Here is a 144,179-nt window from a genome sequence, read left to right as displayed (position 1 = left end):
TAATTTGAAAGAGAATATTTAAAAATGATTTGATGCAATTAATTTGAAAGAGAATAGTTAAAAGTGTATTATTGATTAAAAACTCAGTTTAGATTTATTTTAATTTTGAATTTATTTAGAGTAGAAGTTGATATTGATCAAATATTTTGAGATATAAATTTTTTTAGAGTGAAAAGAGATTTGATTGATGTAGAATGATTTAATTATTAATTATAATTAATTATATTTATAATTATAATAATAATTATCAATTTTATGTCTTTTATTTTATTTTTACCAAGTCAAAATATTAAAGATTACAACAACTCTACTATATGTGCATGAAATGTTTTCACAAGAGTTAAGTTTACTTATGAACATCAAATATAAATAATTTTTTTAATAAAAAGTGAATTAGGTTAGGGAATCTTGGATAAAATATAATATTACAATATTTATTACCACCCCTAAATTGGCAAGCAGTGGGGGAAATAATAATTAAAATCTAATATTATTACATTTTACCTAATATTTCAGAGCAAATTTTAGTATAAATATTACATTTTACTCAATATTTCCCCTCACCCTAGCTAATTTTATAGTTGACTTTGCTTACTTTCAAACTTCAAATATAAAAAGAAAATCAATAAAAAGTCTTTCTATTTTGTTAATTTTTTTTCACCAAAATATTTACATGATGTTACACATTTGTAGTATATTATAAGCATTAGATCTCCACTCAATGAGGAATTACATATATCTCTTATAGTAAAAAATAATTTTATTTTTAATTCCAATTCCTTTATAAAAATACATAAAATCATGAAAATTGAACTATTTTATTTATGCCCAGCATTGATTTTTGAAATAACCTTATTATTATTCTATTTTAATTTTTTAACATAATTTTAAGTGAAAACATCTCCCTAGTAGGGAGGTAGGGAAGCTAGCTTCTAACCTCATTTAATTTAATTTAATTAATTTCGATGATGGCGTTGGATGAAACAGGTGAAGATAATTGGCTTTCTGCTAGTTGTTCTCACTTGTTTTGGAATGGTCATCCTGGTATCGTTGTTGGCACTCCACGGAAAAATTAGAAAGCTATTTTGTGGCTTTATTTTTGCCATCTTCTGGCTCGTGGTTCATATTCGTTTATGTAGGTTTACAAATACTTATAATATATGATAAATATATTTGCTCGAGAATTACAAACGTTCACCATTTGGGTATATTGGAGAAACAGTTTTCAGTTTCATGAATGAATAACCTTCGGCATAAAGATCCTTTACAAAAATAAAGTTTGTATAACAAAATAAAATAGGTAAATAGTGAGATTACAAAATAAAGTTTGTATAACAAAATAAAATAGGGAAATATTGAGATTACATCTCTTAGAACATCATTAAACATGATTATTACATAATAAGATGAAATATTTTTAAGGTGAACGGAATCAAAACTGTTGATATAATATTTTTAATTCTGTGTATTATCCTCTAATTTCTGCAAACTCTCTCTAAGAAAAAATAAATTAAATAGTATTAACCATACCACCTTCAGTACTCTATATATCCCTTTACTTGCAATCTCTACCTTTGCAACCTAAAATTCTCATAAAACCAGAATTTAGATTACTCTATTTTGACGTAACTCTATGTTAACGCTGTATTAGTGAGATGGACCTGTTAATTATTTTAAATAGACTTATGTGTCCACAGGTACCAAATGGGTCTGGAAGTGCGCTGGGAGCATTGCAGTTGATTCTGTATTTTACTTACAAAGACTGGAAGAAGAAGAACAACAACAGTGATAAATCGTCTCCTCCTCCAGAAAAGGAGGGAAACGTACAAGGCGTTGATGAAATGAGCGATGTGGAAAAGGGATCTTATGGCCAGGCAAAAGCGGATAGTGCTCCTCATGCTCCTGCTTCTCAAGTAAAACTTTTGAATGGAAATCACTTGCTTCTCAAGTAAAATTTTGAATGGAAATCACTTAGGTTGAGGGAACATTTTGAATGGAAATCACTTAGGTTAAGGGAACATATTAGCTTAAATGTAGAATTTCTTAAAGCTGTTCAAGTAAAACTTTTGAATTGAAACCATATTTGAGTATCAAGCACTTAGGCTGAGGGAACATATTAGATTTATATATTATTTCATATGATATTATTAAATGTAGATTTTATTAGTAGGTTTGGATTTGTTTGGGTTTTGTTGTAGGAAAAGGTTTTGTTGTAGGAAAAATCCAACACTTCCGAAAATCTAACACCCTTATTACTTTAAGTAAGCAGACTTTTTCCATAAATTTTTGGCTAACCATATTTTATGATATTTTTTCATTTTTAGTTTTCATCCAATTTATATTTTCACTGTTTCATTCAATCCCACTTTTCACTAGCTTTTCATGGATACTTGTTTCATTCATTTGGTCAAACATTCTGTATATAACACTCCTTTGAAGTTTGATTGTTTTCTAGAGTTGACTAAAATTATAAATAAATGTATATAATTTCGAATTTTCATAGCTAAGTTCAACACTCATTCATTGTAAATATTAACTCTTATTTAGTTCTTACTAATATTTTTCCATTTTTTCATTAATGGTCCTGAGCTAAATCCTTTAGGAATCTTGGTAATTTACTCCAATTCATTATTTTAAAACAAGTTGCCAAAATCAGATTCTCAAAGTTGCAAAGTGAATGTAATCCAATTTGTAATCCAATTTGTAGGATTATTATGGCACTCTACAAAATGGGATCCAAAATTTGCATTTCTAAAATTTGCCATAAAAAATGTGATCAAAATTTACCATAAGAAATGCTATTAAAATTTATGATTTTAAAATTGCCATAAAAATTTGCCAATAAAAAATTTGCAATTGAGAAATAACGCTATCTCAATATCACCAATCACCTCTATTAATTGATTTGTGATTTTTAAATTAAGTTTTATGCCATAGTTAAAAACTTTTTAATATAAATTTTTGGTCCACTCCTTATTGCTCCTATACCTCCACCTTACTCACCTCCTTATCACTGCACCTCACCCTCCACTCCTTATCAGTCCATACTCTCCACCCACACTTTAATAGACTACTTATAAAAACCTTTGTATTTTGAATTTGTTTTTATATATAATATATTATTTTTATTATAATATTTATATATTAATTATAATTTTTATATAATATAATTATAATATTAATATAATAGTGTTTTAATAAATTAATAAATTATATTTTTATATTAATTGATTTCTTTAAATAATTAATAATTAATTTAGTTTAATTTTTTATTGTAATTAAATTGTATATTTAATTAATAAATGACTAATTAATAGCTAATTTATAATTAGATTTTCATTATGTTTTTAATTAAATCTCTCAAATAATTTATATTAATATCATTATTAAAATTGGTTAACAATAATTAGATAAACAACTATAATCTAATTTAGGATTAGAATTTACTTAAAAATCCTAATTTTTAGCCTACTCAACAAAATTTCGAGAATTCTACCACATTTGACTCATCAACTTTAGAGTCTCATAGATTAGTTTTAATTAGCCAAATGAGGCAGAGGATGGCTCATTGAAAAGATAAGATTATGTAGAAAAATTTTGAGGGGGTTTCAATAACAGATTTGATCATTTATTGGATCTAAAATTCAGCAGAATATCAAGCTATGAATTTTTAAATAAAACTGATTTTTCTTTTTAGTTTCTACATTTTCATTTGCCCAAGCCTCTTTTGAATGTAAATCCATTCCTCTATGATATCTTTGGCCAATTAAATTATCATAGACATCAATAGAAAGCTCGCATTCCTTTTTCAATTATTTATTTAATTAAATTTTATTAGATTTGTTTTAATTCTAGATTTAGCATTGTGATTTTATTTTTTCATTTTAATTTTGTTTTGATTTATTTTTGTAACAAAACAATTGAAAAGATGAGGAGAAAAAGTTTTCAATCAATGAGAATGCTTAAGCAATACAGGAATTGAATTTTGAGTGAATGAAAATGGATTGAATAGATTTCTTGTTCAACAAACTTTCCTTTTTTTAATTCCTTTGGAAATATTATAAATAACAAATTATAGAATGTAATAAGGGCTTCTCTCCTCTGCAATCCTTAGATCTGGGGATTATTCAAGATTTTTCTTTTGCACTCTGAATTATGTATGATGGGAAGAGTTTGCACTTTTTCCACTGTTGTTGTAACAATAGAAGTTCAAGCCATGTAAAGGAATGTTGGAGATAAGAGCTAGAGAAATAGATTCAATAAATTGGTATTTATAATACTACTATTTTAAATACTAGTTTCATTTTATGATGGTAGAAATGTGACATTTTATTCATATTTCTGCACTATTGTCAGGTATAAGTAATTTATATCAATCATGTTATTATTTATATGTGCTCTTATGGGTTGAATTCTGCTTTCTGATTAACTATTTACTCATAAATATGTCTCTTAATACTCATTTAACAAATAGTAATATGTTGTGAACTTCTTCCTCATATTATTGTTTAATTATTTGAATTACTCGTTAAACAATAATATCATTTTGTGAACTTCTTCCTAAATGTTGTTGCTTGATTATTTCAGTTAAGAGGTCTGTCAATAGAATATGTTTTGGTATTCGTAATGTTAGTTAAGTGAGCTACTTCATTAGCTTGATATTCATTATAAGCCAGACATATTTAAATCCCAATACTTTAAATATCTTACCCTCAGTAGAGTTAGATCTATATCTTCTTAATTGAGATAGGATTAGGATTTAGTTCCTTTTGCTTGCATTATGGAATAAGTTTGAATTTAGATTTAATTTATATTCTTATAAGTCCTCTTCCCAAAGAGGAAAAATTTACTTGTGGCTTCGGTGAGCCCCAAATCAGCTTAAGGATAACTTTTTTGCCTCATCAGCAAGAGGGATGATGTGATGTATTTTCTCCATTGGTGGATGAAAGTCATATTGTAACCCATTTCGGAGATTGATAGAAGGTAACTTGACCTAGTTGAACTAGTCGGAACCACCATTCCCAAGGAAAAGGAGCTGCTTTATCCGAACCAGGTGGTCATCTCCCGACCACCTCCCAATGTTGTTGCAGCGAATTTCGAGGCTTCAACATGTTTGGCGCTAGAAAGAGGTCCTAAAACTTGTTATCTATTGGAGTCTTTGTATTCTAACATCTTATCTTTATTACAATGGATCCTCTAAAACCTCCAATTTGGAGTTGTATTTCTAGACGTGCATCTTCAAATACTCCACCTGAAGTTTAATGGTAACATAAATTCTTCTGCTTTAAATCATGCCTTTCAATTTATTCAAAAAATTTCAAATTCTATTGTTCATGATATTGATGAAGACATTTTGTGCGGGATTTTTACTCTTACATTCACGACAAAAGCTAGAAGTTGGTGTCAATCACTTTCAGTTGCCTCAATTCACATCTTGGATCAATTTTTTATAATGTCCCTTTGTAAAATTGACAGCTATAACTACGAAGAGGTATGTGATGATTTTGAAGATTTACAAAGATTCGAAAATGAATATTTGATTGATTTTACCATCAGTTTTCAATTAAATTGTTTGAAATTTAAAATTAAATAAAAAATACGGAAGATGAATTATTAGATGGTTGTGAACATATTTTCTCTCTTCCTCCCATTCATAATCCATGTGAAATTATTTCAAGCTTTTCTCAAACTCCTTCGAAATACATTAACACAATTGAGAATTCCAATATGAATATGCATACAAATTATGATGAAGTGGCCTCTATTATGTACAATCAATTTCTTCTTTTAGTGCACACTTCATATAATATTGATAGTGATCGAGATGCACCTTCACATGTGAGTGAATGTCAATAAAAAATGTTGGAAAATTTTACTATTCAAATGCAAGAAGATATTAGAAATAATCTTGAAGAAGGTACCACTTTGAAATCTAAAAATGAGTGCGTATTAGATTCAGAAGATCATAGCATAAACTAGCAAGTACAAGTAGTGATTAGAATTCTCAATAACACGCAATCTGCTATACAAATATCTGAACTCTTTTATGATGACCAAATGTCAAATTCGGGACAACAAAGCAACATTCTTCAAGAAAGCACAAGTACACAAATGAATGATCTCAAATTTGAAATTTACAATGACCAAATGCGCAAGAGTTCTCAAATAGAGATATTTTTAGATCCATTGCTTCTGATTCTTATTTTTCCCTTTATCCTGATATTTTTTTTGATAACAATTTATCCCCTCTTAACAATAATGATATTTCAAAAAACAAGGAGGTTATTCTTAATGAATTTCCAATTAGTTTTTATCAAGATAGATAATTAATTATTGATCATTCTTCTAGCATTAATGAACATGTTCTTTATACTCCTTCCTGTTTTGATACATATAGATAAGATCTAATGGAATTCTAATGGATTTTGTGAGGTCATCTATGATAGTTACTTTGACATTGAGGACATTGATTTGTATACTTCACTATTGAATCCTCATGGTCAAAGTATAATGACATGTGAAAGTGAAGATGACTCTAGTCCAAAAATTGTATCAAATAGTTCTAATTTTCAAATAATTAATCATACTTATGATTTCAACATTCGAGAAAACATTCCAATCTATGATTTATATGACCATCAAGATCTCATTCCTATTCATAGTCATGATTCTCTTTCTAATTCACAAGGTGGTATTAGAAATCATTCGAATTCTATTATTCTAACCAAGTTTGTGAAAAGGAAATTATTTTAAATCAATCTCAATTGTCTTATAACAATAATTGTAATAGTAGTGTAAACTATGACTTGATTTTGTTATTTTTTTTCACTCATTTTATTTTAAATTTAGATTTGTTTTCTATTTTTAAATTTTCAATTTTTAGATAATTTGTGCTGGCATATTGAGCAGCTCAGTATTGAACACTCAATTGATGTGTTGTCTGAATGGGAAAATGAAGTTTCATATTCTAATCGTGAACATCAAAAGCCATTTGTCTTCCAATTTCAACTGATGTTCATTTCTTATCAATTACTTCTACCTTCTCAAAGGTAGTGTCAACAAGAGAGTGTATTTTTACAATATGACCAACAATCTAATTCAATTAATAATCTTCCACTATATCTAACATATTTTCGTCAATTTTTCATAAACCGCTTTGAAAAATATTTGGAAACTTTTAATTCATGGAAGATTGTTAATAGTTTAACACTTGCACACAACACTAATAAATTTATGCAGGCCATTGTATCTAAAAGCTTATTTCCATGGTCTAGCCTGTTATCTTCTCTTTTGAACATTTCCTAATCAATTGTGGAAATCCATCCACATTCTATGATCCAATTGAAATTCAACTGGAAAGGACATTTCAAGAGAAGGTAATTGTAAATAATATATTAGAAATAAATGCACATTCTGCTTTGAGATTTATTTTTCTTAGTTTAATTTTATTTGTATTTTTATTACTAATGTTTGACATGTATATACATGCAGGAATTAAAATGCTTACATGGTTACAATGGAAATATGACTATACCTAGTCATGTTTTCTTCATTAAGTTAGAAATAGGAATATATTAATTTACATTATATTTCTTTTCTGTTAGCACCTATAAAGTATCAATTGAAGTATTGCAATATCTACCCAATTCTAGACCCAATACCACACTTAATTCTAGTTCTAAAAGAGATTGCATCCATTTATAAATTGTAATTTTAGATAAAGCACATGTTTAAAAGTTCTAATCTCGTGGACCTGATACCACATTTAATTATAGTTCTGAAAGATATCACATCCCTTTATAAATCACAATTTTAGTTGAAGCGCATGTTTTAAAAGTTCTCCTGGACCCGATATAACATTTAAATTCAATTTTAAAAGATATCGCATCCGCTCATAAAATCACAATTTCAATTAGGGAATACATTGAGGAATTCTTACGATATCTCGGATTCAATAAGAGATCAAATCCATTTAATAAAACTATCACATCCGTTCTATATTGTATATCGGCACATCAACGGTATTACATCCCGTATTCAAAATCTTATGATTGTGTTGTGGACACAACCACCACCCTACTAAAACTCGCCTTGATAACAATTTTGAATGGGCCCCCCTATAAGTTGATCATGCACCCCTCCAAATCATCTATCCTCTCCCAAGGATTTTAGCTCTTTGCTAGGCTAAAACTTTAACTTCTAAATGGTCAAGGACCCCTTTGATAAATCTATGCCACATAGTTCATTCTTCACCCAACTTAGCCCTTCATTCATTCTTTTCATCAGATTTTCAATCTTCATATGCATTCATGGTATTTCTATGGTCGCACGCATAATCACCCCCACCCTCACTACACTCGTTTGTGCACTTAATGCACAAAACCTTCTATCGCCCCTTTATTTTCATTCTAACCCTTTATAATGAAAATGTTTCGCAAAGCATGCATGAATACCCTTTTGGGGCCTATCACAACTAACATAATGCATTCATGGCTGCCGAACCCAACGGAATTGTTAAACGCATTTTATACATCATCGGGTCCAAAAGCCCATCACATATCACAATCGGCCTGAGTATGAGGCCTTCACATAGGGCACTCTACTCTCTTCCAGACCTGACGAAGTGATTAACAAGAATATATGCGCTATCAAGTCTGGTTCCCAATCGTTCATCGCACATCGGCAAAGCATGGGGGCATGTAGTTAGCAGGAGGCAGAAGCTGGACCCGTCGATGATTATAAAACTAGGCATATTCATTTTCAAGTCTGCCCCAATGGCCATACACATATTTTTCCCATTATCCATGTGTTGTGCGATAAAGAATTAACGTCGAGGTTTTTCAAAGGGAAGGGTAACATTGTGGATCCGAAGGGATTTATGAATAACACATATATATTTTCGGGTCCGAAGCCCTATCGCACATCACAATCGGCGTAGCCCAAAGCCTGTGCATATTGCGATATGTGATAGGCCAGACCCGACGATATTTATGGGCTCCAACATATAATATTTGAGGTCCGGCTTGGGCGATTGACTCAGGTTTTTCCTGTGTATTTCTTTGTTTTCCAATTTTTTCGAAATTATAATGGGATTGGGTTTTTAGGGTAAAGGGCAAGCGTGTGGATTCCCAATAGTGCAATTTCACATCGGGGCAGTGTCAGGCATGGGTCTTGTGACCTGAGAGGGAGTCGATACCTGATTACAATGAAAGGAAGCCCTCGAAATTGTGCCAAGCCTATGCTATGAGTGGGAAATTGTATGTTGACTGTGTTATGCATAGATCCTCTTCACACTTGTTCCCACATTTATAAAAGTTAATGGAAGTAGCGTTTGTGTTTTATGTTAATATCTCTATTATATCGCTCACAATTATGAAGCTAATGATAGTTATCTCTGCAGAAGTAAAGGACGCAGGAGGGGATACGAAGAGCCATGGATGTAGAAGCACTATGCTTAAGGGGTTGACTACAAGCGTTCTGGGTCAGAAGCCCATGCTTTGCCTGTGCATTCCGATTAGCATAGTTGTCCCGGTCTTCATTATAGGGAGGCAACACACAGTCACCCTCTTGCAAACATCTATTCTCCTCCTCAGGAAAGGAATCGACCCGGCCGTTATGCCTTCTACGTGCCAGTGGTAATGCTAATGATCCTATCTCTGTGTACTCGATTGGCATATCTGAAACACTGGGAAGATGAAGAGGCAAGGTGACCTTAGCTTGTCACATCTGTGCATATTTATCTGTGTGACGAAAAGAGGGAAGGAAACGTCATGGAAGACCGAGGTTGGTTCAAGGCCGCATAAGTATTACCTCTGAAGAGGAGAAAGGGCTTTTGATTTTTGAGAAGAACAATGTCGCTTTATTGTGAATGAGGAGGACTGTTTTTGAGGGAAGAAGGAGCCTTTAGTTTCAGATTCATTGTATTGTTTTGGATCAGAGTGTTGTTACTCAAATGAAAGTAAATGTGATTTATATTTATGCATATTGATGAGACAGTTCACTATTAGTCTTGTTAAATTGAATGTGATTCAGTTTCATGGTTAACTTGTGAATGGTCTCTGATTTGAAACTAAGTTAAACATCAGTTGCAGTTTTAATTCCATAGAAGAATGTGGATTCCTATATGAGTGATTGGATTGAAATTTAGCTTTAATACAGTCTTGTCCAGCTGTGAATTCAGTGATTGATTCATTTGGACTTGAATCTATGCATGATGTTTAACCTTCTTTATCATGCTCCTGCTGAACATATATATGATGTTTAAACCTCTATATCATGCTCTTGCAGGATAGATTAGAGTAGTTAGGACTAGATTAGAGTAGTTAGAAGTAGTATAGATAGGATTTAATACATAGAGGTTAGCTATTTCATTTTGTTGATTTAATTGAAGTCTTCCTCCCGGAAGCAATCTTTCGACATGTTCAAGCAGTTTACGGGGTCCCTTAAAACCCATCGGAGCTAGCCAATCCAAATGAAAGTAGGTCTAATTGGGGCTTGCGATCAGGTTAGTTCCCCTTGTTGGCATAGTGCACATTAGCCATGTCAAAAAATTGGCGCTAGAAGGAGGGGCTAAACCGCCCTCTCTAGCTTTTCAACATTCCATCTATAAGTGCCACGCATGGATTCAAAAGGATTAATGTATGGATTGTAAAGGTCAAAGAGATCCTACCACACATTTGATAGAGCCTCATTTTGAAGAAACAGAGACCCCTCTAAGTCCTGTTTCTGGGTCACCCAAGGAAAAGAGACCGTGGGAATATCCTATTAGTCAGGAACAACCAGTTAGAACACTTACTTGGGCTTACACTCATTCCCCCTCTCAACATCCCATATTTCACTCTTTACCTCCAACAACTAAGAGAAAGCCAAGGATCTTTACCCTGAGGGAAGATACATCTGAAACCACTTCTCTTGAAGATATTGTGCTTGAATCCTTGCAAAGTATTGACACCCCTTGGGAAGAAATTCCTGAGGATTCCCCTTCTAAAGGAAACTCCTTGCTTGATTTTAAGAATTGTAACCGAGAAGTCTCCAACCAAAACTTCACTATCCATAATATGGCCAACGTTCCTCCTTTAGGTGGGAATCAACCTCCACCTCCTCCTCCGGGTTGGAATCAATCCCCACCTCCTCTAGGAGCACTCCCTCCTTGGCTTGCACAAGATGCTCATAGAAAATTTTAGGGGCAAATGTTCACCCTTTGGCGAAATTAAGGGGTTTTAAATTTTTAGTGGGCGAATATTTTGTATCATAGTACATTTTTACAAATCACCTCAAATAGCCCACCTTATTTTAAGGGAGAGGGTAAAAAGGTAAATTTAGACCTTGAAATTAGGAGTTACAACCTTCCATTCCCCCATTTTCAAGAATAGGTTTTATTTAAGTGAATCCATTCGCCCATTTTCAAGAATAGGTTTTATTTAAGTGAATCCTATGGGCCAAAGGCCCAAATACCATATTTATAAAAGAGGTATGGTAAATTAATAGAAATATAAATAAATGAGAGGTATGGTAAATAAATAAAACATTTTTTATATTTACTCCATAAGTCACCTTATATACATGCAAGGGTGTAAACAAATAAAAAAATAAGTAAAGTGGAGGTATGGTAAATAAAATAAAACGTCTTTTTATACTTACTCAAAATGTATGGTAAATAAATAAAAATATAAATAAACTAACGCATGGTAAATAAATAAAACCTCTTTTTTATATTTAGTCCATAACCCTCGTTCTATTTATGAAGGCTCAAGAAAGAGGTTTTATTTAAGTGAATCCTATGGGCCAAATACCATATTTGTAAAAGAGGTATGGTAAATTAATAAAAATATAAATAAACGAGAGGTATGGTAAACAAATAAAACATTTTTTTATATTTACTGCATAAGTCACCTTATATTTACGAACACTCAAAAAATGTGTTATATTTAGGTGAAACCTATGGGCAAAATACTATGGGACAAATACCATGGACTAGATTGTTATTAATACCATGCAAAAAAACATTATTAACCCTAATATTAGTATTAATAAAAATAAAAATGACACATGGTATTGACCCATGGTATTCACCAAAACGGCACATGGTATTGACCCATGGTATTCACCTGGAATGTAGCCTATTTAAATGGGGGAATTAAACCAACATAGATCCATCTTTACTCTGGATCTACTAACCCCCGAGAGGTATCAAATATTGTGATATGCAAACTAGCATAGAGTGAAAAAATATTTGATCTGATCAAGAGTAAAAATGGATGTTGTAATTTAATGTATGTTAAACATTTTAGCTTGGTTAAAATAAAAAATAAAATAAAAATCAACTATTAATTTTATTAATTTTTATAAACTGTTAATAGTAATTTTTAAGCTCCAGGTTTATGATAACCCATGGTATTGACCCATGGTAATACCATGGTATTCATGTGAGAATAGACTATTTAAAGTGGGAATTCTATCATCTTAGATCCATCCTAATTCTGGGTCTACCAAGTGCTCAGAGGGATAAATAGATTTCATCCCTCTAAGAGTGGTAGATGTGGAGTTAAAATGGATATAGGTTGGTTTTTATGATAATGAAGATATTAAATAGACTTAGGAAATTATATTGTAAAAACATATTAAGGTGAATAGTTAAAGCATAGACATTGGACAATTATATTTCTATACTTCTGTTTTAAACTGAAACAAATCTAGGGCTAAAAGGAATGGATTGATTGCACTATTCATCCTTCTATAACTTTCCAACATATGCTGGAGTAAATAGATTGTAATTTGGGTAATTTTTCTAATTGCAAATAGGAACATACTTGTGTATTGGAAGGGTGGTTACGATGTCCCTAGAAGTGATGAATTTGAATTTTTCTTGGTTTTATATATAGTATTAGGTTTTTTCTCATGCTTTCTATGAATGGCACGAGTGAATTTTATCCTACACTCACTAGGTTATTGATATTTAATTTTGGTAATTTTGATTTCAAAAGATATTTTAAAGAAATGCAATGATTTCATTTGTGTATTCAATAAACACAAGATTTTATAATTGAGTAAAATATTTGCCATGCATGGTGAGAGATTCACCAAAAATTATATATAGATATCATATTATTGATAAAATCGCCTTCCATTTTTCCTATATACCATGGAGATTCGCCCATTTATTATACATGTAAATTTAGGGGGGGTTCTTAAAATTTTCCCTGAAGATGTTGTAGTGGTACCTAGGCAACAACATCCCTTACCCAGAAATACAGAAAGAGTGTTACCTAATTTCGACCTTGAGCGGGGAGATACCGCTGATAACCATATTCGTTCTTTCTTCCTAGCCTTGCGCAGGTTGGGGGTTGCCGATGAAGATGTGGTGTGCCGCCTATTCTCTTTCAATTTGACTAGTGTAGCCTCCACATGGTATTTTAGCTTGAGAATAGGGCCAATCACCTCTTGAGTTGCTTTTCAACAGGCCTTTTTGGACAAGTTTGGTGATGACAAAACACATGTAGCCTTAGTTTTAGAATTATCCCATATGAAAATGGAAAGCAATGAGAAAGTTAAGGATTTTAAAATCTGGTTCAACACCTTGTTCAATAGAATCCTAGCCATCGCTAGACCGACTCTAGAGGTTCTAATGGAATTCTATATCTCTGCTCTCCATGTCCTTACAACGATGTGGGTTAAAAGGAGTAATGTGCAAACCTTACATGGTGCTATCGATGAATTGGCGAAAGTTGAAAATGAAACGATCAGCCTCATAGCATGCCACCCAATAATTGGAGGGAAAAAAGCCTCTCAGACACCCAAGAAGAATAATGGAAAGGATAATAAAGGGGCTGAAACTAAAGACAAGGACACCACGGATGTGGAAGAGTTGCATCGTATCATTAAAAAACATATGAACACAGTCATTGATATGAGAAGGAATCATGGAGAAAGTACTAGTGGTGAGGGAGGATATTATGATAAAAGAAAACCCTTCAAACCTTTCTACCAGAAGAAAATAGAAGGTGGTGACAGTTAGCTTGCATTGCCTGCTCCACCTAATGAAGGGGATTTAAACACAGAAGAATTAGCTCTGATTGGATCGCTCCTCAACAAAGAAGAACCTATACTGGAGCTCGAACCAGAAGAAGGAGACAAAGAGGAGTACTAAGTAGAGGAACCCTCAGATGAGGAAACCGAAGTTAATGTGTCGTGGGATTTCCATAATGATGAGAATGGTGATGAGGAAGATGACATTGCAAAAATTAACACTAATGAAATCCACATGCGCAGTAAAGGACCGCTTCTAGGTGCGACAAAGCCCTTATAAAAACAAAGCAAGATGCTCACCCTGTGAAAGCATCTGCCCTAGAGTTCCTGTTGAGAAGAGTGGGCCTAGTGGCCAGTCCAAGAATACCCCTGTTGCAAGTCACCTAGAGAAAGAAAATGCATCTCCCACTGCAACGAAGGCTACTCAACATGGTAAACTCCCACTTAAAAATGGAAAAACAGGTATGTTTACTCTGCCTTATCCTATTTATAACATCGATTATAATATTGTGGATGATCTCAAGAAGTCTAGGGCCAATATCACATATTTTGACTTGTTAAAATTAACACAGCAAAGAGATTTGCTGCCGAAAGCTATGAATGAGTGGGACTGCAAAGCCCCCACCACCCCAATCACCCAAACCAAGAAGCCAATGTCCAAACCTGTTAGGACCACTAGTGCAGCCCAAATACCATCAACTATGGAGGCCAAGTTATATAAAATGAATCGAAAACCCCAAGATGTCAGCGCAACCATGACAGGGAGGAAATCGAAATATATGACTCCACCCTTCCTTATCACATTCGAAATCTTCAACATGAATGTGCATAATTGCTTGGTAGACTCTAGTGCCTCATCCATTGTTATGCCTCACGTTGTTGCTAAGAGACTTTAGGAAATACCCGATAAAGCTGAAACTAGAATTATGCAGTTGGACATAACGAATGTGAGAGTCACTAGGGAGCTGAAAGATGTGTTGATTCGGATGGCTTCTAAGCCTCAATACACTCAAGTCATTGATATAGTGGTAGTGGATATGCTTGAGCCTTATGGGATGTCGTTTAGTAGGGACTGGTCATCAAATCTAAATGGATATTTCTCAACTGATTGGTCCCATCTTTTGTTGCCTTAGAGGGGAAAAAGTGATATGCTGAGAGTGGATCGGGAGAGGTACATGAAGTACATGGTAACGGAACCAAATAGCCCCATTGAACCTGTAATGTTGTATAAATCTATCCTTGGGAATTATAGTTCTGATTTTTATGCCACGGAAACCTATTTCGGGGAGTGCCATGTAGAAACAATCAAGGAGGCTTTCACAAACACACAGTTGGAAGAAAGAATTAAACACCCCCACAATCCAACTGATGAGCTATCTTATACTATATTAGTTGATAGGATTAATTCCATAGATAATAGTTCAATTGATGTAGCATTAGATTATACATTTTGGGCACTCTATTTTAATAGCTCTAACTTCCAAGAAGGTTCAGATGCTGGAAACATTCTCATCAACCCACAAGAGAACCAACATCTGATGGCTGACCGCTTGGAGTTCCCATGCACCAACAACACGGCAGAATACGAAGGATTATTGCAGGGCCTGAAAAGGGCCATTGATACGAAAATGAGAAATCTTGTAGTTGGTGACTCACTAATAATTATGGACCAGGTAAAGAAAAGGATATACTACAATTCGCCACACCTGGTAAAGTACCAACATGAGGTATGGAGCTTAACCGACAATTCTAATTCTTTTAATATCTCATACCTACCTCAAAGGCAAAACCAAGATGCCAATCAGATGGCTGGAATGGCTGAAAAACTCTTACCTAATCTTAGATTGAAGAAGAATAAATTTTATTTTGAATTAGTTTTTAGACCATCCATATATGATAACTCCTCAAAATGGCAGGTGTCCGAAGGTGACAATCAAACCCTAGTGTTCCAGCATTATGGAAAGGCATCCGAAAATACATTCATTGGTGGGAAGAAGTGGAAGTATACACTCCCGGAAACAGATCACTTCTCTAGATGGATCAAGGCCATCCTGCTTCAGAAAGTTAATGAGGACAAGTTAGCATCTGTTATAGAAAATCTATCATCAACAGGTCTGGCATCCCTTACGCTCTCATACTTGATAATGCTCCTTACCATTCACCTATAAAATTGACCAGATTTGTTATCAATAAATCAACCCGCTTAAGGCACATGTCAGACTATTATCCTCAAGGAAATGGAAAGCTAATGCTAAACTGGGGCAAAGGTCTCACCAATAGTATGGGAGGGTGCTAGAACCAGGTTTCTGCACACTAGAGATGTCTGATGTTTTCAAGTGGTCTGCAGTTTGACCATGCACACACGTCGCTAGGTGCACTTACCTGTCCCTCGCAGCCTGAGGTGTTGCCTTCGCGTAGCCCTACTCGAGGGCCAAACAATGTTTTTACCCAAGTCCTTACTAGAAAATTGATATTAGTTGACTAACTTAGCTTATTTGTATGCTTTTAGTCATACTTAACAATATTCACAATTCCTACAAGTGCGCGCAGTAAATAAACAGTATAATTGCAAATGATATCAAACATGTAATACTCAGAATAGATGCACAAAATTGGTAACAAAACCTTTCTTTATTAATCTCTTTTCTGGTTATAGACTCTACTCTACCCTACGCACTTAGCTACAGAGGTCCACGAACTCAGTTGTGGACACTACTAGGCCTCTACGCACTCAGTTGTAGAGCCTCTTCCTACTACAATGACCCAAGACACACTTAGACACTTGCTCTGAGCTTCTATATCGTACTTCACTCTTCCTATTTTCTCTATATTTTACACTTAGAACTTCGCTCTATTTATACAATCCCATGGTCTGTGGACCATGGGTAGTCCGAAATTACATTCAACACTTAGGGGGGATAGCCCTATGACTCTAACATACATTTCACGCCCGCAATTCATAGGGATTTACAATAATATTACTCAAAAATTGGGCTTTGAGACCCAAAACATGCTGTGGGGGGATTTCATGCCCAACAGGCCCCCAACACAAACATCATGACTTGCCCTTGAGTCACTCTGTCAGCACGAAGATCTTGGCATGCCTCCAACTGTTCTCATATGGTGTTGATGTCTGCAGCGCACTGAACTGTTGCTTGTTGAACCTGCTGCATCCTCTGTTCTGAGACCTCCGTGGCTAGCACACTTTCCTCCATCTGTGCATGCATCCCCTGAATGTGTACAAGCTTCCCTTCAATATTTTCCATGATTGTGAAGGCCTCGTCAATCGATGGCTGAACATGTTCTTTGAGAATTGCTTCCTTATGGCGTGCCGCTTCCACCTGTCCCTTTAATGCCTGCGCTTGTTGCATCCTCGCAAGATGCTGAGTGAGGACTACTATCTGCGGAGTTCCTCTAATGCTATTGTACTACTGCTCAAGTTCGCGTGCCTCTGTCTCCGGCCGCTGGATGTCGGGGTCCTCCTACAAAGTCATGAGGACCTCAAGTGCCTATTCCAACATGTTGGTACAATCGTGCAATCCACCTCCAATTCCTTCCAACCCTACTGCAATAGTGTTGACGCACTGTTCTCAGACTTCTGGGGGAGTCGAAGGTTGCGCCATCAACTGCAGCTCGACAATCTGGAGATTCAACTCCAGTTGCACCTTTGTCATCTCTTCCCTAGCCTCATGGACTCCAGTAGCCAAACTGTTGATACGCACTTCTACTAGTAGATCTACTCCGATGGCCAACTCCGGGACGCATCACCAAGCATCATCTACCATTTGCATGGAACCATTTGTTCTCTTTTTGGGGCCTGACCCAAGTTCAGAGGTGATTTAGGCAACCAAATCCTGGTACTACTAGCCCTTTAGGCACCAGTCTGCGGAGTGTGGACTGAGGTCTCACCCGAAGTAGTATGGGAGGGTGCTAGAACTAGGTTTCCACACCCTGGAGATGTCTAATGATTTCAAGTGGTTGGCGGTTCGACCCTATGCGCATGTCACTATGCGCACTTACCCATACCTCATAGCCTGAGGTACTGCCTTCACACAGCCCTACTCGGGGCCGAGCAATGTTCTTACCCAAGTACTTACTAGAAACCCAATATTAGTTGACTAACTTAGCTTATTTGTATGCTTTTAGTTATACTTAACAATATTCACAATTCATACAAGTGTGTGCAGTAATTAAATAGTATAATTGCAAATGATATCAAACATGTAATACTCAAAACAAATGCGTAGAACTGGTTAAAAAACCTTTCTTTATTAATCTATTTTCCAGTTACAGAGTCTACTCTACCTTGTGCACTCAGCTGTAAGGGTCCACACACTCAACTGTTGACTCTACTAGGCCTCTATGCACTCAAATGCAGAGCCTCTTCCTACTACTACGACCCAAGACACACTTAGACACTTGCTCTGAGCTTCTATCTCATACTTCACTCTTCCTTTTTTCTCTATATTTTACACTTAGAGCTTCACTCTATTTATATAATCCCATGGTCTGCAGACCATGGGTAGGCTGACATTACATTCAACACTTAGGACGGACAACCCTATGACTCTAACATACATTCTGCCCCTCCAATTCGCAGGGCCTTACAATAATATTACTCAAAACTTGGGCTTTGAGTGCCAAAACATGCTATGGGGGGATTCCATGCCCAACAAGTGAAAATAATTGGAGTTACAGGTAAAAAGATTTAACAAAAAATTTAATGTATTTCAGGAGAAAGTGCTCCTAGCATTAAGAGCTTCTAATGGAAAATTGATTCAATTAGGGAATTATCAAGACCAATTACGTAATATTGCTACAGGTGCATCCAACTTTGCTAAATTCAGAGGAACTATACGTGGAGAAGCTTTCAAGGAAGGCCTACAACATGATATCTTCATTCAACATCATATCCATCATCTATTTTTCAACAAACCAACTTTCCACATGCAGAGAATTAAATGAGAGATTTTAGAGCATGGTAATTTTTTCAATTCCTAGTGTAGAGAAATGGGATAAGTTGTTGGAGCTAGGAAAATAGAAGAAGCACAAAAGTAGCTACAATCACCAATAGTTCACCTCAAAGTGTGAACAAAAAATTAGAAATAGTGTAGATTTCCTATAACTTAGTTCTATTTTTGAAATATCTACACGTTTTTAGTAGATATTATTTTCTAAAAAAATTTATTTTAATTATGAGTCAATTTGAGAATAAATCTATAAATATTTTGTAAAAGTACTTAATAAGGGTTGGATTATGCAAGAAGAAAATACGTTTATGTGATTTTAAGAAAGAAATTATATTTTTGAAGCAATCAATTTAGTAATATAGAGGTAGTTTGGTTCCACGATTCCTGTGTCAAGAAAATGGTGATGTTTCCCTCTTTCTAAATTTGTTTCCTTTCAAGTTTCACATGAATGTTTTCCTTCTTAATTTTTTTGCAACAAGATTAAGGGTCAGATTTACTTTCAGTACCATGCTCTGTCTTGTTAAGGAATATCGATGTTTTCTTTCTAATATTAAGTATGAATTCATCTATGTATGCTCTATATTTAATTGATCCTAATTCTTATTCATCTCATCCACACCACAAAAACTCCACGATATCCAAGTTTTTGCCTACCTGGCCCTATTTTCTTCTCCTCTATTTATTTTAATTGATCACTAAAGACCTTATGGCTCCATTCCCAATGGACTTCTATTCCATTTTACAACCAAAAATTTAAAAAATCTATCTTTTCCTTTCATACCTAGCCTAAAATACAAACACTAAGATTAAAAATCATATAGAGAGACCCCTCTATAAAGTTGGAAGGGTTATATCCTATCTTAAAAGTGGTTTTTGGTTACCTTTGCAATTTCCTTTTTAGCGAAGGAAAACCACATAGTGCTAACATTCTCATGACCATACTGGGGATTTCTTCCCTCATATCTTTGATTACAAAACCTTAAACATATCCCCTATCTATCACAGTGGGTTAGGAAATATTTAGGCTGAATTCTTCACCCAAAAGTTGTATATATTCCCAGATGTAAATATTTTGTTTGAAGATATAGAGCTTAGAAATATTTACACCCAATCCCATCTAGATCCTAATCCTCTCAAAATTGTAAATAATCTTGAGAGGTTGATTAGAAAAAATATCTTTAGAGAAAATCAAGAATGAAATAATCCTTTGCGAAGATCTAATTCACTTTGAGAGAGTTTTATAACAGTTGAGGATATTGAGTTTGATTTACCCTTCGAGCATAGTCCTTTTAGAAACAAGTCACATAGCCTTGTCCCTCAAACAATCTTTGATGAATCCATTTTGAAACCTCTTATCTCAGCACATAAGCTATCAATTTAGATTCTAATAAATATTTTGTACAACAGTATGAAAATCTTGAAGATCTAGTAACCCATTGAATAAGGTTGCTCGGAAACTATTTTGTTAGAAGACTATATATTACAGAGCAATGGAACACATAAAATATTGCAAAAATATAAACACAGAACATGCATAAAATAATAGAGACATAGATATATGTGGTTCACCCAATTTGGGCTACGTCCACCTAGAAACATCCAGTCCTTCCTTTTATATTATCCAGCAAACTGAAGAGATACAACCTACAATCGATCTGCTGTAATTCCCTCTTCGATCTCAAACAATATCCTCACTCTTTCTCACTCAAAATACAAATATGCATAGATGCAATACAATTCCCTCATATATAGTGAGGGGTTGCTTTCTAGGGAAAAAAACAAAAAATTAAACATTACTTCTAACGTCAGATCTACGCCTAATGAATGGCCCAGATTGACTATGAAATTACAATGGCCCAGATTGACTATGAAATTACAACATTTTACCAAGAAATTTTACATCTACTTTTAGTTTTGTGGGTGCTGCCCCCAATCACCCACCTGGGGGGCACTCCAAATAATCGTCCTTCCCCCCCCCCCCCCCCCCCCTGGACCCCCCTGATGGCATACATTTTACGGAGGTCTTTCCACCACATTATAATCTGGGGTCCAATGTGGAGATACCTCTAAATAAAGAAGATAATCAAGCTCCACACACAACACATGTATAGTTCAAAAACTACCATTTCTTCTTTTACCTCATCATTGACCTCCCATGTGATTTCCCTTTTTTCCACTATCGCCATTTCATCTCTCATCTAGAATCCTTTCATAGTAACTTGGCAGGTCTTAGTGGCACCTGCTTTACCACCCCTAACATCAAGCACAGCTACAGTTTCATCCTCGTCTCATATTCCAAATATGGCAGCTCGTTATGCCACTTTGGTTTTGTAACAACCACTAAGTTCTATGCCACTAAATTAGTCACAATGTATACCACAATTTGATGGCACTAGGCCCACTACAACTCTAAAACACATCAATTTAAGACAATTTATTTTGTAGAATTGGAAGAGGTTGATGATGATGATGTTTGAATAAGGTTGTTTTCTCACATTTTAACAGGTGAAGGAAGAAAATAAAAGGCAGTATCTCCAACTTGCAGAAATTTCATCAAATTTTTCTTTCTTATTTCCAGGTTAAGAAGAATCCCCTTCAGATTCTTGCAGAATATGAAATTTTAAGAAGAGCTCCACCAGAGTGAGTTCAAGACTATTCATATAGATTCAACAACCCTTATAATTCTATTCCAGTCGAAATAAATTCTCCTCCTAGATAGGTTTTACTTCGATATCTAGATGGTTCTGATTCTGACATGGCCTATTAGTTGAGAGAAATAAATTCATCCACTTTGGAAGATATGAAAAAGAATGATGTTAGTGTAGAGGCCCATCTTCTTGCCAAGAAAGCAAACCAAGGGCTGAAAAGAGAGTGACTTTTAGAGAGGAACCTTCTTCATTAATAGAAGTGAAAGTAGACACCTTGGTTAAAACCATGGAGAGAATGATGGAAAGAATGACTTTGACAGATAGAGCTCCACCAAGGGAACCACAAGAGGGTCCTCACATCAGGAATTCAAATTTTTGAAGGAACCAACCCCAAATTAAACAAAGAGAGCTATGAAACCTAATATATCAGCAACAAATTAGACCTCCTTTTCAAGAAAATTGTGCAGAGGATGAAAATGAGACAACAGATGAGCAATAAGAGAATCGAATTAACACTTTTGGTGAAGGAGAAATAGATAATGTTTTCTTTACCAAAGAGGAACAAGATATCTTCTTATTAGAAAAACAAGATTTTATGCCTATAGAATTAGAGGATTGCAAAAAGGTTTTTCAAATTGCTATTATGGAAGTGCACAAACAATATAATCTCAGAAATAAGAAATTTACAACAAATCCTCCTAAAAATATCAAATTAATACACCTTCTACGAGTCCTTGAATCCTAATATTTTTTTTCTCGAAGAAGGTAAATTGGTTGGACATATCAGTTCCAAATATGTTATCCAAATTGACGCAATGAGAATTGAAACTATCATGAAAATTGATCACCCAAGAAAAAAAGACAAAGTTCAGTCTTTCATTAGAAAAAATAATTTTCCCAAGATATTTATCCCAAATTTAATTGAGATCTTAAGAGCTATAACCAACATGTTGATAAAGGACAATGAAATAAAATGGAATGTAGAAGAAAAAATATCATTCATTGAGGTAAAGTCAATTTTTACTTATGCTCCTGCCACTACTGATTTCACTAATGATTTCATTATTAATTTTTTTTTACTCCAAAACATACTATTGTAACAGTACTAATGCATAAAAACATGGATGGATATTAGCATCCCATAGCTTTTTTTAGTGGGGGATTAAGAGATGTTTTCTTGAAATAAAATATTATGGAAAAGAAAACTTTTTCTTCTATAAAAGCTTTGAAATATTTCAAAGTGTATATCTTGCACTCTCATAAAATTGCATTTATTCCTAATGCAATAGTAAAAGACGTCCTTAGTCAGAATGATCAATATGGGAAAAGGAGTAAATGGATAGTTGTTATTTTAGTGTATGATATTGAGATTAAGACTACAAATGTTATTAAAGGTCACAGATTGGCCAAATAAATGGCTGAGTCAAATTTGCATGCATTGGACATCAATTTTATTGCTGCTCTAGATGGTGAATAACACTATGTAGCAGAAGGTTTTTTTAATTCCCCTTGCTACACAAACATTATTTATGTTTTGCAACATTTACAAGCTCCACGAGGTTTGACAAAGACTAAAGAAAATATTTTTTTTAAATTAAAAGATGTTAAATTTTGCATTTTGAACAAAGCTTTATATTGGAATGATGATGGGGGGTTTCATTGAATTGTTTGTTAGAGGTTGAAGCGAATACGATGATGGAATATTTTCATAAAGGTAACTGTGGGGGACACCTTTTCTGGAGGACTACAACAAATAAAATCCTGAGAGATGGATTTTATTGGCCTAATTTATTGGATGGCGTACAAAAAGGGTTTCTACTTGTCATCACTATCAGATTTTTGAAGGAAAAAATAAACTCCTACATTTTCCTTTGAAGCCTATTTCAGTACAAGTACATTTTCAGGAGCGGGGTTTAGACTTTATCAGGGAGATCCATCCAATTTATTTATCCCAACCAAGTGGATTCTGATAGCTACACATTACTTCACCGAATGGATAGAAGCAAGTCAAGAGGAGAAAGAAGGATCCAAAGACTAATACTAAGAGTGATCCTTGGGTAATAAATATTCAAGAAGAATACTAAGAAGAAGAGGATTCACACGAGAAAAATACAACGGTTTTGACAGGTCTTCCCATGGCTTCATTCCCATATGTTAACGAGACAACTCAAACAACTATCTCTTCTACATCTCATATTCCAGCACAACATAGTATTTTTACAAGATACAGGGAGTTCAAGTTGAAGACTAAAGCTTTTGAGGCTTCAAGATATTCAGAGTTTTGGAAGAAAACTACCACCACTCAACACAGATTTTTGTCTTCATTTGACATAGAGAAGGGGTAGTTCCGAATGGCCTTTTTGGAACCTATAGTTCGAACCCCCATAACTATAGAAGACTACAAATCTTCAATATATTTTCTTGATACCAAAAAGGTTCATGCAATTGATCGAATAGATTTACATAAGAAATCACGTGAGATGATTTAATTAACACTCAATAGTTTAGCCATGGCTTCCTCAAATTTGCAAGCCTCTCTGAATAATATGCATTAATAGTTGAATATAGAACAAAAGTCCTCTCTCGCAGAAGACACTACGATTAAAACTTTAGAATATTTAATAATTGAACTAGAAGATTATCCTAGTGATGTCAAGGGAGTCAAAGAGATAATTAAAAAGAAAAATACAGATATTAAATCCCTCAGAAACAACTCAAGCTTCCAACTATAGGGCACCCTTAGGCCAAACAAGTCACCAATCTTGAAATGGAGAAAGAAAAACTATTCAAAATAATAGTTTAACAGAATGTTCAAATCTAGAAGATGGAAGAGGCCATAGAAGCAATGTTAAAGCAAAAAGAATATTTGGAAGCAAAAGTTATATCATGAGCATGTACATCAACATTAGGTATGTCAACACAACAGGAAGCACAAAAAACAGCACAAGGATAAACATCATATTCCTCTCAAAAGCTAGTCCAAGCTTTAGGAGAATTATCATTAACAAATAAGGAAAATGAGAGGTTAACATCAACATTCACAAAAGTGGAGGAAGGAAAGATAAAATAAGATAATGCATACCTAGGAGAGGTGAAAAAGAAATACAAATTGATACAACAAATTCAAAAGTATGAGAATTAGTCTCTAACAAATCAGATGTTGGAAAAAGCCAAAAAAAGTATATGGCATAACATAAATGCAAACATCAAAGAATTAGGGTCATCCAATCAAATCATATTTTAGGAGGAAAAGTTAGTGCAGAGTGTCAAGGCAACAATTGAAAAAAGAAAGATTGAAATCGAGCACATGCAAGTAGAAGAAAATAGAATTATTAAAATATTGAATTATAAAACTAACGAAGAGCTTGAAGAGCTTCATTTTCAACACAGAACAGACACAATGATGGAAGTAAAAAGGGTGTTAACAAAGAGTTATCTCATGATAAAGTCGGAGAATAAGTGCAAAGAATTGAAGTTGCAATTAAAAATATTTTATAAAAAATTTAATGTATTGCAAGAGAAAGGGCTCCAAACCTTAAAATCTTCTAATTGAAAATTGATTCTATTAGAAAATTATCAAGACAGATTATGTAATATTGTTGCAGATGCATCTAAGTCTTCTAAAGTCAGAGGAACTATAACTAGGGAAGCTTTCATGGAAGGCCTACAACATGATCTCTTCATTCAACATCAAATACATCATATATTTTTGAACAACGAACTTTCGAGACATGCACAAAATTAGACGAGGGATTTCAAAGCATGGAAAATTTTCAATTCCTAGTGAAGAGGGACAGGACAAGTCACTAGAGCTAGTTGAATCAAGAAAAACGGAAATCCTACAGTTTTGGGCAGTAGGCAAACAAAAGAAGTACAAAAGTAGATACAACGACCAGCAGTTCACCTCAAAGTGTGAACAGAAAATAAAAAGTAGTCTATATTTCCTATTACTTAGTTCTATTTTGGAAATATCTACATGTTTTTAGTAGATATTATTTTGTAATAAAATTTATTTGATGTCCGAACCAATTCGATACCAACTCTATAAATATTTTGTAAAAGTACTTAATAAGTGTTGGATTATGCAAGAAGAAAAAAAATGTGTGATTGTATGAAGCCAAATATATTTTTGAAGTAATCAATCGAGTAATATAGATGTAGTTTGGTTTGAGGATTCTCATGTCAAGAAAATGGTGATGTTTCCCTCTTTGTAAATTTGTTTCCTTTCAAGTTTCACATGAATGTTTTCCTTCTTAAATTGTTTACAATAATATTTACTTTCATTACTCTATTGTGGCATGTTAAGCAATATCAATGTTTTCTTTCTTATATTAAGTATAGAATTCATCTGTATATTCTCTATATTTAATTGATCATATTTCTTATTCATGTCATCCACACCACAACACCTCTACGAGATCCAGGAGTTTTCCTACCTTGCTCTATTTTCTTCTCCTCTCTTTATTTTAATTGATTGCTAAGGACATTATGAATCCATGCCCAATGGAGCTCTCTTCCATTTTACAACCAAAAATTGAAAAAACCTATCTTGTCCTTTCATGCCTAGCCTAACATGTAAACACTAATATTAAAAATGATACAGAGAGAGCCCTCTCTGAAGCTCGAAGGACTAGATCCAAACTTTAAAAGTGGTTTTTCATTACCTCTAGTGTTTCCCTTTCTGCCTATGAAAGTTACGGAGTGCTAAAATTCCAAAAAAAAAAAAGATGCCATGGGAAAATAGCATGGGAAAATACCATGGTCAAATTTTGTCCATCTTGACCATATCAAAAAGGAATATTAAAAAGAGATATAAAAAATTCAAGATTAATAGAAATATAAGTGCATAATATGGGTGCATAACTTAATTGAACTCAAACTATTCAATTTTGGAAATTATAATCCATTTTAAGAAAAGAGGAAAACTAATGAAGAATAATTTGAATGTAAAACAAATTTCAATATTTTAGATAATTTAAACTAGTCTACATTAATCTCTAATTTGGAAAATTTCAACATTTTAGGTAATTTAAACCACTATAGATCAATCTCCATTTTGGATTTATCAAGTACCGAGAATCTCTAGAGGTGCACACATTTTTTTGAATGCAAATGTGTCAAGTGCAAAACTTGAAGAAAGATTTGTGTTTCTAAAAATTTGTCCCCATTTATTTTATTATAAAGCATGTTATTTTTTTTGTTTAGTTAATATTCTATTTTTATTTCAAAAGGTGCATACCTTAATTCATAATAAAATACCTAGACACAATAATTTTTTTTTTAGAAATAAAATTTAAAATTGGTGGTGATGATGATGATGGTGATGATGATGATGATGATGATGATAATGATGATGTCTAACGTCCATTGGACATAAAGAAAATGAATTAATTAGTTTGATTTAAGATTTTATTCGTATGTTGAAAAATCTTGGAGAGAAGCCTCCTAAGCTCACTATAATTTTGACATTGCAAAAGGCTAGGAAGGTCAGTACCACAACAAAGATTATGAAATTGAGATCTAATATGGTTGTACACGAGGCACTATAAGAGGAAGTGATTTTCATCCTCGGTGCTCATATTCTCACACAGATGGCAAATTCTTTCCATCCATGATGTTTTAGGAACTACCTAACAACTCGTTTCACTATGGAGCTCATGGTGTTTTAGGAACTACCTAACAACTCGTTTGACTATGGAGCTCATGAGAGTTCGTTCTAATCTTGGCTATATTAGTTTTCTTCTTTGATCTAGTTAAAACTCAGAGATACTTTTGATCTTCTAGGGTACCTCCTCATAATCTCTTAATTTTATTTTAGCTGCTAAATCTTTCTTACACCACATTTTTTCTTTGAACTTATAAGTAAGAATATTTTTAATGTTATTAATGATTTTCAATGCAACATTCTCGTCAATCTCCCAATGTTTTAACCCGACCCTGGTGTCTTTATACCAACCCCATTTCAGCCGTAGGTGGTCTTGGCTGGAATTTAAATCTAGCTTAGGAAGTCTATGGTCTCCTATGTTATTGAGTTTGTGCTTTTACAACAGAAACCTAGTCATAGCTAGGCTCTCGATAGGGGAAAGACCCACTTCTATAAGGTGAATAAGATATGGTGTATTGCTTTTAATTTTGAGGTTATACACGCTTGTGGATTTGCTCAATCTTTCAAATGAAAAACTTCATAAATGTATTTAAAATTTATTTTGCAATTGTTATATTAATAATTTTTAATTCAAATATTTGTTTTCTTATTACAAAATAGTAATAAAATATTAGTTTCATATAAATGCCTTAAAACCATTTGTAAGAACTCAAACTAATTCAATTATAAAAAACATGACTAAGGTAGGTGGAAAAGAAACAAGTGTATCTAAATTAAACCATTAAATTATGAAAATATTCAATTAAACAAATATAAGGCACATAGGAAAAAAAATAGATTTGAGCTGAATTAATTTCTATTTAAAATATTTCTTTTTCCTATTAAAAAATAATAATAAAATATCAATTTGTAATATAAATATCTTGTAATATTTTTGTGCAAACTCAAACTAATTCAATTAAAACAACATGACTTCCAAAAGTATGTGTTAGAAAACAAATCAACCCAAGCTCAATTAATTTCTATTTAAAATATATATATTTTTTCTATTGCCAAATAATAATAAAATATCAATGTGTGATATAAATATCTTATAATCTTTTTGTGCAAACTCAAATTAATTCAATTAAAAAACATATCACTTGCAAATGTATCTTTTAGAAAACAAAGCAATGAGCTCAATCAATTTCTATTTAAAATATATATTTTTCCTATCACAAAATAATAATAAAATATCAATTTGTAATACAAATATCTTATTATCTTTTTGTGCAAAATCAAACTAATTCAATTCAAAAAAACATGACTTGCAAAAGTATTACTAAGCTCAATTAATTTCTATTTAAAATATATATTTTTCCTATTACAAAATAATAATAAAATATCAATTTGTGATATAAATATCTTATAATCCTTTTTGGAAAACTCAAACTAATTCAATTAAAAAAAAACTGGTTAGAAAACAAACAAACTTCATCTCAATTAATTTCTATTTAAAATATATATTTTTCCTAGTAAACAATAATAATAAAATATCAATTTGTAATATGAATATGCTATAATATTTTTGTGCAAACTCAAACTAATTCAAATAAAAGGAACATGACTTGCAAAGATATATGTTAGAAAACAAAACAACTTGAGCTAAACTAATTTTTATTTAAAATATTTTTTTCCCTATTACAAGATAATAATAAAATATTAATTTGTAATGTACCTTTTTGTGCAAACTCAAACTAATTCAATTAAATAAAACAGGACTTGCAATGATATTTGTCAGAAGACAAAGCAACCTCGGCTCAATTAATTTATATTTTAAATGTATATTTTTCCTATTACAAAATAATAATAAAATACAATTTTGTAATATAAATATCTTATAATATTTTTGTGCAAACTCAAAGTAATTCAATTAAAGAAACATGACTTGCAAAGGTATTTATTAGAAAACAAAACAATGTGAGATCAATTAATTTCTATTTAAAATATTCATTTTTCCTATTACAAAATAATAATAATAAAATATCAATTCCTAATATAAACATCTTATAATTCTTTTGTGCAAACGCAAATTAATTTAATTAAACGTCTTGCAAGGGTATCTGTTAGAAAAACAACATAAGCTCAATTAATTTCTACTTAAAATATTTATTTTTCCTATAACAAAATAATAATAAAATATCAATTTGTAATATAGATATGCTATAATCTTTTTTTGCAAACTCAAACTAATTCAATTAAAAAAAACATGACTTGCAAAAATTATATGTTAGGGAACAAAGCAACGTTAGCTCAATTAATTTCTATTTAAAATATTTATTTTTCATATTAAAAAGTAATATTAAAATATGAATTTATAATATAAATATTAAAATATGAATTTATAATATAAATAACTTATAAGGTTTTTGTGCAAACTCAAACTAATTCAATTAAAAAAAATATCAATCGCAAACTTATCTGTTAGAAAACAAAGCAACGTGAACTCAATTAATTTCTAGTTAAAATGTTTATTTTTCCTATTACATAATAATAATAAACTTTGTAATATAAATATCTTATAATCCTTTTGTGAAAACTAAAACTAATTCAATTAAAAAAACATGACTTGCACAGGTATGTGTTAGAAAACAAAGCAACCTCGGGTCAATTAAATTCTATTTAAAATATTTATTTTTCTTCTTACAAAATAATAATAAAATATCAATTGGCAATAGAAATATTTTATAATTTTTTTTTTTACAAACTCAAACTAATTCAATTAAAAAAAATGACTTTGAAAGATATCTGTTAGAAAACAAAACAGCCTGAGCTCAATTAATTTCCATTTAAAATATTTACTTTTCTTATTAGAGAATAATAATAAAATATCAATGTGTAATATAAATATCTTATAATCTTTTTGTGCAAACTCAAACTAATTGAATTAAAAAAACATGACTGGAAAAAGTATATTAGAAAACAAAGCAACTGGAGCTCAATTAATTTTAATTTAAAATATTTATTTTTCCTATTAAAAAATAATAATAAAATATCAATTTATAATATAAATATCTTATAATCTGTTGGTGCAAACTCAAACTAATTCAATTAAAGAAAACATGACTTGCAAAAATATTTGTTAGAAAACAAAGCAACCTGATCTCGATTAATTTCTATTTAAAATATGTATTTTCCTATTACAAAATAACAAATAAAATATCAATTTGTAATATTATAATATTTTTGTGCAAACTCGAACTAACTCAATAAAAAATACATAACTTGCAAAAGTATATGTTAGAAAACATAGCAAATGAGCTCAATTAATTTCTATTTAAATATTTATTTTCGCATTACAAAATAATAATGAAATATTAATTTGCACTATAAATATCTTATAATCTTTTGTCCTAATTCAAACTAATTCAAGTAAAAAACATGACCTGGCAAAGTATGGATTAGAAAACAAAGCAACATTAGCTAAATTAATTTCTATTTAAAATATTTATCTTTCCTATTACAATTGTAATAATATTGATGTAATAATAAAATATCACTATGTAAAGGGTGAAAGGCGGGAAGATGGTCTGCGACGCTGCGACGGAGCTCTGATCAACCCCGTGCCTCTGCCCTCGCCCCCAGGCTCTGCCTGGTCGGGCCTCCGCTGCGTTCTCGCCGTTTAGCGCGGACCCCTCCTACGGGGATCCGGCCGCTTGACGGTTTGTCCCTCCTGTTGTTCTCAGCGGGCCTGCAATGGCAAGATCCGCTTCCCCTCCTCCAGCTTCAGAGAACCCTGAGGTAATCTTTGCTTCTCTTCTGTCAGAGCCTTTAGATGTCAGACCTCGCCCCTCATTAACAAAGTTCATAAAAAAGCTGGATGAGATCCCTGAGGTGAATCTACCTCCTTCCCTCCCAAGGAAATCGGCAATAGCTTTATCAGAAAGAGGCCTTGTTGGATAGTTCACTGGTCTTTGGCCATCTCCAAGAACTGTCCAAAAATGGGTGGAGCGCAACTGGAGCACAATGATCCAAGGAAAGATCGCCATCAGATTCTGTGGGCGAGGATACTACACCTTCCTGTTCGAGACTAAAGAAGACAAGCACCTCATCTTCCGCAATGGACCTTACTTCATGGATACAAGAGGTCTCTATCTGAACAGATGGACCCCGGACTTTGATCCGGAAATGGACATTCCCAACGCGGTCCCCGTTTGGGTGCGCCTCCCCCATTTGCCCCTGCACTGCTGGGGGGATGAATCGGTCAAAGCGATCGGCAATGCAGTCAGAAAATATATAGATAGATCGGAACCAAGGGAGAATATGCATGCATGCGCAAGGATCTGCGTTGAAGTTGATCTTGGGAAAGAACTGCCAGAAGCCATTAAGTTAAAGGTGGATCAATGGATGCACATTCAGCAGCTGGATTACGAACAACTGCCCTTCAAATGCAAGGTATGTCACGAGTACGGTCACTTTGCCAATAGGTGTAGCAAGTTAAAAGTAAATGAAGTAGAACATAATGAGGAAAATGCCGAAGTACCATGGGAACAAGTTAAAAGGAAAAAGTCCTCCTCTAACCCGGGCAACAGCTCCACAGCTCCTCCGGCAACAAGTCATCCTCCCCCTCCTCCCCCTCCCTCCTCAGCTTTCCCCTCCTCCTCCAACCCCTTCGAATCCCTGACAGCTGAAGTTCCGCCCTCCCCTCCCCAATCCCCCCGCCCAGCCTCTCCATGCTCCAACCCTCCTCCCTCCCCGCCTCCCACCATCGAAAGAATCCTCACTAGAAACAAAGCTAAAGAAGCCAACCAGCCATCCGATCCCCCGAGAAAAGTTGGTCGAAAAACGAATAAAGAACTAAGGGACGAAACAACAGCAAAGGAGATGGCAACCGGTACTCAACAACCCATGGATTCATTCCTAGGCAAGCTAAAAGGAAGCGGCGAAAAGGCCAAGGAGAAATCAGGATCCCACCCCACAACTGGTAAATAATGAACTTGGTCTCTTGGAACTGTAGGGGGATCGACTCTTCCTTAAAGCTGAAAGAAATCAAGGACCTTATAAATCAGGAACAGCCAGACATTCTCCTAATCTAGGAGACCAAAACCACCGAGCAGGACTTTCTGCTTCAAACCCAAAGATTCAAAAACTACTCAGGCATATCAAAAGGTTCAGATGGGGCTTCAGGAGGAATAGGAACATTATGGAACAAAAATAAGTGGGAAATCATCAACTCACAGCTATGCAACTGGTGGATCAGAACAGACCTAAAGAACAAAAGCACCCAAGAAGTTTATTACATTTATAATATATATGCACCTAACCACTACAGAGACAAAGCCAGCTGTTGGAACTCTATAGAAGCGGATCTCACCACTATCCACAGTAGCGGGATAATTCTTGGGGGAGATTTGAATCTAATTAGGCAGGTGGAAGAAAAATATGGTGGGAACTACCATGCAGATCCATCGAGAGACAAGTTAGAAGCCATCATTCAGCTCTTCAATCTGATCGACACTCCTCTGTCGAATGGAAAATACACATGGACTAATAAGAGAACAGGATCACACAATATAAAAGAGAGGCTGGACAGGTTCCTAATTCAGGAAGGAGTAGCAGGTAATTTCCAAGCAATCAGGAGTCATATAATTCATGGCACAGCATCGGATCATAAGGCCGTGGTCCTCACCTTGGACAAAGGAATAAACTTAGGTCCTCTTCCTTTCAAATATAACAAAGCCTGGGATTCCCATGAAGATTTTCGCACCCTTGTATGAAACCAGTGGGAAAATGAAGTATTAGGCTCGCCACATTTCGTATGGGAAACAAAGCTAAAACAACTTAGGACAGTTATAAAGCAATGGGCGAGGGATAAGGCAACCTCGGAAAGGAAAAAGAAAACAGAGCTGATAAAAGAGATGGAAAGCTGGCACAAAGAAAAAGAACAGACGCAATACACAGCAGAGGACTTAGAGAAGGAAAAAAATATGTACAAAGAGCTATATCGACAAAACCGAGTGGAGGAAGAGGAGCAAAGAATGAAATCCCGCTGCTTATGGTTGAAAGCTGGGGACAAAAACACTTCTTTCTTTCACAATAATGTCAAAATCAGAAGAGCCAGCAATCAGATAGACAAAATCGAAGTGGAAGGGAGAGAGCTGAAGGAACAAGAAGACATTAAGAACACAACATTTAATCACTTCAAGGCTCTTCTTTCGGCAAATCCCCAACAATATGACAGCGAGGCATTTCTAAGTGTAATAGAGAGCAAAATAACAGAGGACCACAATATCAAATTGGAGCAAGAACCCACAGCAGAAGAAATTAAAGAAGCCACCTTCAGCATGCAGCAAGATAAGGCTCCGGGGCCGGACGGATTTACAGTGGCATTCTACAGGCAGCATTGGGAAACTATAAAGAAGGATTTTGTGAGAATGGTTAAAAATGCCTTTAAAAAACACAAGTTGGGGGACAACACAAAGTCTTCACACATAGCTTTGATTCCCAAGGAAACAAACCCCAAATCCTTTGATAGGTTCCGGCCCATTTCGCTCTGCAATGTATCTTACAAGATCATAACAAAAATAATTGCCAACAGGTTAAAGAAATTCCTCCCTCTTCTAATTTCAGAGAATCAGGGCGGCTTTGTTCCACAGAGGCAGATCACAGACAATGTTATCTTAATCCAGGAAGCCATCCATAGCATTCACAACAGAGGAGATCGTGGAATGATCATCAAACTAGACATGGCCAATGCTTTTGACCGAGTGGACCACTCCTTCTTAAGTGCAGTCCTAAAAAAATTTGGTTTCGCCTCCAACTTTGTTAACATAATCAGCGGGTGTATCTCCAATCCATGGACTGCCCCGCTGATCAATGGTCGACCCAGCAAATCCTTCAGAAGTTATAGGGGGCTAAGGCAAGGCTGCCCCATCTCCCCTTTCCTTTACATTATCATGGCGGAGACTCTCAGTGTTCATCTCGAAAATCTTCGCAACAAAAAAGAAATCACAGGCATACGCATTGAAAGAGGAATAAAGGAGATAAATCACTCGTTATTTGCAGATGACACTTTATTAATTGGGGGAGCCTCCAGTTTGATGGCTAGGAGGTTCAAAAGAGTTTTGGATGCATTCCTCCAAGCTTCTGGAGGCAAACTGAACAACAGGAAATGTAAACTGTACACTTGGAATGTGCCCTACCAGACACAGCAAAGAATAGCCCAAATTCTGGACATTCCACTACAAAAAAATTGGAGCTCCTTTCCTTACTTGGGTCTGCCTTTGGCAAAGGAATACATCAAAGCAGAGGTCTGGACAAATCACATTGAAAAGATGAGAGGCCTACTCCAGAGCTGGGGCGCCTCCCGGCTAAACCTAGCTGGCAGAACCATCCTTATAAAGGCTGTCCTCTCAGGCCTCCCAATTTACCAATATGCGATAATTATGGCTCCTGCTAGTATCCACAAACACATGGAACTCATGATGAGAAGTTTTCTCTGGCAGGGAGGTAAACAGGACACAAAGAAATTCAGCCTCATCAACTGGGAACAAGTCACTCTTCCTTACGAAAAAGGAGGCCTCTCCATAAAAATTCCAAGCCTTTCCAACCAGGCGCTGGGGCTCAAACTGATCTGGAGGATACTCACAGAAAATGGCTCGTGGTGGGTGGAGACAATAAAAAGAAAATATCTCAGAGGTCCAAATTCCAACATCCTCAATGAACCAATAGCAGATAGGCCTTGCACTCCGATGTGGCGTCTCATCAAGAAAGTTTTGGCCCACTTCAGAGAAAATGTCTCCAAGCTTCCAGGCAACGGAAAGAACACCAAGATATGGTCTGACAGAATAATGAACTCCAACCCAAGAAACCTTCTTCAAGAGCTCAGGCCCCTGCAAGCTTGGATGGAGGAACGAAAGATAACCACCCTGTACGATATATCTCTGTGGAACCAAAATAGATGGCTTGCTTGGAAAGATCTGCACCTCCCTCTGGACCTCAAAGAGCTATGGCTCACACTGAAGCTTTCACTATCTGGATCAGCACCAACCAACAAGGAGAACGAGGATAGATACATCTGGGACTCTGGTGGAGGGTCCTTCTCAGTAAAAGAAGGATATAAATCATTACAAAATACAACTCCTGTAGCAAATTGGAACCTTCACACAGCTGCTTGGAAGACAGAATGCCTACCAAAGGTAAAACACTTCAATTGGACCCTCTTAAAAGGGAAAATCCTTACAGCTGAGAATTTGAGAAAGAGAGGAATTCAAGGCCCATCGATATGTTGCTTCTGCCGAGCAGAGGAGGAGTCTATTCAGCACTCCTTCCTACTTTGCCCCTTCGCTAAAAGTTGTTGGAAACAGTTAACCAGCCCCTTGGAGATACGAGGAACCCACGCTCAGATGCACAATCTACAGAAGAACTGGAAGAAAGATTTCCCTCATACTAGAAAAGGCAAGAATAATCTAATCAGGGTATGGAAGTGCATCCCTGCATCCCTTTGCTGGAACCTCTGGCTAGCCAGGAACAATCACGTTTTTAACAACAAAATGCCTAAACTAGACAATGTCATAGCAAAAACAATTGCTAACATTTCTAAAGCTGTCAGCACTAACTTCATAGCTTCCCCAGACCAGACGAGCTGGGCTCAAGAAGAAAGGGATTGGTACAGTAAATTCAACATCAGCCACTCTCAGAGTCCTCCCCCCAGAGCAAAGCACATTAGAAGCATTCCAATTGGAAACTCAGGGGAACGAAAGAAGAGATAAGTCAATGGATTTCAAACCAAAATCGCCCCCTGCTCTTCTTTGATGGCGCATCAAAGAACAATCCCGGAGCAGCGGGAGCAGGAGGCTTAATTAAAGATCATAAGGGGAATCCCATTTGCAGCTATGAATGGGGACTTGGAAAGGCCTCGAATAACGCAGCCGAAGCCTACAGCTTACTTCTAGGCACCGAAATTCTTTCCAGATTGGGATTAAGGAATGCCATCATTATTGGGGACTCGGCCATCATCATCTCAGCTATGAGCACAGACAAAGAATTCAGCAAAGCAGGCCTCAACAACATAAGGATAAGGATTACTGATAACATCAGAAGTATGGGTGAAGTATCCTTTAGGCACGTGCTAAGAGAAAATAACGCAGAGGCAGACTCCTTAGCAAGTAGGGCAGTCAACAGACAGCATGGATAGGTCAGTGAGAATGAAAGAATATATGAAAGGGCGATACCATAAGAAATCAAACTGCCAGAAAGCACATCAGAACAGCATCTCCGGATTCTGTCATATCAGCAATCACTTCATCGGTCTCTCATCCCTCGATTCTCCTTTCTCCTTCTCACCGCCGTCTTTCTCCTCTCCCTTCGATCCCAGAGCAAAGCACTCTCAATCCTCTCGTGATCTCCCCTCTGACTTTTCAGGTAAACATCTCTTCCGCCCATCTGGAGAATGCACTTCGAATCTGAAGCAAGATCCGCTCCCAGTTCCTGCAGGAAAAAATATCCCGCTCTTTCATCATGAATGGTCCCCCCCTTCCCTTTATATCCCCTCTCCCTCCCCCGATTTCCTCAGAAACTCATTGCCTCTTCAGTTTCAGATTGGTAGAGTTGGGCGTCCTGAGCGTGGCAACGCAGTTCACCACAGCGAAAGCAAACAGTGTGTTCACAGAACACTGTGGTTCCTTCCCTTTGATCTCCTCTTCAACAACAAGCAAGGCAAAAAGCAGAGCTACTCCAATCAGCAGGCCATCCACGCAGTTCTCAGGTATAACCCAAGTCATTATTCAACTCTTTGTTCGCTAACCCGCTTCTTCTCAGTCATGGCAGAGAACAGACAGCAGCCAGCGGCACAGGAGGGAGCAGAGCCTCAGGGGAACCCTCTGGACAGGGTGCTAGGAAATGACACCTGCACCCTGTGCAAGGAACACTGTTTCTTGATTGCCCAGTTTGTAAAGCACCATAACGACCTCAAAGACGACTTTCATGCTGATAGTCGATCCAAGCGAAAAAAGCTCGAAAAACAAAAGAAGCAAATCGAGGATCTTAAGGAGAGGTGCCAGCATTTGGAGGAGGCCATCAATCATATCAAGAACCTCACGGAGAGCATGCAGGCGGAGGCCTCTACAAAGGCAAGCCAAAAGGAACAGCAGAAGGATGATCAGATGGAAGACACAGTAAACCAATTCTGGTGTTAATCTTATGAATAGCAAAGTAAGTCTTATAGATGGTTTGTTCGTCAGACAGTACAGTAGATATCTATTTCAACATTTTCTCCTCAAGTTAAACTCACAGAAGTCAAGGGCTGCGTCCCGGTTTTGGACTTCATCTCTTCTCCCTCTTCTTGAATCTGATGTAATAGTTTTTGCATAGCACCGTTTTATAATATATAAGTAAACGATCTTGTAAAAAAAAAAAAAAATATCACTATGTAATAACTAAATCAATTAAAAAGAACATGACTTGCAATGTGTTAGAAAACAATATTTAACATATATCCTTTTGTCCAAACTCAAACTAATTCCATTAAAAAAACATGGCTTGCAAAAGTCTCTGTTACCTAAATTAAACAATTGAATTAGGGAAATATTCAATTAAACAAACATAATCGACATATCTAACGGAAGACTAACCAGGAGGACATCAATTAATCAATTGAATTATAAAAATGAAAGTATAAATTAATTTCACGTTACAGAAAAATGTCAACATATATACAAGTAACTGAAACTCGTGTTTTGAAACGTAATTCGTACGTTCAACTTTGCCGTGAAACTTATGGAATCAGAATTACGTGACGGTGAATGTCAAATTCCAGTGCGGCCTCACCCATGAAAAGCCAAAGTGCGTAATTTCAATCGGGAGTAATTCCCTCGGAGAGACCGAATGCGATGCATCGTCGATGAGATGGCCAGTGACAGCGGGTGATTTATGTTGCATGAATCATGATGACATAGGAATTCATACTTTAAGACTGTAGATATCATAGTCCAATAACTATAAATAATTCGGTTTTCTTCATGGTTGCCACTGCTATTTACTTGTGTTGATGCTTCACTACGGCCTGATCTCCCGATTGATCGATCCGCTTCCACTCCGTTAATCATTCGTTCTACCAAAGTGATTACGGAATGTACACACTTATGCAAACGCAGAACGCGGCCGATCCCTCAACGTACATTTCCTTTTCGGGATCTTCGGTGCGTATACACGTTCTATCTACTTTAATTTCTCGGTTGCAAGAAGCTCGTTTCAGGTTTCTTAATGTTTAATTTGTTCTTTCATGACAGGCAACATCACTGCCCTCATAATCTACTTAGTTCCTTTGACAGTACCTGTCGGATCATAAACTAGAACAATTATGAATTATATGTGCAGCAATAAGTTTTCTCATTAAATGACGAAATAAGTTGGGAAAACTCACAAAGGAACTAAGAAGAGTATCAGGGCAGTGATGTTGCCCGTCATGAAATAACAAATTAAACATTAAGAAACCTGAAACGAGCTTCTTGCAACCAAGAAATTAATCTGGATAGAACGTGTATACGCACCGAAGGTCCCGAAAAGGAATGTATATTAAACATTTTCCTATCTTCGGTCCGATCGGCGCTTGTATAAGTGTTTAGATATCGTAATCGCTTTGGGAGAACGAACGATTAACGGAGTGGAAGCAGATGAATCGATGGGCAGATCAGGCACTAGTGAAGCGTCAACATAACTAACACCAAATTGTTTAAAGATGTTGGAGTAGGATATATGTGCCGTGTTAAAATATGAATTCTTGAGGCATCGTGAGTCATGCAACATAAATCGTCTGCAGTCTCTCCGAGGAATTTAGTTACGATTGATTGAAATTACGGACGTTGGCTTTTCATGGGTGAGGCCGCCCTGAAATTTGAAGTTCGCCGGGGCGTTACTTTGATTCCATTTCACATTGTGTTGGACGTACGGGACGGATCACGTTACTCATATATATAGAGAGAGATTTTGACCTTTTTTAGCTTGCTCTGTAACATGAAATTACTTTATACTTTCATTTGTATATGGCTCGATGGATATCAGCCTGCTAAGTCTTTCTCTGTGGGGGGTTATGTTTAATTGAATATTTACATGACTCAATTGTTTAATTTATGTACCAGATTCCTGTGCACGGCATTGTTAATATGATGTATAATGAAAAAATAAAAATAAAAATATATGTTGATTGGCCCTATATTGGTGAAATTGTTTGTGCATATATCATTATTTATATTTACTTGAGAATGTTATTGTTGTCGGATTGATGGTGGTAAATGTTAATATATTGTAATGAAAGAAATATCATTTCACTTTTTCTTTTTCTTTTTTAGAGTTGGAAATATAATAAAAGCAACCACATGAGTAGTTAGACTCCTAATTATTACGAAATACATAAAATCAGTTATCTTAATATATTGTAATGAATGAACTATTATTTCTCCTTTCTGTATATTTGGAAATATAATCTATTTTTTTGGGAGTAGTTAGACTCCCAACAATCTGAAACACTCTTAATCATTTATGGTTCAAGAAAAAACAAAAATATAAATCCCTCAATTTTGGGAAATAGGAATGATCATTTTTCCTCTTACAACCATAGTTATCATGATTGAAGATGGATGTGATGATTTACAAATAAGACTCTCAGAAAATACAAGGTACTAGTGGTTGATAAAGATGGTGTTGTAGTGATTTTATTTGTTCGTTCTTTCAATATTTCAAAAATAAAAATTGCAAAAAGATATATATATTTCACAAAAATAAAAATAAAAATAAAAATCATAAAAGAAAAAGAAATATGAAGAAAGAAATATGAGTATAGGATTCCTCAAATTCATATATTCTAAATATTTTATATTTTTGTTATAAGTCTATGTTATGGGCTCAAAGTCTTTGTGAATATTTATGTGTATTTAAAAGTGTGGGCCATCCCATGTATTCATAAAGTAGTGGGAGGATTAAAAAGTGTGTGACTTTCAAAGTGCATCACCTTGAGTTGAATCAAGCCATGGCCATAGAAGAGTTCGAGGACACAAACTATATGAGGAGCAGCAAGCAAGCCTGTTATTCATCCCCATCATCCATCCATGTCACATCCCTACCTACGTCATCTACAGGTCATCCACGCATCATCCCTTCATGTCATTCTTCCATACATTTTTGTCTGTATTTCCATAACTTCCATTTTTTCCCACTTTATCATTAAAATATCCCCTTTTTTGTGCATTTCATCTATTTTCTTCATTGTTTTCACTTTAGACTCTAGTTTTAATTGAAGTGGTTCCTCCGCCGACCACCCGCGAAGGTTCTAGGTACTAAAATCACATGACTACCTAGTTTTGTTTCAATGAATAGAATTCAAAATGGACAAAAGAGTTTCTTTAGCTAGGTTTGCCTTTCATATACTAATAATGAACATGGAAAGGGACATTTTCGATCTCGTTTGCCACTTGAATTTTATATAATTTCATAAAAATAATCCAATGAAGTCAAAAACCTCCCTGCATGTAATACAATATGGCTTTGGCATTGTAATTAACCCCCATACATACCCTTTCCCAGAATTTATAAGTTGGCGTACCTCCTTTTTATTGAAGAATCAAGGGAAATTAGGTGTAGAGTGATTCTTCTTTACTTGATAATAATTTGTGAAGTCTTTTTACTTTATCTTAATCTTCTTCTTCTTATTAGTGCATGTGTGTGTACTTCATCAAACTTCTACCCAAAACATAAGAACAAGAACACAAGATGTTGGCTCTGTGCCAAGGTCAAAACCTCTCTTCTCTTGAAAGGAAAACCCTTTAGCAAGTTTCTCTTATTGAAGCTTCTTATTGATCAACACCAAACCCTACAACCCTCACTAGAATTTCCTACAAGCACAAGTCAAGTTCTTTCTCCTTTATGCACTTTCTTCCCCGCCACTTCCTTCTTCTAGCACTTTGTTCCCCGCCACTTCCTTCTTCCAACACTTTGTTCCCCGACACTTCGTCCTCCTCCTTCCGACACTTTGTTCTTATTTCAACAATTGGTAAACCTTGTAGCACTTGCTCTAGACAAGATCCTTCTCTTCTGTACTTAGAGATATCCTTCACTTTTGTAGACTCCTTCCTTCAAATAACATCCTTCTTGAGATGTATGGGTAGACTAAAGTGACTGTACAGCAGCCCTAGATTCTCGCACGTGTGGGAGGCTTACTTGTTGTTGTATACCCTTCTCTCCTTCATTTGAGTACCCTTCTTCTACGCTTGAGTAGGAGGCCTTGTAGGTCTCTATTTAACCCCAATCAATGAGAGATAGTAGACTATTTGTTGATGTTGTCATAACCGAAGAGGTAACCTTCCTTTCTTCGGACATGTGGCTGTAACTAGCCCTAGAACAATCCTCTTAGGCTCAGTTATGTATCCCTTTTCTTCGTTGCACTAGGAGAGCTCTTCTTCGCCCTTCGTTACCCTTTACTTGCCTCTTTTCTTCGGTGATTTCATAGATGTGAGTGTGTCATATTTGGAGGAGTGGAAAAACTCTATATATAGGGGATTTTCCATCCTTTATGTAGACTTGAAGGCCGACTTACTATTTATAGGCCGACTTGACTTTTATAATTAGGATTGCTTCTTTTGTAGGTGTCATTACATGAAGGAGACTTGTTGACTTTGCTTGGAGGTATTCTCTTGACTCTAATATACAAACATACATGGTGTAACATGCCCTTAAGGTATTCAACATTTTCTTTTGACCATTTGACTCACCTATAGCACTTTAACATGTGTTAGAACTATTTCAATGAGCAAGAAACTCATTGACATATATTATAAAAATAATATTTCTTTTCTTGAATAAATACAAATATCAAAAGTACATTGATGAAGACCGAACCTAGTTACATTTCCTTCAAAACTCTTTGTATCCTTGGAAGTTCTATTTCATGAATTCAATTGGTAAAAATATTTCACAAATTTCCTCCTTACGAATCCATGAGGCTTTACATTTCCCATAGCTAGACAATTATATGAAATTCACTAATGAATCCATTTTTTTGTGTATCAAAACCTTTCAGTAGAGAAAAAAACAAATTTGTTAGCCTCATTTTAACTCCAAATATTGTGCTTCAACCCACATCTATAAAGTTCCCTATAACTTATTTTTTGAGAATGTCAATTCAATTATGTCTGTGATTATGTGTGTTTTTGGAAGAGATATACCTTAGTAATTTCTTGTTAAGCCTTTAGCTTTTTCCATTTGATGATGCATCCAAATCTTGTGTCGGATATTCAAACTTATTGGGAGCATTCCATTAACCTAAAACTCCTCAATTGCAAAATTTCTGGATGTTTTACGTTCCCACTTTGATGGTTAACCTATTTATATATGAACACCTAGAATAGTTCCTAGATCTAGGTCTAAACATTGTTGATACAAATATGAATAAACAGACAATGGTGAATTAGACTTACATGGTCAAATGCAAAGAAAACAATGAAGGTTTGCGTGCTATATTCTTGTTTTCATGTCAATAGTGTAAATAATTATAAATAACACATCTGCTCCTAGAATTCTGCAAGGGGTTGAATATTTGTTTCAGTTGAGCAATAACATGAAGGTTGGTGACTCGAATTTGTTTGAAGAACATGTAGAGATAAGGTTGTATAATGCAGATATCCTACCATATAAGCTTCCTATTTTTGTGCAAATGAGGATTTTTGCATTAGAGTTCACCTAACAGATTTCGAATGAGGATCAAGTCAACTTTTTCCCATCTAGAAAGAAGTTTCGTAGAATTGTAGGCCCCTTCATTGTAAATAACAAACAAGCTACAAAGGAGATTGAGAATATGTCACAAGAGATGAATTTTCAGCACGGAGAGAAATGGAGTTTCCTTCTTGTCTTGGTTTTTTCCCATGATCCCTCATCCACTCTCAAAAAGTTAAGCTTCAACTGGAGTGACCTTCTCTGATACCAATTGTTGGGAAAAATACTTAGAGGGTGGGTGAATCAGTATTTTAAACTCACTTCATTTTTTCGATTTTTTATTCGAAATTATGTATGCTATTGTCATTCATGAAACCATCGTATGTACGCGACTTTAATGAAGGCAAAAAACATATATCCAATTAAATAACATTTCGTATATTTCATCATTTGTTCATCTTTAACCAATGCATCATTACTTCATTATTCATTCATTAAGGATGTTGGCTACATAGGGCCTGACCAAGGTTCAACAGTGAGTTTAGCAAAGCAAATCCCGTTACTACTGGCCCTTTCAGCAATAGTCCACAGAGCACGGACTGAGGTCTCACCCAAAGTAGTATGGGAGGGTGCTAGAACTAGGTTTCCGCACCCTAGGGATGTCTTGATGAGGGTTCTGGAGGTTCACGATCTTAATCTGCGTGTTGCGTTGCTTCGCGCAGCTTTTTATTCTTCACAACCCATGCGCACCTTTGTATTATTCTGATCCAATCCTTATTGTGTTGTTATATTAGTGCTTAACTTCGTTTATCTGGGCCCAATATTCTTATTACTTATTCAACTTCCATATTAGCGCGAGTACTTGAAAACAATATAAATGCATAAAAATAACTAGAACATAGAAATATAGATCTACAAATAGATGCACAATATTCTGAATCAATCTTATCTTTATTAATACTCAAGTGCAGTTACAGACCTGAATCCTCCTTATGCACTCAGCTACAGACTCTACTAGGCATCTACACACTTAGCTGTAGAGCCTCTATCTACCAGTACGACCCAATACACTTTAGATTCACTTCTATCTTCTAACCATGCCTTCGCATCTATCTGTTAGTTGTCAAAACTAAAACTGACTTTACACTTAGAGCCTCGCTCTATTTATACAACCCCATGGGCTGCGGACCATGGGTAGGCCGACTCACTTTACATTAAATTACATTACCTTAGGGCAGACAACCCTAGACTCTCGCTCTTTGCACCCGCGTTTCGCGGGGTATTTACATTACACTTGACCAAAATTTGGGCTTCATGCCCCAAAAACATGCTATGGGGGGTCCGCTGCCCAACAGGCGCCCAACACAATCATCGTGACTCGCCCCGAGTCACTCTGCTGGTGCAGTGATCTTTGCATGAAGTCCATGCAGTAGGTCTTGCGTAGCTTGGGTGTCTACAACACACTATTCTGCCACCTATTGTACTTGTTGCACATCTATCTCTGAACTTTCATGAGCTGGGTCACATTCCTGTCCAACCGTATACAATTCCTACATCTATGCCAGCTTCCCTTCAATGGTAGCTGTGATTGTGAATGCTTCATCGATCCATGGTTGGATGCGTGCTTTAAGCAGGGCTTCCTTTTGGTGCACAACTTCTAATTGGTCGTTTAGTGCTCTTGCCTACTGTATTCTGGTGAGTCGTTAAGTAAGTGCAACCATCTGCACAGTGCCCCGGACACTACCATACTCCTACTGCAACTTGCGCACCTCTATCTCTAGGTGTTGTAGGTTCAGGTCTTCCTGTAGGTGTGTAAGTATGGTTAGTGCTTGCTCCAATATCCTAGTTCACCCCTGTGTCGCCTGGCCAATTTGTTCCAACCCCATATGGATAGCATGAACGCGCCGCTCTCTGATTTCTGGGGGTGTGGAGGGCTGCGCCTTCAATTGCAACTCAGCAATTTGCAAGTTCAGCTCCAGCTGAACCTTTTCTGTTTCTTCCCAGGCCTCACGGACTCTGGCCACTAATTTATGGACCTTCTCTGTTGTTGGTAGCTCTACCGGCACAGCCAACTCTGGAATGCTCCTGCACACATCCTCCACGGCCTGCTCTAGTCTGCTAGCCTGTGCAACCAACTCATCCGTCTGGATGCTGAGCTCGTCCATGTTGGTTTTCTACTCATGTAGGACCTGGATTGCTTGACCTTCACGAGTGCAAAGTTCGGCGATGACCCCATCCTATAGCTGGTATAGTATTTAACGTGACAGGGCAGCCAAGTTCAAACCGACGCCTGTCATGCTACTCATCGGAGCCCGACCATCCTTGCTTGTTTTTGCTAACATGCCTTCGGGCAAGATGAAGGTGTTACCCATATGGGCGCGTAGTGACTATTCAACCTCAGCAGTTCTTGCTGTGACATGCTGGGCCATTGTGCCTGTTTGGGGTTTCTGTACCTGTACACCTTCTAGCTGCGCGGTGAGTGCCCCCAACATAGTGCTCTGCTCCATCCACAATCCCTGGAGCGCGTCCTCCACAATTTCCTGAATGGTTTTGCTGATATCCAATAGATCACCTTTTGTGAACATGATCAGGTCGATGGACGTTTTTGTGGTTTTCCCTTTCCTCCTGGGGGATGTTTTCTCTTGGTCGCACAACCACTTGAGTTGTGTTGATGTCGTAATGGGGTCCGTACGGTCCTCCTCCTTGTCCACATCCCCGGTCTGTTGCCCCAAGGACCTCTCCTGGCCTTCCTTGGCCTCTCTGGTTGGTGTGATTGTGGTCTCTGTCATCTGTGTTGATGTTGCTGCATCGGCTGCCTTCTCCCCTATGGTTGCTTCTTGTTCCTGGCACTTCCTTTCAGCCAGCTACGCGAGGCACAACTTGGTGTCCTTATTTTATTACTGAGCTATGATCTTCTCCATTTCTGCTAAGTCTGGGGCACGCCACTCTGGAGGACATGACTCCATCACGGCGAAGATCCCATCATCTGTTTCAATGAATGGAAGCTTCACCCATTTTCGTGTTGGATTCTTATGCGCCTGAATATACAAGTTATGCATATCTGCCTTGAATTCTACCGCACTTTGCAAGTTGTTATGAACTGTAGGGGACAAGCGCGGCCCGTGGTTGATCCATGTTCAAATGCTCGCCTCTATGAACACCCATAACACCTTTATCTCGCAAATCTTGTTTGCGTCCTTTGTAGCCCAAAGCGAGGTGTACCTCGCGGCATCATGTAGGTCACCCTCAATAGTGGGAAACTGGCTATCTTTCGGTATCTCTCCTGCAACCAGCAAGATGGATAAGAGTAACCACGCATAGTGGAAGGTCATACCCTGCTCCTGGGCCTCCCTGAAATTTGTCAAGAATTCGTCACATTAGAACTGCACCCAGTTTGTAGAAATTTTGAATAATTAATCACTTATTCACAGAGATTATCTCGATTATGCACTATTGCAGAATACATGCACAATACATAACCTCCTCTATGTTGATCATCAATTTAGCAGCATTAAAAACAATGAAACATCAATCGCATGCACACATTAACACAGTATGTAACCCGGGGAAAGCATACAGCTGAAAACCCCACACTATCTGTATATTATAATGATAGAGAACATGTAACAATACATAGTACAATACTCCTCACAAGTACTCAGTACTATCTCCACCTGTTACACACAAAACTAGCTCAGATTTGATCAGTCACTGCTCAAATCTCCTCCACTGCTTTGCCTACCTCCACTGCGCAATCTGCAAGAGAAATCATCCACACTGTAAAAACGAATTCCCTTGGTATACTACGCAAGCCATCATTGGCAATCTCCATCCATGCATGCGCAAATCTCATGCACAACTATAGTCACAACTGATAGCAATCTCAACCTCTTACACCTGTCTCCACTGAACTATACATGCACTAAGTTAACTGATGTATTCTTTAGTTGCTTTATGAGTTAATAATTAGTGAATTAATTAATATTTAATTCACACAACTCATCACTAGAGTATTCTTTAGTTAGACTAAAATACAACTAGTTTAACCAAGTCAAACTGAACACAACTCCATCAACTCCACAATCAACCCCACCGAAACTCAACCACATGAGTTCTAACTAAAGTCTTGCATGCAATAGCTCAACTAACCCACAAGGAAAGTGTCTTTCCTTCTGACAGCTGCATGTGCCACATTTGTAGCTCAAACTGAAGTGCTCCAAGAGGATAAGATAAATTTTATAGTCCAAATATTATTATGAGACAATAATATTTGACTATTCTATTTTTAGCCTGGCAGTCTAAAAATAGAAACCGCCCATATGTCTAAAAGTAGAAATCCATCTATTTTTACCAACATGACCAATCATCCACAAATAACATCCTGCAACTCATAGACCATGATCCATATGTCTAAAAATAGACATAGTCTAAAAATAGACTTTGCGCCAAAAATAGCCTATGGGCCCACTTAATGAAGGTGACTTCTTTCCACTGAGCTCCATCATCTTGTTGCATTCTCAACACAGTTGAACTGCACCCCTTCTGTGCATTGCTCTGCCAACATAATCGTAGACGCTGGTACTTTATCGGTGCAACATTTCCTCATTAGCTTGCCAGCCAACAGCTCGGTGGCTACACACACCCCTTGGTCTTTAATATTGTTATTGTGTACCCCTATTTTCTCTTTTCTAGTTTATACTTGGCCTTCATAGCTTTTGCAAGGGCCAAGTCACTGCTTTTTCCTACTATGGCCACAGGGTTGTTTCCTTTGACTGGAAGTTAAGAAATTCGGTGAATTAGATCGACTGTGATGGGAATCAGCTCCTCGAGCCAGAGATACCCATCATGCACCAGGCACAGTAGTTACCTGATGACAAAAATGGTGATGGGCGTGCGGTGGTAGTGGGGTATCCATTACAGATGGATTAACCTAGCCTTCTCCACATTGCACAACCATTTTTGATTTATTAACTTCCCCACGGCCAACTGTTGGAACTTCTCGCTATCCACAAGGTCCCAATCTTCAAACTTCATAGTAGGTACTCGTCCCAATAGTGGACCTTCAAAGCTTATATCATAGGGGAGGAGCAGGGTCTGGAACACATTCTTCGTGGCCACCAGATCCGTTGGTACCTTGGCTTTCCCCTTCCATGGGGGGATGTAAGGAGGTAACTTTGTCGTAGAATTCTTTTGGGAGACACCCTCCACCTCATCGTCTTGTGCCTCAAGTTGGGAAATCAGGGCCTGCAAGTCTTCCTCCTCCTCTGTTGTTTCAATGGTGACAGCTTTTCCCTTCTCCACCATTGATAATTTTCCCAACCATGGGTTTCCTGGGGATACACGGACTGGCCCCATCGTTTGCTTATCCTTTTGTGGCTGCAGCATGCATGGTGATTTTGGAACTTCTGCCGCAACTGCTGCCTCTCCAGGCTCCTCATGGGTCATACAAGGCTCCACGGTAACTTCAGCGAATCACACTCTTGTTGTAACAGTTGTCATTGTGTCTACACTTGAGGAAGGTAAGAATACATGGTGCTGAATACTTTGTACTTTCTCAATTCTCAAACAACCAAGTGTTGCCTTGGAGCTGGCCCTGGGGGTTTTATAGCATCCTTTGAATTTGAATTCAACCCTGCCCCCCACTTTTGCATCATTAATGACTTCTTGGTGGTAGATTGTCCCAAATCTCATTCTTAATTTGTGTCTTAATTGCCCATCGCCCGCTTCTTTTTTCCTCAAGTTGGACGTCTTGACATGAACAGTGACATCAATGGTCACCTCCCAACCTACCCACATAGCAGTGTAGCCCTTATGCGTGGCCGTGACCCTTGTGATGTCCTGATACTACGTGCAACCTTCATCTCGCGCATCTCCCATACAGACTCTTTTATAGTCATGCACTCTCTTTCAATTGCTTGGAGCACTGAGATTGTGCTTCCAACGGATAGTCAAGTGGTCATACCACCAGTGTGAGGCTTCAATTTACCTGCCAGCCCGACTCGCAAACACCCCTCAATTACCCTCACATCCGTCAGTGCATCGCGTTCTTCCTTGTATGGTGCTCTCCACTGTTTACTTTATCTAGTAAGGTGCGGTCGTAGCCATGGTAGCAGGGTCACAACTTCTTCTAATGCAGTAGTATGGCTGGCTATACCTTGTCCCATCGTGCTTAGCTTCTCGGCGTAGCATGCTCGCACTACTTTAGTTTCTAATTTTCTGATTTCTTCATCCAATATCATGCTTTTATTTCTCAGCCGTACCCAATCTTCTTCGAGTTCGTGGAGTTTCAAGTTCCCTCACTGAATGGCTTCCTGTAAATGCATAATTCCTTTACTCGAGTCCTCGCATACTGTCCCAAATGCGGGAGCTATTTTATGGGGATTCTTCTATGCTCTTATGGTTTTGTCTCTTTTCGTCAGTGTCAGGGTCATTTATGCGCTCCATTTTTTGCTTATGGCTCTATAGGCCCATCGAATCGCTGTTATGCGCAGGTCCCAGTATGTTCGTCTCACCTAGTGAACTTTGTTCATGATTCCGCATAGGATTTTGAATGCTCCAATGTGGAATATTTGTGGTGTGTGTCGCTTTTCCTACTGCCGCATCTCTTTCTAATTTTCAATCCTTAGTCTAGGATGTGCTTGCACAGTACATGTTTGCAACCATCGACATAGTTTGGCGCATAAGCTGCTTCGTCCTGGTTGCCCGACTCTCGTTCGACGTTGGGGGCTTCCAAACCGTAAGCGCATCTTCCTGCTACATTCGCGATAGTTTACAATGGTCTCCTGATGTGTACTCCACCATCATTCTGGTGTTGTGTGTAGTGCCCATTCCAGTGCACCGTACCGCTACAGTTCTGGTACTGCACTTTCAAATTTGTCCAGGAATTCATCCACCGCTATTACTCCATGATATGTTGGGAATTCCCTTGCCTCTATTGTCATGCAATGCAATGATCTAATCATCATGTTTCAATTCATTGTTGTCACTTTGTGCAACCGGTTCTGCCAACGTTCTACCTCTTCGTCTGAATCTGAAGTACAGGAGTTGTCGCGCTCCCACGAGATTCTCCCATCTACAGTCAGGTTCACCCAATCCTAGTCTCATGTCGTTATCTGGTAAATACAATCCAGCTCATCGTTGCTTTCATCGTCGCACACTGGTTTAGTGTAATATGCTCCTTCAGCTGGGTTTAGCGAAACTACTATGCGTAGGGACTTTTTCTCGAATATCATATTCCGCTTCTTCAGGTTAATGACTCCATTCATATCAGTGGCCTAGTATATTCCTGGCAACATGGAATAAGGATTGCTATCATCAACAATCTCTATTACTTCAAATTCTATCTGTCTGCTCACGCCTTCGATATCAACTGTTACCCCTTGCTACCTCCCCATGGGAAAAATCTTCTGTTGGTTTGCCATTAATAATTGAATAGGGGACCACTATAACGTGTGCCTGCCCATGCATTCCCATGTCTGCTTTGGTAACACATTCATGTTCGAACCCAAGTCTAGGATTACCTGATTCATTTTATACTCTCCAATCTACGTCGTCAATCTCATTCCCTCCCGATGCAAAATGCATGCTTTCCTAGTTTCTGGACTACACGCAGTTCTCTTGACCCTATGCACCTGGTGATGAACTCCTATAGTCCCTTAACTTCCTTATTGTCATGTAGCAGTTTCATGCATGTCTCCAAAAAGGTAGTAAGCATAGAAGGATCCATTCCCGACTCTGGTTGATCCTTACTACCTGAGGTGGAGGCTTCCACAAAGCTCTTCTTAGCTTCCATGGATGTCTCCTTTGTGCATTCTAAGTCAAACTTAGGTTCCTTTGTAGGAGCCTTGCGAACCCATGTATCTTCCTTCGGCTGCTTCCCCTTATCCCCCCCTATGGTCACACTGCTTTTGAGCACCATGTTCACATTTGGGTCTTCTTCGCTTGGTTCAGACCTCATCATTTGGATATTTTGAGTTGAAGGAGGTTGGAGTACCCCTTTCTCACACATATGTGTGATCAACATAGGAGAAATCTACTACTTCATGATCGAACTGAGCACAGTATGAACAGGATATTCTCGTTGGGTTGGTACAATCATGGGTGTAGTGCCCTGGTCCTCCGCAACTGTAACAAATTAACTATCCATGGCCCCTTCCTGGTCCCATTCCTCCTCATCCTCGACCTCGCCCTTGAAATCCAATGTGCGCCATCCCTGCCGTTGGGTCAATCACTCGCGTTTCTATCTGCATCCGATAGGATGGGGTCTGATCCATCATTAACTCATAGTTGTGACAAGTACACTCATCATGGCCTACTGACCTGAAGAAATTACAAAACAATTGTTGGGGAGTCTACGTATACTTTTGCAACAAATGAAAATTATTCATCATGTGTTTTCCTCCTATCTAACAGATCACGCATGATAATGCGGGTGTTGCACTCAGCCCTGCCTGTGCCTCCAGTCTCAACGGCCTTGGTCCCCCTCCTGCCAAGTAGTTCATGAATACTGGACAATGGTCCTTGTCATGGTCCTAGCCTTTGGATTTTATGCACCACACTTCCTCGCGCACCTCTAGCCACAATGCTCTATCATGCTTCAAGTTCTACATTTCCAGGCAGAGATTCTGTAGTTGCACATGGATTTGTTGAACTCCCAGCCCCAGATCCTGTATCGATGTCTCATGCAACCTCATCACCATTTCCAACACTTCGTCCTAGGTAGAAAGTTTCTGTTCTGACAGTGTCGTCCTCAGGTGTAGTGTTAGAGATGCCACAAACCATGCACAATGTTGTGCATCCATGAGTGTCATATTAGCCTCGTGGATCATACTCTTCAGTCACTGATCTAGATCCTAGGGGGTCTCGCCTGGAAGCATTGCGATATCTTTAAACCTGATGATTGACTATGTCTCTGATTTCAGCCGGCTAAATTCTCTGTTCACCGCATTCTGGATCTCTACTATCCCTGCATTTGGGTGGTCATTAGAGTGCTTGATATACCATGTCAACACGCGATCCTACAACATGCTCACCAATGTAGCCTCCTTAATGTTGTTGTCTGTGACCCCTTGCCATTCCCACACTACTCTTACCACGAACCAGAACTAGTCCGGATCCTCATTCCCTAATCCTCTAAATACGGGTAGCTTGATCGCGCTTGCCATGCTAAACTGTGGGGTTGGTGGAGCTGGAGTGGGTGGAGATGGAGGTGAAGGAGGTGAAGCGGGTGGTGGCGTGGGTGGAGGGGTTAGCTTCAAAAAGCGTTGCCTTATCAAATTGATCGTGCTTCTCGGAGAGACCCGAGCGAGCTCTTCCTTGATCTCTCATGAAGGTGAAATTAAGGAACTGTCTCCTAATCCCCCACTACCTTTGTAGATCTTTCCGCTCTGTGTTGTTTCAAACATTAATGTATTCACATAACCCACCTTTCACATTATAGCATCTTAATCCAGATATTTAGATATTTAATTTACTTACCTCGCGGTCCCTTGAGAAAACGTCATTCTGCTTCGTTGTAGCTCATGGTCGTATCTATCACAAACTCAGTGATAAATCCCCCTATTACCCGGTCGAGCCAATGGTCCATAGCTCGTGCGATCTTATCTTCTGATGACTCTAGTCTGCGCACTAATTTTGGAGTCCACACTATTGGTTGGTCAAGCTTACACCTTCCCTGGCTATTGGCTAACCTCGTGATCCACTCATACAGTTCAGAAGGAAAGGATGTGAAGAATATCTCGTGGATTTCCATATACACGTAGTGATCTAGCCACCTTTTCTCGGATACCTGCGGAGTTCTATTTTCCTATGTCATGAACTCGTGAATCTTCTTGTCCAACCACTCTTCAATTTCCTTATTTGTTGGGTTCCAGTGGCATGACATCAGACATCCCTTAGGCAGATCCCAGTCTCTCCAACAGAACCATTTTTTGGCTACGTGGGGCCTGACCCAGGGTCAGTAGTGAGTTTATCCAAGCAAATCCCAGTACTACTAGCCCTTTCGGCAACGGTCCACGGAGCGCGGACTAAGGTCTCACTTGAACTAGTATGGGAAGGTGCTGGAACCAGGTTTCTGCACCCTAGGGATGTCTTGATGAGGGTTCTGGAGGTTCAGGATCTTAACCTGTGTGCTGCACTGCTTCACATAGCTTTCTATTCTTCACAACTCGTGCGCACCTTCGTATTATTCCTATCTGATCCTTACTGTGCTATTATATTAGTGTTGAGTCATGGAAAAGATATGATTTTACTATTAATCTCATCATCCTTTTCCTTTATTCTTAGCTTTTATATATCTTAATGTGTTAATCTATCAAGGAATTACAGTAAGAAATGAAGGAATTATCTGTAGTTATGACTTAGCTAATTATTACCCTTCTTTATGCAAGAAAATGACAAGAGGGACAAATTTTGTTCCGTATGAAGGAACAACAAAAATCGGCAAGCTAAGGAGGGAACGCAGCGGTTACAGATAAGGCCAAAGAAAATCAGAAGAATCAGCATGAGAAAGGAAAGGATGTCTGAAGCTGGAAATCAGTTGCAAATCCCTCAGGATCGAGAGATCCTAAGGGATTTCGTTTATCATTTATCTTTTTTTTACCCTTTCCTATTATAAAGGGAGATGTTTGTAAGAAGGAAAGGGGGAGAACCGTTGTTATTATTGAAATTGTAATTTTAATTACAAAGTCTCGCTGTCGAGAAGAACACAAATATATTGTTTTGCTCATTCAATTTGATGATTAATATATAAGTGTAGTTTTTGTTCCCTCGCATCATCTGAAGTAACTTAGTAGTGTTCACTGGTGGCTAAGGGCCCGACCTCTATTGGATTCAACTGCTTTCCTTGTGTCATACATTTCCAATTTTCGCAAGTGTGATGTATTGATAATATTCTTGATTTCTGTGATTTTATCGCTTTTTTTGTTTATTATTTTTCGGTGTTAACAGAATATCTTTGCTTTATATAACTTACAGTATTGTCGTTGTTTCAGTTTACCTTCATTATGGATTGAGTTACTTAGATAAATATTCCGTTGGATTTAATCAACTGTAAATAGTATTAACTATCACTGTTGAACCTCTCATATTGATATCATTTGTTGTTCATATTATTTATTGAAGATTTGGTTTGATTTAGATTAAATCAATTAAAGAGAGATGAGTTATCATTACTGTACTCTCGACTAATGTTATTGTTAGTGTTATATTTGAATTTATTAGAAGATTGAGTTCTTTAATTGCAATTGGAATTTACTAGATGCATCTGTTTACTCTTGTATTAAAAGATCTATACTGCAATCCATAAAACATTACTCTCCAAATTAAATAGTAGCCACATACTATGTACACTCTTGAAATAAGAATACTTGCGCAAATTGATAATTAATGTGAGGATAATTATGAGTTTTAACGGCACCTTTTATCAACCAACATTTTAGCACCATTGTCGGGGAGAGTATACCCATTTACAAAGAGTGATGTACATCTGATAATTACTGTTGAAGAAGAATTGCTTAATGAAAATGGAAGGTAAAAACCTATGTAACGAGCAAGTAAAGTGCTTGCTCCTCCACCCGCTTTTCAACACAATTCAGAAAACTAAGGTGGGTGTTTGATGCTTGTCTGTTGAGAAAGAATTGGGTGTTAAAAAGGAAAGGTAAGAACCTGCGTATGGAGCACGTAAAATGCCTGCTCCTTGCCCGCTTTCCAACAGAATTGTTAGGAACTTAGGGTAGAGATAAAAATTTGAATTGTTCGCATCAATGACTAAGAAGAAAAAAACCCAAAAACAATCCAATTCCACTACCCAAACCCACTAGATCTAAGGGACCGGTGACCCTTGGACGATCAACGTTCATAGATGACATCTTAAAGAAATCCAAATCTCAGCCATTAGTAGGTCCTCGAAACATTGCTTCTAGACAACCTACTATCTCCCTTTGGGCCACAGGCTCACCATATGTAGCCTACGCTGAGGTCCACAACAAAATGGTAGGAACTGAGCAGAGTTTTTGAGAAATATAAAATTTGCTCCCAATTTCCTCACAAGAAGGGAATTCTTTTAATATTCGTGAAGGAGGAGGAGAAACAGGGGAAACAGAGGAGCCAAGATCCCCTCAGGTAGTGATTCAACAAGGAACACTCAGTATCCTAGACTGAGGGAGTATTATTAAGATCATTCCCACCCATTCTAACCAACCTAGGAATAACTCTCTAGAGATCCTGGAAGGGTACTAGCATATATTTGATTAAATGGCCAACAACCCACAAGCACCCCTGACCTCTACATTGCAGTATCCTATCGTTGATATAGTTGTCAACGCACCCATGAAAGCCATCCCTCTCCAAAATATTCCCACCTTTCATGGACTCACATCAGAGGATCTAGATGCATTTCTATTTGAATTTCATGTATTGTGTCGAGGTTATCATTATACCACCGACCCCCAGAAACTAAAGCTGTTTCCCTCTACATTAAAAGGAGTAGCCTTGTGTTGGTTTATGGGATTAGGTGGGGGCACAATAAATGATTAGGATTAAATGAAACATGATTTCCTTAAAAAATATCAGGACTATTGTAGATCTAGGGAATTGAAAGTCGAAATATTCCAAATGGTAGCAAGACCCGGTGAAACATTGGAAGAATATGTAGAACGTTTTCAATATAGCCTCCAGTGGTCTCCCTATGCAACTTTGCCTTTGCCTAATAATGTGTTAAAAACTACATTGATTAAGGGAATGAAAGAAAAATGGACAGAGACATTAAATATTATGGGTAAAGGTGATATATATCAAGAAGATTATGTTGATATTATTAAATTGTGTATCAGGTGCTCAAGAGGCAGTAAGAGATTGAAACCAGCAAAATGTGACATGATCACCAGGGACAACAAAATCTCTGGCAGAAGTATAACTTGTGCAGAAATTGGCAACCTACTAGAGGATTTCAAAACAGATATCTTAGGAATTTTGACAACGCAACTAGACATCATGCAAGCTAAGCAGAAGTAGGCTAAAGCAAAACAAAACTTGGTGATATTTTGGCCTAGATGCAGGAAGAAGCATAGTCACAAAGAGTTCCCGCTGGATATGGTACAAACCTGTGCCATATTTACTAAAGATCATACCACAGAAAGTTGCCCATCACTCCCAAGGTTAAAGGCAGTCTATAAGGAGGCAGAGGAAGAAACAGAACCAGTCTACCTACTAAATCAACATCGCGAATGGCAACCACGACAAATAGGTACGCCTACTGATCCGTCTTCTTTCTTTCAACCCTCACAATATAATTCACAACAATACCCAAGAGCTATGTAGTAGAACTAGCCACCTTTTTCCAATTGGTCACAACAACCATTCTCTATGCCACCTTGGCCCAACCAATCAAATAAAAATAAAAATTGGCCAAATTCTTCATACTTCCCACCATTCTGGCAAAATAATGCATATCAATCCCAATGGCCACCCTCCACCTCACAAAACCAGAGTTGGTAGTCAAGCTAGCAAAGACCTACAAACCAGCCAACAGGAACAATTCCCCTACCTCAACCTACACTGCTAGCACCATACACATTGCAATAGAACCCTCAGACCAATCTACGACCATAGCTCCCAGCCCATCCCAACCTAAACCCCAATAATAGACTAGTCCAATCTATGCAAATTATTGAAGGACCAGAACCAAAAACAGAGTTGAGGGAGTGTAATGAGCATAAATTAAGGTCTGGATGAATAATAGAATTAGAAGGGGATAAAAATATAGAAATTGAAGATCTGTTACCTGCAGAACAAGCACCACAAAGGGAGAACATGGTTAAACAGAAAACTCACGATCAAACGATCACCTCTTCTCCACCATGTTGGGTTGTGTTATATTCTTTCCACGACTAGCCCATGTAGTTAACCGAGGGGGTAGAGGGGGGCAGACACCCCCTTCATTGCGCCGATTGCGTAGTGGGGGGTATCACAGGGGGTTTGAGGTGTACTTGTAACCCCACTTTATGGGGTCGAAAATTTTGGTTTCGGACCCTATGTTAGGTTGGGTGGACCCACCTATGGTTTTGTGCATGATTTTCGCACATTTTTTTTGGACTGGATGGTTTTCGGTCCATGGTATTGGATGCTTAGGCATGTATAAATATGTATTATAACATTGAAAGGAACATAACGAAAAATCAAGCTGGTAGTCCCGGTTTTGGGATCCAGGGGAAAATCTCTATGTATATGTGCTTCATGTGTTATGCTCTCACTATTTATTTTCAGTGTTTTAGAATTCGTATGCAGGTAATTTCTGGACGAGGCTAAAACCTACAGTTGGTATCATAGTTGTTTTTGGCTTCAAGGGGACACCTTTGTTGCTGAGGGATTTCGCTCAGGCATGTGCTAGACCCTGTTCAATGGGAGATCCACGAGATTGATTCTGCTGGTGAAAGAAGATGACGAGCAGTGGAAAGATAGAGATCAAGAAATTTAATGGTCAGATTTTTGAGTTGTGGAAACTCAAGATGGATAAAGATTAGTGGATCACGGTAGATAAAGGTACTAAACCAATAGGAGTGTCCGATGAAGAATGGAAGAAATTGGATCGGAAGGCAAAGAGCACAATACGATTGTGCATCTCAGATTTAGTATTGCTAAATGTATCAGGGGAAGCTACGACAAAGGCTTTGTGGACAAGTTAGGGACTTTGTACCAATCTAAGTCTCTGGTGAATAAACTATTCCTACGAAAAAACAATATAACCTGAGGATGAAATATGGAGACTTAGTGATAGAGCATCTGAACGCATTTAATATTGTGGTAAGTCAGTTAGCATCTGTTGATATTAAAATTTCAGATGAAGATAAGTGCATCAGTTTTTTGTGTTCTCTAACAAACGCGTGGGATAGTCTAGTTATTGCAATAGGTAGCAATGTAACTGCCTTGCAGTTTGATGAAATAGTCTCATCCTTACTGACGAAGGAGATGAGACGAAAAAATATGGAGAGCCAGGATGGTGATGCATTGTCTGTATGAGGACAGTCCCAGAACAGAAACAAAAATAAGTCATCAAGTGGGAGATCTAAATCTAGAGGAAGATCTAAATCTCTAGGAAAACCTGTAAAGGTGGTGTGCTGGAAATGCAGAATGGAAGGGCACTAAAAAAGGGACTATAAATCTAAAGCTCCTGATAAAGGGAAGGGATCTGATGATGCTCCTTCTGCAGACATGAAAACCACCTCAGATGAAGGTGGCGATGTGTACTTGGCTTCTTCAAGTACACATGTAGATCATGACGTATGGTTGATTGACTTAGGTGCATCCTTTCACTTCACTCCCAGTAGAGAGTGTTTCTGTGAGTATGAGAAATGCAATGGTGGTGATGTCTTCTTAGGGGATGATAGGAAGGCTAGAATCTTTGGTCACGGAAAAGTAAAGTTGGAGTTGCAAGGTGGAAGGGTTAGAACACTTCTGGATGTTCTGCATATTCCTGCATTGGCCAAAAATCTGATTTTTGTAAGCAAGTTGGATGTTCCAGGTGTAAAAACAGAGTTCAAGAAGGATACCTACAAGATGGTTTGGGGAACACTGGTACTGATGCGGGGAGTTCAAATTGGAACTCTGTACAAGTTGCAATGTAGCACTCCTGTTGATGTGTGCAACAGCTCTGTGGTTCCTGAAAGTGGAGCAGAAAATCTAGTGGTCTCTGGAGAGAAGACCATGTTGTGGCATCAAAGGCTTGGACATATTGGAGATAAGGGCCTTCCAATACTTCATGGTAAACGTATGGTAGAAGGTATGAGGAATAGCTCTCTGGATTTTGATTTCTGTGAAAATTGTGTATACGGGAAGCAGAATTGGGTGAGTTTCCCATCTAGTGGTAAGAGGGCAAAACATATATTAGAGCTTGTGCACAGTGGTGTGTTTGGACCTATGAAGGTTCCATCAATGGGTAAGTCTGTGTACTATGTATCATTTATAGATGACTTCTCAAGGAATACATGGATATATTTCCTTAAGAAGAAATATGAAGTCTTTGACAGGTTTAAAGAATTTAAGCCTCTGGTGGAAAACCAGACAGAGAAGAAGATAAAGGTGCTAAGGACAGATAATGGTGGAGAGTTTTGCAGTCAAGAATTTGAAGAATGTTGTAAGAAGTGTGGTATAGCACGGGAGAAGAGTACTCCATATACACCTCAGCAAAATGGAGTTGTAGAAAGAATGAACAAAACATTGATGGAAAGGACAAGAAGCATGCACAGTGATGCCAGGTTAGGATAGGAATTATGGGCAGAGGTGGTGGAGACAACATGTTACTTGGTCAATAGATCACCTTCATCAGGGTTGGAGGATAAGACTCCACAAGAGGTATGGACTGGTAAGAAACCCTCTCTTTCACATCTGGGGGTAATTGGATGTGATGCATATGTACATGTTCCAAAGGGGAAAAGAACCAAGCTAGATAGTAAATCTAAAAAGTGCATCTTTATTGGGTATAAGGATGGTTTAAAGGGTTATAAGCTTTGGGACCCAATACCAAGGAAGGTTGTGTACAGCCAAGATGTGGTGTTTAGAGAAGTTAAAGATGTTATTAAACATGAAGTCCAACCAAAGGAACCTGAGAAGATAGAGTTTGAGCTAAAGGAGGAAGAATCAGACTCTACAGCAAAGGAGGAATCAGAAGATGAAGAGCCACAAACTTTAAGTGTGAGAAGATCAGTTCGAGAAAGAAGGCAACCAGATAGGTATAGTCCATCTGCTTTCTGTTAAAATTTTGTTTTGTCTGTTACTAATGATGATCCCAGAACTTCGAAGGAAGCAGTGGACTCAGAGAATGGAAAACTCTGGAAGGAGGCCATGGTTGATGAAATGGCATCTTTGCACAAAAGTGAGGCTTGGGATCTGGTGGAGTTGCCAGGTGGAAGGAAACCCATTGGCAGCAAATGGGTGTTCAAAAAGAAGACAAATGCAGAAGGAAAGGTGGAGAAATACAAAGCTTGGTTGGTAGAAAAAGGTTATTCCCAGGTGTCGGGAATTGATTTTTTCGATATTTTTTCTCTTGTTGCCAAGGTAACTTCTATTAGATTACTTTTATCTGTTGCTGCTACTTTTGATTTTGAGGTAGAACAGATGGATGTGAAGAAAACATTTCTTCACGGGGATCTAGAAGAGGAGATCTACGTGAAGCAAACTGAAGGCTTTGTGGTGAAGGGTAAGAAAGAACCGGTATGCAAGTTAAAAAAGTATCTGTATGGGTTAAATGGTCACCAAGGATATGGTATCAGAAATTTGATACATTTATGCGGGGACTTGGCTTCACCAGAAGTAAAGCAGATCACTGTGTGTATTTAAAATTAATTGGTGACCGTGTTATTTATATGGTCTTGTATGTGGATGATATGTTGCTGGTTGGAAGTGACAAAGAAATTATCCAGGATTTGAAGACTCAATTGTCCTCCAAATTTGACATGAAAGATCTTGGTGCTGCAAACTATATTTTGGGCATGGAAATTAAAAGAGACCAGGCAAAGAGGAAGCTTTGGTTAAACTAGAGGAAGTATGTTGAGACAATACTATAAAGGTTTAATATGTAGGATAGCAAATCGGTGAAGGTTCCTATTCTTATAGGTGTGAGGTTATCTGCTAAACAGTGTACCAAGACAAAAGAAGAGGAAGAGGACATGTCCGTGTTCCATATGCAAGTGCAGTCAATAGCTTGTTGTATGCAATGGTTTGTACTAGACCAGACATTGCGCATGCAGTGGGAGTATTAAGTAGGTTTATGTCAAAACCGGGGAAGGATCATTGGACAAGAGTGAAGCAGGTTTTCAGGTATTTGCGTGGCACTAGTGATTATGGTTTGTGATACCAAGGAAGACCAGGATTGGACAGAATGTTGGATATTCGTGGCTTTGTTGATGCAGATTGGGTTGGAGATCTGGATTGGAGAAGATCTACAAGTGGGTGTGTGTTTAACCTATTTGGAGGTGCAGTCAGTTGGATGAGTAAGAAACAATCTGTAGTGGCACTATCAACTACAAAGGCAGAATACAAGGAAGTAGTTTGGTTGTAGAGATTGTGTTCAAGTATGGGGTTAATACAGGGAGCTATAAGGATAGACTGTGACATCCAAAGTGCAATTTTCTTGACAAAGAACCCCACATATCATGCAAAGACAAAGCACATTGATGTTCAGTATCACTTTGTGATGGATATGATAGAAGACAAAAAGGTGTTGCTGGTAAAGGTGGACACTTTGAAGAATACTACAGATGCATTGACAAAATCTGTGAGCTCTGAGAAGTTCTTTTGGTGTAGAGAGACAATGGGCATTTCAGGGCTGGAAAAATGACTAAGCTCTCTTGTGGCCCCGTGTGGAAAGAAAAAAACAAGTGGGAGAATGTTGGGTTTTGTTATATTCTTTCCACGACTAGCCCACATAGTTAACTAGGGGGTTAGAGGGGGGGCAGAGCCCCCCTTCGTTGCGCCGATTATGTAGTGGAGGGGGGGGGTGCTGGGGGGGTCACAGGGAGTTTGAGGTGTACTTGTAACCCCACTTTATGAGGTCGAAAATTTTGGTTTTGGACCCTATGTTAGGTTGGGCAGACCCACCTATGGTTTTGTGCATGATTTTCGCACATGTTTTTTGGACGCGATGGTTTTCGGTCCATGATATTGGATGCTTCGGCATGTATAAATATGTATTATAACATTGAAAGGAACATAATGAAAAATCAAGTTGGTAGTCCCGGTTTTGGGGTCCAGGGGAAAATCTCTGGGTATATGTGTTTTATGTGTTATGCTCTCGCATTGTTTATTTTCTGTGTTATAGAATTTGTATGCAGGTAATTTCTATACGGGGTTAAAACCTACACACCATTCCCAGAAAGATTAATCATACCACGACCAATCAAATATCCTGATTTTGATCTTCTGGGAGAATTGAAAAATTTGTGTGTAAAAATACCTCTCCTCCAGGGCATTCAGGACATTCCAATTTATGCAAAAGCTATTAAGGAATTATGTGTGAAAAAGCCGAAGTGGAAAATAAAAACAACCCCAACTGTCCATGTAGTCGGTACTTTGTTCGATTTATTATTAGGCAAAGAAACATCAATAAAATATGAGGACCCAAGAAATCATATAGTCATGGTGAAAATAAATGGATGCTCCTTTCCCAATGCATAAGTCGACCTAGGAGCAGCAATCAACATTATCACAACAACAACTTGTCAAAAGCTTGCCATTACATCTTTGGACCCAACCACAACCTTGTTGGAACTGGCTGACCGATCGGTAGTCAAACCAGAAGTCACATTATAGGATGTAATGGTATCTGTTGACTCCTGGGAATACCTAGCAAATTTCCTGATTATCAATCCTAGAAACCGGCTAGACTGACATCCCCTAATTCTAGGATGACCTTGGCTAGTAACCGCAAATTCTTACATAAGATGTCAAACAGGTAGTATGACTATAGCAAGAGGAAGTAACGTGAAGAATTTAGCCTTATATCCTCCAACTCAGCCAAGTTTAACAATAATAAAAAATAGAAAACAACTTGTATCATATCTAATTGAAAACATTAGATGACCACTAACTATAGAAAATGCTCCCGAGTTCAAGGATCAAACAAAATATGACATCATTAACACTCACATTAACCAACTAGATGTTGTATCCCATCTAAAGTGTCACATGATCGAAGCAGCCCTGGATAATGAAATTAAAGAAGATCCCTTAAAAGATATTAATGAAGAGTCAATACCAACAACTTCTATTTATAATAGAAAAACCATAGAATTTGAGCTAGGGAAAACCTTAAATATCAACAAAAACCTTACTATTGACCAGGAGCAGAAGGTTGTTCAACTTCTGAGAAAATATAAAGAGGCTTTCGCCTGGGATTACCCAGACATGAAAGGGATCGATCCCCAATTATACATAGAAGATCATGGTTCCAAAGGGTGAAAAATGAAACTCTGTTGAGGCTATAAATGCCTGCAGGCAATAGAAGCTCTACTAATGGTATTGAAGTCGTATTTTCAACATCAATAGTTATTATAACTCCCTTTTCTTATTTTTTATCTTTACTACAGAGAGACTATCTCCCTAATTTATTTTGAACCCATGCATGTGATATCTTTTAAAAAAAATCAATCATAATAGCTTTATGTGGAATGATGACGGAAAAGTATCTTTCCTGAATTAGTTGTCCTTTTTCCCTTTCGAATCACCTCAAGGCATCTCCTCACTTATTGATAATTATCGTTATATTCATTGATTTCAGCACTCCGATATCTTTTGCAATCCTTTCATTAATATGCATACCTTGCCACTTTTATCACCCCTATACTTCACCACCAACACGTTATTCCTTCACTTATTCAGTGGAAGGTGACCTATCATTTCAAAGGGGGGTGAGGAGAAACCTCCAGTGTACTATGCATGCGTGTTAGCTCTTTATTTGATCTTGCAAGGAAATACAACATTCCATGATCGTGGAGCATGTAGAACAATAACAAGTCTTAGATAACGGTATTTATGCTTGCAAAGTATCATCTGATATAACCATTATAACAACTTGTTGTTCCATTGCATGGCCTTATCTATTGTTGTGTTATCTCTGCTACACTAACTATTTGTAGAAATCAGGTAGTATGGGAGGAAGAATAGTGCACAGGGAGCTGCTAATACTGGCTGTTTCTGATGCAGCCAGAGAAATTCTAGCCTAACCTGTATGGATAACATACTTCACACGGTTTCAAAAACCCAACGAAGCAATCGCCATTGAATTCTTACAAAATTTACGGAATGGACAATCCATGATAAGAGGCAGCCAAATCATAGTGTCAGATGCTGTGATAGCTGAAGTATTTGGGATACCAGCAGAAGGACTCGTATGGGCTAATAAAATATTGAAGCTATAGGATGCTATTACAGTCTTTAAGGATGAAGGACAAGATTGATAATCAAAGGCAAAGGAGTTCGACCATCGTCCGTTAGAGAGCCATGGGGAGAGCTAGCAAGAGCCATCTAGAATTTTATCGCATGTGATGGATGAAAAGACGTGGTAAGGTCGCGTCAACTTAAACTCTTAGCAGTCCTGAAACAAAAGTGTTTTGTGAATTTACCTACATGTTTGAATTTTATATTGCATGACTCCGCTGAAAGGATAAAAAATCTTGACACATAGAAACTGTCATAAGCCATCACTGTTTGATTAGGCTGATAGTTAGTTACAACCTTTCCCAGCATAAATCAAGTTGGGAGGAATTAATATTTGCTATTGAAGGGGGTTTAGCTTTGCTTCTGCATAACCCTGTTCCGAAAAGGAAGAGGACTACCCTTACAACAAACATTCCCCAGAAGCGCAGACATTTCTCTAGGCTGAGGACAAACCTAGGAGTGGCCGAAAACCCCCAGGGCAGTATCAGCCAACCCATAGAATTTTCTAGCCCAGGAAGTGAACAACACTTGCAGATAGAAGACCAGGATAACCCTAAATTAGACCATGAGGAAGAATGAGGGAATTTTGGAGCTGAGGAAAGAAATGAATCAGAACTCCTCTCAACATCAAATACAAGTCCCCTAGGAGATTTATTGCATGATATCGAATTGGCCCAGATTTTGGCCAACATGGATGATTTTATACAGCCCGAAAGCCCGCTCAATTTTAACAATGGAGCAACCCAATCTGTAGAGAACTCTGGCCAAGATAGAATTATATCAAAAAATGTAAGCTGCGAAGCAAAAACAAGGGTAGAGGCCACTCAAGGAGAGGAGAACCAACCTGGTGATGTGCCTCCAAGAGAACCTAGCCAGGTAGGTCTAAACATGGAGAATATAGGCCAAACAGAAGGGGTAGAAATAAATCAAGAAAATGACTACCAATCTGGGGACACGGTTCTAGTAGAACAGAGTCAGGATGAGCAACCGGGTTCATTAGGAGCAGAGACTATTAACATAACAGTTGCACCCCTGAAAAAGTATAGAGCCAAAATTAAAAAGCTTAGGAAGGAACAACAAAGACTCTGGAAAATAGTAAAAAGGATTGAGAGAAAGATAAATGAAATATCAGCAGGGAAGGTTCCATACAAAATCCCAGAGACAATAAATGCAGTAGTGCAAACTAAATTTTGTGAAAGAAGAACTACAGGGATGCAAACGGAGCCCATACCCACTAAGGAACAACATGCAATTCTTGTAGAAGTAGCTACCCAGACAGAGGTTGTACCCTCTTATGACTTAGCTATTCAGATAGAGGTTGTACCCTCTTATGACTCAGCTATTTAGATGGAGGTGGTAGCCTCCTGCAGCGTGGCTAGCCAAACGGAGGCATGGACCTCCCATAATAAAGGAACACAGACAAGAGGCATTCCTTCTCATAGCAGGAGTACACAGACAACCATTCAAGCCAAATATGACGAGCAATGACCCTAGTATATTAAATCTTCAAGAAGATTTTGCACAGGCTCATCTTGCAGTAGAAAGGCTTGAGCTAGAAATTGTCTCCCAGCAAAAATACCAAGAATTACAGAGGCAACTTCGGGACATGAATACATCAGAAAGTGAGACCTTCAACAAATACTGAAAGGCAGAAGAGAAAATTGAGAAAATGAAGCTCAGACTAGAGAGGTTCATGAATCAAATGGACACTATTTCTCATTGTACATTGATGTCTTGGCATGCAGATCTCCTACCAATAATTATGCCTTATTTTTGCTAGAAAGATACCTGCAATTGAAAATCAAAGCCGTGAGGGTTGGAAAAGCAATAGAATTAAAAACAATTGATGATTTCATAAACTATTTCAAAAAACATGGGGTAAAAGTTCAAAGATTGCTGTGTGAATTTTACCTACATAATTTTATATTAGAGGAAGAAGTTGAAAAAAACCCCAATAATTTTGTGGGGGATGTGCAATTCCAAGCTTTTATTTCATTTGTTGCCAATCAACTAAAATGGTTCACGGCTCATAATGCATTCTAGAGGCAAGAGCATGGGCTGGACCTTTCAGTCAGAGGTGAACCCAAACACCCTTTGCAAATGCTGGCCAATCACAAGAGTCTAATGACAAGGGAAGGAGTAATCAAAATTTTAGGGCCTATTCCGAAAGAGATTGTACAAAAGGGAGTAGAATGCTTCCTCTCCATTCAGGAAAGTTCCTTGGCTGCAGCCAAGTTCAGGTGGATAGTTTCCACTAGCAATGTGCAAAATAGAGAGCCATTCAATTATAAAAATTTTAAATTAGCTGCAAAACATTTTGTCACTTATAGAAATCTCATTTTAAGGGAAGGTCCTTATTGGCTAGGTTGTCGGTTTCGTAGCCCTATTGTTTGGTATCCCGCTGAACGTTATCGAGCTATATATGAATTTCCTGAATGACAGATAGGGCCCATCTTTAAGCTTTTGGCCAAGAACCATGGTTTTAGACCACTTTACGACGTTCCTTCTCTAGCTTATTCTCAAACTGCTTTGCATATGAACTACTTGCTTTTCATGAGGACATGAAATAGGGTAAGCAGGGGAGTATGTTTAGTCATGGAAAAGGTATGCATTTACTATTAATCTCATCATTCTTTTCCTTTATTCTTATCTTTTCTATATCTTAATGCGTTAATCTATTAAGGAATTATGGTAAGAAATGAGGGAATTATCTGCAGTTATGACTTAGCTAATTATTAACCTTCTTTATGGAGGAAAACGACAAAAGGGACAAATGCTATTCCCTATGAAGGAATAGAAAAAATTGGCAAACTAAGGAAGGAATGCGGCAGTTTCAGATAAGGCCAAAGAAAATTAGAAGAATCAGAACGAGAAAGGAAAGGATGTTTGAAGTTGTAAATAAATTGTGAATCCCTCGGGATTAAGAGATCCTGAGGGCTCGCGTTTATCATTTATCTTCTTTTTGCCCTTTCCTATTACAAAAGGAGATGTTTGTAAGAAGGAAAGGGGGAGAATCATTGTTATTATTGAAATTGTAATTTTAATTACAGAATCTCGATGTCGAGAAGAACACAAATATATTGTAATGTGCATTCATTTTGATGATTAATATATAAGTGAAGTTTTTTTTCCCTCGCATCATCTGAAGTAACTTAGCAGTGTTCACTGGTGGCTAAGGGCTCGACCTCTGGTGGATTCAACTGCTTTCCTTGTGCCATACATTTCCAATTCTCGCAAGTGTGATGGTTTGATAGTATTCTTACTTTATGTGATTTTATTTCTTTCACTGTTTATTATTTTCTGGTGTTGAAAAAATATCTTTGCTTTATATAACTTACAATATTGTCGTCGTTTCAGTTTACCTTCATTACGGATTGAGTTACTTAGATAAATATTCCGTTGGATTTAACCAACTATAAAGAGTATTAACTATCGTTGTTGAAACTCTCATATTGATATCATTTGATGTTCAAATTATTTACTGAAGATTGGGTTTGATTTAGATTAAATCAGTTAAAGAGAGATGAGTTATCATTACTGTACTCTTGATTGATGGTGATGTTAATGTAAGATTTGAGTTTATTAGAAGATTGAGTTCTTTAATTGCAATTGGAATTTACTAGATGTGTCTGTTTACTCTTGTATTGAAAGATCTATACTACAATCCATAAAACATTACTCTCTGAATTAAATAATAGCCACATATTGTGTACACACTTGAAATAAGAAGGCTTGCCCGGATTGATAATTAATGTGAGGATAATTAGGAGTTTTAAAGACACCTTTTATCAAACAACATTTAGTGCTTAACTTAGTTTGTGTGGGCCCAATATTCTTATTACTTATTCAAATTCCATATTAGTGTGAGTACTTGAAAACAATATAAATACATAAAAATAACCAGAACAAAGAAATATAGATCTACAAATAGATTCACAATATTATGAATCAATCTTATCTTTATTAATACTCAAGTGCAGTTACATACCTGACTCTGCCCTACACACTCAGCTGCAGGGGTCCGCGCACTCAGTTGCAGACTCTACTAGGCCTCTGCGCACTCAGCTGCAGAGCCTCTATCTACCACTATGACCCAATACACTTCAGATTCACTTCTATCTTCTAACCATACCTTTGCATCTATTTCTTACTTGTCAAAACTAAAACTGACTTTAAACTTAGAGCCTCACTCTATTTATATAATCCCATTGTCTGCGGACCATGGGTAGGCTGACACACTTTACATTAAATTACATTATCTTAGGGTGGACAACCCTAGACTCTCATGCTCCGCACCTACATTTCGCGGGGTCTTTACATTACACTTGACCAAAATTTGGGCTTCAAGCCCCAAAAACATGCTATGGGGAGGATTCGCTGCCCAAAAAAGGAAAAACCATGAGCAATAAATAATAGATAGATCATCAACACACAAGAAATATATCAACACACATGGGCACCACAATTTTAGGTGGAAACCCAATGTGGGAGAAAACCACCACTGTCATCATTTTTGTCTTCTGCTTTTATTATTAAGAAAAATTCATTATATTTCATAGTAGTGCAAAATCTTACTAGAATGAAAACACCCATCTGAAGAAGGATACAACCTTCTCTCATTCTCCAACAATCACTAGAAGGGAGCTATAACCCCCTGATCTCATGTATTGGCTCCTACCAGAAGGGAGCTCCTAACCCCCAAACAAATTAACCATCTACCACTAGAAGGATGGTTCGACTCCCTTACTGAAGGGTTCAACCCTCAAAACCACTTATGGACCATGTTTAATAATATTTCATACTAGATCCACCTGACCCAAAACGTCAAAACTTGTAGGCCACCTTTCATCATATTTTCAAACTCGACCCACTTCCAAAAATAAGCCCAATACCAAGTAACAATTCTGAAACTAAACATTAAAGCAACCAAATCAATGTATTACCATCAAATTGGTCACTGAATCTCAATTAACTATCAAACCATAATAGATATAAACCATCATATCATACCAATGCACAACCATTATACCAAACCAAACATTTTTCATCATCATGGAAACAAAGTGGTGGCACTGCAAACACTGATTTGATACACTTCAAATTGTATACGTTATTGTTCTCAAGAACACTCGTGTATATACGCCTTTCCTTTTTATCATACCTACGTACAAATCTTAAATCACTGAAAATTGAATCTAAATCACTGTAATACTAAAAAAACAACTCAATCATGTATTGTATTAACCACATATCATTGAAACAATTACACATTACCACAATGTAGCATCATCGCTAATAAACATTCTATTGTATAGCCAATTCAACCCAATTAATATTGTTAAGCACATATTATCATGAAAGACACATCCTCGACGGACAATATCGCAAAAAGCATAATTGATCAAATGTAATCATTTACTAGTACTACAAACCCTAACAAATATACATGACTTCTATAAGACATATCAATGTATGTACATGCTTATTATGCACAACACCCATGTACAAATGTCAACATACAACATAAATTTGCAGAATTTATATGCGACCCTGCAGAGATAGATCTGCATATGTACGCAATCATTGAAAGGAAAACCAATGTACATGTCTGAAATCACTGAATCATACTTTCGCTGCATAACACAACATCTGTCAAAGCAAATACTTGGCATACATACTGTTACAGCCACACATTATTATATGTAAATTCATTCCATCATCATAGATCTATCATTGTTAGGTACAAACATAAATAGATCAATAAATATGTATTCATTTTAGATCTATTGGACCTGAGCCATATCTATGCTCTTTGGTGCATCCTTGTTTCAGTTCAAATTACAAATTAATAGCCCATAACTTTCACACTTAACACCTTCATCTCCATCTCCTTATATAGTCTTTGCCTTAGCCAATACCTTATCTAAATCCCTTGGTAATGTCATTTGTGTTCTTTGATGCGATAAAATAATTGTTGTCACTTCGATTACTATGGGCTAATTGTTAAAATTGGAAACCAGGGCAAAACTTCATGTGGGTCATCTTATTCATGGCTGATAATATTTTTATTAGATTCCTCTCGTCGAGAGGTGTAGGATTATATAAATATCATCTGATTCCTATAAGTATTCATGGAGATATGAATTTATTTTGATTATGGAATTATTATCAAGCTGACCTACAACTCATGTAGGTTCAGAAGCCCAACAGTCGCATCTATTCACCCACCAACGTTGTCTATAAATATAAGAGGAATTTTCCTCATTTGGACTCACTCATCTCATCACATCTCTCTCTCTCTACTGTGCAGATATGAGTCTCTTCTCTACTGCACTGAAATGGGTCTCTCTCTCTCACACATGTGAAGCCGGAAGTTGTCGAATTTGAAGCTGCAACTGCAGAAGTAAAGATTGACTTGCGTGGCATAGAATATCTCCTCTTTGGAACTACGCTGTAGGTTCATCTGAACCTCCTTTGAAAGCCGCAACTTTTGGTGGTAGAATGAAGTCAATCCGATGAACGGTTTGCAAGATATCAACTGCCCTAGTTTGAAGCCGGAAACTACTAAAACTGAAGCTGCAACTGTAGAAGTGAAGATTGACTTGCGTGGCCTATAAGATCTCCTCTTTGGAACTGCATTGTAGGTTCATATGAACCTCCTTTGAAAGCCGCAACTTTTGGTGGTGGAATGAAGTCAATCCGAGGAACGGTTTGTAAGATATCGACTACCCTAGTTTGAAGCCGGAAACTGCTGAAACTGAAGCTGCAACTGCAGAAGTAAAGATTGACTTGCGTGGCCTAGAAGATCTCATCTGAACTGTGATGTAGGTTCATCTGAACCTCCTCTGGAAGCTGAAACTTTTGGTGGTGGAATGAAGTCAATCCAACTGTCGGTTTGTGAGATATGGTCTGCCCTAGTTTGATAATGAAGTCGCTAATGCTGATGCTACTGATCTAGGGTTTGCTATTGCTCATATGAATCAGATTTATTGTAGTATTTCTCTCTGTTGAATTATTGAAGATAAAAGAATATTTGATCAAAGGGTTTCCCCATGCATTGTGGGGTTTGTCCCTGGCTAGCCGCCACATCTTGTGTCTCTTGTCTTGGCTTGTTTTCTGTCGATCGTTTAATGTTCTATCTGCGCTTTACTTTATGTACATGTGATTGCTAATTGGTGGAATATAATAAGAAAAAGAAGTAAACTATTATAAGCATAGAACATGCCATAATTTAACATGGTATCAGAGCTGAGGTGGAGACAAAGCCCGAAGAAGAGCAAGAGCAATCATCGAAGAGAAGATTGGAAGGGCTATCCTAAAAGAACTATGGGGTCCTCAACACTCTTTCCTGCCGAAGAAAAGCTCCGTGAGAAAGCTGACTATCACGGATGGAAGATTTCTATCGATCTAACCCTTGAGAACCAAGGAGTGTTGGATCATGTGAGAGGCAATATTGTTGAGCCTCCATCAAATGCATCCGCTACTGCCTGGAACAAATGAAAAATGGAGAAGTCAAAACAATAGAAGATCATCCGAGACTCTATCGACAAGCACTTGGTGGCCTACATCTATGATCTAGACACCTCCAAGGAAATCTACGATAGACTGGTGAGTTTATTTAAAGTTAATGATGCAAATCAAGTTTTGTTTCTTAGAAATAAGCTGAGGAAAATCAAGAAGGGTAAAGATGAAAGTATGCAAGCATACTTCTTAAGAATCACCGAGATCAAGAACGATCTCCTATCTATTGGGGAAACTATTACTGACAGAGAAATGGCACTCACGACTCTTGGAGGATTACCATCCGAATGGTACGTGTTCATGACTACTCTTCTGAATTATAATGTAATTCCTGGTTTCAAGGAATTAATGGCTAGATGCATTCAAGAAGAAACAAGGGAAGAAGAGCAAGAAATGCCCATGCCTAAAGGTCCTCCTACTGCTTTTTCTTCTCATGCTAAGAGAAGAAATAATTCTGGGTCTAAATCAAAAGGAAAGGATGGATCTAAGGACGATGTTTCATCTGCGATGAAGCAGGTCACTAAGCAAGGAAGTGCCCTGATAGAAAGTACTCACACTGGGATGATGATCAAAATCCCTCTGATGGCAATCAAAGGAATGACAAATTCAATAGCAAAGGTAAGAGGAGAGCTAGGAATCAAGGAAGAGGACAAACATTCAAGAAGGCTAGAAAGTCTAGGATGTATTAAATGCACCTGACCTCAAAAAGAACCTAATGTCCATCTCGGCAACGGAATACAAAGGCTACAAGGTAACTTTCAGCGATGGCAAGGTACGTATATGGAAAAATAATGTTAAATATGCATTTACTCTTGTGTTTAGTGTTGATTCATTATATCAGGTCGATGGAAGTCTGCTAGGTGTCATGTCTTATGACACATCTCTTCAGTCTGAACTTTGGCATTAGAGGTTTGCCCCCCTTCATTATAAAGCTATACTCGGTGTAAGACAAATGGTGACAGGGATGCCTGAATTCTGAGTAGAGAAAGAAGGTGTATGTCCAGGATGTGCCGAAGGAAAGCTCAAAAGGGTACCATTCCCCTCAAGCCAAAGCAAGACCTCCGATATATTACAATTGGTTCACTCAGGCATCCCTGAGGTTGGAATTAAGAGGGAGACTACTACACAACATACTCCTCAGCAGAATGGTGTGGTGGGAAGGAAGAACTGCACGATGATGGAAGCTGCCCGGGCCATGCTACATGATCAAAGACTTCTGAAGTTTCTATGGGTTGAAACTACAAACACTGTCGTATATGTACAAAATCGATGCCCTCATCAAGCATTGGGTTCCAAGACTCCTGAAGAAATGTTCACAACCGGTCAAAGGGAAGTCGTGATTAGTCATGATGTCACCTTTGACAAAGATATGGCTCTCAATGAGGTGGACAATCTGCTGACTTTGAGTAGCTCTCAAGAAGCCGACACCAGGGAACCGAAAGAAAAGGATGATGAATGAATGCCTGATGTAGAAGAACCCATAGATCCAATTGATCCTCCTTCACATGAGCCTTCCTCTTCTAGGAAGAGGCCTTCATGGCTTAGGGGGATACTTGACGATGCTGAAGGACATGCTGCACCCTGAGGAACCTTCCATAAAAGTAAGAAACTTAATAGGTATCAGGGATACCTGACCATCATGAGCATGATCATACAAAATGAGCCTTCGTCATTCTCAGATGCTGTTAAGCATCAAGTATGGAAGGATGCTATGACCGAAGAATATGAGTCTATCATAAAGAGTGATGTTTGGGAAGTAGTTCCCAGACCCTAGGACAAGACTGTTGTTACTTCCAAATGGCTTTACAAGATAAAGCATGCAGCAGATGGAAGCACGGAAAAGTATAAGGCTCGTTTTGTTGCTCGAGGTTTCTCCCAAAAGGAAGGTATAGACTATGATGAGATATTTACACTTGTTTCCAGATATACGACCATCCGCTCGATCATAGCCCTTGCCGCTTCACAAGGATGGAACCTACATCAGATGGATGTCAAGACTGCGTTCTTGCATGGCTCGATCAAAGAAGAGGTCTACGTGGAGCAACCCGAAGGATTTGAGATTTATGATCGAAAATCTCATGTATGCAGGTTGAAGAAAGCTCTCTATGGACTGAAGCAAGCACCCCGAGCATGGTATGAGAGGATCGATAGCTACTTGATGAAGCTGGGATTCACTAGGAGTGAAGCCGATCCTAACCTTTACTTTAAGGTTGAAGATGACAAGCCTCTCATACTGGTATTGTATGTGGATGACCTCTTTCTAACAGGTGCAGACCCTCTCATTCACAAATGTAAGAGGGAGCTGGCCTCTGAATTTGAAATGAAAGACCTAGGACTGATGCACTACTTCCTAGGACTTGAAGTGTGGCAGAAGCCAAGGGAAATTTTCCTATCTCAAGGAAAATATGTGGTAAATATATTGGAAAGATTCGGTATGATGGATTGCAAGCTTGTGACTACCTCGAGGATCTTAACTTTTAGAGGTTATATGGTAGTGATGTTGGACCAGACTTGGGAAATGCCTCTGAGTTTCAAAAACTCATTCGTATTGATGTTCTTAGTGAACCTCCATCCGAACATATGTTTTGCAGTTAGCATTGTGAGCTCATATTTGGTTGAGCCTCACTGGATTGATGCCAGGAATCTTCTGAGATGTCTTCAGGACACAATCTCTCATGGATTAAGATACACTGCTGGAGATGTGAGACTACTTGGATATACTGGTGTTGATTGGGCAGGTAGTGTGGTGGACCGTAAGAGAACTTTTGGTTACTGTTTTACCCTGGGATCTGCTTTGATATCTTGGATGAGCAGGAAGCAGAAGTCGGCGGCTTTGAGCACCACCGAAGCAGGATATATTGTTGCTAGCATAACGTCGTGTGAGGCAGTCTGGTTGTGAAAGCTCTTCAGTGAGATGTTTGGATTTACATTGGATACCACTGTGATTCTCTATAACAACCAGAGGTGGGATTCGATTATTGAGGAATCCCGTATTCATCGATTGCTCCAGCAGATAGACATCATCTGGGATATGGTAAGTTGATGAGCAAGGAGGCTCCATCGCATTAAGATGATGTACAGGTTGATACACCTTGTCAAAGCCCTGAGGAAAGATCTAATCTGTGATTTTCCCAAATGACTTGGAGTCGGCAAGAAACCCTTGTACAAGGGTCCTACATGTTGCATACATTGAGCTTTGGGAGCTCTGAGGGCTTGCGGTTATTACTGGAGCAACATACGACCACAGGGTGACTCACCCTCCCCTGGTGGTGTGCACTGGAACAAGATGATTCGCTCTCTTGTGGGACAAGATGATTCGCTCTCTTGTGGAACAAGATGATTTGCTCTCCTGTGTAGCAGGATGATTAGTTCTCCTGTGAGGCCTGGATTGGTGTGTTCTCCATGGCAGCCTAGATTGATGTGTTCTCCATGGAAATTGTAGCAGGATTGATGTGTTCTCCTGTGAGGCCTGGATTGATGTGTTCTCCATGGCAATTGTAGTAGGATTCATGTGTTCTCCTGTGAGGCCTAGATTGATTTGTTCTCCATGGCAATTGTAGCAGGATTGATGTGTTCTCCTGTGAGGCCTGGATTGATGTGTTCTCCATGGGAATTGTAGCAGGATTGATGTGTTCTCCTTTGAGGATAGGATTGATTAGTTCTCCTGTCGAGGCATCCTACCCATGCAGTCTCGGACTCATGGGAAGTACCTCTCATCTGATCAATGAGTAGGGAAATGAAGTTAGGGACCATAGTAGTACCGATGGACGCATCGTTGTAACTACGGTACTCCCTACGCTAGGATGACCTCCATTGGTCTGGGATCAATGATACTGGTCTGGGACCAGTGGTAGGAGTGGTACTTACTATGAAGCTGACTTCAGGTCGGCTGAGACTGGTCTGGGACCAGTGGTACGCACTCTGAGACTGACTTTGAGTCAGTGGAGGATGATACTGGTCTAGGACCAGTGGAGTTGTACTCACTATGACGCTGACTTCGGGTTGGTTGAGACTGGTCTGGGACCAGTGCTACATACTCTGAGACTGACTTTGAGTTAGTATGATACATCCTTGATCATTTCTTCTTCTTCATAATTCAGACAAAAGCAGAGCAGAATAGAACAATGCAAGAGCAGAGCAGAACAGAGCAAAACAGTACGGATCAGTGTAGGGCAGAACAAGACAAAGCAGAACAGGCAGAATAGAGCTGAGCAGGGCAAGGGTCAGGTTGTACAGGGCAGTACAATTGATGGATGAATAGTAATGACCGATAGACAGATTGCCGATGAAGTTCTCCATGGTTGAGAGGGAGTGTTAAAATTGGCAACCAGGGCAAAACTTCATGTGGGTCATCTTATTCATGGCTAACAATATTTTTATTAGATTCCTCTCATCAAGAGGTGTAAGATTGGTATAAAGATCATCCGATTCCGATAAGTATTCATGGAGATATGAATTTATTTTGATTATGGAATTATTATCAAGCCGACCTACAACTCATGTAGGCTCAGAAGCCCAACAGTCGCATCTATTCACCCACCAACGTTGTGTATAAATATAAGAGGAATTTTCCTCATTTGGACTCACTCATCTCATCACATCTCTCTCTCTCTACTGCGCAGATATGAGTCTCTTCTCTACTACGCTGAAATGGGTCTCTCTCTCACACATGTGAAGCCGGAACTGTCGAATTTGAAGCTGCAACTGCAGAAGTAAAGATTGACTTGCATGGCCTAGAATATATCCTCTTTGGAACTGCACTGTAGGTTCATCTGAACCTCCTTTGAAAGCCGCAACTTTTGGTGGTGGAATGAAGTCAATCCGACGAACGGTTTGCAAGATATCGACTGCCCTAGTTTGAAGCCAAAAACTGCTAAAACTGAAGCTGCAACTGCAGAAGTAAAGATTGACTTGCGTGGCCTAGAAGATCTCCTCTTTGGAACTGTGATGTAGGTTCATCTGAACCTCCTTTGAAAGCTGAAACTTTTGGTGGTGGAATGAAGTCAATCCGACGAACGGTTTGCAAGATATCGACTGCCCTAGTTTGAAGCCGGAAACTGCTGAAACTGAAGCTGCAACTGCAGAAGTAAATATTGACTTGCGTGGCCTAGAAGATCTCCTCATCTGAACTGCGATGTAGGTTCATCTGAACCTCCTCTAGAAGCCGAAACTTTTGGTGGTGGAATGAAGTCAATCCGACTGCCGGTTTGTGAGATATGGTCTGCCCTAGTTTGATAATGAAGCCGCTAATGCTGATGCTACTGATCTAGGGTTTGCTACTGCTGATATGAGTCAGATTTATTGTACTATTTCTCTCTCATGAATTATTGAAGATAAAAGAAGATTTGATCAAAGGGTTTCCCCACGCATTGTGGGGTTTGTCCCTAGCTAGCCGCCACATCTTGTGTCTCTTGTCTTGGCTTGTTTTCTGTCGATCGTTTAATGTTCTATCAACACTTTACTTTATGTACATGTGATTGCTAATCGGTGGAATATAATAAGAAAAAGAAGTAAATTGTTATAAGCATAGAACATACCATAATTTAACACTAATACCATGGTATATACCCATGGTATTCAAATTACCACGGTGCATATTATGTACACGGCTTTTCTTCACAATACATGTGTATCTATGCAACCTTGATTCTCAAGACCCGTGTATATTTTTTCAAAATTTACCTCTATAATCCATCTATCTCTGAACTCACATTCTTTTGTCCATATTGGGTGTAACATATGTAGCAGTTTGTATAATCATCTTGTAATTGCAATGTTGACATATTTATCAAGTAAGATTCCATTAAGGGAAACACATTAGCCATAATGCCAACAAAAGAGAATTTTGAAATATTAGATTTGTTCTTCCTATTTGGTTTCAATCAATTTGAAAGTACGCAAAAAAAATGTGGCATCAAATGTTTGTCTGTGATTCTTTGACTATGTATAAATAATATACAAAAGAATTAGAGATTTAATGGGATTTACTTTAACTCCGCACATGCCTCTGAAAATTATTCAATGCAAAATGGCAGTAAATTGAGACTATTATGTGAAGCTATTAAGCCCTAGGGGTTTTCTCAATTGGTGAAGTTCTTGTTGTTGAAATAAAATTGCTAATAGGAGGTCAACGGGTCAATTCTTCTCGATGCTCTTGGGGTTAGGCTCTTCTCAAAAGTCAAAGAGAAGTGATCCCTTGTGGTATATCTATCTGAATCATTACCATTGATGTAGTGGCCACCAATCTTCGGTGTGTTTGAACAACATTGAAAAACAATTACTTGAAAATATTAACTTTTGTTCCATAATTGCATTATTTTATTACTTCCAAATAATATAAATAACCATTTATTATTTGTCATTAATTTATTCATGACAACTTATTATTTATCATTTATAGCCAAGTGTACCTACTTTGGGCTCTATATTTATATTCCGTGCATCGAAGTAGCTTCATTTCGGTCCATGTAGATTAAAAATTAATTCTATACTAGAGAAATAATTACACCCAAGTCTAAATATCTAGATTTTTTTCCCAACATGATTATAAATTGAATATTTCCCTTTGGGCTCACCTTATGTGAAGCAGTGGAACTTACCCTTTTATTTTCGCACTTATGCACTAAATTTAGCTCCAAACATGCTTCTCTTCCATTTAAAATTTATCTCTACACATGCCTTTCTTCCTCATAGACTTTAGCTTTGCGTAGTATTCACCTAGAGTGATACGTTTCTCTATTTCGACAATATTACAAGGTCTAAAACTAGTGGAAGTAAGCCATGTGAAAATATAAGGCACGTTTGGAGCTATAGTTTACACTAAAGTAAGGCATGTGCAAAGGTCTTTAGACAAGGTGGCTTCAAAAGGAAGAATTTACCTCCATAGATGCCTTGCTTTTGCACAGAAGGGAGAGTAAGCATTTAAATAAATACCGTTGGAAATATTTTTTCATGGACTATATGAAATTTAATAAATTATTCCAATTAAAAAATTAATGATTTTAAACCCAATTAGCTACTTTGGGTTTTTTTGATGTCAACAATAGAATTCAAAAAAGTGAAAAAATAAAAAAATGTGAAATGCATAAAATTATTTAAATGAAACTTTATTATTAGTACTCAAAGAGAATCTCGAAAACATAGTCTAGATCTTCACTACCTTGCAAACATGGTTATAAATTAAATATTTTCTTTTGGGCCCACCTTTTGTGAAGCATTAGAACTTACCTTTTTATCCCTCCACATAATTTAGCTCCGCATATCTTTTTAATTCACATAGACTCTATCTAGACGTATTATGTGTGTGAACGAAGATACTACGTCCAAATGGAAGGCTTGGAAACAAAGCTTGTGTAGAGTTAGAGTTTGTGTTGAAGTAAAGTATGTGCATAGGTAAAGCATGTGTGGAGGTAATAGGGTAAGTTCCACTATTCTACAAAAGGCTTTTCCAAAAGGAAAACTTTAGCACTACATATATGTTGTCGCTACATATACTTTAGCTTTGCACATGTCTTACCTACACACATGCATTACTTCCACATATACATTACTTCCATTAGTTTTAAACTTAGTATGATTTTCCCAAGAAGGAGACTTATGACAAAGGGTTGTAGACAATAATATATGCACATAGATATTTATGTTAATGGAATATATAAATATTGTTGACAAAATGTAAAATTTTATCTCATAAGTATAAAATTCTCTTGAATTGATTGTGGCCAAAACTTAAAATTTTATCTAGTAAGTATAAAATTCCCTTGACTTGTTTCAAATTAGAAATAGGGAAATCACATTTAGACATACTATCTTCTTTTACCTAGAGAATAACTCTAGCCCACCAAAATTGTAGGAAATAAATAAAATATTTCTAGAAAATGAGATAAAATTTTGTTCATCATTCATGAATATACAAATTGGCCATGCATCAGCAAAAAAAATAACAATGAATTTCATAGCCCATAATAAAATTATGCACAACATACTATACTTATTTTTTATCTACAAATGGTTGGCAAGACCATTTTTAGGTTAGGTACACTGAAACTTTGCTGCACGAGTCTGTTATCAATGTAGTTTATCAAATATCTCACGTAATAAGCACCATAGTGATTGTTTAATTAAATTAAAATCAAATACAATGATTCACCAAAGGCTTAGTAGTACATCATTCAATTTTAGGAGGTTGAATACAGTGCGTGGATGTTTTACCAACTGGGTTTCTCAAGGAAAGGAGTATAGGTGTCAAGAGCCCGTTATCCGTGTGTTTTGGTGATGAAGACCTAAAAAACAATGAGTTCCTAGTCTATAAAGGAAGTCAAGTGAGATGAATGTAGGTTTAATCAACCAGGGAGTTAAGACCATGCCCTTTGTACTGTTAAATCATAAACCTTAAATGATGGGCAAGATCACCAACTTAGTTGAGAAATTAAAGAGGGAAAGGATGATGATGTCCATTACAAGTTGAAAGTGTGGTGATTTAAGATAAATGATATTGCAAGCAATATAGTGTGTCACTAATGAAAATGAACCCTTACTAGCTAACTCCTCTAAGATAGATATGTGGTTTTTGAAGTCACAACCAAGGTCGTGTTCCATTTTCTATATGCAGGGAAACCTGTGAAACTAAAATGAAAAAAAAAATGAGAAATTAACGAAACTTCTTAGTTGGGAAGATTTTTATCTAAGTCCTAAATTTGGCAATGAGGAGGGAAGGGAACATGGGCCTTATGGAAGATCACATGTTGACTAACGCTCCAATTATGTTGTCTAATCATCTAGTTTAATGTAATTTCAAGTAATAATTATTGTATTTTTATTTGTTTTAATTTTTTTATATTTATTAAATTTTAAGGTGAGATAAATTTAAGTTGTATTAAAACTAAGAGAATTTCCTAAAAAAATGAAGCAATGAAATTAAAATCACAATAGAGAATTTCTTAAAGCACGAGCTATACATTTTTCTAGTTCTATGATATGGCTCATGAAGGGAATGTGTTCAAAATAAAGGATGTGAAAAAGAGGGGGTACGATTGGAGAAACGTTGTAGAGGGAATGCGTGTGGAGAGAAAGGGATACAAATTTCTTCTGTACACATGGAGTTTGGCTTGGGATAAATAAATTGTTTCACAAGTAGATTTGGAGAGATCATTTTTATTTCTTTTAATTGGTTCAGTCCGAGTCAATTTGGAATATGTATTCAGTCTGAATGGACAAAGTGTAATGTTTCTTATTAGTGCAACGTTATAATGCAATATACTGAATTATTTCATTGGTATTATTTCTATAATAATCGACTAAATATGAGGTTAAATATGATTATCTTTCCAATAATATTCAAGTCTACAATGTCACTATTTGTTTACATGTTGATTATGAATAATTTTTTATTATTATTTGTAGTTACATCCAAAGGAATCCATAATGATTTTGCATTCATGAATGAGAGGTAATATTTGAAGTCTTTGTATCATAACACATTGAGATATTTTCGTTTCTTTCTTAAATTCTTTGTTGACTCGCAAGGAAACAAATTATCTCGGTCTAAGGTGGAACTTGTCAACATTTCTTAGTGTCACTACAAATATAGACAATTTCCATTGGATACAACATATGCAAAGTTTAGAAAGATGTCAATGGTATTAATAGAAATTTCTTTTTTCGATATCTAGAAAAAGATAAATGGAAGAAAAAAAAACAAAAATATTCATGTTTTTTTTCTTTATAAAACTATGGTCGGTAGATACCAAAGAGAAAAAGAAAACAAATGTATGTGCTTAATGCACAAGACAAACAAGAAGGTCTAAACAAGCATGTAATTGAATTATACAAATTTGGTATGGATGAAGAACTTCATATTAATGTTGTTTTGGAAAAATATAGTTTGACCCACTTGAAAAAATTCAGTTTTACTCCTAGATATTTCTTATTTGATTCTCTTTGAGTGCTCTGACATAATAGATATACTTCTATAGAATGGATATAAAGGGGCAATAAAAGAATTTTCTTGCAAAATAATTACAATGAAGCATTATTGTCTTATAAAAATGAGTTCAATATAGATTCATTGATGGAAATTCATTATGTCCATGATCTTAAGAATTCTTGAACAAATGTCGCAAGATGATTCACTCGAGCACCCACTAAATGAAAAAGGGCTTTGGGGAGACATTCCTTGCATACATTGGTTGTCAAAGTGGCTATACATACCAATAAGAATTTTTTCAAAGAGGCAAAAGATCCCATACTTGCATTTCAATTCATTTGTAATCATGCTCACATATGATATATGATTGAATTATGAAAATCCCCTTTCTAGGAATTTTGAGCCACTCTTGTGCCCAAAAATGCACATATAAATAGTCCTAGAGGAAATGTATATGCTTTGCTACATGCATTCATAAACAAACAATGGGCACAAATAGAACTCAAGATGTTATGACAAGGACTTTGATGAATACAAAATTTCAAGGGTGCTTGTGGTGAAAGCTAGTTTCAATGCAATTTTCATCTAACACAACATTAATATGAGGTGGGTTTATTTTATCACAATATGGCCTAGAATTTCTAAAACAAAATTTTTTAAAATGATCCTTTTACATTAAAATGCATATACCACTATGTCAAGGTTTACATACAAAAATATGCAACATGAATTTGGATTGGGAGGGTTATATTTTTCTTTTGGAACTTCCATATGAAAAAGGAGACATAGAATGTGATCTTTTTATTTTTTCTTCGATTTCTTATTTTTTGGGGTTAAACATTTGTATCTAGTCCATAGATAGAGGAGATATTTTGAGTTTATTCAACTTAAACAGGTTGAAGTCAGTCATGTTTAATATTATTCAGTATCAAAAAAAATTAGCGCATTGTTATTTGAACCATTAGAACATAGAGAAATATATTTATGAATAGAACATTGATGCTTTCAACAAGTACCAATTGTATGGAACAGAAAAAAAAATCCCTTAGAGAAATTATAAATTTTATTAGATACAACACTAAGCCAAACCATAAAAAGTTCAACAAAAAATCAAAATCATTTTGACTTCATCTTAGGCAAAGGAAGTATTAATCAGACAACATTGCCACACTCATTGAACAAAAGTTTGAAAAGACAATTATTGGCATGCATATCAACAACTACGCATGTTGTTATTGAACTCTTTGGCTTTGGAAATATTGATCCCTACAACTGCATTAAACATACTAACAAACAACATGCTTGCCCAGTCAACTTTTGCTGGCTGCGATTTTGTTTGCAGGCGAAAGGACTAAAGTCTGAGTAAAAGTACATCGTTGACCATTCCAAAACACAAAAAATAGCTTAAGCCACTTAATGAGTTCTGATAAATATGTTTTGCAAGAATTCACTCCACGACTATTACCCACACTCCACAACACTTGCAAGTTCAGAAAACCATTTATTATGTAAAATCACCCATGTTGTGTATTAATGTTTTCTCTGTCATGAATTAATGAGTCAAATGTATGTTTTGTATAAATATGAATGTAAAATTCATTTGCAAGGTTGAGCGAGAGAGAGAGAGGTTGAAAGTATGAGAGGTAAAGAGAAAATCATGGAGCGAATTTTGGTGGGCATGTGAAAACAATAGTTACTGTGTTTTACTGTGTGTTACTCCACAACCCTGGTGAAGCATAAATCACAGTAAGATCTTTCTTGTTTTACTTGGAGCAGCAACCTCCAATTTATCATGTGAATGTATTTTCCTATGTTTTGAAATATAATCAAAAGTATGTTATGTTGCGATGTGGTCTTAAACTTTCACAAGTAGATTTACCGCAACCATTTTGTTTTTACTCTGTTTTTCTACCATGAGTTATGTGTTTTAATTAAGACTCTATGTAGTTGCGATTTCTTTGCCGCAACAGAAGATTTTCCTTGCCACAACCGTTTTTGAGCTAGACTCCTCTCCTCTGTCCCTTTGAAATTTTATAAAATGGTACCAAATAAAGTTAAACTCTATTAGTGTAAAAACAAGTGTTTTTACTAGGAGTTAAAAAGAATTGTTTTGAGGGAAGATTGTTTTTTCCCCTGGAGTGTATTTATCAGCAGGTATAAAGTTTTTTTCACTTAGAAATGGAAACATCAAGCAAAATATTGACTAATCCTCATATACCTCAATTTAATGGGAAAATTTATGATTATTGGCCTATTACAATGAAGGCCCTGTTTTCTTCTCAAGACATTTGGGATTTGGTGTAGAATGGTTTTCAAGGGCTAGCAGATGCAGCAACATATAATTCCTTGTGTCAAGCAAAAGGGGATTTGTTGAGGGACAATAGGAAGAAGGATGCAAAATCCCTCTTTTACATTTTTCAAACAGTTCTTGAAATTATTTTCCTAAGGGTTGCAGCAGCAACAAAGTCCAAGAAAGCATGCAACACCCCCTAGATGGCCTACCAAGGCATGGAAAAAGTCAAGACAACAAAACTACAAATGTTGAGAAGAGACTTTGAAACACTTTGTATGAAAGATTCTGAGGATGTGGACTCATTTTTTACACAAGTAATTGGGTTGGTTACTCAAATAAGGTCTCATGGTGAGACACTTGAGGAAAGGAGAATAGCTGATAAAGTTTTGAGAATTTTTCCAGCAAGGTATGATGCCATTATTGTCGCCATAGAAGAGACAAAGGATCTCGCACAGATCTGAGTGGATGATCTTCATGCATCAGTGATTTATCATGAACATGGAGTGAATAGAGTGACAAGCTCCTCATTGAAGCATGCCTTCAAGATACAAGTTTTATTTGGTCAAGGTAGAGGCAGAGGAAGATCATATGCCATAGAAAGAGGAAGAAAAATACACAGAGGTGGAAGAAGCTTCCCTTGAAGATGAAATGGAAGGGGCAACAGTTAAAATACAACTCAAGTCCCAAGCTAAAATCAAGCATAAGGTCAGAGGTATGATAAATCCCAAATCCAATGTCATTACCCTAAGAAGTATGGTCATTATGCAAATGAATGTAGAAAGAAAAAATATGACATTAGTAACAAACCAAGTGTAAAGTTCACAAAAGAATATCAGGGCCATAATAGCATGTTTTTATCATGTATTGTAGAACAAGAAAAACAAAGTGATGGATGGTATCTAGATTCAGGGTGTAGCAACCACATTTCAGGGAACATAGAAATGTTTTCCAATCTAGATGAAAGTGTGAAATCTAAAGTGACGTTAGGGACTGATAGCAAAGTCTTAGTCATGGACAAAGGAAGACTTAATATCCTAACAAAGATGGGGGAGAATTTGTACATCTCAGATTTTTACTTTGTCCCCGTTTTGAAGCATAACCTCATAAGCATTGGACATCTCATGCAAAAGGGATACAATCTCTTTTAAAAAAATGATAAGTGCACAATTTTGGATAGGCCTACAAGAAGAGAGTTGATTGCAGAGGTTTAGATGAAAAACAATAGAATGTTTCCCCTAAAAATAATATCAAATTTGAAATAACAAGGTGCACAACCACAACTATCAATGAACTCACAAGAGGATGGAAGAAAAGATCCAGTTGTCACACAAATGAACTATCAAGTAGAGGTCAAAGACGAAAATTGGTTATGGAATTTGAGATTTGGTCATATCAAATTTGGAGGTTTGAATTTGCTACATAGGAAAGGCATGGTGAAGGGATTTCCACTCATAGAAAAATTGGACAGCCTATGTGAAGGATGTATCTTGGGCAAACAACATAGAGAGACATTTCCAGCAGGAAACTCAGTAACAAAAAAGGCACCTTTGGAGATTTTCCATTCAAATTTATGTGGACCAATGCAGATACCATCAATTGGTGGTAACCACTATTTATTGACCTTCATAGATGACTACACAAGCAAGACATGTTCTTATCTCCTAAAATAGAAAAGTGAAGTGTTTCAGCGCTTTTTCCAATACAAGGCTTTTGTTGAGAAGAAAAGTGGACACTACATCAAAGTCCTTAGTACCGAAAGAGGTGGTGAATACCTCTCAAATGGCATCCTTCGATTTTGTAGGGAGCATGGAATTCACAAGCAATTTACAACAAGGTATACACCTCAAGAAAATGGTGTCACAAAAAGCAAGAATAGGACTATTATGGAAATGTCAAGGAGTATGTTGAAGGCAAAGCATTTTCCAAATGATTATTGGGTTGAATCTGTCGCTTGTGCATCATATACCATAAATAGATGTCCAACCAAAAGTGTGAGGGATGTAGTTCCTAAAGAGGCATGGAGTGGAAGAAATCATAGTGTCACTCACATGAGAGGCTTTGGATGTGTGGCTTATGGACATGTCCTGGATGAGTTGAGGAAGAAGTTGGACAGCGGGGGGGAGAAATGCATATTTGTTGGATATAGTGATGAATCCAAGGCATACAAACTTTGCAATCCATCAACCAAGAAGATCATAATCAGCAGAGATGTGTAGTTCATAGAAGAGGAAGCGTGGGATGGAAGTTTAGAGAAAACAGTCAATGTGAAAGTGTGCATACCACATGAGGAAAAAGAGGATTTGACATCATCAAGAAATTCCTCAACAGTGACTCCCTCTACTCCTCTTCAAGAATAACAAAGCAAGCAACAAGTAACACCATCAAAAAATAATAGGATAACATTTCACAATCAATAAAGTGCTTCTCCAAGCACACCACAAAGCGCAACTCCAAGTGACATGTCAAGCCCATCCTTAGCAAGCACATGAAGACCAAAATTCAAAAATTTAAATGAAATTTACGAGAAAGATGAAGTTGATAGTAGCATTAATCTGAATTCTTTATTTACATTGTTTTGTCATCTAAATGACCCAATCCATTTTGACGATATAGTCAAAGAAGAAAAATGGGTTGTGACAATGGAGGAAGAAATAGAAGCAACAAAAAAGAATGACACATGGGAGTAAGTGAACCTTCTGCAAGGAAAAGAAGCCATTGGAGTGAAGTGGGTCTATAAGACCAAGAGAAATGTCGATGATAACATTCAAAGGCACAAAGCAAGGCTTGATTTCAAAGGATACAATAATAAACATGGAAGAGATTATGCAGAGAGGTTTGTGTCAGTCACGACGATGGAGACAGTGCATACCGTTGTGGCAATTGTTGCGCAACATAAATGGAAAGTATATCAAATGGACGTAAAATCAGCATTCTTGAATGGAGTGCTAAAATAGGAAGTGTATGTTGTGAAACCACCTAGTTATGAGGTAGAAGGGCAATAAGACAAGGTGTATAGGTTGAGGAGATATCTTTATGGGCTAAACAAAGCACCGCGTGCATGGTACAATAGGATAGATGCTTACTTGTTTGACAATGGTTTCGACAAATGTGACAATGAGCCCACTCTCTACATCAAAGAATGTGATGGTAAGATTCTTATTATTGTCTTGTGTGTAGATGATTTGAATTTTATGGGGAGTGATGATTTCCTCCTCATCATTGATTTCAAAGAAGTCATGAAAAGTAAATTTGAAATGAATAACTTGGGGTTGTTAAGATATTTTTTGGGCATAGAAGTGAAGCAAACAAAAAATTGCATTTTTATTTCTTAAGAAAACTATGTAGAAGAAATTTTGGAGAGGTTTAAAATGCAGAAGAATAAGCCCACCTGAACTCCAACTATCATGGGGTTGAAGTTGAGAAAATAAGATTCCAGTAGCAATGTCAATTTGACATTATACAAAAGCATGATAGGTAGCTTGATGTATTGACTGCCACTAGGCCAGATATAATGTATGCGGCGAGTTTTGTGTCGAGGTTCATGGAGACACGCAAGGAGATGCATTGGCAAGCAGGGAAAAGGATTCTAAGGTATGTCAGTGGGATAAAACAGTATGGTATTTTGTACACCGTGACAAATGATTTCAGGCCGGTTGGTTACTGTTATAGCTCCAAATCTCACTCTTATGGTTTGTGATGCTGCACTTATGGCCTAGGGCAACCCCTCCTTCCAGACCTGGTCCAAAAATTTAAAAAACAATGTTTTATTCCCTGTACGCGACTTTGCCCTGTGTTAAACGCGTGTACATGCGGGTCTGTCATACCCAACCCGCGTGTATCTATTAAAACACTTAAAAAAATATAATTTCCTCTTTTTCGGGCGGTGATCGCGGGTTTACCTGCTGGATCACCTGTTAGTGCCCGTGGCCCAACTGTTCCCAACCAACTCCTAACTAAAAAACTACTTTGGAGAGGGTATAAAAAGACATCAAAGGGAAGGCCAAGGGGGGAGAGAGAAAGGAGAGCAAGATTATTATGCTGAGATTTTTCCCTTAGACCAGGTCTGAAGTCCTTGGTGCATCCTGCACTTCCCCCATTTTGCATAGGAAACCCTTGTTTCCATGTGTATTGGTGATCATTCATCCTTGACATCATCATTGAGTAAGACTTGGAAGGAGCTCTTGTTGAAGGCTGGAGGCTGGAACGAATCCGGGAGGAAGCTTGCTTGGAGCCTGCTGAAGGTGTTCAGGTGATATCTTTCCGATATATGTACTTTATTTGCCTTTATATATAAAGAAACACGTCTTTGTTCCCGAATAATCTTTCTTTATGCTTATGAGATTCTTGTGTTGAATTCTTATGAAAGTAGTTACTTAAAGATTATTTATAACTAACTTTATAGCATAAAGATGATTTATACATAAACTTCTATACATGTACTGTTGATTTCTTTGATTTGTTTGTCTTGCAGGTCAGAGAAAGAAGAAGGGAACTCCAAGAAGGGTTTGCACCCTAACGGTCTTCTCGGGCGTAGGACCTTGGGTATGTACCCTAAAACATTAGAATTTGCTTAAAAGTTAAAAAGATGGCTGTGTGTGTGTGTTTCTTTGTATAAGCAATTTTCAGTCTGGTAGAGTCTCAGCCCAAAGGACTCTAGGGGTACTTTCCCTTCAACCAGAATTCCTTCCAAGTCTTACTCAATGATGATGTCAAGGATGAATGATCACCAATACACATGGAAACAAGGGTTTCCTATGCAAAATGGGGGAAGTGCAGGATGCACCAAGGACTTCAGACCTGGTCTAAGGGAAAAATCTCAGCATAATAATCTTGCTCTCCTTTCTCTCTCCCCCCTTGGCCTTCCCTTTGATGTCTTTTTATACCCTCTCCAAAGTAGTTTTTTAGTTAGGAGTTGGTTGGGAACAGTTGGGCCACGGGCACTAACAGGTGATCCAGCAGGTAAACCCGCGATCACCGCCCGAAAAAGAGGAAATTATATTTTTTTAAGTGTTTTAATAGATACACGCGGGTTGGGTATGACAGACCCGCGTCTACACGCGTTTAACACAGGGCAAAGTCGCGTACTGATAATGATTGGGCAGGAAGTGTCGATGACAGAAAGAGCACGTGAGGATATGTTTTTCATTTGGGTTCTAGAGCCATTTCATGGGCCTCCAAGAAGCAATCGATAGTTTCATTGTTAATAGCAGAAACTGAATATGTCGCCACAATGGCAATGACGTGTCACGAAGTTTGGATGAGAAGGATGTTGAGGGATATTCGCCATGACTAAGAGAAAACAACAACTATTTTCAGCAACAACACTTCAACGATTGCATTTTCAAAGAATTATGTCTTTCACAAGAGGACCAAGCATATTTATGTTAAATATAATTTTATTAGAGAGTTGATTAACAATGTTGAAATTGTGTTGCAACACTACAGATCACAGGAACAATTTTATGATATTTTCACAAATCCATTGGCATGTGAAAGTTTTGTTTATCTCAGATACTGTTTTGGAATTTTCAATGGCAGAAGTTGTGATTAAGGGGGATTGTTGGAAATATGAATCCCAACCACCACATTAAACACACTAACAAACACCATACTTGCCCTGTCAACTTTTGTAAGTTGCGATTTTGTTTACAAGTGGAAGGACTAATCTCTGAGCAAAAGTACATCGCTCACCATTCCGCAACACATCGGAGAGTTTAAGGCACTTAATGAGTTTTGATAAATACATATGGGAAAGCATTCACTCCCTGATTGTTATCAACACTCCACAACACCTGCAAGTTCATAAAACCATTTATTATGTAAAATCGCCCATGCTATGTATTAATGTTTTCTTTGTCATGAATTAATGAGCCAAATATATGTTTTGTATAAGTATGAATGTAAAATGCATTTGCAAGGTTGAGAGAGAAAGTGAGGGTGAAATTCTGAGAGGTAAAGTGAAAATCGTGGAGCGAATTTTAGTGGGCACGTGAAAACAGCAATTACTGTGTTTTACTGTGTGTTACTCCACGACCCTAGTGAAGTGTAAATCACAATAAGATCTTTCTTTTTCTACTTGGAGCAACAACCTCCAATTTTTCATGCGAATGTAATTTCCTATTTTTTGTAATATAACCAAAAGTATGTTATGTTGCGATGTGGTATTAAACTTTCACAAGTATATTTATCGCAACCATTTTGGTTTTACTCTATTTTTCTACCTTTAGTTTTGTGTTTTAATTAAGCCTCTCTGTATTTTCAGTTTCTTTTCTGCAACAAAATATTTGCCTTTCTGAAACCATTTTCCAGCTAGACTTTTGAGCCAAACTCCTCTCGTCTACCCCTGTGAAATTATCTAACATTTGGAAAGGATGTTAAAACAAATAAACAAGTTAGTTTATAAAAGAAACATGTTGCAACTAGAGACAAGGAACTAGAAAATGAATACACTTGCAAGTATTGTGAAAATTCCTTGGATCATGGTGATATTACCATTTTCATGCGCTCAATAGATTAGACACAATAAGTGTATCGGCATTGTAAGCAAAATAACTAAGTTAGAAGAATGACTCATCTCAATGCACTTACCATTGATGAAAATTTGAGAATTGGGCCAAAAATATAGAGGTCAATAAATGGGCCTAACTAGAGGTATAATCAATGTTATCGATAACATGTCTTAGATTCAATATGTTCTTTCACATGAAATAAAAGAAATTGATACAATTTTTGTGGCGATAAAGATAAAATTATGCTACAAAACTTCTTACTCTTATGCTTGCATTTGGCTCCATATGGTCATGAGAGAATTGTATCTCTTATGCAAAACCATGGTTTATTGAATGGAGAGGGCTATCATAAATTATAGTTGGAAGAAATTTTCTGCAGGTTATAGATACACTTGCATTTAAGATAGATATTGAAATAACCAGTGACATCAATGACAAGAATGAAGATACATTGACAAAAAATTTGTTGCATGGGCTCACATAATCACATAGTATTTATGAATGATAAAGTAATAAGTTATACATTTCCCCAAGAGAGGGTTGTATGTGATTTGGAATTTTCCAGGGAAAATATTTAGAGGAAATTAGGTTCCCTAGACTTTTCAATGGAGAAAACCATCTAGATGTATTACAAGAAAATTTTCATTCATTGTTGAAATTTTGATTTTGACCTCTATATAGGGTAGACGTACCAAAACTCCATTCTACCTTCCTTAGGAAATTTGTGCTTTTGTTGGTTTAATCTCCAGTTATAGTTTTTCTTAACTCTTTATTTAATTTTATTGTCTTATTCTTTCATAATTAACAAGTTTAACCCTTATTATTAACTAGGGATTTTTTTCAAGCGACGAGCCATTTTTTTCTAAATAATTTTTGGTATTATGAAAATTAATGATTCCCTTCTCCATGATTGTTAATTATTGGTTTTAATTCAGAATGAATGATATATGAAAAATAAGATTGGTCCTGGAGGAGGCTTCCATTTTCACTACACATGCATAGCACATTCAAGTGAATATTTTTGTTTACCGATTTGGACTTCAATCAGGATTCACTTACCTCCCTATTATTAATTCCTAATTGATTGTACCAAATTTACTTTGTCATCAAATGTAAGCATTTAAGATGTTAGAGGTTAGACATAATTGATACCATCTGAATATTTATTAAACAATACTATCAGTACCTTATGGTTTATGTTCTCATTTGGAATATTTTTCTGTGAAATAAAAACTATATCTATTTTTGCTAAGTTGTAGTTATAATCGTGAGGATACTACATACTAATCGTAAGGATAATGCATACTCTTTTAGTTGTTGGTTATTTATGAGTTCACACTTAGTGTAATTAGGTTTCCAACTATTTCCTATATATGTGGGTACTCTTTTCTTTAAATATATGTTCTCTCAATTTATTTCATGTATATTGACATTAATTTATATATAATAAAATAAATATGGATGTTCCTCAGTGTCAGGACTTCTAAGCTTTATGAAGGACTTGCCGCTCAAAAGGGACTGCATGAAAATTAAAGAAAGACATGTTAGATAGATAATCATCGGGATTAACCTTGGGTCAGTTTCGGTAGTTATTGGATTCCAATAACTCCCAGGAACTAATTCAATTGTTTCCTATATGTATTTATATGTACAAAATGTACATAATTCTCTCATATTGATTAATATACATTTGATTTGGTTTCCAGTGTCGTGTGTTCTACAATGGTATCAGAGCAGGTGAGATGCTTTGTTGAATGAGAGCATGGTTAATTTTCTCTATCAAATAGAATGAATCTGAGACTTTAGAGGTCAATTTGAACATTATCTAAGCCCTCATTGAGTTGTTTCTAAACTCCATGTATTTGAAGTCTATGGCGTAAAGGAGACACAGAGCATGAAGGTTGTGAGGATAGTTGAATGCAACATAAGGTTAGCCGAGTGGGACACCCAAACTATTGACTCTTTCTAAGTTTTATAACTTTCCATCATAATGAAAGAATATTGGATAAATTCAGTGGTATAAAGTTTTTTTTAACATATCCTTGGAAGTTAGAATACATGTTGGAGTTTTGAGTGCTTGTTGTTCTCAATAAAAATTTCCAATACTGAGTCAAATACCAATAATTATTGGATTGTTTGCTAAATGTATAAGTTCCATGCACCCAAGGGTCATTTGTTATTTTAATTTTGGGAGGATTTATTTGCATTTACTCGTCAAATGAGAGTTTACTTATAATGAAATTTCTGAAAGATAGTATTTACATTCACAATAAAATTTCTGAATGATAGTATTTGCATTTACTACAATAAACAAGAGTTTAATCACAGTAAAATGTATTAGGGATAATATTTGAATTTAAGATAGTAAACATGAGTTTAATCACAGTAAGTAAAGTTTATGAAGGATAATATTTACATTTACTGCAAACCGGAGGTTTTACTGAAAGATTTTTGAAGGATACAAAGTTTTTACTAAAGGATAAAAGATATATCTTTTTTGGTGGTTTGAATTTAATTTTTAAATGAAGAGTGGTCAATTTTATGGTTTTCCTAGATTTAAAAAACAAGTTTTGTTAGTTTATATATTGGGTGGACGTAATGTGAAGGGGACTGTGAGAATTTTGCAGCGGAATCTCAGACCAGTGAGTAACTGAATATTCAAAGCTTGCAACAGAGAGAGGTATAAAGTAGAAGAACTCGGTAAGCATGAAAGAAATTTAATTCACACTAAATTGTGGTGAAATTTGAAAATTATTTAAATAATAATTTCTAATATCAACATTATTTTTTGAGAAAGTAGTGAAAGTTTAAATTCAACCAACAAACTTTACGTCAAAGGATTCAAGATAAAAAGTAATTTTTATGTGAAGTAGAAATTATTTTTTTTACATAAAAGGATCGAAGATAAAAGAAGTGGTAAGGCTTTCCCTTCTTCTATTATTTTCATTAAATTGAGTAATTTTGATTGGTGGAAAGTGGAGAAAAGGAGCTTCTCGGGAATGACATCAAGTTTTGATTTTGTTTTTGTTGAAGTTTAAATAACAGAGTTTATGGATATAAAATAAAGAAGGTAAAATGACATTGTGGTTAGTGAAGATTATATAGTTATTTGGTCTATTGAAGATCTCAAGTTCAAATCTTTATAGAGACTATTTTGAAAGATAGTTTTTTAAAAGCTAATTTTAGGAGATATTTTTGGAGGTAGAGTTTATGGATATAAACTCAAGAAGGGAAAATGACATTGTGGTTGGTGAAGTTTATATAGTTATTTGGTCTATTGAAGGTCTCAAGTTCAAATTTTATAGACAATTTTGAAAGATATTTTTTTAAAGCTAATTTCGGGAGATATTTTTGGAAGATGTGAACATGATTTTGATATCTTGGAGATTGCGAACATGATTTCGATTTCCATCAATTGGCGACCTTGAGCATGTCACTATTTAATAAATTTGAAACTCAGGCATATTGATTATAACTCACAACAAACTTGAGTTTTCATGGTATTCATTGTATGGAGAAAAGATAAAAGTTCCTAATTGTGTAGTTGCATCTATATAATATTTTTATTCTTGAATCTTATTTATAAATGGGTGCAATTTCGATTGAACCCAACACCTGGTTAATTCATCGTAAGTTTGTTTATATTGGGTGCATTTTTGGTGGTAGCCGACACCCCTTTTTTCAAAGTTGATTGTTGGAGAAAATGACCAAAGTCGATAATTTGTTGCAGTTATTACGCAGCTTAATGTCATCCCCAGTTCATAATAGTGTCCAAGTCAGCAAGGACATGCTTTCTCACTTCCACTCTTATTTGCAAAATGCGAAAAGAAAATTTGAATTTTTGATCTAGAATCCTAGTTTTAGCGAGAATAACTACAAAAGAAGAATTATGAACCTGTTCTTGTTTAGAATAATAGATTGTTTGAGCCCGATCATGAGTTAGAAAATAATCAGACTAATGTAGTGGTTTCAAAAGGAAATGCAAATGAAAGTTATTATGAGAATCCTGATATTCTAAAAACTTTCATAAGGCCATGGGAAGAGATTAGACACAGTAAACACAGAACTAGTTTGGGTTACAAAGATGATATTCTGGATGTATCTTTTCACATACCATATTTTTCTAAACCTATACAATTTTGAAGCAACGGATTTATGGACGATCTTGTTCTAGAACAATTTGATATAGGCCAACAATGTAATAGAGCTGGACATATGAAAGATAGGTGTTTTGGTCTTCACCCATGTGAGCATTGTAGAAAGATAAATAATCATACAAATAAATGTTCCAAAAATAAGTCTACTGCAAGAGAGAAGGTAAATTTCAGATTGCTTCTTGGGATTGGACCAAAACAGGAAAGAAGATTTGCAAGGCATATCGAAGAATATGTTTGAGAGTGATGACCAGCCTTGCAGTGATGAAGAGTAATTTTCACTTTGTATCCAACAAGGGGGGAATAGTCGATGGTCGACGATAGGCTAGAGTTCAAGATGTCAAGTGAGCCTGAGTCAGAGTTGAGTTGATCAAGTTGATTGAACACTTCCATGTTTGGAATTGTTTGAGGAACTACTATGATAGTTCCAGAGTTTGTGGTCACCTTAAAGCCACATTTTTTGTTATTCTGAGAACCTCTGTGAAGGTTCCAGAGTTTGTGTTGGTTGAGACCTTGAGTTCTCCCATGCTGGTTTTTGGTCATTCTTAAAACCCATTTTCTAAGAGACATTCAACTCTTGGCTAAGATGCATTTTTTAATTTTGAGCTCTCATTCTTGGACTTTGCTATATCCCTTCAAATTATCGGGGGGCTGTTAGATAGCTAATCCTCAGGATTAACCTTGGGTCAGTTTAGGTAGTTATTGGAGTCCAAGAACTCCTTCAAACTCCTTCAATTGTTTCTTATACGTATTTATGAGTACAAAATGTACATAACTCTTTGAGATTGATTAATATAAATTTGATTTATTTTCCAGTCTCATGTGTTATATGCCTGAAAGGTCTCTCGAGTTTTTTCAGAGTTATTCGTAAACCATAATAACCCTATCAAAAAAATTTCATACTTTACTATATATATACATAAATTCTCCCTTATGTAATCATACTTATGATGTTCTTTTCCTCTCTCCCATGGACTTATAGTTTTAGTACATGATTATATTTTTTTCTATGATTTAGAATGAATTTCATCCTTATTATACAAACGATAATTGTTTACCATAGTTTCCCTTATACTGTCATTTCCATAAGATTCATTGTTACATGATTAACCTTCTTTATTTAATAACGAGATTTACATCTATAGATAGTTGCAAGTACTTCAATCATATGCTTAAAACAAGAAATAGAAATTGGCACATTTTAAACTCAACTTAACACAACAATAACTTAGTGACCTATCCCAGTATCTGAAAATAGAATAGGAGTTGCCAGTCTCTTCCCAACCAATGAACCATTGTCTCAATAGTTGCCCTCGATCTCTAGACTCCTTTACTCTCATGAAATAAATCATTGATCTTTCATAGTTTCACCTCCTTAAGCTCTAGCAGTGTCCGACTTATTCTCGATGGAATATTTTTCTACAAAAGTCTTGTCTTTATCTACCATTGGTACCTTATATTTGAATTCATATTGCTTTTATCTCCAGCATTTTTTTAAAACATCTTTAGAAATAACATTATCTCCAATCATGATAACTCTTGTAGTTGAGCAAAAATGATCATCCCCTTTTCCCAAAATGGAGGATTTTACTTTTCCTATACTTTTGTCCTTTCTTGAACCACAATTGATTCCAATTGTCTTTTAATAATTGGGAGTGTAAATACTCATGTGGTGGATCCTATTACCTTTCCAAATAAACATCCAGGTGAAATAATATTTCATTCATTGCAATATATTAACATTTAAATCCATTAGTCTACTTTAATATTTGCCACTGACTCAATAATATTCACAAGTAAATATAAATAATGATATTTGTACACATGAGTGCACTAGAGGTAATCACAAATAAACATCTATATTCATTTTAATTTTGGGTGGGTAGGTGCTCTACAACCCAGTATATGAGGGATTACAATAAACAAATTTAAAAATATATGATGACTAATTAATAAAAAATAAACAAATTTAAATGTTAGGTCCCTATAATATTAGTGATTACCCCATTACTATTGTAGTTGTATCCCTTATTAATATTGTTGTGCCCCTATTGTCCCCATATTTTTATTACTGTGCCCCATAGAATCCCTCTATTCTTATTTTTGTGGCTTTATATTATTATTGTTAGGTCAGCTGGGTTATATTGTGACTCCTTAGACTCCTATATATAGAAAGGAGGTTTTTTCATTTGAATCATCCAAGAATTATTCATTTATGTAATGTAAAGCAGGTTTCCCCCTCGAAGAGGCTGAATGCTAAGGCGTTGATCTATCTTTTCTATCTTTTCTTGAGCTGGTTTCATAACATTTGGTATCAGAGCTTTGGGTTCTAGGGTTTCGCTGCTCCAAATAGGTCATCGTGGAATTTTAGCTATAACTATTTTTCTGCGACGTTTCAGAAGCTAAATAAAAAAACCCATTTGAGAAGATATCGTGTTGAACCATGGTTCCAAATTTCAGATATTTTCACGCTATATTTGTGGAGATATGATCTGAGGAAGTTGGTATTTTTATAGACTCCTCAATTACATTCCAAACAGGTGACCTGGGGAAAATCATCATAACTTTCTCTCTGAGCATCGGATTGAAATTTCGTAAGAAGCTACAGAAATAGGATGGACTGTGGTTTCTTGTATATAGTTTTTAGAGCCAAAGGTAGAAATAGTGACTCATGGCACGTCGTACAAGTTCACTCTACTGAACTAGTCTATAATCAGGTCATTGTGGGAGATTTCGCATAACTCTTCCTTGGAGAATCCAATTTGGATCAGACTGGTGGCATTGGAAAGAGGACACCGAGGGCTACTACAGATCACAATTTTAGAACTGGATGATCTGAAAGTACAGAGATACATTAGAGGGAATATCGAGCTCCTACAAAGTGAAAAAATGTGTGTAGATTCTTTTAAACGTTTGCTTAAGATTGGTTTGAAAATTTATTTTGAAGGAATTCAAAGGGCTAGTAGAGCATTATTATCAGTAACTGATGCCCCGAGGAAAGAAAATGAAAACACCTAGTAAGCAACTTGAAAGCTCTAGCATGACTCATGAAGGAGAGGAAGAAATGCTACATGGTATATCAAAATTACAAGAACAGGTGCAACAAGTGTCACTTGCACAAAAAGCAACAGAATCTAAGATGGATGGTTTAAGGAAAGATGTAGAAGCTAAGATGGATGGTTTAAAGAAAGGTGTAGAAGCTAAGATGGATTGTTTAAAGAAAGGAGTAGAAGCTAATATGGATGGCATGGAAGCTAAGATGAATGGCATGGATGCTAAAATTGATGGCATGGATGATAAGATGGAAGAATTGAAGATAAATATGAATAAGTTGCTACAAGAAATGGTCACTAATGGTGAAAGGGTACTAAAGGAAACTCATGATGAGAATGAAATAAATGTTAATCATGATTCCATAGACTCTAATGTTGGATGGAAGACCCACCATATTCCAAAAATTGATATGAGGAAGTTTGATGGCAAGGATTCCACAACATGGATATTACAGATGGAGCAACTTTTCGATCTCAATAATGTGCAAAACACACAAAAGGTACGTATTGCAACTTTATATTTGGAACCAAATCAGTTTGTATGGTATCAATGGCTTTGCTCTCGTAAAAAAATTATCACTTGGGCAATTTTTACGGAAGAATTGACAGCACATTATGAGGATACAAAAATCAACACTTTTTTTAGCCAATTGATAAGTCTCAAACAAAAGGGTTCAATGATGGAGCACATTGAGGAGTTCCAAAAATTGAACATAAGGGTAAAACATGTTCCAGAGGAGCATAGGACTGATGTGTTCATAGGGACTTTAAAGGATAATATCCAACATGATGTTCACCTTTGGGAACCTGATTCATTAGAGAAGGCATTCAGGTTAGCAAGAAAAATGGAAAGCAAAATTATGGCAACCAGGAAGCATACGAGTCACAACTATAAAGATGGAAGTGTTGTTACCCCTAGCCTTCCACAACCTATAAGGCTGACACCACAACAATTGGAAGAAAAAAGAGCAAAAGGGCTTTATTACAGTTGTGCTAGAAAATACACTAAAGGTCATAAGTGTGTTGAAAAGAAATTATTCTACATAGATTGTGAAGAGGAAGAAGAAAAGGAGCAAGAAAGGTCAAAAGAGGAGGATATACTCCAGGAAGCCTAGATAAAGAAGAAATGAATCTAACCATATCTTGTAATGCACTGGCTGGAATTACCACTCCTCAGACCATCAAGATAGAAGGATAAATCAAGAAGAAAAAGGTAATAGTGTTGATTGATTCACGACGCACCCACAATTTTATTCATTGTAAGGTAGCAAAAGAATTGAATTTCTTCCTATATCCAGCACGAGAGTGTCAAGTGATGATTTCAAATGGAGGAATAATAAATTGCTCTAGAAAGTGCCATAATATCAAGCTATCCATGGGAGAATATGTATTGACTAGCCCAATGCTTTCCATTCCAATGGGAGGTGCTGATGTTGTACTAGGAGTCCAATGGCTACAATCCTTGGGTACAATAGCTTTTAATTTTCAAGAACTTTTCATAAAAAATTTTGCGGAAGGAAAGGAAGTTGAATTAAGGGGTATTACAGGGAAACCAGGAAAGATAATCAGCTCTAACAGTATGACAAAGCTTCTAAAAAAGGAAGAAAGAGGTGTAATTGCACAATTATGTTCGCTAGATGTTTCCACATCGAAATCATCTATTTCTCTAGATCTCCAAAAAGTCTTGGACAATCATTCCAAGGTATTTGAGACTCCCAAAGGTCTCCCACCTATTCATGATCATGATCATGCTATTCATTTGATTCCAGGAAGCGTTCCTCCAAACATGAGGCCGTACAGATATCCCTATGCCCAAAAGAGTGAAATTGAACGTATGGTTGCAGAAATGCTAGAGACTGGTATAATTCAACCTAGTCAACGTTCTTTCTCTGCTCCAATAGTATTGGTGCACAAGAAGGATGGATCATGGTGCATGTGTCTGGATTATAGGGAGCTCAACAAGCTCACTATTAAAGATAATTTTCCCATTCCTATCACTCACGAATTACTGGATGAATTGCATGGATCAATTTACTTCACCAAGTTGGATCTTCGTTCAGGATATCATCAAATCAGAATGAAGACTGAAGACATTTCAAAAACAACATTTAGAACTCATGAGGGTCATTATGAATTTTTGGTCATGCCTTTTGGCCTTACCAATGCACCTTCTACATTTCAAGGTTTCATGAATTCCATTTTCAAACCCTTCCTTAGAAAATTTGTGTTAGTATTTTTTGATGATATACTAATCTACAGCAAGTCTTGGAAGGATCATGTTGAACATGTTGATAGGGTGCTACAACTATTGGAAGAGAAACAATTATATGCAAAAAGATCCAAATGTTTCTTTGGAGTACAAGAGGTGGAATATCTTGGTCATATTGTATCTCATGAAGGAGTTAAGGTAGACCCTAGCAAAATTAAAGCCATTAAGGAATGGAAAATCCCCACATCCGTAAAGCATCTACGAGGATTTCTCAAGTTGACAGGGTATTAACGCAAGTTTGTTAAGAATTATGGGAGAATAGCAGCACCTCTAACAACATTATTGAAGAAATATGCATTTTCATGGACTCCAGAAGCAACAAAGGCCTTCGAACGTCTTAAAGAGGCAATGTGCCAAGCACCTATCTTAGCTACACCAGACTTCACAAAAACCTTTATTGTGGAATGTGATACTTCAGGAAATGGAATTGGTGCCATTTTAATGCAAGATGAAAGACCCATTGCTTTTGAAAGTCGTCCAATCAAAGGAAAGTTTTTACACAAAGCTATTTATGAGAAGGAAATGTTGGCAATACTACATGCACTTAAGAAATGGTGACCCTACCTAATGGGAAGACACTTCAAGGTAAAAATAGATCATGATAGCCTTGAATACTTTTTAGAACAAAGAGTATCCTCTAAAGAGCAACAAAAGTGGGTCACAAAGATGTTGGGTTATGACTTTGAAATCATCTACAAAAAAGGGAAGCAAAATGTGGTGGTAGATGCACTCTCAAGAAAGGATGAGGATGTGGAAGCATTGTTGTGTGCCATTTCTATTATCCAACCAGATTGGATAAACAAAGCAAGGGAGGAATGGAAGAATGATGAAGAAGTGTGGGCACTTATTCGAAAGTTACAACAAGATTCTAGTACATCTAATACATTTAGCTGGAAAAATGATTCATTATGGTATAAAGATCACTTATACCTCTGTAAGAATTCGCAACTCAAACAAAATATTCTTATGGGATTGCACACTTCTCCCTTAGGAGGGCACTCAGGATTTTTAAAAACTTACCATAGGGTTAAGAAGGAATTTTTTTGGGATGGCATTAAATCGGATATTCAAAAGTTTGTGGTAGAATTTTTGGTTTGCCAAAAAAATAAAATTGAAACAATTAAGACTCCGGGTTTATTACAACCTTTATCCATTCCAAGCCAACGTTGGGAGGAGGTTTGAATGGATTTTATCACAGGTTTACCCAAGTCTAAGGGAAAGAGTGTCATCATGGTGGTAGTTGACAGACTTACCAAGTATGCACACTTTTGTGCATTATCACATCCATTTAAAGCCAATACAGTTTCTACTGCATTTATGGAAATAATTCAAAAGCTACATGGAAACCCAAAGATTATTGTAAGTGACAGAGATCCCATTTTCACTGAAAATTTTTGGATAGAATTATTTTCTTGTCTTGGTACTCAGTTAGCTCATAGCTCATCTTATCATCCTCAATCTGATGGGAAAACTAAGATAGTAAACAAATCTTTGGAGGGATATCTTTGTTGCTTTGTACCTGATAAATCGACACAATGGGTCAAATGGTTACCTCTGGCTGAATGGTGGTATAACACTTCCTACCTTCCATACAACAACAAAAATGACCCCTTTTATGGCACTTTATGGATATCAGCCACCATCCATCACATCATATTTAAGATAAAATTCTAAGGTTCAAGCAGTGGAACATCACATCGAACATCAACAACAAGTCCTCCAACTCTTAAAGGATAACCTCGTGTTGGCACAGAATAGAATGAAACAACAGGCAGATCAACATCACAGTGAAAGAAGTTTTGATGTAGGTGATTGGGTATTCCTATGGCTACAACCATATAAACAAATGTCCCTCAAGCAAGCTAAGAAGGATAATAAATTATCACCAAAGTATTATGGTCCATACAAGGTGTTGCAAAAGATTGGTACTATGGCATACAAATTGGAGCTTCTTGCAGCATCTCGAGTGCACCCAGTTTTCAATGTTTCATGTTTAAAGAAGTTTATAGGCGACAAGCTCCCAGTTCAAACAATATTGCCAGAACTTGATGAGGAAGGAAAAATTATATTGGAATCGGAAGCAGCCACAAAAACAAGAACTCGACAGTTACGAAATCGATCAATTTCGGAGTATCTCATCAAGTGGAAGAACTTATCCGTTGAAGATTCCACATGGGAGGATGAGAATTTTATACAGAATCATCCAGAACTACTCAAGCATTGAGGACAACACTTTTTTTGAAGGAGAGGGGCATGTTAGGTCCCTATAATACTAGTGATTACCCCATTACTATTGTAGTTGTATCCCTTATTAATATTGTTGTGCCGCTATTGTCCCCATATTTTTATTATTGTGCCCCATAGAATTCCTCTATTGTTATTTTTGTGGCTTTATATTATTATTTTTAGGTCGGTTGGGTTATATTGTGACTCCTTAGACTCCTATATATAGAAAGGAGGTTTTTTCATTTGAATCATCCAAGAATTTTTCATTTATGTAATGTAAATGAGGTTTCCCCCTCAAAGAGGCTAAATTCTAAGGCGTTGATCTATCTTTTCTTGAGCTGGTTTCATAACATTAAAAATATATTGTGAGTAATTAATAAAAATAAGAAAATTTAAAAATATATGACGACTAATTAAAAAATAAATAATAATATTGAATATGTTGGTTCAGTTAAACTTATTAACAAGAAAACACATACAACAGATAGAGAATAATATTATCGATCACAAAAGGAAATAAAGTGTAAAAAAAATCAATAAAAACAAAAAGAGTATTGCTAAAGAATATCAATGCCCAAACCTTCAATTAAGATACATTTTTTCTTCAAAAATTCATAAACTACATAGTTTGTAACCTAGACTAATGAAATGCCTAGAGTGTTGAAATGCAATTATTTATCTGTAAATTTTTTCTAGTGTCACATTGATAAACAAAATCACCAACCTATTAAACTTAACAATAACTCATTCCTCAAAAATATTATATTAGATTTTATCTATAATATAAAAAATCATATAAGATAATTTTCCAAAAATTGAAACTGAATAAACAAATCAATTATTTCAAATGTTGCATGAAATTGAAATACTTACAAAACTAAAATCTTATCTACAAATATTAAGTAAATTAACATCATAGTTACGTAGAATTTATCAAATCAAAAAATAAATAGTATTTCATATATATAAATTAAGCAAATGAATATGATAGTGACATAGGAAAAACCACCTAAAGGAAATTTCCCTGACTTTCATAATAACCTTACATGAGCCTGTGGGTTATGGGCCCACCTATACAAATCGAAAGCCTTTACATTGTGGGTTTAAACAGAAAAACCCCACCAATCACCCAACAATGATATAACACATAATTCGCCAACTAATGTCGTTCCCACCTGAATGCATAAGACCGGACCTCAAATAGATTTAAACTCACATCCATACACTTCTTGGGTCCACTCTGGCAATTGAACAACAACGGGTCCCACGTTGAATTTCCCTTTTTGCACAGGCACTTCACTCTACGTCGTTGGTCAAAGTGTGTTGGATCCAATGGTTCACAATGATATCAGCCAGGGAACTTGTGCGACACTTAACTACCCTTACAGAGCCAATAAGGATTTTAAATCCTTAATCTATAAAAGTTCGGGTCCACCTTTGAAGTTAAAGTCCAATCTCTTTATGGCCCGATACCCATTAGATAACAGAGGCCATCAAATCCTACAGTCTACGGCCCTTCAACTAGTATGTGGTTTACAAAACAGCTCAACGCCCGTAGTTGACTGTGACATAGACATTTGAAATTTAGATCGACGGTTGTGATTGAATGCGGGCCTTCGACCATGATCAAGACATTTGTACACTCCTATCCCATATAGTCTATTCCTCTACCATTCTCCTTCCGCCATTTATATTCTTCAATCTAAACAATCTTATGGCTCCCTCTGCACTTGTTTGCTTATGATGGAAATTATGTCAAACATCCATTAACTCTGTCATACTCTGTTCACACTCATACAACAGTTAACTTGTTAACATTGGATCGCCATCGATCCTTACAGTGATCAATGGTCGATCAATGAACCAATAGCACAGGAATTAACTCAATAGCACATAAACACACAGACATATGAATTCCACATAACACAGTTCATATTATACACAATATAATTACAGTCTAAGGAATTTCAACCTTAGTCATAGACTCTCCTCTCGACTACATTAAATCCACACTCTGTTTACACAAATATTTCCCGCCCCTCTCTATCTTTTCTCCCACACACAAACTCTTTACAGAGAAATTAGAAAGTCATGGATCATCTCAGATCCATGATTTCCTCTCACAAAATGCCTAAATCTCTCAACACACATACAAGGTGGATAATTACATTAAATGAAGTCTTCTCAAGACTTATCAATTCCATCAAATTAACTTGTTTTTAACAGAAATTTGCTCCTGGTTTACATGATTTTCCACGTCTCCTCCTCCATAGCTTTGACTTTGACTTTTGATTAAAGGTGGTCAGATGCTCCTACATCAGACTCCCGAGGCACAAAAAAATTATGACCTCCTAGTCATATGCTTCTCCTTCATCCAATAGCAATTCTACCCACTTCCTCAGTGGAACTTCTTTCATGATCTTTTTGTGAGTTGCAACAAAACCTCCACATAACAGTCTTCTCTACTACATGATACCTCACCATGCTTCCCTCCTAGCTTAGTCTTTCGGCATCTCTCTGGTTCTCTCTTCTGTGGAATCGTATGAGCACTCCATGCTCTAGGCTGCTGCAAGTTTTCTCACCTTCTAATGTTGTTACCTTCATAACAACATAAAGATCACAAACTCACAAATCTTTGCATAACTGTACCTCCTCCTTTTGCACACAAAATCTTCTTTCTACTTGTAGGAAACCTTTCCCTACTCCGATACCACTTTGACGTAGGAAAAACTACCTAAAGGAAATTTCCATGACTTTCATAATAACCTTGAATGAGCCTGTGGGTTATGGGCCCACCTATACAAATCAGAAGCCTTTACATTGTGGGTTTAAACAAAAAAACCCCACCAATTGCCTAACAGTGATATAACACATAGTCCGCCAACTAACATCGGTCCCACCTGAATGTATAAGAACAGACCTCAAATATATTTAAACTCACGTCCATACACTTTTCAGGCCCGCTCATGCAATTGAATAGCAACTGGTCCCACGTTGACTTTCCATTTTTTCACAGGCGCTTCAATCTACGTTGTTGATCAAAGCATGCTGGATCCAATGGTTCACAACGATATCAGCCAGGGAACTTGCGCGACACTTAACCACCCTTATGGAGCCGATAAGGATTTTAAATCCTTAATCTATAAAATTTTGGGACTGCCTTTGAAGTTAAATTCCAATCTCTTTATGGACCAACATCCTTTGGATAATGGAGGCCATCAAATGCGATTGTCTCTGGCCCTTCAACTAGCACGCAGATTATCAAACAGCTCAACCCCCATAGTTGACTGTGACATAAGCATTTGAAATTTAGATTGACGGTTGTGATTGAGTGTAGACCTTTGACCATGATCAAGACATCTGTACACTCCTATCCCCCGCAATCTATTCCTCCGCCATTTATATTTGTCGATCTAAATGATCTGATGGCTCCCTCTGCACTTGTTCGCTTATGATGGAAATTACGTCAAACATCCATTAACTCTGCCATACTTTGTTCACACTCATACAACAGTTAACTTGTTAACATTGGATCACCATTGATCCTTACAGTGATCGATGGTCGATCAATGAACCAATAACACGAGAATTAACTCAATAGCACATAGACACATAGACATACGAATTCCACATAACACACAATTTATACTATACATAGTATAATTATAGTCTAAGGCATTTCAGCCTTAGTCATAGACTCTCCCCTCGACTACATTGAATCCAAACTTTGTTTACACAAATGTTTCCTGCCCCTCTCTATCTCTTCTCACACACATAGACTCTTTATATAGAAATTACAAAGTCGTGGATCATCTCAAATTCACGATTTCCTCTCACAAATCGCCTAAATCTCTCAACACACATACATGACAGATAATTACATTAAATTAAGTCTTATCGAGACTTATTCCATCAAATTAGCTCGTTTTTAACAGAAATTTTCTCCCTTTTTACATGATTGTCCACATCTCCTCCTCCATAGCTTTGACTTCGAATTTTTACTAAGGGTGGTCAGATTCTCCTGCACAAACTCCCAAGGCACAAAACATTTATGACCTCCTATTCATATGCTTCTCCTTCATCCCATAGCAATTCTACCCACTTCCTCAGTGGAACTGCTTTCATGATCTTTCTGTGAGCTACAACAAAACCTCTACAGTAACAGTCTTCTCTACTACACGATACCTCACCAAGCTTCCCTCCTGGATTAGTCTTTCAGCATCTCTCTGGTTCTCTCTTCTGTGGAACCATATGAGAACTCCATGCTGTAGGTTGTCGCAATTTTTCTCACCTTCTTATGTTGTTACCTGCATAACAACATAAAGATCACAAACTCACAAATCTTCACATAACTGTACCTCCTCCTTTCACACACAAAATCTCCTTTCTACTCGCAGGAAATCTTTCCCTGTTGTGGTACCACTTTGATGCAGGAAAAACCACCTAAAGGAAATTTCCCTGACTTTCATAATAACCTTACATGAGCCTGTGGGTTATGGGCACACCTATACAAATCGGAAGCCTTTACATTGTGGGTTTAAACAAAAAAACCACACCAATCGCCTAACAGTGATATAACACATAATCCACCAACTAACATCGGTCCCACCTGAATGCACAAGATTGGACCTCAAATAGATTTAAACTCGCTCCATACACTTCTCAGGTCCACTCAGGCATTTGAACAACAATTGAACAACAACCGAACGATATCGGCTAGGGAACTTGCACGGCACTTAACCGCTCTTACGGAGTTGATAAGGATTTTAAATCCTTAATCGATAAAAGTTTGGGTCTACCTTTGAAGTTAAAGTCTAATCTATTTATGGCCCGATATGTGTTGGATAATGGAGGCCATCAAATCCTATGGTCTACGGTCCTTCAACTAGCACATGGATTACCAAACAGCTCAACTCTCGTAGTTGACTCTGACATAAGTGTTTGAAATTTAGATCGACGGTTCTGATTGAGTGCATGCCTTTGACCATGATCAAGACATCTGTACACTCCTATCCCCCACGATCTATTCCTCCACCATTTACATTCGTCGATCTAAACAATCTAACAACTCCCTCTGCATTTGTTTGCTTATGATGGAAATTACGTCAAACATCCATTAACTCTGCCATACTATGTTCACACTCATACAATAGTTAACTTGTTAACATTGGATTGCCATCGATCCTTACAGTGATCGATGGTCGATCAAAGAACCAATAACACGGGAATTAACTCAATAGCACATAAACACACAGACATACGAATTCCACATAACATAGTTTATATTATACATAGTATACTTATAGTCTAAGGAACTTCAACCTTAGTCACACACTCTCCTCTCGACTACATTAAATCCACACTCAGTTTACACAAATTTTTCCTGCCCCTCTCTATCTCTTCTCACACACACAGACTCTTTATAGAGAAATTACAAAGTCATGGATCATCTCAGATCCACGATTTCCTCTCACAAATCACCTAAATCTCTCAACACACATACATTGCAAATAATTACGTTAAGTTAAGTCTTCTCAAGACTTATTAATTCCATCAAATTAGCTCATTTTTAACAGAAATTTGCTCCTGGTTTACATGATTTTCCATGTCTCCTCCTCCATAGCTTTGACTTTGACTTTTGATTAAGGGTGGTTGGATGCTCCTGCATCAGATAGTTAAAAATATATTTATGTGAGTTAAATTCCCTTAAAGTAAAAAATAATAAGTACTTTTGAAATATAATTCACCTAAATTTATATGATAATTAAAATACTTTTGTTTGAGGTAAAATATATCGAGTAAAAATGAAAAGGTATGTGAGATATATAAATTATGTAAATTATAAGTGTTTTTGTTTAATGTAAAAGTAAATGTTTAATTATAATAATATTTTAATGTTTTGCATAAATAAACTTATAGATAAAATGTGTTTGTTTGAGGTAAATTTTATCAAAGTAAAAAATAGTTAGTATTTAAGATTGTAATAGTGTTCTAGTTAAAATTCTTGCAATAAAAAATAGGGAACATAAAAGGGATCTGAAAATATAGCCTCTTATTTATATTATTAATTGAAAACAAAGTTACATGTCCATACAATACATATTCAAGCCCATGCCAATGGAATGTGTGGATTCTCATCAATGACTAATCTAAGATATTGAAGCACACTTGTGAATCTTGAATGGATCCACCAAGAAAATGTCACAATGGGGTTTTCATCCTACGATCATGTTAGAACTAGTCATGACAATTTCTCAACAAACACACAATAAGATAGACAAACTCACGACGCCTAAATTTATTTATCCTCTCCCCTTTTATAGGCTTGATGGACTCTTTAGAAATCTTTATTTTATTATTTTTCCCTAAAAATAAAGAAAAATACCATGGGCCAAAACAATGGGGAAATACCACAACAAATACCATGGTCAAATATTTTTGAGCTTCACCAATAAAAAAGGAATATTACAAATCCTCCTGCCCTAATATTTCTTTCCCTCAAACCATTCATAGCTATCTATCAATATGGTTGTTCTAAATTGTTTAGTACCAATATCGGGGTCCCATATGAACCACTAAATCATCATAATATGTCGTTGTGTCCCCAAACGAAGGATAGATCTCCCGATGCTTGGATCCCAAATCAACCTTCAAGTCCACTACCCATCAGTAGACCACTAGCAAGTGACATGCAACTTGGATTCCAACCCGAACATTAACTTAAATTTCCATCAACAAATCCTCCTGCATCCCAATGCCACCATAACCTTACTTCATAGCCCATTCAATGTTGCTCTCATTGTATTACATTCCTGGCTAAGAATTTCCTCCCAAGAATCATCTCATCAATCAGGTACCAACTCATAATCTCCCACCAATCCATCTGCTTACATATGTCATATGTGTAAATATGCAGACAAGAAATCATACAACCATGTTGATGTTGGGCTACGAGAAATAACAAAACCATGTTGAATTTGCACTACTCTGATCCTAATTGGGATGCTCCTAAGTTGTCAAGTTGTTGCTTGGTCCTCAACCACTCATAAAACCCATCTAGAAGGCTACAATAAGATCCATCTAGAAGAACTTTCCACTCTTCCTCCAATGCACTGAGGTGGGATGATAAAGTTGCAAACCCTATCGATGTATCCCTAAAGAGGGCTACTCTATGACTCTCCAGTATATCCCTCTCGATGCCTCGTGAGGGACTTGAGTTGTTCCTCAATGCTAGAAAACTTAATCATTGACTTGGCACATACCCCTATGAGTTCCTCATTTTTTTATTCTCCTATAAGATTGTGCTTCATAGTGTCCAAATTTTATTCTTCAACATCATAAGATTTGTCTTGAAATGCGTAATCCTTCCCTAGAAGTCCTCTACTAGAAATTCTGGTACCTTCCTTATTGGTGTTATATGTCTGCTCATGATGCCCACCTATCAAATTCGAGCTTAAGCCTTTGACAAACTCTACAAATGGCTCCTCAGACACACTATCTTTGTGAGACTTCCCTTTATGTTCAACATACGAGTTCACTACTATTGGCTCCTCATTCAAGTCTCCTTGAATGTCCTCTCCATGGCCTTCTCCACTTGTTGAAAAAATTTGTGGTTCATCCGCATGCTCTCCTAAGTGCTCATCATGTATGTCATACCCATGCACCTCTAAGTGTTCATCATGTTGGTCCATCACTGTTGACTTCCTCTGCAAGTCTCCTTCAATGTTATTTCCTTGGTCTTCTATGCTCATAGAAACATTTTGTCCCTCAGGTGAACTTCTACTTGGCTCATAGTGTCCTCCATGGATGTTCCCCTGCAAATCGATGGACTCAACTATAGGAGGGGAGTCCTCATCGGAACAGCTCGGAAGATTCTCCTCTTGATTTATTCTTGTTATCTCCTTCGTGAAACTTGAGCATGAGTGGTTACATTCCCAAGCTCCTTTGCATGCAAAGCCTAGACCTTTCCTCCTTAGTTCATTCTTGTTGTCTCCAACAATCTTTCTTATTTCCTCCTTGGTTAACTCCTTTCTAAGTAGATTTATGTTGTGTTTAACCAACCCCTTATCTAGTTCATAGGTAACACATGATACAATTAGCCCGTTCCACCAAATGGCCAACAATTTTGATCTCCCTTGTTTGCAAATGGCCTTATATTCTCCTAAGTTGAGTGACACGATATCTTGTATGTTTTCTTTGACATAGTTTGGATGATATGTTGTAATGATGGGGCAGAAGTATTGGATCATCTGAAGGATTAAGTCATTACACTCTAGATCCATCATACGTATACCAAATCTGAATTTTGTCATGTGTTCTAAAAATTTTCACCTATGAAAAATATTAGGAAGGGTGATATTTTCCAACCCTTGAGGGCTTCTACAATTACCTAAAAAATCCTTCTCGTGATGTCATCATTGTAGGGCCGTAGCAACGCTGCTAAGGCAAAGATTTTACTTAGAGAAGAGGCAATTGTGAGTCTAACCTTTTAACAAGAATGCTTCAAGAACTTGGTTGTATCAAAGCACTTATGGATGGCTTCAAGAACCAACTCTACCCTTTCCAATCTGATTGCGCTATTAGGCGCATAGTCATATCTAATGTGTGAGACCATTGGAGGACATCTTCTAACTTTGTACCCTACAATTTGGATCCAAGTTTAAAGAGATTTTTTTTTACATCTTCCTTCGGAATATCCTTTAAGTGCTAAAGGATAACATGGACCTATGGAGAGATAGGCTTGTTGTTTTTCCCTATTTGTAGGTTGTTTACCATTTTGGTCCACAAAAGTATCATAGCCCATAGAATCAACTAATGCATTACTATGCTCATCCCCGAGGCCTTTCCAAAAAAGTGATGACATTATGACTTGGCATCAATGGATATCAATACTTAGCTTCCTTCTCTCTCCTCATCATTCTTTAATAAAATTGATTTAACCCCTTTGAGAAATGGATGTACACTCAGCTTGAATTTTCCTTATAAAGATAATACCAAATCGTTCTTCTAGAGAGAGGAAATAAACACCTATAATAGAAATAATATTGTCCTCTAATAATAACCTTGATATGGATCTCCTATGTTGGTACCACTCTAAGCATGCCAAATAGAATAGGAGCAGTGGGCAAATCTATTGAATAAATGAGGGTTTGTTATGTTATATCACAAATGAGGGTTTGTTCTAGCTATTTTTAAGTGCTTAAAATAAATTTCCTAAATAGCATCCTCCAAACAATTTTCCAGAATAATAATGTCAATGGTGTTCGAAAGAAAGGTATCGCTGTAGTCCCATTTATGTTTGGAAGGTACCATGCAAAAAAATGAAATGTATGATGTTATTTATTTCGAGTACCAATACATGGAAGGACACTCTCAAGTCTTTCGATCTCTGCTTCACGTTGGCCTCGAAAGAGGTCTCTTGGCCTTCTATTTGCCCCTTGTATGGTCAAAGAGAGGTCGTATGGCCCAGGTTTCTGCGTGCAGAAAATTGCAAGATCACTCTGGCCTCTCTGTTGTGCAGATCCTTACAGTCATGAAAGGATAGTTCTCGACAATGGGGCTTAATGAACTGCCTAGCATTCACACCTACGCGTCCAAGAAAAGTGAAAACTTGACCTAGATATCTTAGAAACCGTCAGCTTTACTTGCCATCAGCTTAATCTGATTGTATACTGGTTGATTAATCAAGTTGGGATGTCATGCATCCTATAACATGTCTATTCACTAACAAAGACGTCATCCTTTCTCTCTCAACGACCAGAATTCTGTAATTTATATCTCCACGCAACTCCGCCTTGAACGTTCACCTATCTTTATAATCATCGTTCGTGATCATTCAAGAATTTGAATATTGATAAAAGACGCCTCCAAGAATAATCTTGACCCTTTGGCGCGGATAAGAATGGTCTCTCGACCATAAAACTACAACGCAATGACCGTTGGGACCTGGGCGCTGATGCGATAACCTCACAACCTCACGAGCAATGGTCTCATCCGTCGCTGACCAGAATGGCCTTTCGGCCTCAAACTCATAATCGAACAACACTGGTTCTGAGACCACAGTGACATTCCCAAGATAGAAAGAAAACGAAAATACACTAAATCTCAAATGCCATCAATCATATAGTTTTCCCCAAGAAAATAATATCAATTCTGCCTCAATCGAGAAGCAACGAATAAAGGGCCTTCAATATTATTAGAGAAGATTAATAAACCAAATTTTCTTATTTCTATGAATCGCCACGTGAAATATATAAGTCGTGGTCTTGGCGTTGAATCTTCCTATGCGCACATCTTAGTTGGAGAGGTCAAAGTCAAGGTCTATGATGTGTGGGCCCTCTCGGCGTGGCCTTCGACGTGTGGCCCTCTATCCCACTAATTTCCAAACGTGATCTACGTAGTGATATGAAAACCCCTCGGCCCCTCAACAAAGACTTAACATCACGGATTTGATCTACATCGATTCGCCACCTTGACTAAGAAATGTCAAAACTTTGCCCTGGAAATGGCTCGATCCAGGACAAAGTTGACAGGTCGATATTCTGACAGTAAAGAATGGATTCTCCGCTCTGAGAACGCGTCCTTCAGATCTTCATACATTCAATGCACTGCAAAAAACACAAGGAATTTCCTTCAGGAGTTCCGGCTTGCGATAATGAAAGAATATGGCCAATAATATGAACGATCTTGTCATGCCAAATATGGATCAACTTCAAATCTGTGATCTCGTCCTTGGAAAAAAATGGCAGAAATTTGATCTTCAAAGGGATAATCATTCGTGAAAGAATTAATAATTCAGCCTTTATTGCCCATTCTTAGTGTGGAAATCCGATTATATTCTGCAATAAAGGTAATAAACCCTCGAACTGGTTGCAGAAACACGTCGAGAACACTTAACTGGAAAATAATCGACCAACTAGGGTTATACTGAGTATCATCGAAAATGGAAAAGGTCGGCTAGGGTGAAAAGAAATCCAACGGAAGTTACGACCAGAATTTTAAATCTTGCAAAAAAATCGATATGTTATTAAGAACCCTGATGCTGACACGATGCGCAGCCCTGAAACCACTATAAAATCCAAACGTCAAAATTTACTATAGATCTGACACACTCTGGTTTTGTCGGAAATAATTATCTCAATCACCCCAATAAACGGCCTCACAGCAGCCATACTTGTCAGACCTATTTTTGCAAGTTGCATCTTCTTTTGAAGATGGAAGGACTAAAGTCATAATTGAACCATTGTGAAAGGCAGGAAGGAATTTAAAGCATCTAATGTATTTTGGTATATAGATATGAGCAAAAATTCATTCAGCAATCATTGGTCACACTCCACAAACACCTTCGCGATTCTGATCGCACTCAACAACAACATTATATTAATTTCGATTTGTGATGAATTAAATGTAAAATTGTACGTTAAAGTCATTTTGTAATGGGCTAGAGAGATTAAGAGGTTAGAGAAAAAGAGAATGCAAATCTCTAGGAGAAAATGGTGGAGCAAATTTTGGTGGGCTCCTGAACACAATAAACAATAGTTACAATATTTTACTGTGTTATTGTGTTGCTCCAAACCTAATTTGTTAATTGTGCATGTGTAAATATTATTCATAAATCTCTCAAATCAGCAAGTGAACCATTGTGAAAGGTAGCAAGGAATTTAAAGCATCTAATGTATTTTGGTATATAGATATTAGCAAGAATTCATTCAGCAACCATTGGCCACACTCCACAAACACCTTCGCGATTCTGATCGCACTCAACAACAACATCATATTAATTTTGTTTTGTGATGAATTAAATATAAAATTGTAGGTTAAAGTCATTTTGTAATGGGCTAGAGAGATTAAGAGGTTAGAGAAAAAGAGAACCCAAATCTCTAGGAGAAAATGATAGAACAAATTTTGGTGGACTCCTGAACACAATAAACAATAGTTACAGTATTTTACTGTATTAATGTGTTGCTCCAAACCTAATTTGTTATTTGTGCATGTGTAAATATTATTCATAAATCTCTCAAATCAACTCCGCGAAGCGAGCTCGGGGAAAATCATAACTTTTACTGTATTATTGTGTTGCTCCAAACCTAATTTGTTATTTGTGCATGTGTAAATATTATTCATAAATCTCTCAAATCAACTCCGCGAAGCGAGCTCCGGGAAAATCATAACTCTGCCCTCCGTGAAAATTAAATTTTCTAAATATTTTTAACAAGTATTTTAATTAAAATACTTTCAATCTTGCAAAAAAATCGATATGTTATCAAGAATGATGACACAATGTGCAGCTCTGAAACCACTATAAAATCCAAACGTTAAAATTTACAATAAATCTGACACACTCTGTTCTTCTAATTAAAATACTTTCCATCAAAAGCATTTAACACAAAATAAATATGAAAATACAGTCTCTTATTTATATTAATAATGGAAAGCAAAGATACATGCTCATATAAAACATACGAAAATTAGTGTTGATGGCATGTATATCTAGTCATGAATGATTAATAGAAGACACTTACGCTGGGTTGTGAATCTTGAATGGATCTAGAGGATACAAATAAAGTAGATAAACTCACCATGCCAAAAGCCTTGCTCCTTTCCCCTTTTATATATTTGATGCGGAAATCTTTATTTTATTATTTTCTCAAAAAAACAAAAGCAAATACCATGGGATACAAATACGATGGTCCCGCTTGACCATATTGAAAAATGAATATTAAGCATATATATAAAAATTTAAAATTATAAAAATTTAAAATTATTAATAGAAATATAAGTGTATAATATGCCTGCCTAATTTAATTGAAGTTTAACTATTCAGTTTTAGAAATTATAATCTATTATAAGAAAAGAGGAAAACAAATGAAGAGAAGCTTGAATGTGAAACAAAATTACAATATTTTAGATATAAATCAATCTCTAAATCAATCTCTAATTTGAAACAAATGAAGAAAAAATTGAATGTAATTACAATATTTTAGATAATGTAAACTAACATAAATCAATCTCTAATTTGGATTTATCAAGTACCAAAAATCTATCAAAATACACACATTTTTTAATGCAAATATATCAAAATACAAAACTTGGAAAAAAATTTACACTCAAAATTTGATTGATTCCTATAAAGCCATGTTTATTTTATTACAAAGCATATTATTTTCTTAAATTGGTGATCTGCTTCCACTTGTTGGTGTACATGCACTTAGACTAGCTGTGTTGGTGTACATGCACTTATACTAGCTGTGTTGGTGTACATGCACCTAGATTAGCTCCAGTTAACTTATTGCTTGCATGTGGCACATGTACACATTAACATAAGATAAAGCACACTTAGCTTTAGTTAGCTTTAGTTATTGCATGTACAACTAAGCTTAACTTAGTTGCTTTTATGTATCTCGCTTCCTTCCTTCTCTTGCAAGCTTGTTTATTGTTTTACAGATCTAGATCTGTGTATCTCAAAAATCTTACATGGTATCAGAGCACAGGGATTTGTAATCAGTGCACAATCAATTTTATTTGCAGCTTCAGAAGATTGAAGCAACAACAAAGAATGGAGTCTAAATTGGAGTTTCCACAATCGGCAATTCTCACTCCATATAATTATTTCGAATGGAAGCCAAAGATTCAACTTCATCTCAGAAGTAGAGGCTTATTTCGAATAACCATGGAAACGGAAGTTGAACCAACATCGGCAATGGAGAAAACAAGATATTTCAATCGCATGGACGAGGCCTTCGGCATCCTATGTTTATCTATTTCTCCGGAACTGCTATTTCATGTTGAATCATGTTCAACTCCAAATGAAGTATGGAAAATTTTGGAAGGATTGTTTGGAAAACAGGATGCAATGCAAGGTCACATTCTCGAAAATGAGTTAAACTCATTAGATCCGAGAAACTTTGAGAACATTCAAGATTTTTTCACAAGGTATAAAGCCCTGTTGGTTCAGCTGAAAGGATGCAGGATCGACAAATCCAAGCAAGAAAAGTATTTGATTCTTTCCATTTTATCAAAACTTGGTCCAGAGTATGCAGTATTCGTCTCTACATTCCACACAGTCAGATCTGCAACTGGTGCAGATTGGAAGATTCCCTCACTGGATTCTTTTATTCAGTCTTTGATGCATGAGCAAGATAAGCTCATCAAAATGGGCACACTTAAAAATTCCAAAGCGCATGCACTTACTGTGCATGCAAAAGGAAAGGCAAATTCCAGAGACCATCAGAAAGGAAAAGGGAGGAAGGATCCTGATCCAAGAAAGGGAGGACATCCCAAACCCCCTGATGGATCATCTGGCTCAAAGGAAAGGAAAGGAACGAAAGGGCAATCAATGTGCAATTATTTCCACCGTGGTTTTCATCCTGAATCTGCATGCATGAAGAAGATTATAGATCTTATGGCGCAGACACTCCAGCAACACAATCTTGGAGACCACATTCCTGAGAATGCTAAGAAGAAGTCTGGAGAAAAAGCACCAGATCCAAGATGTAACAGGCATGCTTTGATTGCTCTTCATTCTGCACCACAAGAATGGATCATCGATTCAGGAGCTTCACATCATATGGCTTCTTCAAAGGAATCCTTTTCTTCTCTGCATGCATACTCAGGTCCTCCCATTCTCATGGGGGATAATTCTGCAGTTGCAGCAACTGGACAAGGAAGAGTGCAATTTGAAGATGGAAGTTTTGAAAATGTCTTGCATATTCCAAGGCTTCCTGTGAATCTTCTCTCAGTGTATCAGATGACACACACAGGCAACGGAAGGAAAGTGGAATTTACCCCAGATTCCGTGAGCATTTATGACATGCAAACCAATTTGAAGATTTCATCTGGCAAGGTAAATGATCAATCTCGTCTGTATATATTTTCTGATTTTGTTCCTCAATCAGATTCTATTTTGCTACTTACGCATGCAAATGAAGAAAGTAGGATTTGGCACGAGAGATTTGGGCACTTGAATTTCAGATATATGCAACAGCTTAGTAAGCAAGGGATGGTCAAAGGATTGCCAACCATTGAATTTTCAGATGGTGTTTGTAATGGATGTGCTCTTGGAAAGCATCCACAAGAAAAATTCGAGAAGGGGCATGCATGGAGAGCCTCTTCACCTTTGGAACTTGTACACAGTGATCTCATGGGTCCATTTCCGGTGCTTTCAATGAGCAAAGAAAGATATGTGTTGTCATTTATAGATGATTACACGAGATTCACTTGGGTTTACTTCTTGAAACTCAAGTCTGAAGTTTTTCAACATCTAAAGATTTTCAAAGTGCATGCGGAAAATCAGTCTGGAAAACGCATCAAAATACTCCGCACAGATAATGGAACGGAATATGTCAACAAAGATATCAAGAATCTTTGTGATGAAGCAGGCATACAGTTGTAGCATACAGGTCCTTACACTCCACAACAAAATGGCGTGGCTGAAAGGAAAAATCGATCTTTGAAAGAGATGGCTAATTGCATGTTGCATGCAAGATCTCTTCCGTCGAAATTGTGGGCCGAAGCTATTAATTGTGCCTCATACATCCAGAACAGATCTCCTCATAAATCTGTTACTGGAAAAACACCTTTTGAGGCTTGGACTGGCATGCAACCTGAAGTTAGTCATTTCCGCATTTTTGTATCTCGAGCATGGGCCTGCATTCCTCCAGAGAAGAGAAAGGCTTTGGAGCCTCAAAGCAAAGCATGCATGTTTGTTGGATATTCTGATGAAGTCAAAGGGTACAGATTGCTTGATATCCACACTGAAGAGCTCTTTATTGAAAGGAGTGTAAAGTTTGACGAAGATATTTCGCATGCACCAGTAGATGAACTTGTTACCAAATTTTCATCACCACTCATTGATGAGTATGCAGATGAAACTTCAGACCAGCATGATGATGAAGATGAGTCTTTTCCTGTGACCCCTGTTAGACCACCAGTTGTTGAACATTGAGATCATACTTCTGCATGTAGTTCAGAAGATTCTCGACCACCTTCAACACAAAAATGGCGCAACATGAGTGATATCCTTGATGATCCTGCCTCTATCCCTCTGTTTGAGGAAGATCCGCAAGCACTCTTAGCTATGGAGCCATCCATGCCCATGCATGCTTATATGATGCATGGATCTGATCCACAAACTTATGTAGAAGAAAATGGGCATCCTGAATGGGAAGCCGCCTTGATCACGGCTGCAGATTGTGCTAATTTTGTTCAATCCAGATGCATTCTGTTCGTAATACTGTTCCTTGCGGTGATCAAGGCCAGGGCAGTTGCAACACCACTAAATTCTACCTACACTGAAGAGGAATTCGAATTCTACCTAGAGGATTCAGGGTCCAAAATGCTTTTACTGCCCACGGAAGGATATTCGCCGGCTGAAAAAGCCGCCACAAAGCTGGGCCTCTCTGTGGCCGCATCACAATTCTGCTTCGACACCGACAGAAACGCAACCGTCGAGTTCCACTCGAGATCGAATTTCGTGGAATCGGAGGGCAGCGAAGAGGAAGAGGTTACCGAGAACAGTATGAACCTGGAAGACGACAAAGCACTGTTTCTTCATACGTCTGGCACCACTAGCCGTCCAAAGGGAGTACCATTAACGCAAATAAATCTCGCAGAATCTACGCAACACATCGTAGACGTCTATGAACTTTCGCCCTCCGACCTGACTGTCGTTGTCTTACCGCTCTTTCACGTCCATGGTCTCGTAGCGGCGTTGCTGTCGTCCATGGTCGCCGGCGGAACCGTCGTTATTCCGTCCACCGGTCGATTCTCGGCCTCATCGTTCTGGAACGATATGAAAACCTACGGCGCCACGTGGTACACAGCGGTGCCTACCATTCACCAAATTTTGCTAGAGAGGCACCACACGAAGCCTGAGAGCGAGTATCCAAAGCTACGATTCATCAGAAGCTGTAGCGCTTCTCTGGCTCCAGCGATAATGGAACATCTGGAGCAAGCCTTCGGCGCTCCTGTTCTTGAATCTTACGCGATGACAGAGGCTTCTCATATGATGACGTCCAATCCGTTGCCACATCGTGGTGTTCACAAACCGGGGTCCGTGGGCAAGGCGGTGGGGCAGGAATTAGGCATTCTCGACCACAACGGCGTTGTTCAGAAACCGGGATGTAGCGGCGAGGTCTGCATACGGGGTTTGAACGTGACCAAGGGTTACCAAAACAACCCAGAAGCCAATAAAACCGCTTTTCAGTTCGGTTGGTTTCACACGGGAGACCTCGGTTACATCGATAACGACGGATACCTGTTCCTCATTGGTCGGATTAAGGAGCTTGTTAACCGAGGAGGAGAGAAGATATCACCAATGGAAGTAGACGCAGTGTTACTGTCACACCCTGCGGTGGCAGAGGCAGTTGCCTTTGCAGTGCTGGATGAAAAATATGGAGAGGAGATCAACGCGGCGGTGATTCCAAAGGAGGGGGATATTGTCACTGAAAGCCAAATCCGGGATTTATGCAAGAAAAATTTGGCGAGTTTCAAGATACCGAAAAGGGTGTTCATCACTGATTCTCTCCCGAAAACTGCCACCGGGAAAGTCCAGAGGCGATTGGTTGCGGAACATTTCATAGCAACTGTATCGGCTGCCAAGGTTCCTAAATTTGGAGCATAACACAAATTTCCTCTTTTTTATGCATTGTATATGGGTACCTAAAATGGCCGTGTTGCGGGGACTCATTCATTTTGCATCACACTCACCTAAGTTATGCTTAAGGGGGGGTGTTGGTGTACATGCACTTAGACTAGCTATGTTGGTGTACATGCACCTAGATTAGCTCCAGTTAACTTATTACTTGCATGTGGCACATGTACACGTTAACATAAGATAAAGCACACTTAGCTTTAGTTAGCTTTAGTCATTGCATGTACAACTAAGCTTAACTTAGTTTCTTTTATGTATTTATTCTAAAACTAATATTGTAGAATCAATTTTTATTCTTTTCTCAATTCTTGCTCGCTTCCATCCTTCTCTTGCAAGCTTGTTTATTGTTTTGCATATCTAGATCTGTGTATCTCAAAAATCTTACGCCACTCCATTAATCGTTTGTTGCAGCAAAGTGATTACGGAATCTAAACACTTATACAAGCGCAGAACCTGGCCGATCACTCCGATGCACATATAATTCATAGTTTTCGCTACTTTATGATCCGACTGGTACTGTGCAGAATTACGTTCTGGAAGATTATTCAGAACAAATCGATGGAACAGTTCTCTGGATTTCCGGAAGTGTTTAGATTCCGTAATCAATTTGCTTGAACAAACGATTAACAGGCACTAGGCAGAGCTGCTCGATAGGCAGATGAGGCACTGGTGAAGCATCAACAGAACTAAATGCTTATGGCAACCATGAATTTAGTTACGATTGATTGAAATTACGGACGTTGGCTTTTCATGGGTCAGGCCGCCCGCAACACCCTGAATTTATACTTTCATTTTGATATTTCAATGGCTTAATTGATGTCACCCTGGTTAGTCTTCTCTGTGGGTTATGTTTAATTGAATATTTACATAACTCAAATTCTTTAATTTATGTACCAGATACCTTTGCAGGCCAAGGTTTTTTAATTGAATTAGTTTGAGCTTTCACCAATGGGTTATAAGATATTTATATTACAAATTGATAAGATATTTATATTATAAATTGATATTTTATTAATTGATATTTTATTATTAATAAATATTTTAAATAGAAATTAATTGAGAATAGGTTGGTTTGTTTAATTTAATAATTGTTTAATTAATTTCAATGGTTTAATTTAGCTAAGCTTTTTTTGTTGCCAATACTCTGTGGATTTTTTTTTTTTTCGTAAGCTATGGTGTGACCTTTTCTATTATATACAGCAAAATTAAAACTATACAAACGCATGTGACCTCAACCCACCCCGCAGGGAAACCGGGTCTGTTGGTCACACAGAAAATGTTGTCTAAAAAAGTTCACTTATAAAACTTAGAGACACAGCATATAAAAAAACCATAACAGTGTCCTAGCTACAATTTGTCTCGTGATGACTAGTCTCAGATACTTGACAAAAACTACCATATACATTGGCTCACTACTGCTTATTACAAAATTCAAAAAGATTAATTGGGTAAAAAACTTCAATCTACCATGATTTCATGCTTAATTTCCTCATCTCGCTTCACCTTGGTCAGTTCCTTCAACATGCCTCAAATTTCCTCTATTTTGATGTCTTGCTTTCGTGTCATGATCTGCAGACTGGTCATCTATTTCTTCATATCTGGCACAACTTGGGTTATCTCTGTCATCTCAACAACAACTTGCTCCATGGCTTTGGCAAGCAGATGCTTCATCACCCAATACATATGTAATGCTTGTTTATATAGCGTTAATCGCCCTCTCGTGTTCCCAGGGTCCGGAAGCAGGGTATTCCACTCCTCCATTTCTGGATCGGAGGGTTCTTCCAACACTCTATTTTCCAGCGCGTCAATTATCCTCCTGATGTCTTCATTGGTTTCTTTGCCGTAAGCTCTCTCCGCTTCCTGCGCAGCCTGCCCAATGGAACGACGCCCCCTCTTCTGCTGATTCAAGGCTGGAGTCTCCGTTTCATGGTGGTCTTCCTGCCGCGATCTTCCTCGTCCCCTTCGCCTCCTTCCTTTTCCTCTTTTTACCAGCCTGCCTCTGTTATTGTTTCTGCTACTTTGCCCAACGTCGAAGGTCATCTTCACCCTACATTCCTCCTTCCCTATCTCCATTACCCTTTCTCCGGAGCTATCAGTATCCTCCGCTATCTGCTCCTGCTCCCTCTGGGTGTTTCTTCCTTCTCCCTCTTTCACTTGCCTTTCATTTCTTCCTCCTTCCGCCATATTGTTTTGACGTCGCCTAAGTCTCTGTTTCGCGTCTCTCTGCCAAACTACTCTGTCCTTCGCCACCTTCCCAAGTTTCCAATTGTCTGTCATTCTTCCTCCATCAAATCCTATATGGATATCGCCACCTAGCTTCCATTGCAGCAGATGATCGCCACCAAACCTCTCACCTGTCATTTCCATACTTCTCTCTGCTCATCACGTTAGTATTCGTACTGCTCCACCATCCGTCGCCATTGCTCTATTAATGATAGCCTTGATGTGTGGCGTATGCAGGCCAACTTCCCATCCCATCACTGCCTTAGACTGGCCGTATTTCTCCACCCCGATCGGGGTATGAGTGTTATCATGTTCATGGCTATATTGCTTCATTATTGTCCTGTTCGATGATTCGGTCTAAGTTTGCCCATCTTGTCGTGGCCAGCTGAGGTGTCCATCTGGTATCCACTTTTCCTTCCGGTTCGTTGCATCCCCAATTTGCCAGGTAATCTGCGGGTCTGTTACCTTCTCTTCTTACATGATGAATGACCTTATACTCAATACATTTCATAGATTCTTCTAAGTCCTGGACGAGACCTGCCATCCTCCAGCTCTTAGCTACCTGTTCCCATGACTTGCCATGATTTAGTTTTCTGATTGTCTCTATTACCAAATTAGAGTCCCCTTCTATTTCTAATTTCATGTATCCATTTCTTATTGTGATCCTGATTCCTTGGTATACCGCCATGAATTCGGCTTCGTTGTTACTCATTATACCTCCTCTGTCTGCATAGATCCATCTGGTTTGACCTTGGTTGTCTCTGAAGATTCCGCCATACCCAGCCGGACCTGGATTTCCTTTTGATGCTCCGTCAAAGTTAAGTTTGATGAAGCCTTCCTGAGGGCGGATGAATACAGCTGGGCTTTGGTTTTTTGTACCCTGTTTTTTTTTATGATGCGGGAAAACCATCCCGGGTTCCAGGTTTAACTTTCTTAGAATATGTATCTCTTCCTCCGAAGTTCTCCAATCTTCCTCTTCCCACGTTTCCGATAGAATTGTTTCTCGTATTTGGTTCTGAGTTCTTTTCCATAGATCCTCCGGTGTAGATATCTTACCTTGAAAAATCCTTCTATTTCTCTCTTTCCAGATGTTCCATATGTTGAACCCCACTACCAGGTTCCATGCTCTTCTGATCACCGGGCTTTGGAATTGGCCCTTCCCCCATTGGAATAGAGTTTGTGTTATATCCAGGGGATTTCGGTTTGTCTTTCCGAAGAGGCCTCTAGTTTCTTCCCATTGAAGCTGAGCTACCCTGCATTCATTTAGGATGTGTTCCTGATCTTCTACATTTTGATTACATAAGCTACATCTTGGCGGTCCTGAGAACCCTCTTTTTTGAATTTGGTCCCATGTAAGTATGCGTCTTCTTCCAACTAGCCAAGCAAACATAATGACCTTTGGCCACCATCTATTCTTCCATAATTGTTTCCACTCTTGAATTCGATCTTCCTGAGCTCCCTTGGATTTTATGGTATATGCTTCTTTGGTTGAGAATGTGCCTTTTGTGTTTCCACCCCATCTGAGGATATCTGGTCCATCTTTGTTTTTAATCCTTCTTGAATCCAATTCCTTTATTATCCTGGCTTTTAGATCTCCCTCTATGTTATTGTCCCATTCTTCAGGTCCTTTCCATTCTCTCCACACCTCATTTTCTCCTCCTTCCTTCCAATAGTCTTTGACTAGGATTAACCCTTTAGCCTTGGCTTCCCTGTAAGTGTTTTGCATCTCCTGGATTTCCAACATTTTTCCCCTCTGTTGCCATGCTTCCTCCCAGAATTTTGTTGTGCGTCCATTTCTTATTTCCCAGAATGCATGTCCATTTATGATATCTCTGTTCTGACTTGCCAATTCCCATATCGCTGAGCCTTTTGGCATTTCTTCCTTTCTCATAATTTCTTCGGCTGTTGTGGGCATGTGATATTTTGATGTCCATATTTCCTTCCAAAGATCTTTACCTCCTTTCATCCACCTCCACCAAAGCTTCGCCGCTAGGACTTGGTTTAGGGTATATGGATCTCTTAACCCTAGCCCCCCTTCCTCCTTTGGTTTTGTTAAGCTGTTCCATGAGCATAGGGCCCATTTCTTCTGCTGTTTTGGTCCTCCCCACAGGAATTTCCTATAAATTTCAATCATTTTGGTGCAAACTCCTTTCGGTATTGCCATAACCGATAGGGGGTAAATGGGGATTGCTTGCAGTGTCGATTTAAGAAGCACCAACCTAGCTGCCATATTCAGGGTCCGAAAAGACCAATTTTCTAGTCTGCTCTTAAGTTTCTCTATAATAGGTTGCCAATTGGCTATCCTTAATGAGTTTAGATCAAGCATAGTTCCTAGATATTTGGTGGGCAGTTCTCCCTTTCTGAACCCCAAGATTCTTGTTAGGTGGGCTTTAACTGTCTCCGGAGAGTTGAAAATGAAGGTGCTCGATTTATCCTTATTTATTTCCGTACCTGATGCTTCCATGAATACCTCTAGGATTTCCTTTACCTTTTTAACTTCTCTCAAAGATACCTTGCAGAATATCATGATATCATCTACGAACTGTTGGTGCGTAACTGGGATGTTGTTTCCCCACAGGCGTAGCCCTTTAATTTTCCTTTCTCTTAGCTCTTTCTTGAAATACCTTCCCAGCCCTTCAGCTGCTATTATGAAAAAAAAAGGGGACAGAGGGTCTCCTTGGCGCAGACCTCTTGAAGCATTAAAGGGTGCAGTTGGTGTACCGTTTAGGAGTATGGAGAAGTTCGGTGTAGATATCATGCTGAGTATCCATTTCACCCATCTATTGCAGAACCCATAGGCTTGAAGAATGGCTTCCAAATACTTCCAATTCAGTCTGTCGTAAGCTTTTGACAGGTCTAGTTTGATCATCATGCCTGGCTCCTTTTTTTGTTTTAAGGTATGTATGACTTCTTGAGAAACTACCAGTCCATCTAAGATTTGCCTTCCCTCCACGAACCCTGTCTGTTCTGGGGATATTATGTTGGGCAGGATAGGTTTGAGCCTTTTGACCATTAAGGTGGCTATAATCTTATAAATAACATTACAAAGGGCGATCGGTCTGAAGCCTTCTGCTGATTCTGAGTGGGTCGTTTTAGGGATGAGAGTTAATAAAGTAGAGTTTAATCCTGGCCAAACCTTTTGATGTATGCGCGCTTCCTCCACCACTTCTAGGATTTCTTCTCCTATGAAATGCCAACAAGCTTGGTAGAATTCCGCAGTGTATCCATCAGGGCCTGGGGCTTTGTTTCTTTTCAAGCCCTTCACTACTTCCTCCACTTCTTCTAAGGATGCTCTCCTCATCAGGGCGAGGTTTTGGTCTCTGGTTACTAACTTGGGTATTTCTTTACTAATCCTGGCTATGGCCTCAGATCTATTCCTCCGAGGTTCATTGAGTAGATCTTTAAAATGGTCTACCAGGTCCTGTTCCATCTCCTCGTGCTGAATTATGCGCTGGCCTTCCTTATTTTTAATTGAGAAGATCCTATTTCTTTGCCTGTGCTGAATCATAGCCTTGTGGAAGAACTTTGTGTTTCTCTCTCCTTCTCTAAGCCACTGGACTCTGGACTTTTGTTTCCATAAAATTTCTTCCTGTTTCCTTCGCTCTTCTAATTGACATATTACAATGCCTTCTTCTCTGCTTCTCTCCTCAGTTCTGCCCTCCAATATATCCTTCTGTTGCAGTTCACTCATTTTCTATTCTAAGCGCTGCTGCTCCTTGAGGATGTCCCCAAATTCCTCTTTATTCCATTTTTTTATTCTCCCTCTAAGCTCTTTCAGTTTGAGTTGAAAGGTTTGCATTTTGCTTCTTCCTCTTTGTCCGCTTTTAGTCCACCATTCTTCTATTTTCGGTAGAAACTTCTGGTCTCTGAGCCAGAAGGCTTCAAACCTGAAAGGCCTGCTTTTGGGGCTTTGCTTAAGGTCAATCTCCAACTTTATTGGCCAGTGGTCTGAGCCTACTACTGGAAGGATCATGGCTTCTATGAACACATCTTTCATCATAATTTGTTCGGAGATAAGGAACCTATCCAATCTTGAGGCTATTTGATTTGTCCCTCCTCTACGATTATTCCATGTGTGGGTACCATTTATAGTCTGGACATCCACCAATCTTTGTTCTACTATCATATCTCCAAACGCTTCCATATCTAAATCTGTCCTTCTCAACCCTCCCCTCTTTTCTTCTAAGGTCTTGATCATATTAAAATCGCCCCCTATAATCCATGGCTTCTCTGGAATAAGACTTCTCATTGCTTTTAGATTTTGCAGGAATCCTTTTCGTTCTGTTGGGGTATGTGGTCCATACACCCCTGTTAGGACTGTGTATTCCGATGATCCTATAACCTTGAATGTTCCTGATAGAATTCGAGGGAGGCTTATCCAATTTTCAAATTGTATTTCCTCCGGGTTCCATATGATTGCCAGTCCTCCTGCGCTACCTATTGCATCCTGTCCCATTATTTCATATCTAGTGTTGCCCCTTCTCATTATTTCTCTCATTCTTTCTGTACTAATCTTTGTTTCTTGGACTATCATTATACTTGGTTTGTCTTTTTTTAATCTCTCCTTCAGGTATCTTTGTTTACCTCTTCTATTGAGGCCTCTGATGTTCCAACTTGTAATAATCATTTTAACAATTTTGGTGGTAGTTGGAATACCTCTGATAGAGGTATGACCCTTCCAGAGTTCACCAGCGACTCTCCTACCTCCTGAATTGTCTCGCTCATTGTCTGCCTGCCCCTCTTTCTTCCTCCTTTGCCAGAGCTGCTCATTCCCATGTTCTGATTTCCTTGTGGTTCTATCGGTTCCAATCTGTTTGCTATTGTTGCCCCTACTTTTTCTTTATATTTTTGGAAGGCTTCTTTATACATTTGCTTCTGCTCCTCCGGGATGAATCTTTCATCTAACAATCTCCATTCCTGCAACAACTTCCTCATTATGCGTTCCTCTTCCCCTCCTTTATCTTTTTGTGGGTCTATCTCCATTTGTATTTGTTCATTTGGTTGTTCCCCTTTTTCCTCTGCCTCCCCGTGCTCTGTACCCTTTTGTTCTGATATTTGTTTTCCTGATTCCTTTGAGTTTTCCATTGTCTCTTCTTCGCTGTCTTCTTTTTCCCCCATCTCGATCTCTTCTTCCTGGAGGGCTTTGAATTTGTTCTGCGTTTCCAGGGTAATATTTTCCTTTGGCAGTTGTCGTTGTGGTTTACTAAACCCTGATTTCTTTTTCTGTTGTACTTCTTTAAAACCCTCTTCCCCCTGATCCAGTTCCTCTGTTGTTATTCTCTCCTCTTCTCTCTTCTCCTTTACATCCTCTGTTCTGGTTAATGGACATTGTCTGAACAAATGCCCATATTCGTGACATCGTCTACATCGAAAAGGTATGTGCTCATAATCCACTGGTTGTTGCCAGATCTCATCGTGATATTCCAGCTCAATGAAGTCTGGGAGGGGTTCAGTTATATTCATATACACACATATTCTAGCATATGATGTGTATCTTCCTCTTTTTGTGGATTCTGCAACTTTCACAAAGGACCCTATTGTATTCCCTATGCCTTTTAAAATTTCTGGATCCCAGAACTCCATTGGAAGCCCAAAGAGTCTTATCCAGACCGGGGCTGCTAGCATTTTCTCTTTATCTGGGTTATAACAGTCCACCCAGTGCCGCATAAATAAGCCTGCATTGTTCATGAAGTAGGGCCCTCCCTCGAAAATCCTTTCCTTGTCTTCTATGTTAGAGAATATCACTGTAAAAAAACCTTTCGCTCCTAGTTTTAGTTCCACATGTCCCTTTGGTTTCCATCTCTATTGTATCCACTTAGATAAGTCTTTCTCTGATGGCCAGAACCCTACAAATTTACATATTAATGCATAGTCTTTCATGTAACTCCTATATTCTTCAAGTTTGTTGTTTGGTATTACGAACCTGGGTTTCTTCGATGCCCTAGGCAGGCATTTACCTCTCAGTCCCGTCTGCCAATTTGCACCGCTAGCTGAGTTTTCGCCGTTATTTAGCTTCGTTCCAATCCGCATGCGCTCCCTGCTTGCCTCCCCCGTAGCCATGCTCTTGTAGGAGGGGATCTCTCCCCCCCCCGTTCGTTTCCATTAAAAAACCCCTCAGCGCTTGTTCTTCTTTTGATCCCTCGCGCTACGGTTTAGATATCCCTGCTATGACCTTACATAGTTAGAACTGCGCTCCCTGCTCACCTTCTTTGCTTCAAGACTGCCTACAGGACGATTAGTTCAGCTCTTCTTCGCCACTGAAACCCTCATACGCAGAAACCCTCTGTCGACATCTCCTGATAACTTCGAATACTCTGTGGATTTTTTAAATTGAATTAGCTTTTTCTTTTTTAAAATTGAATTAGTTTTTGGTTTTGAATATAAAGTATTTTTTAATTGAATTAGATTTTAGTTTTAAAAAAAAAGTTATAAGATATTTATATTATAAATTAATATTTTATTATTATTTGGTAATAGGAAAAATACATATCATTTATGGTACTTCGACATTTTCCATTTCACTGATGATGCATTACATTCAGTCTCTCTAAGGAAAAATAAACATCATAATTAAAAAATATTAATAAAATAATTGTAAAATTAATTTTAAATATATCTAAAAAGTTTTTTATTCTAAAGATTAAATTTTATTTGTATAAATTTAAAATATATAATATGATTGTGTTAGACATTTAGTATGATTACAACTTAGATTTAAGACTTTTGTTGTCTATAATGTAGAAATGAGTCTTTTGAAAATTTACTATAGCTTATTTTTCCAAGAATGTTAATTCAATTATGTGTGTGATTGTGTGTTTTTGGAAGAGATGATACCTTAGTCATTGATTGTCAAGCCTTGGGTATTTTTCATCTGATGATGCATCCAAATATTGTGTTGGATATTACCACTTATTGGGAGCATTCTATTAACCTGCAACTCCTCAATTGCAGCATCTATGGATGTTTTAGGTTCCCCTCTTTGATGGTTAACTTGTTTCTATATGCACATGTAGAATAGTTCATGGATCTAGGCCTAAACATTGTTGATACAAACAAGCATAAATAAACGATGGTGAATTGGACTGACATGGTTAGATGCAAAGACAATAGTGAATGTTTCTCTAGATATATTCTTGTTTTGTGTCAATAACGTAAAGAATCATAAATAACACATCTGTTCCCAGAATTATGCCAGAGGCTCAAGATTTGTTATAGTTGAGCAGAAGCATGAAGGTTGGTGACTGGTATTTGTTTGAATTACATGCAGAGATAAGGTTGTATAGTGCACAGATCCTACCATATAAGCTTCGTTTTTTGTGCCAATGAAGATTTTTGCATTAGAGATCATTTAACAGAGTTTGAATTTGGATCAAGTCCACTTTGTCCCATCTAGAAAGGGGTTTTATTCAAGTTTTGAAGAACTGTAGGCCCCTTCATTGGAAATAATAGACAAGCTACCAAGGAGATTGAGAATATGTTGCACGAGATGAATTTTTGGCATGGAGAGAAATTGAACTACGATCCACTCTAAATAATTTCTAAAAGGATGTTAGAAATATGATGTGCCCTATTCATTCATGAAGAAAGACCACATAATTTCTTTTTTATCAAATCATTATATGGTGGAGACGAAACAACGTGTGGATGTGTAAACCCATTTTCCTACAGAAAAGGGATTGAAGGGAAGTGTTGCAAATATCATGGACGTTGATGGGGAAAGTTTTCAGACCAAAAAGAAAGAAAAAACTCAAGGAGGAGAAAAATATCTTTCACAACTGACAGAGTGGCCTTCAAGTGAGGTTGGATTTAAACTGCGATTGGAAGGAATAAGTTGTGCACCCTCATCTCCAATCCCAATGAAGAGGAGCAGTCTTCCTTGAATGTTTTGAAGGAGAGATTTCAACATATTGAAGAGAATAATACTAAGGTGGAGAATAATGTCATAACACAATTGGAAGCTCAATCAATCTCTAGCTAACATATTGGGCTCCTCTTATTCTTGGTTCTTGAGAGGAACCAATTGAAATTGTCTTTCACTCACCCACTATCCCAATCCATTTCTTATGGTGTGGATTTCAAAATTATCAATCTTTCTCTCAATACCAAAGACATTACATTTCCCGAAAAAATAAATATGCACAAACAAACGAGAGAGTTGATTTACAATGATCTCAGTAAGACCTTCGTATTAGCAAGTAAGGCAAAAGAACTTCTAGGAAAAGTGATAGATTAGTTGAAACATGGAAATGGAAATTCCAAAGCTATTCATACTCAGAATGAAGGGTGTAATAAATTGATTCTAAGCTTGTGTTAAATCAATAAGATAAGACAACCATTCAAGCCTTGTAGAGTCTGAAGAATGTCCTACCATGACATCCTTTTTGCCTAATGATCCTCTCTTTCTCATATATATTTACCACTTAAATAAAGCCATATCTACCAGGTTTTGATGAGGGTATTCAATAATATGTCTTTTTGTTCATATTTAACTTTATACCTTATTGTTTTGTTAAAGTTTCAAATGGGTACCGAATCAGTCTGTTTTTGTAGCTAATCCTGGTTTCTATAGCTATCTCCATTGTTCGAAAGGTTCCAAAGTTCCAGGTCAGCAGCGAAAGGTGCAGATGGATAGAGGATGGCTCCCTCGTGGATACCTTCCTATCCCCTTGAAACTGTTTGCTAAAAGAAGCATAGAAGATCGTGGTCAAACTCCAATTCAATTGTCGGATTAACGCAGAATAGAACCCGAGATTAGTTGAAACCTTATAGTTTTGCTTTCGGAATAGAAAAACGACGGTCTAGCGATATAATTTTAGATAGGTTAGATATATTAGGCTTGAAATATTCATACAGTTATGCAAAGAGACATGCTATAAAACTAATGGCCTCACTGTTATTTGGGTGCATGCTGAATGATATAATTGTGATCAGTTTGTGAATTCCATGTGAATAGAATTGGTTTTTGTATGCAAGCGTTGTGTTGATTGAAAGCTCTAAACTACTATGTGGAGGGCCCCTACAAAGAGTGGCAGGTTTTAATCAATTACAATATGATTTCCTTTCATTCTTCAATTGCTTTGTTTTGTGTGACAATGCAGCATAATGTTCTTGTCAGCGAATTGTTATTTGCATAAGAATTTTGATTTGCTTTATACCTAGTTTAGTTTGTCATTTAATTTGTTTTATACCTAGTACAACGTGTTCCTTTTATTTTCTTATTATCTAGCATAATTGAAGTGTGTTCAATTCATAATATAGATGTTTCTTGCGTTATGTTGTTTGAGTGAAAATTGAATAAGTAAAAGAGTGAGAAATTCTCTCCTAAACAATTGAGTTCAGACAGTGTTTCTTCATAGCTGATAGGATGAGTTTCTTTTTACACTTATAAAATTAGAAGTTGTAGTGTAAATATTCAAGATCAAAAATCCCAAAATAATATAATACAAGTAGAACCACTCTCACATCATCTACAAACTAATTGGATAGAAATTAATTCCTAGGAAACTTAACCAACATCCCTAAGAATTACGACACTAATATAATTTACAAACACCACCTCCATCTTATGTTTAGATCTTAACAAATACATAACGACCTAATGAATAAATTCTAAGCACATATTATGCACTTATACTTCATCAGTCCACGCACCCTGGTTGACAATTTATGATTGAGAATTCAAGGACATTGAATTGACCAATCATTTTGGCGTCGTTGCCGGGGAAGTACAATTATAAGTAAAAAAAAACCATCATTAATTTAAAACGTGACATGCGTAGGGATAGAAACTCTAGGGGTAGATTTGTAGGATGAGGAAGAAGTTTAATTCCCACAAATCCACTCACTTCACCATGATTCCGAGATTCCACACCACCTACTGAAACCCGAATTCCATTTAGAGGTTGACAAAGACTTCCTGAAGTCTCAAGATCAAAAATTCAATCTAGAACTTCACCCACTTTCTCTACTGAAAGTGTAATTGTATAAAATCCTACATCCTCAACTGCAGGAGTAATCTTTCTATCCCCCACTGGTGATCAAATTTTGGGAGAAGAATTACAAATTTCTAATAAAGAAGAGGAATTGGAAACTTATTCTGAGCCACCATTGATAGAGGAACCAGAAAGATTAGAAGAACACTATATTAGCTCTGAATAATCTATCATGGCTGAAGAAGGGGAAGGAGAAGTACACAATGAACATGGTGAAGAAGATAGGATTGGAGAAAGAGGAAGAGTAAGAAGAATATGTAGAGGTAGAGGAGGGGGTAGAGGCAGAGGAAATCAAGATCCTTCGGGATTCTCTATTCTTTATGAAGATACAACCCTCATAATGAAATATATATCACCCTCGATTCTTCCTAATTTGCACGGGAAAAGAAACGAAGATCCAGAAACCTTTCTCTTCGAATTTGAAGTACTATGCAGATCATGTGACTATCTGCATGATGCTTAAAAGCTAAAATTGTTCCCTGCCACATTAAAAGACTCAGCATTAAAATGGTTCATGAGTCTCAGAGTGCATTCTATAACAACATGGGAACAAATGAAAGAGGCTTTCTTAGGAAAATATAGAGATTATTGTATGCCTAGTAACCTTAAATATGAAGTCTTCAAAATGACATAAAAAGAAGATGAAAATCTTGAAGACTTGGTAGAAAGGTTTGTTTATAATGTTAAAAGAGCAAAAATGGATAATTTGGATGAAGAAACCTTAAAATCTATTTTACTTAGAGCCATTAAAGATGAATGGATAGATCTCCTTAACCTAACTGGAAAAGGAGATATTTCCCAACTACCATTTGTAGATATTTGTGATTTATGTGTACATATCTCTAGGGGTAAAGCACGAGTTGGAAAGAGTACTAGAGAGCCTCTCATGTTGAGAATAAACAAGTCTGTAGGTCGAACAGTTAGCAGGGCAGAAATAGGAAGTTTTCTTGGCACCTTCAAAACAGATATTTTAGGGAGCCTAAGTGAACAGATAGACACCCTTAAAATACAAAAGAAGAAAAATTCCAAAAATGTTGCATTATCTATCTTCTGTCCCAAATGTCGGAAGAAACATGCTCTAAGAGAGTGCCCCTTAGACTCAAAAGCCATAGAAACCTGTGTCATATGTGCATATAATCATGATACAAAGGAATGTCCATCCTTACCAAGTCTTAAGGCTGTATTCAATGATGAAGGAATCTCAGAACCAGTAGACTCTCTAATATATAGCCAAAAGACCATGGAAAAACCCCCAACCAAATCAATCACAAGGATTTAGACCACAACAAATTTTCCCAATCTTCCCAAAAAAATTGGAATTCAGCTTGGCAACCTTGGGCTCTACAACAATCATAACCTTGGAATAAAGGATGGAAAATTTTTGATGGAGCCTATGCTCAATATCAACAATACTTGCCATCTTACCTTCCACCACAATTCTTACCCCCATCTAATCAAATTCCTTAAGCTAATCAATTGCCACAAGTTCCAGTTCAGAATCAAAACCCACAAATTTCCCTACCATTTCCACAAAAATCAAATCAATTACCCCCTCAACCACTGATGAGCCCCAACAATGTACAATTATTTGGGCTCATTCAACTTCCTAATTTGACTTAATCCACCATTCTCATTTGTTTATTGCATGTTTTTGATTATTTTTATGTTAATAGAGTGAATTTGGTTAGTCATTATGCCAACAAGTCTAATGGGTGCTTTGTGTAGCCTTGTTGGTCAACTTGGAGACAAAATTGAAGGTCTTAATGAGCACTTGGCAGCCAAATTCGTGGGAGAACAAGCTAGAGGATTTGTAGGAAGGTGTCCCCTTCATTTATGGACCCTTACCTCGAATTCTCCACCATCAGCTCGGAGTTCAAAGGCCACCAAATCAATGAGCTCAAGGGCAGCCAAGCAAGTCAAGTTGGACTGCTGTTAACTACAAGTCTTGGGCAGCCAAGTCCCTAACTTTTAGGAGGACTGTTGGGTCCTCAAATTGTATAAATAAGAAGGCTTGGGGCCTCATTTTGGTTAGCTAGTGGTTGGTCATTTTTGGAAGCTAGTTGGTAGTCATTTTTGTAGCTAGTTAGTCATTTTGTTTTAGCCATTAGTTAGCTAGCTTGTAGTTCGATTTTTAGGCCATGGATTAGTTTTGCTTTCAGCTCTTTCTCAAGCTCTCCTTGTGGACAGTTTTGATGTAACTTTTCATTCTTGGTTAATAAAGATGGATCCAGCTTTACACCAGCTCTAAATCGCTCTTGGGAGGCTGTAGTTCTTGGGGTTGGGCCCATCTCAAGCGCCCAGTACCTCCCTTGTTTATCTTTATGTGTTTGCTGCGTTCTTGAAATAAAATCTGCTCTTTAGATCTTGCTTTGTTATGGTAGTTGGTTTTGATGGGTAACGTAGCTTTTTATGCTTAGAATCGATTGGTAGGAGTTTTTTATGCATTTAGATCTTTTGGAATTCTCTTTCTCACGTGAAGTACATGGTTCTCTTTCCAAACAAAGCTGCTGTTCATTTATTTCATTGACAATTAGATTAAGTTAGCTAGGACTTGGTTTGTTTGCAAGAATTCATTGATTCGTTTAAATGAGCATTGTGCAGGGCATCTCTATCATCTTCATCACCTCCTCAAGTCCTATTTAACCTCTGTCTCACTCATTTACCCTCCAAACCTCTCATTTCCCACCTAGCTCCATCTCCTTCAACTTTCGTTGACATAGCCCTTTACCTTCCAACCTACTCCCTACACTCACTTCCCATCCTATTATTTCACTTCTAAAGCCATCACCAGCCTTATTCCTACCTTACCTATCTCCCCCTACCATTTCATCACTCCTCCATCACTCCAAACGCTCACGGTAGGTCATCCTATAGCCAGTTGTAGACATCCTGTAGAAAACAGAGTATCTTGTAGAATCCTTTGCAGGCATCCTGTAGGAGGCCACTCTCTCGGTTGCTGAGCATCTGAATGTGAGGAACCTCTGTGGATGGATGCTAAGGATCCCTAGGAACCTCTCCTAGCCTCCCTAACCTGTCCCACGCTTTCCTTCCTTCTCCATCCCATCTGCACAAGCAAACCCTAGTTAGCACAAAAGCACAATCATTCCATCCACTTAAAGGAAAAATACAAAAACATATCTTTCATGATGCAAGTAGTTTAGATCCATGCATTTGCACTTATTAGAGGTAACAGCAGCATTGGTAGAAGTTTCATTCACATTCTTTGCATTGTAGAGGTTAGACTAGTCAAATTAGGGTTTCCTAGGTTTACATGCTTTGATTTGCTTTCAGTTCATGTTCGCCAAGTAGATTAGTTTTCTCTGAGCTAGCTTTCGTCCATCATTTAGCAAGCTTCTTCTGAGAGCCTATAGAAGTTGGCTTGAGCCCTAGCGGACTTGTGCCAGCTGACCAAGTGACAGCTGCGACAAGAGCTAGTACTTGTGCATATAGCACCGCCGCTTCCAAGTTTGTACGAACTACCGGGTTGATAAAATTAAGAGACAGGAAGCCCCAGGAGTTGTGGCATTATTGCTACAATACTGGAGCTCACCATCCTTTTTGGCGCCGTTGCCAGAGAAGCGGCAGAGTATTGGTGATTGTTGCTATTCTTCTATTTTCTACTACAACCTTCTGCTACGTAGTTTATTTCATTTCCATTATGCAATTTCATTTATGCAAAAGTAGATTAGCCTTTCTTGCTTTCCTAGATTAGTATTTCCTGCTTTCATAGATTAGCATTTCCTGCTTTCCTAGGATAGCCTTTCAATTCCGCATTTCAATTCTGTAAGCGTAGATTAGTGTTTCAATTTCGCAAGCGTAGCCTAGCATTTCATTCTTGCAATTTCATTTGAGCAAAATAGATTAGTCCTTTCCTGCTTTCATTCCAATTTCGCAAGATAGTTAGTTGCAGTTCAATCTATTTCATGCTTTGTAGGAGTAGAGATAAGTTAGAAAAATGATTGCACAACACCCCCACTGCTTCACACAGCCAACGTTCTTCTTCGATGGCTGTGATGAAAGAACCCCTGGGTGGACATCAAGACATATCTAAAGAACCTCTAGGGGAGAAGAAGAAGAAACATTCTTCTGAAGCAAATGGCTACAAGCAGAAATGTTGGGAGCAGTCCCTTGTCCAAAGATGAATTCGAAGATCAGATAGAAGGTTTCAAGAGTGATATGAGGCAGTTTCTTGCCATGCAACTGGATACCTTGCGGATCCAAAAGAAGCAAGAAGAAGCCAAGAGGGCTTTGGTCATTTTTTGTCTTAGGTGCCTTAAAAAGCATCCTAGGAACAAATGTCCAATGCACTCCCTAGAAGTGTGTTTCATCTGTGAGGAATACCATCCTACAGATCAGTGCCCTTCCTTGCCCAGAATCAAAGCTACATATCAAAGAGCCAAGAGAGACACTGAATCACTCTGTTATATGAACCAAAGGAGGCCACATGGACCCATACCCTACCAGCAGGAACTACAAGGGACACCCGAGACCTATTATGACCCTTACCAAGCCACCTTCATGCCTTCTTGGGATCCCCCTGCTCATCCTTCCTGGTCTACACCTCCTCCTTGGTCATATTGTCCTTGTTCCTTCACAGATCCATATTATGCCCAACCAGTTGCTCATTCATTTCACTCTTATGCTCAGCCACAGCCGCAGTGGAATGCACCTTATCAGGAGTGGAGGCCCCAGTACAACTCTCATCCCGCTCATTTTCCTCCACCACCTACCCATCCACAACCATCGCCTCCTCCTCCACCAAGGCAACCCCAAATGCCTACCCAACCACAATGCCATCCATCTCCATCTCAATTTCACACCCCCACTCAGCGACCCGTACCTCCATTTCCAAAACCATGCAATGGAGTAGCTCAACCCAATTGCAAAGCTGAGGCACAACATGTGCAAATGACTCCTTTTGAGCTCAATGATGTTCACCAAAGCTCAGGAAGAGTGTTGCAAAAGAGAGAATCTATTGACAACATTGAAGGACCAAAAGCAAAAGAAGATTCCAAAGAGGAGATCAAAGAACCATGGGCTGCACTTAATGAAGAGAAGAGATCAGAGTCAGAGATCGAGAGAGTTCCCTCATGGTTACCATCAAATCTTCCATGTGTTCAAGAGAAAGATCAGCAAAAAGAGGAAGATCAGAAGGTCACGATAGAAGGTGACATGAAAAATGATCCAAATCAGCAAGATGACCAAGGATATCAAACCTATATTGAGACATGGTTCCAAACAGTCACTAAGTTGCAGCAGTACTCTCTTCCTCAGCTATGTTTTGTACGTTCAAAGTCAGATCATTTTGTCTCTGAAAGTTGGATAGTTGTCAAAGCATGCATTCCGAGCCTTTACATCATCTTGTCCCTAATCTCGATGTGCACATGGCTCCATTGGAAGTATTCTTATACTTGAAAATGATTTTGTTTTTCAAGTAGGGTAGGGTAGAAAAAAAAAAGAAAAAAAAGAAAAAAGAAAAAAGAAAAAGAAAAAAATGAAAAAAAGAGGAAAATAGAAATCTAAGGTGAAAACCTCCTCGGAGGCGCCTTAGATTGGCTCATTGATTGAAAACCTCCATGAGGGGGTCAATGGGTTGGAAAAAAAAAGAGAAAAGAGAAAAAGATCTTTGGGTGAAAACCTCCCTTGGAGGCGCCCAAGGCAGGCAATTAGGGTGAAAACCTCCATGAGGCGCCCTAGTTGTTTTTCAAAAAAAAAAAAAGAGAAAAAAAAGAAAAAGAAAAACAAAGCTAATCATCATTGAATAATTTTATGTTGCAGCAATGACATTTCAGGTTGCAAGGCAGGAGGAGCACTCAAATCAAGGTCAAAGGAGTTTTTGTGCCTTCTACAGGAAGTTTCGTATCTTCTACAGGAAGCTTACAAAAAAGCCAAATTGATCTCCAAAGAGGACCTGAAGGCTTGGAATATGTCCATGAGGCCTACACTCATCTATGTCTTTCACTCCTCACGTACTTCCATTCTCTAGCCCTTTCGTTGACATAGCCCTTTACCTTCCATCCTCCTCCCTACACTCACTTCCCATCCTATTCTTCCACTTCTAAAGCCATCACCAACCTTATTCCTACCTTACACATCTCCCCCTACCATTCCATTACTCCTCCATCACTCCAAACACTCACGGTAGGTCATCCTGTAGCCATTTGTAAACATCCTGTAGAAAACAGAGTATCCTGTAGGATCCTCCACAGCCATCCTGTAGGAGGCCACTCTCTCGGTTGCTGAGCATCTGAATGCGAGGAACCTCTGTGGATGGATGCTAAGGATCCCTAGGGACCTCTCCTACCCTCCCCAACCTATCCCACGCTTTCCTTCCTTCTCCATCCCATCTGCACAACCAAACCCTAGTTAGCACAAGATCACCATCATTCCACACACTTAAAGGAAAAATACAAAAACATAACTTTCATGATGCAAGTAGTTTAGATCCATGCATTTTCATTTATTAGAGGTAATGACAACATTGGTAGAAGTTGCATTTACATCCCTTGCATTGTAGAGGTCAGACTAGTTAAATTAGGGTTTCCTAGGTTTACATGCTTTGATTTGCTTTTAGTTCATTTTTGTCAAGTAAAGTAGCTTTCCTTTGAGATTAGCTTTCGTCCATCAATTAGCAAGCTTCTTCTGAGAGCCTATAGAAGTTGGCTTGAGCCCTAGCGAACTTGTGCCAGCTGACCAAGTGACAGCTGCGACAAGAGCTAGTACTTGTGCATATAGCACCGCCGCTTCCAAGTTTGTACGAACTACCAGGTTGATAAAATTAAGAGACAGGAAGCCCCAGGAGTTGTAGCATTATTGCTATAATACTGGAGCTTACCAACCACTTCCAAATCCTAATAATAAAATTCCACAAACAACCTCAAAAAAGTATAGAATACATTAATCTTGAGGAAAATGAGCCAAATGAAAAGGAGCCAACTGAAGAGGAGCCAACAAAGAACACTTCAACAAAGATTGAGCAAACAGTGAACGAGCCAATAGAGGATAAGCCAATTGAAAGATCTAGAAATTCTCCAAAAGGGTCACCAAGAAAGGAAACTATTCAGAGCCCTGGAGAAGGAAGCAACCAGGTAAATGAGGAATCAGCCTCGAACATCTTGAAGTAAGATATCTTTGAACTAGAAACATTGAAGATTCAGTATCTCAAAAATGAAAATCAAGCCTTGAAGACACAGAGTGAGATACAGATTGCCAAGAGTGACAATCTGATCCTACATCGATGCTTGTGGTATAAGAAAAGCAAGAAGCTGAAGAAAGAAAACAGAATTATGCAGAGAGAGATAATCAGTTTAAAGTACAAAATTCTAATGAGGAAGCCTAGAATGCCAATCTCTGCCAAAAATAAGAAAACAGTGAAACATGGAGATGACAAACAAGAGGCACAAGCAAAAGACAAGGAAGAAGTGTATGAGGACATACAACATCTCCACTCCGGGGGAATGTAGAGTCTGAATATTTTTTCTACCATGACATCCTTTTTGCCTAATGATCCTCTCTTTTTCCTATATATTTACCACTTAAATAAATCCACATCTACCAGGTTTTGATGAAGGTATGATATAATATGTCTTCTTTTTCATATTTAACTTTATACCCTATTGTTTTGTTAGAATTGCAATTGGCTACCGAATCAATCTATTTCCGCAGCTAATCGAGGTTTCTGCAGCTGTCTCCATTGTTCTCAAGGTTCCAAAGTTCCAGGTCAGCAGTGAAAGGAGAGGATGGATAGATGATGGCTCCCTCATGGATACGTTCATATCCCCTTGAAACTGTTTCATAAAAGAAGCGTGGGAGATCGCAATCAAACTCCAAGTCAACCATCAGATTAACGCAGAACAGAACCCAAGATCAGTTGAAACCTTATCGTTTTTCTTTCAGAATAGCAAAATGATGGTTTAGCGATATAAGTTTAGATAGGTTAGAGATATTAGGCTTGAAATATTCATACAGTTATGCCAAGAGACCTGCTATAAAACTAATGATCACACTGTTATTTGGGTGCGTGTCGAATGATATAATTGTGAAGAGTTTGTGAATTCCGTGTGAATAGAATTGGTTTTTGTGTGCAAGTGTTATGTTGATTGAAAGCTCTGAACTACCATGTGGAGGGCCCCTACAAACAGTGGCAGGTTTTAATCAATTACAATATGATTTCCTTTAATTATTCAATTGCTTTATTTTTTGTGACAACGCAGCCTAATGTTCTCGTCAACGAATTGTTATTTGCATAAGAACTTTGATTTGCTTTATGCCTAGTTTAGTTTTTCATTTAATTTGTGTTATATTTGGTACAACATGGTCATTTTATTTTCTTATTATCTAGCATAATTGAAGTGAGTTCAATTCATAATATAAATGTTGCTTGGGTTATGTTGTTTGAGCGAAAATTGAATAAGTAAAAGAGTGAGAAGTTCTCTCCTAAACAATTGAGTTCAGACAGAATTTATTCATAGCTGATAGGGTAAGTTTCTTTTTGCACTTAGAAAATTAGAAGCTGCAGCGTAAAGATTCAAGATCAAAAATCCCAAAACAATCTAATACAAGTAGAACCACTCTCACATATATACAAACTAATTGGATAGAAATTAATACCTAGGAAACTTCACCAACATCCCTAAGAATTATGACACTAATATAATTGACAAACACCACCTCCATCTTAAGTTTAGATCTTAACAAATACATAACAACCTAATGAATAACTTCTAAGCACATATTGTGCACCTGTACTTCATCAGTCTACACCCCCTGGTTGACAATTTATGATTGACAATTCAAGGACGTTGAATTAACCAAACAAGCCTTAATTCAAAGTAAAGAATGTAAGTTTCAATCTTTAAGGAGGAAGCTGAAATTTCATGTAAAAAAACATGTACAAACTCTAAAATTACCTCAGGTGGAAAACGAAAAATAGGATAAATCAAGAAGTTTCATCCCTTAAGGAGAAAAATGTAGAGTTATTATAGAAGATAGAAAAAAATGTTTGTATAATTGTGCTTTTTCCTGATTCAGATGACCCAACTGATAAGTTGACTAGGGTCATTACAGAGCTAAAAGTATCAAAAAGTGAATTAAAGAAGTTGCAGAAACATCTTGACTCTAAGGAGAAACTAAAACACAAGGAGAGAAAATTAAACATGGCAAGGGAGAATGAAATCTATAATAACACAAAATATCAGTCAGCATGTGTTGTTATCATGGAATTAAAAGAAAATTTCAAAGGAAACATGTCCTTGATCCAAGCAAGAGGAATTATATGGGGAGACATCATCCACCAAATTAGAGTTGTGTGGGATCATATGATTGTCATAGTTGAAGAAAAAGCTATGATCAAGACCTTCGAGGTTATTATCTACACAAATAATAACTAGGTACAGGAAGGAGCATAGTTGCAAAAAAATATCATCAATTACTTAAAAGCTAAATCCTCCGGAGAACATAAAGTAGTGGATATTGCAAACATGAAAATTGTCATCTTATAAATAAATAAAATAGCTGAGAGAAACATGTACATAAAGCAGGAATAAAGCATGTTAGACGAATTCAAAGAGTATGTGAATTCTTTCAACTCTAATTTTGATAAAAGGATTAGGGAAGGGTTTCCTATATAAATTAATGTGTAGATTCTATTCAACATGCATCAAGATTTAACACACATAAAAAAATATTTATCTAGGAAAAAGAAATTTCTAAAAATCCCTTCATATCTATATTGCATTAATCAGAGAATAGAGAAGAAAAATAATGCTTGCTCAAGCTTGATCACACCCTGCAATTGTATAGCCTATCCCTCTTCCAGATTGACTGAATTTGGCCAATATTTAGCCAATTTGCAAGCCTCCACAATCATATTTCCTTGTGTTGTTTGATGAGGAATTGGCCCCTATTCAATAGGAAAATTTCTCATTGAGAATTGCACAATTCCTTTAGGACCTTATTTGATCTAGTTTACAATTGATAATACACTTCCCTTGAACTACAATTTCAACTGGGTAATTCAAATTCTCAGCATGCATGGGTTAATTTAGTCTAATTGATCATTTAACTAGATGATCACTTAGTATGAAAAAAGTTACACACCCTTGTCACTCAGTGTGAAAAAATTTACACACCCTTAAGTTGACCTCCACTAGTTCTACTAATAGTGAGAACTAGTTATAGTGACAATAAATCAAGTTAACTGAAATAGATTGCTACAAGTTAGAAATCAATCATGTAAAAATGAACTCAAGTGTCTCCAACATGAATATATTGAGTTAACTACCTCCAAGTATTCTGTTGAACTTGAAATTCGAGTTTCTCATAATTTAATCAATGGAAAATTAAATTAGGAATTTCTTGCTGCATTTTCAACACTCCCTCTCATCAAGAAAGGGATTCACATATACCCCAATATAACACCTTTGAAATGTAATTCATACAACACTTCTCTCTATTGATGCTACTACTGCAACATCTGTAACTAAGAAGCATCGAAAAATAACAAAAAATAAATTGAATCAGTTGTTTCTGCAACTATCTATAGGGAAAATGACTCTACTACTGAGCCTCATGTGTTGTTGTCAACAATACTCTACACTCATCAGTATCTGGCTGACACTAGTCCTCCTTCTTCTAAATACCATGGGATCCTGTAGCAAGGGTAATGATGCATGAGACAAACACACCTCAATGGACCCTGCCCAAATTTCTGCAACTCTTGCACTAAGGATCTACATCGCTCCACGTCACTCCTAGAGGTATAGATGCATGTGTTTCCTCTGCCCACTTGACTCAAACCCTCCCCCTGATGGAGGTATCTTATTGACTGGATATCTCCACTCTGCCTCCTATATGCTTCTCAATCTATGGTTGCTCCACAACTTCCTGAGGCTTCTTCTGAGGTTGCATGTTGATATCCCTCTCAACCACCAGATATCTAGTCTTTTCTTTTCTCCTTGAGGCTTTTCATGCATCTTCTACTTCAAGTGCATAAAATTTCTTGACCCGACCCCCGATCTGCTTTACTTGTCCCGTGACTAACTGTCTTACGAAAGCCTTCCCTTTCCTGAATATCACATCGTAGCCACAATCCTCCAACACATATATAGAAAACTAGATTCCTATTTAGACCTGGAACAAACATCACATCCTTGAGCATGAGAGGGGAGCCACACTCCCTCTGAAAGGTGACATTAGTAATCCCAGTCATATTTTACCTTCTGTCATTTCCAAACTCAATGTTAATCTGGATATATTTCGCCTCCAAGTGACTGAAAAGTTATCTATTCCATGTCATATGGAACGAGGCACCAATATCCAGGTACCACATGATCCCCATCTTTGTGTTTTCCATGAATGTGATGAGAGTGAATTCAAGCTCGAACTATGAAACCAAAGCTTCACATGTTGTTGCTACTCCAAACTCCTTCTTGCTCTTCTTTTCTTATGGACATTTCATGGCATACTGCATGAATTCATGGGAGTGAAAGAAATTGATTTTGGACAAATCTTTCTACTTTCCATCTTGGCAGGAATGAGCCTCACCTTGGTACTTCTTCCCCTTAACCTTCTTTCCCTTGCTGACTAAGGAAAATTTCTCTTCCTCGTCTTTGGATGAGGTACCATCTTTGTCACTCCGCCTTATTTCTTCCTGCACTAGATTGGACCATAACTGCTCCCAGCTTGGTAATTTCTCTCTACCTTTTACCAAATCTTCATAACTACACCAACTCTTGAGAAGGCTCAAGAGGGCTAGAGCTACCAATTCTTCTTTAGGGACAGTCACACTAACCCCATCAAATTCATCATGACACTATGTAAACATGCTCAGGTACTACAAAATTTTGCGTTCTTTTGCATCTTGATACTTTGAAGCTTTTCCTTGAGTGAAGCTTCTTGTAGTCACTATTGCCCTCAAACATATCTGTCACTTTTATCCACATCATGAATGGAGTCTATTTCCTATGGAGATTCGAGATAATATGATCTCGAACCCCTTCCAATATGATCCTCCTCGCTTTAGCCACATCCTTCTTCCACTGAGCAAGTTCCTGGGCATCATATGCTAGGATTTTTCCTATATCTACCTTGATGTATTCTAGCAGCCCATTATCATCCAATATTGCCTCCCTTCAAATCTTCCATGCCAAAAAATTTGTGGTCCCTTCCAAAACATACTCAAGCCTAAGTTCATTTAAATCCATCTTCTCAGTCCCAGAGAAAACCTATAACACTGATCTTCACATTCAAATCTCCTGCAATGAGAACATCGCAATATCTTCTATATTGTGATTCTATCTCTGATACCATGTAGAAATTAATATGTAGATCTTAAACTACTCATGAAATTTTCTAAATCATGAGACTAGAAGCTACTCTACTGATCTACGGAAGTACTTCACGATCAAGAAAACAAATCATTAACATGCATCAATATTTAACACACATACACAAATATCTATCTAGGGGAAGAAAATGATCAAAACCCCTTACTATATGTATTGCATT

At 37.3% G+C, this 144,179-nt stretch overlaps 3 protein-coding genes and 1 pseudogene across 3 annotated transcripts; 2 read left to right on the top strand and 2 right to left on the bottom strand.

Moving 5' to 3' along the window:
* The first annotated feature begins 31,415 nt into the window (after positions 1-31,415).
* LOC149184957 (uncharacterized) lies at positions 31,416-36,423 on the top strand. Its single transcript, XM_089415489.1, has 3 exons — positions 31,416-31,682; positions 33,011-35,895; positions 35,979-36,423. The coding sequence occupies exons 1-3, from the start codon at positions 31,416-31,418 to the stop codon at positions 36,421-36,423; spliced, it is 3,597 nt and encodes a 1,198-aa protein (XP_089271615.1).
* Positions 36,424-65,331: 28,908 nt separating this feature from the next.
* Positions 65,332-119,435, top strand: LOC149184956 (putative CoA ligase CCL9 pseudogene; annotated as a pseudogene).
* A 2,564-nt stretch (positions 119,436-121,999) lies between these two features.
* Positions 122,000-125,371, bottom strand: LOC149184955 (uncharacterized). The gene has a single exon (XM_089415488.1). It carries the CDS (start codon positions 125,369-125,371, stop codon positions 122,000-122,002), a length of 3,372 nt encoding a protein of 1,123 aa, XP_089271614.1.
* Positions 125,372-125,374: 3 nt separating this feature from the next.
* Positions 125,375-126,136, bottom strand: LOC149184954 (uncharacterized). Its single transcript, XM_089415487.1, has one exon. It carries the CDS (start codon positions 126,134-126,136, stop codon positions 125,375-125,377), a length of 762 nt encoding a protein of 253 aa, XP_089271613.1.
* Positions 126,137-144,179: the final 18,043 nt, after the last annotated feature.

Source organism: Pinus tabuliformis, chromosome 3_2 (assembly GCF_031772625.1).
Source record: "Pinus tabuliformis cultivar Carrire ecotype Pingquan chromosome 3_2, CPIR1, whole genome shotgun sequence".
Classification (NCBI taxonomy): domain Eukaryota; kingdom Viridiplantae; phylum Streptophyta; class Pinopsida; order Pinales; family Pinaceae; genus Pinus; species Pinus tabuliformis.
The sequence above is the reverse complement of the archived record's forward strand: the minus strand, read 5'-3'. Positions and strand labels throughout refer to the sequence as shown.

Excerpts from the sequence above, each read along its gene's own strand:
- LOC149184954 (XM_089415487.1), bottom strand. The coding sequence starts at position 126,136 with ATGGGACAGGATGCAATAGGTAGCGCAGGAGGACTGGCAATCATATGG.
- LOC149184957 (XM_089415489.1), top strand. The coding sequence starts at position 31,416 with ATGGACATTCCCAACGCGGTCCCCGTTTGGGTGCGCCTCCCCCATTTG. Across the intron at positions 31,683-33,010 it reads AACTGCCCTTCAAATGCAAG|TGGGAAAATGAAGTATTAGG; the intron begins GTATGTCACGAG and ends GTATGAAACCAG. Across the intron at positions 35,896-35,978 it reads GCTCAAGAAGAAAGGGATTG|GGGAACGAAAGAAGAGATAA; the intron begins GTACAGTAAATT and ends TTGGAAACTCAG.
- LOC149184955 (XM_089415488.1), bottom strand. The coding sequence starts at position 125,371 with ATGAGTGAACTGCAACAGAAGGATATATTGGAGGGCAGAACTGAGGAG.